Source organism: Labrus mixtus, chromosome 10, assembly GCF_963584025.1.
Source record: "Labrus mixtus chromosome 10, fLabMix1.1, whole genome shotgun sequence".
In the NCBI taxonomy this organism is placed as follows: Eukaryota; Metazoa; Chordata; class Actinopteri; order Labriformes; family Labridae; genus Labrus; species Labrus mixtus.
In genome coordinates, this window is record NC_083621.1 from 16,436,921 (window position 1) to 16,581,099 (window position 144,179).

A 144,179-nucleotide genomic window follows, 5' to 3' on the forward strand; every position below is an offset into this window, starting at 1 on the left:
TAAATGTAGAAAATGCTGCACTTTTAAATGGACAGTGTGTTTTTCTTTCCATTCATGGTGATGTTTTGATGTCTTGTGTGAAGCACTTTGAGTGGCCTTGAATAAAATCATAGAAAGCTTTGAAAAGCTGCAGGCATACTTCTCTGCTGGCTTGTTACTGACCACTTTTTATATGACACACAGCATTATTGATTAGTGGAGCTTTGGACTATTCTTCATCCAGCTGAGAACCCTCTGAAGCTGCTCTTGAGGACCTTTGGGTGTCATGCGGCCCCTCGAGATCCAACCCAACCTGTGATTTGGCTGCACTGCTTAATTTTTTTCACTGCTCCTTCAACCAAAGGGGAGAAAAAAAGGAAAAAACTACAGAAACACTCTCCCAAGGAACAGCAGGGGAGTAACACTACACCAGTCAGAGGGAATAGTTAAAAGCTCTGCTCGGAAAGAAAAGCATTCTGGGGGTTTGGAAACCGCTGCAGAGTTAAGATGGAAACTTGTGGGAAGTTATGGCGTCTGCTGTACGCCTTCATACATCTGCAATGCGACTACATCACAGGTGCTGTTTGTGTGTATGTGTGTGTATGTGTGTGTGTCTCACCTTCTCTGTTTTCTCAGCACTGGTTGCAATATAAGCCTTTTATAATTTACCAAATCCACTTCATGCATGTTGTGTATGTATTTACTGCATCTGTACATGTAATTCTTTAATTTTCACTTAAAGCCAGACAGAATTATTTTACCATTTCTGTATGGGAGATTGAAGCTCCCAACAGTGTTTGGGTTATGTGAGGAACAAAGGCAGCGCCTGGTTTTCATGTCTCCCATGTAACTCAACATCTGATGTTAATATTTTTAGAAATTGGGGCACGAAGCAAGTCTCTGATGAAATAAAAATCAGGGCTGGTATATACTCTTAAGTTGCCTGAGGGTGAGGGTTGGTGGAGGAGAGAGGGTATGTGTCGGTGATTTGCTTGAAGGTGAAACTGACTGGCACATGGTTGGTAACAGCACAGACTCAGACATCATGCCCAACTGCCAAACTCACGATCGACGCCTGTCTTCATCTTTGAAGTTCACAGAACTTCTAAATCTTCTAAATCTAAATCTTAACAAGATCTAAACATATTGTTAAGAAAGAGAGTTAAAGCTTGGTAGTTTGTCTCTAATTTTTTCTGCAGAAATCAGAACGTGAAGCAGATAAAAGAGAACTAACTTCAGTTACAAGGGTTTTTAACCGTTCTTTATCAGTAGTCTGCACAATCTAAATACTCAGAATCTTAGCTAGTGAAGAGTCATGCAGGAGTATTTCATTCCCAGTTTCTATATGAGCGACTAATCAAACAAAATGAACACTGGTAAAAATGGTTAATTTGGCACATTTTTTCATGCTGGGATTGCTGAACATTTTAATCCTGCAACAGTGGGGAGATACAACAGGGACAGGGAGCTCCCTATCTTCCAATCAGTGGACAAACTTAACCTCTAAATTGCTGGAACTTGTTATTTGCATTATCAGGACATAAAGCTAGTAAGGCCAGTCCTAGTCGCAATGGCCCCGGGTTTGAATCCAGCCCTCAGCTGCACATCCCCGCTGCCTCTTCCCATATTTCCAACTCAGTCCCCTTCCCTTTCAGATAAAAGCAAAGTCCGAAAAACAAAATCTTTAAAAAGACCTGTTTTATCTGTTTAGGAATCAATGTTGTTGCCCCACCAGGTTTTACATCACACTAGATTCTGAAGCTCTTGAGTTACATGTTAGACAGCCATCTTCAGAAACTGTGTTTGGCTTGGAAAGTGGGATAGAGGGAGATGGATAGAGACAAACACAACAACAACAATAACAATAAATGAGATGGATGAATTGAATGTCACTAATTATGGTAAAAGTACGTGTATTATTAGCAATAACAACTAATAGTGTGATAATAGACTGATCAGTGTACAGCCATATTGAAGTTAGCAGCTGTCATGATGATAAAACAGGGAGGACTGAATGCACTTGAAGGTCCAGAAAACTCCAGTACGCTGAGTTTGAGTGAAACGAGTCTTGTTTTTTAATTTAACCTGACCTATAAAAAAGTTGACAAAGATGATGTTTATTAAGAGACTGCATTGATACAATACTGGGAGCTTGAAAGTCACGGTGCTGACATTCTTTTTTAATTATCTTAACATGTATATCAGTTAATGCTAAAACAAAACCAAATCGAAGAATACTGATCATGCATTCAATCTTTGGCAAGGAAGGTGAGGTCATACAGGCATACGCAACGAAACCTGTCTCGACGTCTACAAGTTGTTTGTTGGTTAAACTTTCCTTTTCCCACTTTTGCTGTTATGATCAAATATTCAGAGCTTTAAGTGTAGTAAGTTCAGCTGAAACCGCATTGAAGGCGTTCCAGCTAATTTTCAGGTACTCTTTAGATTCATTTGCTTCAGACAAATTTAAGCACTAATGAATTTAGATATATTTGCTCTGGCATACAAACTCCCCAGTTCCAGACGGAGTCCTGCTGCAGAGATAAATGTGCAAGTCCTGTGTCAGAATATCTAATTATGTTTGACCCTGTCCTGAGAGAGTTAATAGGGCACACAGGTTTATAAAAATGGATGTGGCTGAGAGTGTGTGCATGCTCACTGCTCCTTGTAGACATGGTCCAAACAGGCCTGATGAAGTATTGATTCCTGGCCTGGTCTGGGTAATGAAGATAACTTTGAGCATCGACAGAAGCCGTAAACGATCCTGAGGAAACTGCACGTCTGCCTCTGCTGCTGCTGCTGCTCTCTCTCTCTCTCTCATGGCTTGTATCCTTCAACATTTTAATGGTCCCTGCTATGAATATAAATGTAAATGCAAAAAGGGCAAATTACCCACTGTGAGATTAGGAAGTATGGAGGAGAGAAAAATCAATTTGGGCCACACAGAGCCTTTCAAAACACAAGTATCATAAAGAATAAGTGTGGACAAGTGTACTTAACATATTATCCATGTTTGCTTCTTACTACTGTGTTGTTACTGAAGTTCTATATATTTCACACCTGGTATGGTTGTCTTGACAAAGGACGTAGAGCGAGAGTCAGTACAAGTGAATGCTTAATTTGTAATTCCACCAGCTGGATTTTTGGCAGATTTTGTCTCGTTGCCTTGCTGATCATTAATTCACAGCACAACCATTGTAATAATTTGTGAGATATCAGGGACTATGCCAAGTAAAATGGTATAAATCAGCCATCTTTCACCTATAGGCTTCACATTAGCTTTGTACATAACTTGCAACTTGCCCTTCTGTAAGTGTCAATGGCAAGAGAGAGATAACACCTTACAGGAATTTGCCATGACTTCTTCTTGTAATGACAATAAGATGTTATTATGAACGGATAGAGAACATTCTTTCCCAATTGTGTGCTTATCTTCAATGGAATTGTGAGGATGTAGGAGTTAAAATGTGATAAGCACTGTCAAGTCTTTTTCTGGTAAAAGTTTAATACAATTCTGGTCAATATATTTTAGCTCATGCTGACAACTGCAGGTCTTAATCTGTGCAAAGATCAAAGTGATGTTCTTGCAAGTTTTATTAGATTTACCAGACATCCAGCCTGGTCTCATAAAAAGACATGAAATTACTTAACAAGGGATTCAGAGCTGTTAACAGCTGATGCGTTGTTCTCCAGGGTCAAATTTCTCACAGATGAACCAGGATGTGTATCTTAGTTGGCTAGCTTCATGCTAACACATAGTGGAAAATGCTATTAACTGGCTAATGGAATAGTCATATTATGGCCATTTAAAATATTTTTTTTAATTAAAATGTATTTTTTCACTCAGTTTGTTTGGCCGATTGTTATTGAAACTGACTGACATACAGCATTTCCCCATCATCTCCATTTCCAGTCGACATTGAAGGAAGTGGTTGCAGTTTTCTTAATACATTAAACGATAATTTAAGGCCATTTTCACAACTTAAAACAACATATTAAACCTTACTGGTATCATTTGAACTTTTGGCCATGTCTGCATCAAAGTTGTGTTTGCTCTTCTTCAGGAACAAAGACTATGCTAAATGGATGGTACTTCAAAAACTGCAGGCTTCTATCATCTTCCCACCAGCCTCAAAATCAGAAAAAATCTTGCAAAGTGCAGATCTCTGCAGTTCCTGTCTTATGATTTGAGTGTATTGGTAGCACTGTGGTACTCATTTTGAATGCTATCTGGTGTTTTTACACCATCAACACAGACTGAGGCTTAGATTCTTGTGGATGTAGACACAGCAATTGTATTTTTAGCTTTAAAGGCTTTATATACGATTTTTCACACTTAAATATAATAGAAATCAAGTATATCCTCTGAAAATAACTCTGTGAGTCATGACTGTCTACAATGGGTGCAACACCCGAGTCCCACTGTCTGTGATGTTTTCCGAGTCCTATCTTCAGTTTGTTTACATTGCCAGGACGGCGGCTGACTCCTCCCCTTGCAAATAAAAGTTGTTTAATTGAGGGAATAGAGAAAAGAAGAATAACATACTGTACTCAGTGCTTAACTGTGTTTATAGATCACGCTCATTTCGGGTAAATTTACATGCAGTGTGAAGATACGAGCATAAATAAGATTGCTAGCATTAGCATGCTAACACAACAATGCACCGCGAGTTGTTTTGCTTTCATGCTGGTGCTCAAGGGCGACATCTGCTGCATCAAAAAATCGCATAATATATAAAGCCTTCAACAAAAAATAAGCAGAAGGTCGAAGATTATAAAAGTCAATGCTGAATTAAAAGGTTAAAAAGTCAAATCCCCCCCCCCCCCCCAACATCTTCCACCTCCTTAAACGTCTCCAGAGCTTAGTGGTTCTCAGCTGATAAGCGATTTGAAAGATAACTTTTTTTTTTCCTCTGAGATGAGGACAAAAGATATGATGTTTAAGAAAAGTTGCCCTTGTATCTGAAGCCTCCGGATATATCAAAGGCAGATAAAGAAAAAAAAACAGTCAGACCGCAGATAACACAATTTCCACAATTTACTGTTTGAAAACGTACAGACAGTGCTGTACAAGGACTTCTTCAGAGTTTTACTATTAAAGAAATCCATATTTCTATTCTAGTGAATACATTTCTCCTTGCATTTACCCATTCAACATGCTTACATAAGGCTTAGTGTTCAATGCACGATAGATCTCATTCAAGGACAACAACCAGCGACGACATTTCAGCTCTATCCAGAACATCACAGGAGATTAGAGAGCGCGCCATACCAAATATCAGAGAAGATTCTGTATTTGTGTGTTGGAGACTAAGCTGCTGTGAAAGAGATGCATTTGCCTATTGCCATCTATGTACATTTTGTATCTATGGATATTTGACTGTATCAACAGTGTTTGTATTGCAGGTTAATATAGCTTTGAGGAGAAGCAAACAGGAAATATTTAAATCATTTTTAAGGTTCAAAAAACACAAACCTGCTGTGGAAACACACATTCCCTTAAATGCCAGTTTAGTCATTTGTTCAGGGACTTCATAAAAACACAGTTTTTGCAGGTTATGTTTCTATTTAGGCTGTGTGTACTAAAGAAGGAACAGCATGCTCAGTTTACCGAGGGTGATTATAACAGGAGAGGACAGCACAAACTGTTGCTTAAATGTTTACATAAGTGCAGACAGGAAGAATGCAGACCAGGCAGTAAAACACAATATGCAATGCCAACATGAAAAATGTCTGATGGCAAACAACCAATAATAATAATAAGAGCAATAATAGCATTCATAAGATTGAAAAACTCTGATCATAGAAAAATGGTGATAAACTCACCACCAACTTGTAATATGAAGCTAGCAATGCTAGAATTCAAATGCTTTTGAATTGGCTTCCAGTAATATTCTTTTGTTTAATCATCAAGGTGTATCCACAGTAAGACTATGGCCAAATATTTTACATTAAATTCATCATTTCATTGATAACTGTAGAACCCCTTCAAGGTTTAATATGCAGCATTTTGAATATAAATATAGCAAAAATCAAAGATACCCTATGTTTATATATTGTGGAGTTATGACTTCTTTTAAAGTTAATCCCTCTGGGTTTGTTTATCTGAGTTCTGTGTTCACACTGAAGAAGTAGAATAGGGTTTACTGCCACAACTTCACCAACTACTGTACCAAGGTGCATGGAGACTGAAGGGCTTGAAGAGGTCTATGTGACCCCCTTTGTGTTCGCACTGACAGGACAGCACTTCCTTCAGCCTGTTTTAGTTTCACTCAGAGGCTCACTTAAGTTTCATACTTCTTCTTTTTTTTCACATGAACGCCTCTCTCTCCAACCGTTAGCTCTGCCACCATGTGGGGTAAGGGAGTCGGCCCAACCCACTCGAGGGCGCTGTTCCTAGTGGCAAAATTAAGGAGTGTCTTCTTTAAAGTAGAACTGAGGAAGAACCAAAAGACTTTCCAAACCAAATAAAAGATTTCCTTTGGCCTTAAAAGACAAACAGATAACACTTCAATGAAGATGCATGTCAGTACTTAAAATTGATCTCACGTATCTGCTGCTTTCCGTCTCACAGACACTCGCTGGTGAAACAGGACGAGAAAAGAGCAGGTGGAGGGTGAAGCGAGAGGGGGGAGCTGAGGGATGAAGGAGGTGTGTCCAAAGAGAGCATTGTTTTGGTCCAAAAATCTGTTCTTGAAGTCGCATGGTCTTATTTCAAAGCCCAATGACGGTTATTATTCTCATGAATGAAAAGTGTCTATATTTATTTATGAAGGCTACCATTCCTTAATCCTCTCATACCAATTCAGTGAGTGTGATGTCATCTCAGTGTCATCTGTGAAAAACAGTGAAAGAAAATCAGAGGGGGGAAAGAATCATTTTTGTTCATGCTCTTGGTGAGAAACATTATTATCAATGAATTCTTGAATTAGGTGCATGCACACACACACACACACACACACACACACACACACACACACACACAGCATTTAGCACACCTATATAGTGCACCTTTCAAAACATGCCCTGAACACATCATTCTGGTTTCTAGTATATCTGCGAAGGAAGGAGAAAGGCTTATGCATTTCTTTGGAAACATAAGACTTTCTCTTCGCATGTTAGCTAACTGTTAGCACACTGGCAGGTTCAGTCAGAAAGGGCAAAGATGCAGGGTTTTTTGAAAAGTAGAGCTTTTTATAATTTATTGATTTAACCTTTTGCCTTTATTGGATTGAAGCTGTAGAGACACAGGAAAAATGGGGAAGAGAGAGCAAAGACGACATGCACCAAATGGTTGTAGATAACGAATAGAACCAGCGACCAGTGCATCCTGGACTTCGCCTCTGTACATGGGGTACCTGATGCTGACTGAGCTTAACCAGAACTCCATGGTGCATTTTCTTTGCATCGATTAGTAATAAAGGACTGAACAAAAATGTGGTGTCTTTTATTTTTGTGTTAAAGATCATGGCAATATTGTGAAAGTTGAAATCCTGGGCTACTGTATTTAGTTCATTACTTGTCACTACTCTGAACATCCAGCATGAAACAAGGACAGTCCTTGGATAACTTCTAGCTCTCTACATATAGACACGCCAGCGAACTGGAGACTGATTTCACCACTCCAAAGTTAAAGTTTCCCTCAGACACCCTCCTTAAGTGAAGCTTTATCGTGTGTTAGCATCAGCTAATGAGCCTAATAAGAGGGTGTCATGTGTGTGTTTGCAAATGCCGGCATGTGTTCATGCTTGGTTTCTATGTGCATTGAGAGCTTAACTCCGTGTACGGTGGTACACAGGCAGTGGGTAATTAAATGGCCTATTTAGCTGCAATGCCTCCTATGTCCGCCCTAAAGGTGTCAGCCACAGAGAACAGTCCTCTTTAGGTGTGATGGATGCTGTAATTACACCAGACAGGAGAGCTGGAGACATAAAGTGGCTGGAAATAAAGAACAACCCTTCTGTCAGGGTCCACGTCTCTCTGCCAACAGTTCAGAAACTTTTTCTTTAGAATAGCGGGCTTCTGTTTCTGACATCTTCACTTTTCAGACTCACTTGAGATAACTTTGCAACTCCACCACTCCAGGTCCTGAGACCAATTGCTCCTGGGTGGCACTTTGCAGATGTCACAGATGTAAAGCTTGCCTCAGATTCTGTCATTTTAATTTATCTACATCAAAAGGAGATACCTAGTGCCTTCTGAATAATGCATGGCTCCATGGGGAGCAGGATTCAACTCCTGACAGCTGCTTTTTGGGGAATCTGAAGAGAGGAAGAGAGCGATGGCAAGGTAGATACTCACTGAAGAAGCGAGTTGGGAGTTCCTCAGACTAATTGCATTGTGTTTGAAATCCCCAAGTTACTCAATAAGTGAACTGTAACAGAAATTATAAATGGAAAACTTTTTTTTCCTGCTTACAAAGCTGAAATTTTGTGCTGACAGAAAGTGTTTCTCCTGCAGGTAAATGGAGGATTGTTGTGAAGCGTCTCGACTAATGGTGACAAAATGTTTCAGGATGCTGCATACATACACACATAGTACACAGCAGCAGGCGTATTTATCTCCTGAGAGATAAGATGGATAAGAGCATACAGAGCTCCTGCAGTCATCAAGAGATTTTTCGCTTTTGTATAGAACCATAAAGGCTCCAGGAGGACCATTAGGAAGTTACGCTGCCATAAACCTTTCTGTTGCATTACTTTAATAAAGAGGAGTGCACTTTTGTTCTGTATCCTGTACCTACATCAAGGCCTAGGTAAGAGCCATTTAGAGGTTTTACAAGTCAGGGAAGTGGAAAAAACATCCACTTCATAAGACAGGTGCGTAGGAGAGAAATGTGTCCGTCAAATACTTAAAGGTTAACTCCCCCATACTGTCTAACGTTTCAGTACCAGACCTTTATCAGGCAAAAAGTCAGGGAAGAAAACAAGAAGAAAAGTAGTGAAGATGTACAACACATGTTAAACACAACACAATCATTTTGCGATGTAACACCAAACAGTTTTTGATGGCTCTGTGTCACAACAGTTGACTAAATAAATATAGAGGAACTGCGTTAACACTGATTAACCACTTAAATAGAAAAAGGTTGGGACAGTATCATCCCTTGGAAAAAGGAGGTTTTAAAGAATTAGCTTACAGTAATTAATTAGTCCCCTAATACTGTTCACCTAACACATGACAGAGCCATGAGGGAAATTCATTTTAGACCTTCCAGACTTAAAATTGTAATTTTCTAGTGTTTATTGTAAACAGTGAGTACAGAATAAAGTAGCATTCAGTAAGTCACAAAAGTTGTATAGAACAGTAAGTGTCGACAAAAATGTCCAAGAGATGGAGATTTTTGAGTCGAAACAGTGCCTCGGACTTTCAGCGAGGACTGCCTTTCCACACTATGAACTTCGTTTGTTATCAGGATAGTCAACTTTCTATTAGCTAATGACAAATCAACTTTTCATTTTGGTGGCAGTGGTGAATGAACTGACACAGAAACCAGGTTCTGAAATGTGAACGTAAACAAAAGGAGGGGATTCATGTGTAACCAGCATCTGAGTCAAGTGAAGTTAAGCCAAAGCAATCACACAGCTTCAGTAAGCACTGAGGGAAAAGATGTGTCAGTCAGTCATGCCTCGCACTACTACAAGCTACAATTTGTCACACACTCCAGTGATTTTGTGACTGTGAGGTTGTAATTCTTCCAGTCTGATCACTGGCAGTCAGTTTGTCAGAATACAGAATCCAATTAGGCTGAGCGCTTTTTTTAAATATCACAAATCAGAACATTATTTGGCAGCTGAACACCGATGGCAGCAGGAAGTACGCCAACCTGATGTGTTAGTGAGGCTGGGAAATGTCCAGCGTTCATTGCCAACTGGCTCGTCCCAAAAGTTGTTTTTGACATGGTCTCGGAAATCAGAAAATTCTCCTCTACAAGAAATTTAGTAACAATTTATCCATGGCAATATGAAAGGGGTCCCTGTTGATGAACCCACAGAGAATTCTCCGCAGCTTCTCTTGGCTGTACAAAGCTTTGTAGTAAGTTTCAGCTCAGTTTTCAGCTGCCCGGTCTGTTTATGTTTCAGTCTCACAGAGAAGTTTGAAGGTGCAGCATGCAGATTTTCCAGGCAAAACAACCATACACATCCTGCTCTGTATCAGACAGCTGAAAGACACAGTTAGCATCTAGCTGGTGAACATACAAGAATGCACACTGAGATAGACCATGACTTCTGTTGAATGTAAACAGAGGAGAGGCTGTGCCATGTAGCATCAAAATAGAAATACCTTGACATGTTTTTCAAATAATGATACATAAAGGATAAGATAACAAGGGTTCAACAACACATGAAATTGATTGAAAGAAAGAACGAGACATGACATCAAGGCTCTTAGCAATCAAACATCCACCGTTAAAGGGGAAGAAAAGAGGAAAAACAAGCCTCAGGAGAAATAGGATGCTTAACTTACTGCATGTTTGTGAGTGTGTGTACATTTATGTGTGCTATAGCTCACATATTCTTTCAAATGCAAAACCAACAAACACAAATCACACAAGACTGAAAAGGAAACAAGTAATGTTTCCTTCAATCAGTAATAAAGGAAAGAAGATCTGAATATGTATTTTATAAATTCCTAATTTGAATTGTGTAACTGTTCATTTAATTAAATACATGTCCCCCAAAAAAGTTAGGGTAAGATGCAGAATCGTTTAATCTTGTTACATGATCTTTAAGGACGAGAAAAGTTCTTGTCTGTAAAAACACTGCAAAAACTAAACTCTTGGCAAGCGTGTTCATCTAACATCTTTTCAACAATACCTTTTTTTTGATCACTTTTTTATTTTTTTTTCACAAATGTATAGGATTAGTTACCCTAACCCAAATACGAGGCACAGAAGAATACAGAAAAGTATATGTGCGAGCACAGTTAGCAGCCTACAAATTGCTTGTATAAAACTACAACCAGAAGAATTATAAAATGCAGTGCGCTGGTAGCCTAGCGGTTAGTGCATGCGCTTAGTTTTCGAGAGTGGGCAGCGGGGGATCACATCTTATCTGCGGCTCCTTTCCTGCATTTTAATCCCAACTCTCACTCTCCCCGGTTTTTGATTCTATCCATTGTCCTATCTCTGGAATAAAGACATCAAATCTTTAAAACCACCAAAACAAACTATATCAACATTCTCTTTATAGTCCAGGTAACCATCTTATTTTGGGATAAGCAAAAATTAAAACCTGAATTGCTTGTTATGATTTTTAAAAATATATCTGCAAGCAAAGTTTACTTGAGTGTCTTGAAAAGAGATGTCAAAATCTAAATGAGTAAGTACAGCTCAGGATAATAAATAGGTGACTGTGTTGTACTTAATGCAGAGATTACTGCTGGAGATATGCAAGCTCTATAAAGGTGCAGGGCCCAGGTCATGTTGCAGATATAGAAGTTGCATTCACCTCTTGTTTTCTGATTATTGAGTTTTCTTTCCCAGAAACTTTCCAAAACTGGTTGGTGTTGGTTCCTTGTGTTGGCCCTATAATGTATTTATAGACAATAAAAAAGTCACCTTCTGTGCAGAAAAGTCTACATAAAGGGACTGTGGGCCACATTAAAACAATATTTTCCCAGTACCATTCGAACCCTGCTGACCTTTAATACCCATCTTATTCTGTTAAACCTTCTTTTCTTCTGTTGTTTCCAGCAGGTGTTGGAATGGAAACCAAAGGCTCCTGGAAAGCAAAGAAGTTAGTGTCGTATAGTTACCTTACAACTTTGTACCGTAGAGACAAGAATAATAAAAAAACAGTGTTTAGGCTGACAGTCAGTTTGTCCCACAGCAGCATCACAGTTTGTTTTTCCAATATAAGCAGAGTCCATGTGTATCCTCCCTACATAAACAGAGTCTATTTGGTTTTCTCCAATTCAAACCCTGAAGTACTGATGTATAAACCTTTAAAACTTCATATTATTACTCCTTTATATCAGTGGAAAGGCTGCCGAGAATGTGTGGGGTTTTCACAGTGAAGCTCTGATTTAACGTTGTTACCTTCCATGCGTTTGGAACTTGGTTTTGCATAGTTCATTCAGTTTGTACCATCAAGCCAAACTGTGAGTTCCCTTTCAGATTCTCTTAGGGGACACAACCTTACTTTATAGCAACACAATGAATGAGCGGAACAACCCTGGGTGTAAAAACCTTTTCCAAGCACGTCTCAAATGCTCTTTAGCTCAATGATTTCCCGGCACACTGGGCTTACTGAGCAGCTCTACTGGAAACACCCGACTAATGTGCAGTTTAATCAAGGCAATCGTTGGAAAGGTCATCTAATGAGAGGGAGTGAAGATCATATGTTAGCCTTTATCCCTCACAGTGGGACGTCATGCTGAGCCCGGGAACACCTGCAGACTCCTGACAAAACATTTGCTTGAGGTAATTACCTAAAGCGATCTCATTGTTTTACAACGTTGACTGTGGGCCATTAAGACGGAGAGATCTTAGACTGAGGGTTAATGGATACAGGATTCATGATGTATATATAATCTTATTTTGAAGCAGAATTCAAAAGCTTCAGAATGGACTCATATCAATTGTATGATCCAGTTTAAGGCCAGAAAACTTTAGTCTACAAACAGTCACTCACAAAGAGTCCTGATTTTATATTCAGTTTATTTTATCTCTTGATAGAAGAATCCAGCAGCCACATTAACTCCACTAGTATCATTGAAAGGAGTTTAATTACAGAACCTCCTGCTTTGTGACTCCTGAATGAACCAGTATTGCAGCAGATTGCATTCTTATATCTCCATGAATTATGATGTCACACTGCAGTCACTTTCATCAGCCAACCCACCAACCCGTCACACTAGTACCACGCTGCACTGCCACTATTGTAAAGCCAGGGTTTTCCAAAAGAGACATCCCCGCACTGACACATTTAATCCTGCGGAAAATCAAATGTAAGTGTATAGGATGCTCCCCAGAGTGGAAAAAGTCAAAGATCACCTTAAGGCCATCAGACTAAATTAGCCCAAGCTTAATTAGTTGGTAGAACAGGATATGTTTAGGTTGGGGTTTCCCATAATACATTTCCTGGAATTGAACTTCTGTTAATTAGTTTTCAGTTACTTTTTTCTCAGATATTATTTACCCAGAGGATGTGCCAGCTCAGCCAGAGGACAGACGTCTGCCCCTCAAATTAGTAATTTCCACCGCTATTCATCTCATTATTGTTAAATATTTTGCCAAATGAATTTGCGTCCTGGCTTTCATTTCTCTACTTATCTTTACTCCACCCTTTCGGTTCTTCCTTGCCTCACTCTTCTCTTCTTTCTTTTTGTCTTTTCTTTGCTCCTTCCCATTCCAGTTTACGTGATGCATCTTTTGTTTAACTTTGTGGGCGCTTCTCTCTTGTTTCTCTTCCATGTGCTCAACCATTTTTCGCCCCAGGCTTCCCTCTACCCTTCTTTTTTTCTACTCTTGATTGCCTCCAGTCCTCTTATCTTTTACTTTCCTATTCTTTCCCATGGTGTCAACCCATCTTCCTTTCTCTCCTCTCCCCTGGTGTTCTCTCTCCTTCTCCTCACAAGTCATCCACCTATTTTGCCTTCCTCTCCTCTACTCTCCTCTCCTCTTTTTGTCTTCCTCATTTCCTCCATATTTTGTGTCTCTCTTTGCCTCGCATTCATTTTTTATGCTCTCACCTTAATCCCTCCCTCAACTCCTCTATTCCCCGCTATTGTTTCCTCCTGCCTTCTCTCCTTACCTTGTCTCCTCTCCACTTACTCCACTTTTTTCTCACCCATTCTCACTATTTCTCTAAGTATCAGTGCCTCAGGCTTTTTTGTCTCATCTTGTCTTGTATCCATCTTTTCTTCCTTTTCATCCTCTACTCTTATCTCTGCCTTGGTGTCCTCATTTTTTTCCCTCTTTCCTTCCTCTCCTTCAACCTTTTGTCTCTCCTCAGTCCACCATTTTCTTCTCACTTGTTTAACATTTCATTTTATTTCTTGCCTCCTCCTTTCATTCCCGTCCTTCCCTACACCCTCCTCTCTCTCCACTCTACTCCTGGCTGCAGACTCAGAAGACTCCTGTGGTTACTGAAAGGTTAGTCAGTCAACGTGGCACCATTTAATGCACACACATGCACCGCGCTCCATCACACTTTGACATCATGGCAAAGACGCACATGCACATGTACCCGCCTCCCACAGAGTCGTACACATTCCATCAGCACAGTACGTGACACAAACAGGAAACCAGCTTGTGAAGGCTGACATGTTCTCAAAAGAAAAAAAAATCACACTGGTCATCCTGTGTTTGTGCTTTAACACTTATGACACACACACGGCTGCAGCATTTACACAGCAGTGTCACATGTTGGTCTATAATGTGATGTATATAAAAAATACATATACATATACATACATAATACATAAAATAAGTTAAAGGGTGGGCCGAAGGCATTCATTCAATTTTGCGTGTATTCTGCTTGAATGGTGGAGGTGCATGGTTTAAATTAAGCACATATTAACTTGCATTTGTTTGGTTGTTTTATTTATTCTTTTCAATAGGTTTTTCACCTAAGCAGCTAAAGCTGACAGCTAAATTGAAAGCCTAAAATAAAAGGAACTGAAAAAGGAATTGTTTGAGTGGAGTCCAGTCCTTTTTGTGTAGAAGAGCATTCCTCTCAAGTTGGGAAGCACAAAAAACTTGACACTGACAGTTCTACAGACTGTGTACATATGATCTTGTGTAACACTGAGAGAACCTGGTTCAATAATAAATAAATATAGAATATTCAGCGTATTTAAGGGGTAAATGCGCTTTTGTCTCAGAGTGATTTCTTTGATTTCCTCTGTTTCACTCTGACGTTAAACTCTGGGCTCCAGTCTGCTGTGAAATCCTGTCACATCCTGAATTTCAAACTCATAAAGTTCGGTTGTGTTTAAATAATATTTTCTTAATTTAAAAATCACAGGCATGTCAGAATCCTTGAGCTTCAGAGTTTCTTAAGCGCATGGAGTATGATCAGAGTGATCGATCTCCAGCCCATCTAGTGCAGATTTATTTTGTTTTTTTTTTCCAAATAGCACAGCCCAGCTCTGCCCAACTGTGATGTTGGCGACAGTAGCTCAGTCTGAAGGGACTTAGATTGGTTCAAGCCCCAGTGCGGACCAAAGTATGAAAGTTGGTCTGGTTGCTGGAGAAGTGCAAGGTCACTTTCCGAGTACTGCCGAGGGGGCCTAACACTCAACAGCTCTGGCACGCTCCCTGTGTAGCAGCTCTTTGCTTAATGCATGTCCATAGGATCCTGTTTGTGCATGTGTGTACTTCAGCCAATGTGTGTGTATGTCTCAATAAGTTTAAAATTGTATTTCCCCTTGCAGGATTAATAAAGTAGATTTTATTCTCCTTCTAACTGGAGAAAGTTTCCTACAAGGGTTTCTGCGAGAAAGCCATACTGTGAAATTTTACCCTCTTATGACAAGTTAGTCGTGAAACAGGAGTAAATTGTGAGGAGTTGGAATATAAAAATAACTGTCCATATGTATATCTTAAATCCATAAATCCCATTTTTGGGAACTTGTTGCTGTAAGGGTACTATAAGATGCTACTGTAAAATCTACATCATGCTAGTGTAAAAGCCGGCCGGTATGAAATCTTTTCATCCATAAGGCTCAACATTTTTATGCCCCATTTTTCTGTATATATGCTACATGGGAGACTTGGCTTGGAGAACTATTTTTGAAGGCAGCTCAGTCACAGCAGAGTTTCAGCCTTCAGGCATCGTACCCCAGTGGACGCTCTGCTTTCAAGCTGCAGCCACACAGCGTGTTTCTTATTCTTGTACACTACTCACATTGCTCGAGCTGCTGTCAGAGAAACCGTCTTTAAAGGAGGCCTTGTAGTCAAAAAGGCACAGCAGCCTGCAGGCTTCCATGCCTCAGTGGATCCACATCCTGCTGGAGTCTGTTGCTCTGTGTGTGACGGACTACTCTGCCGTCATCAGGAGCAAATACTGATAATGGGAAAGCCCGGGCCAGCAAAACACACAGTCTTGTTTAATTCAAAGGCCTTCCACAGAAAGTTGACTCAAAGTCGAAGGGCTTTAACAAGCTCTAAAAGTTATCCAAAGAGCTTTTATGCCAGAGCCCATCATCTCAGCTACGTATGCTCGTCTCACTAATGAGAGTTCAGCCCCCATGCCGGGTTCCTGGCCTCTCTCTTTGGTTGTCGGATTTTTGTGTCACACAGTGAGATGCAGGAGACGTTGTGTGTACAAAGTGCTCCTAAAAGCCTCATTTGCTGTTGTCATGACTGATGCAATCGCCCACACACTCCTCAATCACACACAACACGAACAATCACTGGGTCTCTGCTGTGAATTCAACGTTATACTCTCCTGTGGATTTGGTTGTGTTTCTGTGTCAGAGAACAGAGGGTAAAAAGAGTGTGGGTGCTCCTGTATACCTCTAGTTTAGAAGCTATTTTAGGACTTAAAGCAAATGACTTTGGGGAAGTCAGAGCATATTGGTCAGCTGTTTAAGGGTTAAATCATGGTGGTTTCTTTTTCAAAAAGGTCCTAATGTCTGCATTACTGTACTTGTTGTAGCTGCCTGTGTTGCTTTTTCATTGAGTTGCATTCTTCTTATATAAATTACCTTACACCTCAGGACAATCAATGTTAAAGCTATAATTGACGTTATGTTAACAGTTTATTGATGCACACATTATAACATTTTATTCACCATATAAACTGTTTGTTAATGGTTAATACATATTTTGTAAAGCATCTCTTAACATAGTGTTTCAAGTGTTCAACCACCTTACAATTTAATATGTAACCACAAATAAAAATGTCATTCAGGCTGAATCAGCCCTGCAGGGTCAGAATAATTACTTTAAACTACATAGAAGTGACCACAATTGTGCCTATTTTCCTTTTGATTAAAAAAAAAAAAAAAAACACCTGATTATTTACTACAAAATAGCATTTCATTCATGTATTTCTTTTTATTCTGCTGAGTTCTCAGTTCTCTGTCCATGGTGTTGAAATAGGCATCAAAATAGAAGTTATAAAAAGGCCTTTGGTGTCATGCATTACATGTAAATTAAATTAATTTACGTTGTGTAGTTTGTCCTTTATGTCATGCCACATTGTTATATTTGAACATAAATCTCGAAAAATATCTGATTTCAAACCAAACACCAGATTTGGAATCATTCCGACTCTGCTCTCCATCTATGACAGGATGCCATCTTGGATTGGCTTCGATCTTTGATGAACCACAGCAACAGCTGACTGCATCACTCTCCTCTCTGAAAGACGCCTAATTAGAGATGAGCTATACGACTGCTCAGATGACTGACGTGTTTCTACTGAAGCCATAGACAGTTTAGCCAGCAGGGTTATTAACATGAAGAGAGGACACCGAGGAGGTTTGTTGTCAGCCATACTGTGTGTGCACTATATTCTGACTGTGTAAATGTATAAAGAGGGAGATAACGTGACTGCAAACACACTCACACTGCTATACTCGACACAGTGAATAATTCAGGGAATTTACCTCAGTGTTGACATTTCCACTAATGGCAGCAGAGAGTGATCCCACCCAGCTGCCAACTGACTGCCTCTCATTATAAGCACACACACACACACTTACTATAAATAGTTCAATCGCAGGTCCTGCCTGTTCGCTCAAACCCAGCCTGATTTCAGGGAGAAATTACAGGCTGTTAGTCAAATCACAGGCCATTGGACCAATAACAGGAATGAGTCATTTATGACATGCTGTGTCATTCATTGCAGGCCATTTCTCATCATTAGCGGGGCCTTTTTACAGCCAACAGTCGCAGAGTCAATACTGTCTGAGAACAGGAAAATATTCATGAAGCAGGAGGAAGTGTTCAGTTTGTGACAGTGATGGGGAGTTGTGAGTGCCACACACATCAAATTTGGAAATAGTGAGTACTTTATTTGTATGTTAAAGATGTTGAAAGTATGAAGATTAATACTTCCAGTTACAAAGAGTGTAGTGATAGCCTATGTTGAAAGAGACTTGGGGTAACTTTTGACCTCTCACTAATCCCTTTAGGTTGTTTAATAGTCTTTGATTATTTATTTTTTTAAATAACAAAGCTTTAAAGGGGCTGTTTTGCCTTGTAGACTGAACTTTGAAATACATTTTTTCATATATATATATATATATATATATATACTTTATTAGTCTTTAGAAGTGTAGAAATTCTGGTTCTGGTTTTACACTGTGATTTTAGAGACATGCTTCTGACACACATGCACAAACAGGACTTGTGGATATGCATTAGTGGAGAGACGTCAGAGTGGAGCTGCTACAAGGGCGGTTGGGAGTTCGGTGTCTTGCTCAAAGGCACCTCGGCAGTACTCGGGAAGTGCCCTGGAACCTCTCCAGCTACCAGACCAACTTCAATATTATGGACCGCAATGGAACTTGAACCAACCCAAGTCCCTACGATCTGTCTTACTGCCCCTCCAGTCCCCCTTTGAGGGAAGATAGAACACTTTAAGGTTATGCAATATAAGTTTACATTCTAGTCAAATATAGGCTTTAAAAATGTTAGTTTGCTACTGAATGGTTCAAGTCTTAAATTAGTCTGAAACTCTTTCAGCTACTTTTGAAGTGCTTTAGCAGCTTCTGCATTTACTGTAAGCTAGAAATAATTTATATCAGGTGTGTATGTGAAGCCACATGTTATTGAGAATAAACCACCTCTTCCTGACTAAATAAAGGTTATAGAAACCTGACATTTGTTCCACCCACCTGGCGCCTCTGTAGCTGGCATGCAGTGACACTGAGAAATGTCACGGCAATCAGTGAAAGCGTGTGTGTGTATGTGTGTGAATGTGTGTGTGTAGGTAGGTGTGTGTTTGTATGTGTGTGTGTGTGTGTGCGTGCGCTCTTTGACATGAAAAGCGAGCCCTGATTGCTGATGTCGTGACAGTTTTTTTTTCCAAAGCGGCTCAAATGCTGGAACACGACAGCCTAAACTTTGCCTCTATTGTCTCTCAAATGAAAAACTGCCTGGAAAACAGAAAAGATTGGTTGAAAGAAAAAAAAATCCCAATCAGTCAGAGGGATGATGTCAGTGTCTCTGTGACACTGAGAGGATTCAGGCAGGCTGCGAAAAACTGGTTTTATTTTGAAGCTGTCTATCACAACAGAGAGACGAGATGAAGCAGTGGTGACAGACTGACAGTGTGTGTGTATGTGTGTGTGTGTGTGTGTGTGTGTGTGTGCGTGTGTGCGTGTGTTTGTGTGTTAGGGGTCAACATGCAACAGCAGTAACATCGATTAATTTATATTCAGGCCTTATCTTCCCCATCTCCCTTTTGATTTCATTGGAAAATATGTGATAATATATGTACATTTATTCTTTGTGTGTTTGGTTTCATGCCAGATGTAATATTTTACCGTTGATCTAAAGGCCAAGTAGGTGAGGAAGGATTTTCATTTTTATTTACACATAAAAGGAATGTAATCTGAAAGGAAATTCAAAAGAAAAGGCAAAGACTAAAAAAAATCCAAATCTTGTGGGTGAGATGAAAAAACTCAAACGGGGTCAGAGAAATATGTCACATGAAGGGAAGAAGGAAGGTATTTCATTTCAGATTGGGAATCTGTCATTTCAAGCTGTTATGTCTAAATGCTCAAGACGCGCTGGTGCCTCACAGCGTGGAGGTTCCTGGTTGTAATCTGCATAGGTTCAGAGATCCTTCATGTATTTGAGACAAACTGTAGAAGAAACTGAGTCAGGTACATTTAGGCCAAAGGGCATGGATCCAAAACAGGTTACATCAAAGTAAAAGCACTTCTTTTTTTCATAATGGCAAAGAACAAAACAACTCCACTGTCCTTGGGACGGATAATTGTTCAGCAGCTCCACTGTCACACACTGATGCTAGCTGACTGCATCCTCACATCACTGGTGGAGGGAGATTGGACTGACAACACTGATAACATTGATCGCTCAATCTTCCTCACGCTCTCATTCATCATTCCGCCGCACCTCGAAATAAAAGGTTGAACACCTATCTTTCTCAGTGGAGCGGCGGCTGGCGTTCCACACCATGAACCGAGGTCTTTGTCAATGGTGGAACAGACTAACCTCTCAAACTAACCTCTTCATCTAGTGTGGAAGGCACCAAAAACAGCTCCACAATTTGTGTGATCTTACTAGATAAAGAAGTGAAGTTCTTGACAGTGAAAGGAATCCTCTAAAATGCATCCCAAGAACAAAAACTGATTAATAGATGTTTAAAATTCTACCCTTACTTGTTAGCAATGTTCTGTTGTTTAAAATCTACAGACAGTTATCAAGGTGGAGATAACTGTAATTAGTTGTTTAAAAAAATGACTTTTAGATAATTAAGGTTAAAGTTTATTTTGAAGTGAACAAAAAGTCAAATGTTAGCACTGTTCAGGATTTTACGATCCATGATTTAAGAGGTTATTTTTCTGTCTCCCTCTTTCCCACTCCCAAGCTCAACACAGTTGCAGCAGATGGCTGTTCAACATGAGTCTGGTTTTGCTCGAGGTGTTTGCCTAGCTGTCTCGTCGGCGGTACTCACCTAACCAATGGCATGGTGCTCCGCCCTTATTTTCAACCTATCATCGTTCCACTCCCCTTTTAAATATGATTCTTTCTCTCCCTTAGTCCCTTCATGCTGGTGTTTTATGCGCCCCTCCTCCTCCTCCCCAACACCGCCATCTCGCAGAATCATCATCCATCATTTCTCATCCCATCTGGTCTCATCAAGTCATCAGCTTCACCACCACCAGTGTCTGGACTCCATGGGGGGGGATCTATTCCGCCGTTGCTATGAATTGTCATTCTACACATCGCCCACCCCATAGAGTCCAAGCGCCAAAATATTTCTGTCAAGAAACATTTCCATATTTCATTGTAATAAATAATTGTCTTTATTCAATTGTCTCTCCTGATTGAACTATTTTTTGTCTTTGAAATTATAATTTTTGGGTTGTTGGTTTTCCTAAAAGCTCAGCATGTCCCTTAAGATGATTTTCCCATATCTAAAGAAAGGATGTCTCAAGAGGCTCAGCAGGTAGAGCACGTCATCCCAACTTCCTTTGGTCTCCCAGTTTCTTTGTGCAAGATCCCAGTGTTCAGTTTAGCACTCTGCATTGAAGCTCATTTCTATCAATGTGATTGTGTGCATGAATGAGCAGCAAACACCTTGGAAACCACATTGGCTAAAATGTTGTACAAATATAAAATTTAAGGTCGATTCCTCTGATTTCATCAAAGTATCACAACCGCAGCTGCTCCTTAACAACAGTAGTAAAAATACAAGTCTGCGATGAATGTCATTGTCAGAAGTAAGGGTCCTTCTCTGTGGGCGTATTCATCTTTAATGGATGTATAGCCTTGTTAATTTAGGACCTCTGACTTGATTTCTTACTACTACAATGGTCATCTCCCCTCAGTGAGGAACTTGACAGCTGCTTGGAGACTCGGGCTTTCCTAGCAACACTCTAGCACAGCTCGGTTGTACAAACATGAAAGAGCACTCATGAGCTTCTTCTTCAGAGCACACACAGGCATCTTGACCTTTCACTGGAGGTACAATAAGTAGGTGACAGTCGGCAAAACAAATGTCTGGTTTAGTCAACAGACGCTAGACACCGACTATTTCACATTTTTTACTGCAACATTTTTTAACTGCAACATTTGTTACGTTTCCTTGATTATTAAATGGAAACACAATCAATGAGCGCCTGACAATACAGCATGGAGGTGGAACAAACAGTAGCAGCAACATTGACCTCGATGCTAATGAAGACTGAATTAAAGCACATTTCACAGTGAAATTATTTATGCCTTGAATCTCTATAAGAAGATACTAAGATAACAAGATTAATCCTCTGTGGGCGAGTCAGAACATAAAAAAAGTTTTTCCACAATTATACTGTGAACTTGTGACTCCTTTTTTGTATTTATTTTTTTTACAGTGAAATCACACAATCACAGCCCAAGATCATTGTTCTTAATTGCCATGAAAGCTAAATTCATCAAATCTCAGTAAAAGCAAAGTGAATTTCATGGCCTGACTCTTCTCCCCGATACAACATAAAGTGGCTCTTCAGCAGAGAGCACAATCTGCATCCTGGAAACTATTTTTGAGAGGAACGGATTCACTTATCTGCTGCTCTAACGTGGCCAACAGAGACCAGCCGTGTGTGTGCAACATCCCGAGGCAACATGTGATTACGCTATCAACCAGCTATTCAACAGCCATTATTTTATTGTCATACAGGATAAGAGGGCAGGGGGAGTGAGGAAGCCAAGGCTGAGTGGAGATCCTCGGGGAAAGACTCGCCTCGGGGCTGAGGAAGCATCACAACAGTCCTGCCTCTAACAGCGGCTGTTCACCGGCAGAGACAGACACACACACACACACATACACAGAAGAGGAGGTCGACGAATCTCTAATAGCCTAATGGATACAACCAGGCACCAGAAAAACACTCCCATTATGCGTGTTTGAAGATGGGGTGACATTCTCTGAAATGTCTTACCCTGACAGAGTGCCGAGGAGGTTTTTTTCCCCCCAAAAGCCAAAATGAAATATGAGGTTTACAATTGAGAGAGACTGTCTTTGAACCTTACTATGTCTGACAGCAATCTCTGAAAGATATGTATGTACATCAAATCGTTTTTTGGGGGATGGTGTTTTTGTGTTTTCACCTTTATTTTATACACAGACTATATAAGAGACAGACAGATTCATCCATCAGGACAACCATTATAATCTTTGTTTATTTATACAATAACATCCCAACACTGTCTTGAAAACGCTTTATAGAGAGAGTTTGTGCTACATTATTTATCACACCCGAGTCAAAGGGAAGCTGGCTGTGTGCAGGACTCTGAGGTTGTTGTTGTTGTTGTCGTCGTCGTCGTCGTCGTCGTCGTTGTTGTTTTGTAAATCTTGAGTTCAATGTGTGGTAAAGGAAACAGAAGCAAACTTTTGCTTAGGAGAAGGAGGAGAACACAGTCTATTAATCCCAGAGGGAACATTTTGTTCACTCTGTTGTTGAGAGATGCTTCTCACACGTAAGCCAGGATTGCACACATGCTCTAACAGGATATAATAGACATCAACTAATGGAGAGATGGCAGACAGTATGTTTACATGCAGCTAGGAAAGGTCAAGTCATTGTGTTAGTCTGACATAAACTAGACCAGACATGGTGTTAAATGTTTCTAGGTCAAACTAACACACCTAAACAATGTGGTTGGAGATCAGTTGACTCCTCCATGTATACACCTCAATCGGACCCAAACTGGACTATAGGCATACTCCACGTTCTGTGCTTTGACCCGGAAGTCTAAATGCTAATCATAGCACTAGTCACATTGTCATCTCCCTTCTAACCATACGCTAAAGGAATAGCCTGCATCGCATTTGAACCAGAAGAAGCCAAGCCTAGATCATGAGATGTAGTGAGCTGTGAAGTTGTCATTGTTTTTCACGGTTCAACGGACCACCATTACTTTTCCATTTGCTTACGTGTTCGCAAGGTCAACCGGCCAAAAGTAACCAGCTCGTTTTAACTGTGCATGTAAATGTATGGAGAGTGAGGGGCTGCACACGACAGACCGGCCGAGCAGTTGGGGGGTTCAATGCCTTGCTCAGGGCGCCCCGGCAGCAACCAGACCAATTTCCAGACTTCCTTGCTGACTGAGCTCGTGCCGTCCCAGATGTCAAAAATTTGACTCTCCAATATGGGTCTGTGCTTCTTAAAATATATTTGCTATTGTACATTGTGGTAAATAAACCATTTCTAGAAAACAACTTGAGTGCAGAATGCCTTTCCCCTGAGCATGCAGTGGAGCTTCCTTACGTGGTTATACTTGGACATAATGTGCTAAGTAGTATCTCTGAATGTACACTACCTGAACATATTGAAATTCATGCCGGTGTAATGTGTGTATTTTGATTCAAGAATATATTAAAGTTTACTCAGTATGCAACCATTTCACTTTGGTATCAAGTGCAACATTTTGAAAATAAGCTGCCAAAGGTGGCAGTAATTTATTTATTCAGAAGATAGATATTTGTCATGTTCTATGTAAGTAACAATTAATCTCCCTGTGAAATCAATCTGACAAAAGTTTCTAAAGGGAACCTTTCCTTCGGCTAGAAGACATTTAGTTTGGCAGTGTGCTGAAATTTTGGCTTTCATTTAAGTTGACTGAAGTTGATTAAGCTGATGTGAAGTCATAATTTAAAATGCAGTTACCAACTGTTGAGATTGTTATGACTTCTAAATATAAAACTTAGGACTTAATAAGAATTGAATTGTAATCCTTTAATGTGTTAACCTTTCCTGCTTCGGCTTTCTGACTGTGGTCATAGACTTATTGGTCTGCTCCAGGGCCGAAGTTGGCAAACCCCCGGCACTTTACTGGGCAGTAGCAGGTAGTAAGCAGACACGGAGAGTCCGGCTTGTTTCCTGAGGAGTCGGGCCGTTTATTACACACACAGAGTTCAAACTGTACACTTCTGACTCGTTTCTCTGCTCTGACACTGCTGCGGTCCCCAGCATCAACAGTGTGACTCGCACATACACTAACCGAACACACACACTTGCTTCCGTTCCCTCTCTCCTAGCTCGCTCAATCACACGCACGCACATGCACACTGAGCCATTCACAGACAGACATACGCTACAAGTATAACAAATGGTTATCTACAATAATCTTTATAAATTGCATCCACCAATCTTCTTGTCCCAAAGACTATCAGATGTAACATAATTTACCACAAACTAATGCTCAGCCTTCAAAATTCTATTGATTTTTGGGTGAGGGGCTACATTGAGTCTCATTGAGTTTCAGTATAAATGGCACAGTCAAATGCATGCCTTCATCGTGAGGAGCCCTTCAACAAGACGGACATTAGGAGTCTATCAGGAGGAGTAATGGAGTGCAGGTCGGGAATGAGACCAGGACTGATTGCCTTGGAGCTGTGAGAAGGATTCCCTCTGTACAGATGCTCCGTATTTGGACTTAAACTAATTTAGTTTCACTGTGGGGAATGAGAGAGGTGATATCTTATTGCATGAACTTTTTCGAGGGGAGGTGGGGCAGCACTTTGGACATACCCGGCCATAATACCCAAAAGGCTGAAGTTTGATTACAAGTGTATAGAGAACTCACAGGATAGTAAAAAAAAATATGTATTGCCTTATGAGAGAATAAAGACAATGGAGTGAGTTATTAAGAGCAAAATGAGATGACCTTTAATATCATGCTGAATCTGCCCTCAAATTCCCCTGAGTTGCTTTGATTGTGTTTGTCATGTTCCTCCAGCAGAAAGGCCGACTTTAGGAGAATGACTTTGATAGTCGATAAAAGAAGCGAGGATGACATCTCGTTCTTTCAGATAAGGTCTAAAGCTGAAGGAGGCTATTTGTCGCCCGTGTCTGCAGCTTTTGTTGATGTCTATTCTGCTTTGAAAGTGTCATCTAATGGACCGTTTGTTTTTCTCATGAATACTTTATTTCACCCTCAGCTGGTTCTGAGTGACACGGCGCAGTCTATCAAAGCTGTGATCAGGACTGGGATCAAATTATTCTGGTCATTTTTTTACGTGCCCGAGTCATTTCAACACAACTTCAAAATTCTACATTGTTCAATCAAAAAGAGGTTAATTTGACTTTAGGCTCACAGGCTGTAACATCCTGTGTTTGGATCAACTTCATTTTTCTAAATATGACCCTGGATGCAAATTGAGCTTTTTTAATTAAAGACCCAGCAGCCTTGAAAAAGCAGGCGACCTGAAAAAAGTCTTAATGTCATTGGTGTTAATGAGAAAAACACTTTTGCATGTGTGGAAAAATGTCAAACTATGGAGGTCAGATCAAAAGTAGATAGAGAGCATCAGGACGTGATCTCATTTGCAGGGATCAAAGCGTAGAGTTTGGGTCTTTAAAGTGCTTCTAACAGTTTGTGTTTGAGCCATTTCACACATTATGCTGTTTTCATGCATTGTTTGACTTTGGCGGTCACAGTTTTAAAGTGGGCCTGTAGGTGCATAGGCTAGGAAACAGCTAAAATGACGTACAGTTAGAGAAGCATGCAGGATATTCAGAAACACTTCCCTTTGAAAAGCAAACACAAACATCCAAAACAAATGCAAAGACTTAAACGTGATGCAAAAGACAAACAAGGAGCCTATCGATGGTCCCTGAGTGCCCCTGCCCACTGGACTAAGACACACATTTTGCTCTTACTCCTAGCGTTGGGCTTGTAACCTACTTGGCAAAGCTCTCGACTTGTAAAAGCCTGTCCAATATTTACTCTACGTCTTCTTGTTTGGTCACTCTTTTTCTCTTCTTAGCTTCATCTATCACCTTCCTCTTCCGTCTCTTAGCAACAACAATAGTATCAAACAGGCTAAAAGTGCCGAAAAGCTGTACACACTGTTCCCATGCCTCACTGCCAAAGGTACATAGTGCAGTACACCGGAGACCTTTGGACATGTGTGATATGCCTTTCTCCCTGTTGAAAATTATTGTACTATTAGAATGACCTTTGACATTTGAAATTAAACGAAGGTGGAATTGTAAAAGCTACATATTGTTGCTTCAACACAACCAGACTGAGCTGCTTTGTTTAGGACCAGAACAAGTTTATCATCTTCATCTGGAAGATGCAGTCGATCATTAAGATCATCTTCATGCATCTAATTCAGGAGAAATGGGGATTTGTATACTTTGTATAATTTGTGACTTCACCTTGGTGGTTACAGATGCTACAGAAATAGAAAACATAGCTTTTGGAGTTATTTTGTTGCTGTTTAATATTCTAGGGAACAAAAAATCTCTCTCGTCCCAAATACACTTTAAAGTCAACTAAAAAAGAAAAACTCAATTAAAAGTTAAGAAATGCCAAACTTCTGCAGACTGGTTTTATTGGACAGCATCCTGGTGAGAATAAATCAAACTGTGACTGAATTTGATCATATTAATTACTCTTACTCAGTCAACTTTCCAAAACAAAATAAGATAAGATACAACAAAAATAAAAAATGTATTGATCCCTGAAGGGAAAGAGGCTCACTGCAGCGGCAAAGAATAGAGATGTCAGTTCATGAAGATGTTCATCTAAAGTATGCAATAAAAGAGAAAATATATTAAAGATCATCCTGATTTTTAATAACTACGCTGGAATAAGTAATATAATATATATTTGAATATAAACAGAGAGGGTTCGTATGAGGAGACAGTACAGAGACTCTAACTCTTCTCTGGGATGACTTTTCTTTTCCCTGCAGAACACTGAGTCAGGCTTCTCTGACACCGGTCGACAGGCCACATCATTTAGTCCTGAGGCACTGGCTTCTGCTAATACTCCCTCTGCTAACAGTGCTACAGAGCAGGATTTCAAGAGCCAACAAAATCTGTAAGCTTTTCCAAGTTTTTCAAGTTGGAAAACAACAAGGCACGATAGGCCCACTTAATTAAAACTAATAAAGGAGGAACTTCTGTGATCAAACTTTTAATGAAAGGCAGTTCAAAGAGAATACAAATGCTGTCATCGCTGTCTCCAAAAATGTCAAAGTGCAGCTGTTTTTCAAGAGTCTGTCTTTTGTAGTTTGACAAAGAGTAGATTCAGCTGATGCAATCATGTAAGGGATCAATGCAACATTAGAGGGGACCCATCAAACGTGGAGAACAGTGTTAGCCAAATGAAAATAAAGGCAATTCACTCCCTTTAGGATTAGGTTAAGCCCCTGAGGGGGTTGGCCAGAATTTAAGTTTTATATTGTATATTGTAATTCATGACCCATAACACATTTTTTTCCCCTGCAGCAATAGGACAGCGATATGAGCGATATTCTCTGTAAACTATTTATCTTCTCCGGGGAGGCAGTACGTTATATATATGAAAACCTGTTGAACCACAACATGATTTTAGAAATGTACTGCACTATAAAGCGTTTGCATCACATTGTGTCTTTGTACAGGAATAATCATATATTCAGTTGTTGGATCAGGAAATCTAACCCAATTAAAATCTCTCCAGTCTTGCAACTCCTTATTTTCCTTATGTGAAAAAGAGTGCAGATAAACTGGTTAAAGAAATATAAAATAAAGTGAATTAACAGAATTTTCACCAGCTTTCCTCTCTCTCTTGCAGCAGATTTTTTTCTCCTAATAACCTTTTATGTTTTTAATTGCTGTTCATTATAACAATGTGACTGAAGTGGACATCTTGCATGTCTCACCTTCTTTACGTTTTAACAGTGTGGCAGCCTACAGGCTCCTGTCTATCAAACACCCCAATTCATGTCCCCAATGACACTTTTCTTTCAATTACCCATTACAATAATTTTTTAATAAAGACTACATTATATTTAACTACAAAAAAGGATGACTTAATGTGATTTCAGTTGGACTTGAACGTCACAAACATGCCTCTCGTGTCCGTGAACACACTGAGTTTTTCTCTCTGCTGGGAGAAACCAGCACTGGATCTGCATTCGAGTCCAGTGTTGTGTAGCGTGGGCTTAAGTGTTGTATAAGCATTTTTACTCCACTGAATGAAGGTTTGGAAACACCTCTGCTCTCTGACATCATTCTTTCCTCTCATTCTCCTCGTCCACAACAGACATTTAATGTTACATAATCTCTCTTTTCAACAGCAGAACCCTCTGGGTATTTTTTTTTTTTTTCTTTACGCCCCTTCGCAAAAAGTACTTCAGAAACATGGGATTGAAAATGATTTTTCTGGAATAAATATTGACTAAAGGAGAGCAAAGAGCTGCCTGTAGAAACAGCTTGTGAATCCAGCAGTCCTTACTGTCAGTGCCAGGCTAAAGGATTCTGTAGAGCACCGTGCAAAGGGCAAAGACTGTCGATGTGACTCAGTGTGTATAAAAGTTAAAATCTGTTCTACATCAACAAATCACTGCTACATATATTTCAACACATATGTCACATTGTGTACAGTAGAACTATTTAGTGGTTCAAAACATTCTTAACTTTTGCGAAATGTGACAATTACAAGTCTAAAAGTGAAATGTGAAACACTACACACTGAACACTCAGCTTCAATAGACACCATCTTAGTTATATAGCAGAACAGAAGGACATATCATTTGTTCAAATGGTGGCATTTATTCAACCGAATGTGGGCAATTATTAAGCAGCTAAAAGTTTAATCTTTAGCTGCCCCAATCAGACCTGATTTTTTTCATGAAAGTTTGAACAGCAAAAGTCACATGGAATGAGACCTTTCAAAATCTGATTTGTGCCACTTTCATAATATGGCTTTAAATCAGATCCATGTCTGACCTTTTCCAATGGGACCTCAGTCTGAACAGCCAGGTCCGTTCTCTGAAGAAAACCTGCTCCCGACCAGGTTAGGTTCACAGACTCAGTTACCATAGTAGCTGACTCAGAGATGAAGTTACCTCCCTCTCTGTAACAGGCTGGAGTTACCCCTCTTTATCGAGTTTGAGTGACCTCTCTGTCTGAAACAGAAAACCCAGAGTTTGCCTTATTTCAGGGTTAACTGAATCAGTGTTTGCACAAAAACCTGCTTACTGAAACAGGACCAGGACCAGTTCACAACGGAGTCATGATACAGGCTGCATTTTAAAAGTGATCTGAACAGCCATACAAAAAAAACAAAACAGATCTGAGCAATGAGTCAGAATTGTATATTACGGTTTGCAGTGTGGCCCTAATGTTTGTGTCCCTGAGGTTTGAATAAGAGCTGAGAAGTTGAGGTGTACAACTGTCAGGCGATTCAGATCCAAAAGAATCTGCTTAACAAAACACTAAATATTCATTTCAACCTCTAGATATTTTCTGGCGCTTTAGGCAGATTTTTTATCTCTCCATCAGTAATTAACATTCAGACTGAAAAGCTGGAAACAACAGAGTGCAGTCTGTTCCACCCTTATAGTAAGCCCAGAGCCAAATATTTATGCAGAAACTCGTGCCGCTCATCACTCGGCCTCTGTTTCACCCCTCATCACAGACTTCAAACTGAATGGATGATTTACCTGAGTATTATTTGGTGAAGAAGTGTATGTTACATGTTTACTTGCTCTTGCCATGACTCAGAATCTGTTTTTATTTTCAAGTACATTCACACATACAAGGAATATGACTTGGTGTTTTGGTGCAAAACAATTAGCAAAGGACTAAAGCATAAACAAAAAGCAACATCCAGTACAACACCATCCTTCCAACAAAATCATATTTCCAGTCAGCCAGGGAGCTACAATTAGTGTCATATGAAGGTAATGTGTGAGATCACATCGAAAAAGTCGAGTGTCTGCGGCCTTCCCTTGCTGCTTCAGACAGCTGTGCAGGATAATACCACATGATGCCGCAGCCCACATGTTCTCTTTCTCCTCACGTCCTGCTGATCAGGCTCCCCTTTGAAGCTCAGGGATGACAGACTGACAGATGCTTCTTCTCCTTCACAATCCGGTCTCCCTGAGTGTGTGTGTGTGTGTGTGTGTGTGTGTGTGTGTAAGAGAAAAAAATTGCATCAGCATGCATGTGTCCGTGGTCTTTGTTTTCAGGAGCTTTCTCTGCATCGCTGATTATTCATCCTCAAGAATACAACAAAGAAAAATAACGTCCTTTTGAGTCAGCAGCTGAATTCATGCTTTTATTTTTTCCTTAAATAATGTCGTATGCTGCAGAGAAGCCACATTTGAGTATTTTTTTTTTTAAAGGTGGCTGTTTTTAAATTATCCTTAAGAATGTCAAGATCATGCAGACAGAGATCACAAGCGGCACACACTAACACCTTATCAGGGGTAACATAGAAAAACTGGAACTGAGACAGAGAGAATAACAACAACAAGAGTATTTTTTAGACATAACAAGCCACTTTTGCTTACTTGAAATTTTACGATATTTCTTAAATATCTTTTGAAGTCTGATTTATACGATTTAGTGGTTTTTTTTGGAACTTTTGTTCAGTATTTTATATGCCATCCATCCATCAATCTATCCAACACTACATTTATTAGTTCACCACTGCATCATAAGTGTTTATCTATTTATTCATTCAGTCACTGCACAATAACTGTTCATCTTTGTCTTTCTTCTGTCTGTAAGCTATTTTTCTATTCATTCGATGTAGCACAACTATTTCTAAAAGTACATATGAATATATTTTTATATGGTGTGGCTCAGTGGTAGAGTCGTCGTCTCTCAACTGGACAGTAAAGGGTTGGATCCCCAGCTCCTGCAGCAGCATGTCCGATGTGTCCTTGGGCAAGACACTTAACCCCAAGTTTCTCCCGCTGCTTCGTCAGTGGTGTATAATTGGTATGAATGGGATTAGTTAATTCTGATGGACACCTTACATAGCAACATATACCATCAGTGTGTGAATGTGTAGGTGTGACCTGCGGTGTAAAAAGTGCTTTGAGTAGTCAGAAGACTAGAAAAGAAATATACAAGATAAAGTCCATTCACCTTTTACTGAGTCCGTATATTTTGATTTGTCCAGTTTTTATAACGTTGTTATACAAGATAGCTGCAAACAAAGTTTTGTTGTGTTCTCTTATACAATGACAATAAAGCGCCTATCTATCTTTCCATCCATCATCCATCACTTGTAGGCATGTAATAGTGAAAAGGTTTAACGTCCTTTACATTCAAATTTTACTTAACTTTTAATATAATTTGAATGCCAAATAGCAGTGCAGCAACTAAGAAATACCAGAATAAATATGTATTAAGAATCATTCTCCAATGCTACAAATAATAGATCCTCACTAGATGTACTTATATCTTACCTTCTCGTACATCTTATATAATACATTCAAATTACTCTACTCTTTCCTATAGAGACAAAATGCCAGTGAAAAAGTAATAAAACACAGAGTGGTGCAATGGGACTGATGAGCAGTGACATTTCAGATTTCTTGTTCCATTTCTGCAGACACTCGCCTGAAGAACCCACAAGTGATTTTCAGCCCGATCTAATATTTGAAAAGAAAACCATGCATGCCAGTCCTGACTCGTTGGTGACAACTGCCATGAGGCACGGTGACAGTCTCTGGCCCATTACTTCAGTTTGAAACCGGCTCAATGCAGAGGACGCCGACTGTGGAATATTAAAATAGCCTCAGTCAGCGAAGAATGAAATGTCGAGGACTTCCTTTCAAAATCAACAAGGTCTCCGAGGGCAAGAGGATTTGTGACATGTATGCTAATATCTGACAAAAAAAGTCTGACTTTAAATTAGAGAAAAATAGGCAAAAGTCCACCATGATATGTATATATTTTGATCATTTAAGGTCCATGCATGTCTCTATTCACTGGAAACCCGAATCCATTGTAGCTCTCTCACTTTGTAATTTAGGGTTAAAATAGTTTTTAATTAACCCAAATACCATTATGGTCAGTACGTTTACATCCACAGGTTGTGCCTCAATGTGGCCATTTAATTGGACTACTGTCCTTATTCCATGTACAAGCGCCAGGAGATAATCGGTTCATTGACAGAAAATGTCCAACTCAGCTCCTACAGGTCAAAATTTGACCCCTTTCAGAAAGTTACAATTGGACCTTTTACCTGACGATCCCTGATCACAATCAAGCAACAGTCATTCAATATAAATCCTTCAGCTGACACAGCACTGTCCAGAAGTGTGTGCTTCTATTTCAACCATTGGCCGGGTTGACACCTTCGTCATGTTTTCGTCACAGCTTTCGTCGACATCTTTTTGCTCTTTGACTTGCATATGAGCATGCTCAGAACGCCTTGGCCATTTTTGGGGCTGATCAAGGTTTATATATGCGAGACAAAATCGACCCCCCTACCCCATTATCAAGGTGTGTTTGTCCAAGTAACTGTTTCAGTCTGACTAGCATGTTTACATGTATTTTAGAAGTCTAGTTTCAGTCACACTAACACAATTAATCCACAATAAATCTACACATCATGTAAACAAACTGACAAATCAATTTCTGTAAATTTTACGTATATTTGGTTTGAATCAGGCATGGTCATGGCGAGACATTCAGTATGAAATCATGCTATTTAAACCAATAATGAAATATTGGAAGAAAATCTTTAGCTATTTATACTCAGCATTAGCCTTGTACAAGGCTGCTAAACAGCAGTTTTCCATTTTTTTGACAGGCTTTTGAAAATGTATTTTCATTGGCAAGTTTTGCACATCATTATCGGGAGTTTAGCACACAAATTAATTTTTACAAGTTAACGCCCAACAGCCATCATATAACGCTGCATTTACAGGAATTAGATAATTAGAGGCATTAAAAAGTACCGTGTGTATGTCAACCTTTAGTCCTAATATGAACAGAAATGGAATTTTGAAACTTTTCATTCAACATTAAAATTACAAATTGAAATGAATATATTTGAAAGGCATGACTCCTGCTTCCTCCTCTGATTCTGAATTTGATGATTTTAGCACGTGGGTATAGACTGTTTGTTTTTTTCAAGTCTTCTTGTGTACAGAGCCACACAGATGACTACCAGAAACAGGAGGGTGTCAGTCAAAATGTGAGCGTATTTGAAAAACCAATACAGCCTTGAAACAATGGTTTTATTTGTTATTTTTGACTTACTTCTGGTTATGAAGGTTTACTTTACTTTTGCATTGCATGTTTACTATATCAAACCATTTTACCAGCGGCTTTATAGAGTACATTAGCTATGTTTCTGCTGAAGTGCTCTTGTGTCTTTGCTTGAGTGTTTATATCCCATCAACTAGCTTTGTTCCACTCCAGCAGCCCACGTTAATTAATCCACCATGGATGATTTTATTCTATTATAGAATCCCTGCTGCCTGTCCTTTTTTTCCCTAATGTGTCTGAGTCCCCTCACACTTCATGCATTGGTGCAGTTCAGTGCAGCGTGTTGGGACTGAACAGGGGACAACAATAAAATTGGCAAAGCCTCACCAAGACAGTAATATGGGACCTGAATAAGTTGCCCTCTCCCCCTTAGGACTGCTTTCTCTTAAGCAGGGACTGACAGAAGATGGATTTACTTATTATCGGGCCTGTGCATGCCAATAAGTGAGACACAGGGAATCAATAAAACCCCAGGAAGAGCGTGAGGGTAATACAAATGCACGGTCACTCCGGTTCATGTGAGGCAAGGGCTTCAGTAACAGAAAGCAGAGAGGTCTAAGAGTCGACTTTTCTTTTGCTGTATAAATTATTAGACAGTCACCAAGAAAATTAGCACTTTAATTATCTGCAAATAGCCTCCTTTTGTCTTCAATGTTTTGCATAATAACCTCATTTCCACCTACCGGATCTGCCCACTGCAGGCTCGTATGAATGGGTTTCTGAACACAATTAGGTTTTAATTATTAGCCTCAATAGAATGATCAGAGCATTTTTGTGGCTCTGCACCTTGGAAATTGTTATAGTGTCACAAGAGGAATGTACTTCTCCAAAGGTGAGAGACGGATGTCTGTCTGATTTTTAAGAGTGGATTGAAGATTAGAGCAAGGCAGAAAAACATCTTTTTTCCTCCGACATTAGGGAGTAGTGATGTAGTGAGTGCAGAGTACTTTTTATGAGTTGTGAGGAATCCCTACCTGTCTCAATACCAAAGATTAAAGTGCACATAGTTTTTATCCTACAAAGTTGGCCTGGTTGTTCTACAGGATTAAAGCTATTGGATAGGATTAAATATTGAAATTGGGTTGTTCAAAAGGAAAAAAAAAGGATTCCATAATCAGATCAGGATCAGGCAGGATCCATGTAGGATCCTGGTTTTATCCAGATAAAAACTTCAAGGTTTGTGTTGTCAAAAACTCTTGAGTATAGGATATGGATTGTTTTGATATACTAAATCAGGATCATCTTGATCCCAGCAGAGGGCTGGTTTCAGGCTGGATTACTAAATTGCTCAAACATTACATAATTTTAGAAAGGTACTAGAAGGATGTTAGGGTTGAAAAACCGAATATGAGTTATTCACAATAAGGTGCTTCGCTGACCTGATCGACAGGTGTAACGGTTTGTAAAGAAGCTTAAAGCCCGCCTCAGCTCCAGCTCTCAGGTTGTCAACAGGTTGACTGAAAGTTAGGCTGGGACAGCATTTTCAGCATGACGACCACCATTGATGGGACTCCAAAGCCCCCTGCAGTAAAAGATGGGTGACGTCACTCAGGCTATTAATTCATATTTACCGTCTATGGGGGGATAATAGCAAGTTTTTCTTTGAACAACCAAGATAAAAGTGAGCTGGATTGCTAAATCAAGATCATTTTTTTTCTGAATGAAAACTTTCCAACAGCTAGGCCCTTGAGATTTTCCCTGTTAGTTCAGAAAACTGTACATTTTTATGAAAGCTTGGCTGGAACCAAAAAAGGTAAAGGAGAAACAGTAGGATGGTACAGTATAAGTCTTAGTACTAAAAGCCTGATGGGATCTGTCGAAGACTAACTGCTGTTCTTGCTTATATGCATGAGTCACATTGGACTCAGGTGGGTCTCATACTTGCTAACAGTGAACCAAGCAGTGTGGCCGCCAAAAAAAAGGATGGAAACCTTTAGAGCTACGGCTGTTTTTTTTAAAGTGCAAGTCCCAACACATACTCCTCATGTGAAACTCATGACTCCTGCAACAACAGACTGTCATGTTAGCTTTGATTGCGCCTTCACCTATTATATATTTTCAGCCTGGGAAAATATTTCACACCTCAAAGCTCATCACAGCCTTAAAAAAATGCCTCAAATGAAAGCCTTCAAAAGTCTCAAAAGGCACGCCATCCATCTATACTCCAGCTGAAAACATTCTGGTATGCTTGTATGAATGTTCATGAACACTTCCCGTGAATTCCCAAACAACCAAAATAAAAAAGGACGACTCAAGATGTACATGTCAGACTTACATGAAGGCAGGCGCTGGAACAAGCAGAGATAGGCCAGTAATTGAATAGAGAGAGCTTTCCCCACCCCATACCAGCTACTAGTGTCAGCACTTTCTATGTTTTTTTTAGTCTTTTTTCCCCCCCAAATACACCTCGGGCCCACAAGCTTTTCAGCCGAGGAGAGGCAGCAGCATTCACTCAGTATAAGTTGATAGCCTTTATTTACATTGTCACGGGTGGAGGAGTGCTCTGCTGCATACCTGCCTTATCCCTCATGCTCAGGGACCAGCATACTGCATATCAGCTCACGCTTTTGCTGCCTGCTCTCCGCTTTATAAGCACAATCCTATTTCCAACTCAGTGCTTTATCACCTTGATAACCCTTAATTCATTGCGCTCCGATCCAAGCAGCAACAGCAAGAACGAGCCTCATGCTACTGCTCTGTATGGGTTTCTTTCACCCACTCTCTGCAGCAACAGTGTGGCTCCTTTTCCTGTTTTTGTGTCAAGAAGATTGAAACTATCAATAAAGGTTTCCCAATGAGTCCCTCTTGGCTTCTAATGCGTCCAGTGAGAATAATGGACATGCCAATAGGCTTCCCCGCCTGCATGATAACCCCCACCACCCCCATCACAAATACGTCTTACAAACACACTCACAAACAAACACATCCTCCACCCACCACCCTCTTGACTCGAGGGCTGACTGTCTGAAATCAGCCATTAGTAAGGAGCTGCAAAGGTCTTCTAGGCAGAAAATTAATGGACCCTTGCTCATTGGTTTTGGCCAACAGGCACACTTAAGGGTAAAGCTCTTAAATAGACAGAAGCAAAAACCAAACAAAGCAATACATTTTCATTTTCTGTTGCTAGTTGCTAGTTGCTGGACATGTTGTTACATAATCATTGCATACAAATGCAAAAAATGTAGACTCAGTGCAAGTGCAAATAGAAGCAACATAGATGGGAATATAGGAATTATGCATGAGTGGATGTTTGCACCAAGGTCCAACGAATCTGATTTCAATTTCTACCTCATGCTGAGATCAGACTGGTGTGTATCCTGCGGCAATTTGCTCGCTGTCATCTTATCTGTGACACCATGGAAAGAAAAAAAAACGATGGTCGTGTTTTGCAATGCTTTGACTTGCCTACCTTTCTTTCTTTAACCAAGCAGCCTGTGCAGTGCTCCAAGTAATTATTTCCTATTTCCTGTCTGAGGCAAAGTTGTAAGAAGTGTGATCTTTGCCTGTGTTTTATCTACATACTTCTGGTCCGTCACCTCTGGAGACAGTATGATTCTTTTCTGCTTCAGCTCAGACTAGTCACACTCATAAGTGTTTATCTACCACAGGGCGGGTTAATGATTACTGACTGGACAGAAGAACACTATTAAGGCGTTTTTTTTTATTTTTGGAAACATTAATGTTATTCTCTTCAGCAAGGTGACGATGCTCCAGCCCATGGGTTCCCTTCCTTAATTCATGTACAATGGATCTGATACCTACAGATCTAAGGGAACGCAACATTGAGGAAACATCCAAGAGTAAACTCCATTTCACGCCTCCCTCCAAAACATGAATGTGCACTGCATGACAACTGGTGCAGGGTGAGTCCATGAGAGAGCTTTGGGAGATGAGCTATAGAACGTCCCTGTTTGAAAGGGATTGCACCTTTTTTCAAGCCGGGTGCCCCAAATCAACTATGAGTCATAGTCAGGCTTTCAAAGGCTGTGTCTCGTGTGGCTCTTTCTGACAGAACCTGACAGTATGCTGACTGTTTGCTGTCACACTGAAGGGAAAGTCTGTCCTTTCTAAAGTGCAACAGGAGGCTGACGCCGTCTTTTGTTAAAGGGGAATGAAAATGATGTTTTGATAAGATGCTTTACTATAAAGCTGCTTTGAGGAACTTTCAGTTTGTGTTGATTTTGGCAACCCGCTTCTTGTGCTGGCAATGGGTTTAAGGGCAAATTGTGAGCATGCAGCTAGATTGCTGACATTTAGGTTAGTTAGGGCATACTACAATTAGACAAAAAAGGACAGCTGACTCATGTCACATTGTGGACTTCATTTAATAAGATCCTACACATCACAGACAGTGTTCTCCCTTCGAAAAATTGCCTGTCATCACAAATCCGGACCTGCACAAATCTGTGGGAGCTCTTCCTCCTCCTCCTCCTCCTCCTCATCATCATCATCTTTTCTCACTGTATGGTTGTAACCTATTGATTCATTCATCTATTCATCCCAATAAACAAGTTGCCTGTGGCTCTTTGCCTTGATTTGTTATCATTGCCAGACCGGTGAGAATTCAGACTGGCCAAGCGGTCATTTGATTTGAGCATTTTAAATGGTTTCCATGAGAACACAAGAGATTGGGTGTGTGAGGATCGTGCCAGAAATGTAGATTTGTCTGAAGACTTTGATTTAAAAAAAAAAAAAAGTGATTCACAAGCCATGAAATGCAGATATATGTTTGATTTTTGCAGTATAGTTGGTTCATGAATGTCAGGCTTTGGTCATTTTGGAGTGTTAAGAATGAACACCCTGTGAAAGTACATCCTTTTTTTCCCTTTCTTTTTAGGCTGTGTGAATCATGTTTGAAGAATATTTTAAAGCCGCACATTAATTCATCCTACCGTCCTCCATCACTGAGCAGGTGGAATTTTATGTGTTTGTGCTTGAAAGTGTTGTTATCTTCCTGAAACATCAAAGAACTGCTAAATGTCTTTGTGGTGGTAATGTGTTCGAGTTAAAATGTAAAAGGGTAAATTTAATGCACATCGAAGAACAGGCACCTCATATAAATTTAAAATGTTCTTTGTTTTTCTCAGAGAGGATGAAGTGATTACATTACAGCCTTTTGTGTCGCTGTCATTCCTCCAACGTGGTGGCGTCTCCCTCGTCTGTAAGCATTCTCCAAACAGCCTCTGCTTTGTCATGCCAGCAGACGACAAAATTATATTGACGTCTCTCTTCTGCTCTTATGTTAATGTATTCATGACTGCAGTGTTTTTGTATTGTGTGAAAGCACCGCTGCTTCTCCTACTGTCCCTATCCTCCGTGCTTCTCCTCATCGTTTCCCAATATATTTCTCCATCTGCAAAAGCAAACACGGTCTGGTGTGTTCCTGGTGCCAAATTTCATTTCCAGTGTGGATGAGGCTCACAGTGGGATTATGTCATGATTGCCCAAAACAATCAAGCCCATGCCGTGGGACTGCAGACTGAAGTGGGGCTGCACTGAGTATCATCATCATCATCATAACCTTGAAAGACCTTCACTGGCAGAGAAGAGAGAGTCAAGAGGGCCTCTGAGGGTTAGCTGAGCAGATAGCGCCCTCTGTTGATCATGCTGGGAACAAAGTAATGCAACTAAGCAGATGTGCAGACAATAGCTTACGAGGCTCATAACAATCACATTATAGGTCCTCTTATTGACCGAATCCAAGGCAACCAACCGCATTGACTTTGTAAAGAAGAAGATAGAAACACCAGACCAATGAGACAGATATGGACAAACTAGTTAAACTGATATAAACCTGCAAATGAAACCAGTAGAATTACTTTCTACCAGTTTAATTTGGAGGTTTTTCAGTGACGCAGGTTGGTACCTTAACTCCATTTTTAAAATTGATCTCATTCGCATTTTTATTCTTCTTAATATCTCTACTGTTCAATACTGAACTCATTATTTCTTCAATTCTCTGCACTTTTCAAACATGCTTTTCTTATAATAATCTGCACTTTTTATGTTTTTATGTTTTATTTCTTATGGATATTTCTTACTTTATTCATATTTCTAATCCTATATTTCTCATTACTATTTTCTGTAATGTCTGAATTTTCCTTCAGGGATAATTCTGATAACCACCTTGAGGGCTTAGTATAATAATGATGGAGGTATTATGGATCATAGTTTTCACCTACATGTGCATTTAATTATATTATTGATTATATAAAATAGGATTTGATTGTGAATTTAACTTCCTGACATGAAAAAATCCAAATCAATTGGCATTCTTATCCACACACATCATAGCCAATCAGCCATATACAAATAAAAATTGAAATGAAACATTATTATCACCTGCTAAATATTTTGTAGGTTATCCTCCCTTAAGGTCAGGGCCAAATCAGCCTTGACCAGACAAGATATACTCCACTAGACCTCTGAGGGTGTGATGTTGAATCTGGCACCAAGACGTTAGCAGTAGATCCTTTAAGTTCTGTAAGTTGAGAGGTGAGGCCTTCATGGATAGGACTAAATTGTACAGCACATCCAACGGATGCTCAATAGGATTTAGATTTGGGGAATTTGGAGGATAAGTCAACTCCTTAATGTTGCTGTGTTCCTTCAGGCCACCTTCTTCCATTGCTCCATGGTCCAGTTGCGATGCTCCTGTGCCCATTGTAGGTGCTATTGGTAGTATACAGGGCTCAGCATTAGAAAGACAGTCTATGCTGCCCCATACACAACAATCTGCAAAGCACTGTGTGTTCAGCAGTGTGAGCTCCACTTGCTTTTTTGTTTTTTGTTGGATGAAACCACACAGGTCACCCTTGGCTCCCCACTCCCATTAAAGAGCCTTGTTGGCCCATGACCCTGTTGCTGCTTCACTGGTTTTCTTTCCTTAGACCAATTTTGGTAGGTTCTATAATACATTAGTTTTATACAGCGCTTTTCTGAAAACTCAAAGACGCTGACCACTGCAGACCTGGAGCATCCCACAAGAGCTGCTGTTTTGAGATACTCTAACCCAGTCATCTAGCCATCACAATTGTGGCCCTTATCATTGTCACATCCTTACCCTTGGTCATTTCCTGCATCTAACACATCAATTTTAAGGAATAAATGTGCACTTACTGCCTAACCTATCCACTGACAGGTGTCATTGTAAAGAGATAATCAAGTCCCCCTGTCAGTGGTCATAATGTTATGGCTGATCAGCATACAATATATCACAATGGTGTAATAAGCCTTACATTTGTTTGGATTTTTATGGAGCCTTTTTGTTTGTCAGAAAGACAGAAATGTCAATTGTTTACAGTCTACTGTCTACCATATATTCACTGACTGTTTTCCCCTTTTATTTTCCTTTTAATGGCCTGAAAATGGTAATTTATATTGACTGTGTACTGCTGCCACACAATGAGCATTTTATTTTGAAAAGCCGTGACTCCTCCCACTACTTCCGTGTTTGCGTCCGTCCTGCTGCGTGTAGTTTCTTCCCTTTGCTGCAGATTCAAGAGTGTCTTGTGTGGCTACTTTTTTGAGCTAAACAATCATGTCTCTGGAGGTGGAATCCGCAGAGTAAGTCGCCTTTACAATAACTCTTAAAGCGGGGTAGTTCCTGTTTTAAAATCCCGGCTTTCAAACAACATTTGAGCACAGTTTCTGTAAACGAGGCCTACTTCACCATCCGCTGCAGTACACTAGCGTTAGCTCGCTAAGCTAACAAGCTAACTTAGCATTTCGTGGATGTTCTGTAGTTTTTCATTTAAATTCAAAATGTTCTCTGCGCCATTCATAACACTATTATTAACTATTCTTCTTGGATTAAAAAAATATATAAATATGGGGTTAAACGTAAATTAGAATTTACATAAACTGAAGTAAGCGTTGTGTAGTAACTCCAGTATTGAAAGGTTTATTAAATTGTCATCAACTAAAACAAAACAGAGATTGAATTTTCTTATTACAATTAATATTAAATTAAACCATATTAATTAATATGTGCTCACTTTGTTAAATATTTCAACAAAGAAATTAAGTTAAATAAATCACTTTTTTTTATTGTTTTGTTTTTCATTTTTTTAAATTCTTTTTGACAAGTTAATATGCTCTGTTGTTCTTTTGCTCTCTTTCTATTTTATTCTTTTATTTTTTATTTTTTGCTCACTCTTCTCTTCTGTCGTAGAATGAGCCAACAGAAATATTTATCCATGCCTGTGTAGATGATGCACTTATATGTAGATCTACGCTCATTCTGACAGTTTATGTTATTTTTCTTCAAAACTATCAAATAAAAAGTATTAAAAAAACAAAAAGTATTTTGGATGTAGCTGACTGCAAATATTGTGAAGGTCAGATGTACACATGTTGAATGACAAATATTGGCTTCTTTAAATATTCTAATTTTTCTTTTTGTTTGCTGTAGTTTAAGACTTGTGCATTGGGTTTATTGCAAAGGGTCATGTAATACCAGTAACGATAATATTGCCATCTATAATGCAGCCCTTCTAAAGAGGGCAATTGTACAATGATTGGATGATTAACTCTTTTCTGAATATAAATGTAGTGCAAAAATGTACAAGAGTCGATTGGATTTAGTGATATAGCTGAGAGATATTGCTCAAGATGGAAGGATGATCACACACAAGAAACAATTAGATTTTTGTTGATAATACTAACCAAAACTAATGCACAAACATTTAACTGTCTCCTTCTTACAAGCACATTGTGATTTCAATATGCTCCTATCAACTATCTAGTAACATCAAAGTGATCTGAGTTTTCTTTTTTCAACAGTGTGATCCGTCTGATCATGCAGTACTTGAAGGAAAATAACCTGCAGCGGACACTGGTCACCCTGCAGGAGGAGACCACAGTGTCTCTGAACACTGTGGACAGTATCGAGAGCTTTGTGGCAGACATAAACAGCGGCCACTGGGATACTGTCCTGCAAGCCATCCAGTCCCTCAAGCTGCCAGATAAGACCCTCATAGACCTTTATGAACAGGTGAGGTAGTAGACTAATTATTGTTTTATTCTATCGTAATTCACAAGGTGTTTTATTGGTGGATTTTTCTACTTTTTTAATCTTGGAACTCGTCTGCTTCATTGGGATCAGAAGAGCACACTTGTTCTCTTGTTGTCATTGCTCATATGAACAAATGTTCCACTGACAAGAACTTCATGAAGGCGAGAAGTTTGTTTTCAATCCAATTGTGCTTCCCTGACCTCCTGACCAGGTGGTGCTGGAGCTGATCGAGTTGAGAGAGTTGGGTGCAGCACGTTCACTCCTCAGACAGACCGACCCCATGATCATGCTGAAACAGACCCAACCAGAGAGATACATCCACCTGGAGAACCTGCTAGCCCGCTCTTACTTCGATCCAAGAGAGGTTTGTCTGCTCATTTGCTGTTGGCCCTTTATATACCTTAGAGTCATATGTTTTGTCGCGGCATTTTAAAGCATTACTGTGCTGTGCCATTAGAGAATATTGAGCATGTTGTTTTGTTTTTCTCTCTTTTTCCTTTTTTTTTTATTACTGAAACAAATTGGGAACAATTTCCATGACCGCAGGGCTTCATTAACTTTAAACTGTGGAGAGCTCTTTATTCTCACAACAGGAAACACCAGATTTTGAACGCGGGGGGCCATGAAAGAAGTTAAAACATAACAGTGTCTTACCCCCAAAAAAATATTAGGGAGAATGATAAAAAGCTTAAATCAGCCTTACTTTCCCACTACATGTAGTTAAAGAGGATTCTCCAGCTTCACAAATCATTACATTGAAAAATAAAATAACAATGTGTTTCCACTCTTCAAACCCAGGCTTGCTACATCAGTATATTCTGAATCTCTAAAGTCTTATTTCATTAGTTTAAGTTGAGTCTTTCATTCCTTTTTCTCAATGTTTGAATTCAAACATTTCTCTGTATTTGATTGTTGTTCTTTGTTTATGTAAAGGACCTTGTAATGCTTTGTGTCTATAAGTGTTATATACATAAACTTCACCATTACCATTGTTCTAATCATTAAACTCATTTTGGCTTGAGTCATATGGCATTAAGAGAATATGTCTGAGACTACAACTGTGTGGATATTCTGATCAACTTGTTCTTGTTGTCCAGGCGTATCCAGATGGCAGCAGTAAAGAGAAGAGGCGGGCAGCCATCGCCCAGGCCCTGGCAGGGGAGGTCAGCGTGGTGCCTCCCTCTCGTCTTATGGCTCTGCTGGGACAGGTAAGACATCTCAACACCTGCAGCAGATCCTGATTGAATGAGACTGTAACTGTAATAACTAGATATGGCTTAATCCTGCCGTACAGTAGTTGTCTCTCCTGATTCATATTCTGCACAGATTTAATTTATGTTTCCGTTTAAATAATGTGGTAATGAGGGTTTGGTTTTCTGTCTTTGTTCTCTTCTTCTAGTCTTTGAAGTGGCAGCAACATCAGGGTCTCCTGCCTCCTGGTATGACCATCGATTTGTTCCGAGGTAAAGCGGCTGTAAAAGATGTGGAGGAGGAGCGCTTCCCCACCCAGCTCAGCAGACACATCAAGGTAACCACACTGACCCCAAGTATGAGTCGCAGAACGCAACTTTAAAAGCCCGCATTACTGCTCCAAACTGTGAATCCACACGATCATGCTGTTGTTTGATTTCTGGTTAATGTCTTGACCTAATTGTTTAGAAGTATTGTGATGTTATTTGTTTTTCTTCCCTGCACAGTTTGGACAGAAATCTCATGTGGAGTGTTCCAGATTCTCCCCTGATGGTCAGTATCTGGTCACCGGCTCTGTGGACGGCTTCATTGAGGTGTGGAACTTCACCACCGGCAAAATCAGAAAGGTAATGAATCTAAGAAAAAAAGATGCAGAAACTACTTTTACTGTCTGGTTTTACACACATTATCATTTCAAAATGACTTCTGCTTGAAATAGTTGTCTGCATTGTTCCCTACAGGATTTAAAGTACCAGGCTCAGGATAACTTCATGATGATGGACGATGCTGTGTTGTGTATGTGCTTCAGTCGAGACACAGAGATGTTGGCAACTGGAGCTCAGGATGGGAAGATCAAGGTTGACCATTTTTGTAATTTTACAGCTTAAAAAAAACATTCTTAAATATGCATAGAATATTATTGTGCCTCCTCTTGGGCTGTGTAATTACAAATGTATATATAGTATATATTTTCATACTGTAGGAGTCCTTATACTCGGGATTGTTGCATGCAAATAGGATCATTTTGCAAAAACAGAATAATGTAAGGCATTTTGTGTGCGTAGGTGTGGAAGATCCAGAGCGGTCAGTGTTTGAGAAGGTTTGAACGCGCCCACAGTAAAGGAGTTACATGCGTCAGTTTCTGTAAGGACAGCAGTCAGCTCCTCAGTGCCTCCTTTGACCAGACCATCAGGTAAACTCATACCATTTATTCTTCTACACACCAAAAAGATTCACAAATTAATTATTCATTCCTTCTGGGAGGATTTTGAAACATGCCAATACAATTGTTTTGTTCCTTTTTTTTGAAGAATCCATGGACTGAAGTCAGGTAAAACCCTCAAAGAGTTCCGTGGTCACTCCTCGTTTGTAAACGAAGCCACCTTCACTCCGGACGGCCACCACATCATCAGCGCTTCCTCGGACGGTACAGTCAAGGTGGGAGAAGCAGCTGCAGAAAACACATTTCTGTAATGGATGTCTATGTGCCCTGTACCTGTATCTTAAACTATACTTGTCTCGCTCTTCTTCAGGTGTGGAACATGAAGACCACTGAGTGCACCAACACCTTCAAGCCTCTGGGCACGTCAGCCGGCACAGACATCACAGTGAACAACGTCGCTCTGCTGCCAAAGAACCCAGAGCACTTTGTAGTGTGTAACCGCTCCAATACAATGGTCATCATGAACATGCAGGGACAGGTCGGTTCAAATCATCACTGCACTAACTCAGATCTCACTGTGTTTCTACAAGTCCTTTTAGGTTCAGATCTTTAAAGTGTTTTGCTCATGAAATCTATCCCGCTTGTCTTCTTACCTTCATGCAGATCGTGAGGAGTTTCAGCTCTGGTAAGAGGGAAGGCGGTGACTTTGTGTGCTGCACTCTGTCGCCCCGAGGCGAGTGGATCTACTGTGTGGGAGAAGACTTTGTGCTCTACTGTTTCAGCACAGTCACCGGCAAGCTGGAGAGAACGCTGACGGTACGTCGAAACACTGAGGAGCACTGATCAAAGTGTTGAATAAAAACATGACAGCAAACTCCCTCCTCTGCTTTTACTGCAAAGAAGTTCTGACTGAAATTGTGATCTACATCTTGAAAGTGAGAGTGAAGTTCTTTTTTCTTGCTTATGTAACGACTTCATAAATAAGCATGGAGAGGAAAATCTAACCTGACATGATCTTAGCTCCATTTTGCCAGTTTCTGAAAGATCACATATCTTATAAATTGGTGCGACCAATATACCAGAATAAAATGCATGATTGAAAGACTCCTATATTGGAGTTAATGAGTGGAGCGCAAGATGTGGGTCTGTACTTCACAACTTTTACCGTGTAGGCTGAGAGCCAAACTACCGTATCGCACCTAGTTGAAGTGAAAACTCCACAAAGGGAAAAGAGATGTTACTAAAAGAGCGACACAGCTGCACAGAAACTGCACTTTGTTGACTTTGCTGAACACAATAGAAATCATCACGCTGATAGACAGTTTAAACTTTTTGTCTTTCTGGGAAACACCCCAAAACACACTGCACATACACATACTGGTGTGACTTATCACTGCCTAAGTTATTTGTCTTTTTGTATCTACTGTCCGCTTTCATTCATACAGTGAAATGTGGTAGTATTATAACTTAAATGCAAGTATTACGCTGTATGTATGTAACTCAAAACTATCAAGAAAAACTGCTTTTTAACAATAGATGCAACCATAGAGAACAACAATAAGATCTCCTAGATTTCTACTTTTAAAAGTTATAGATGAGTGTTGTTTTGAGTTTTCCACTATACAGCTCCCTGATTTTAAAAGATGTCTTCTTGTCCTTCCTCTCCTCAGGTCCACGAGAAGGATGTGATCGGCATCGCCCACCACCCCCATCAGAACCTGATCAGTACCTACAGTGAGGATGGTCTGCTGAAGCTCTGGAAGCCTTGACGTGTTTTTTCTCAGACTGAAATTAGACGTTCTCACTCGACATCTTCTCTCCTCACTCTGGATAATCCTCCGCCCTTTTTGTCGGTTGTTGTTGTATATTGGGAATCATTGTCTTTCAGGTCGCTGGTCTGGACTTTGAACTGGGGTGAATGATAGAACCACCAAGTTTGACATTTAATCAGCTGCAGATTTCATCTTATAAATGTTACTCTTTTTGTACCTTTGAAGTCTTACAGCTGAGTAAAGGTAACTAAGGACAGTGAGGTATTTGCAGAGTTGAACCTTATTTAACTGAATTTGTAATTCTGAGAAACCGTTTTCACTTTATCAAACAGTAAAATGATTTAACATCTACTCTACAAAGATTAATACTGTTAATGAATTTTGTAGAGTATTAGTCATTGCTTTGCAGAGGGAGTTAAAAACATACAATTATTACAAATACTGTGAACGTAGTCATTGACCATGTTTGGAACAGTGCCTCCATGTTTATCCAGACTTTTGAGAATTTAACTTATTCCCCCGTGATGTTTAGTTTCCTTATGTCAAAGTTGAATAAGGTTCTGCTGTCCAACACGTGAAGTCTAAAGACATTTATAAGATTCACCATGAGAATCTTCAGACAAAGTAACGAGGTGACTCAGATTTTCAGGGTGAGGAGTGTAAGATACGTGACTCAGTTCTTGTTTTGAAAAATCTTTTTTTGTACATATTTTTTATTTGCATCTTGATTTTTTCAAAAGACCTGGTTAAATAGTGTGTGGTTGATTGTCTGTCTGATTTTCTTCTTTTTTAACTCCCCAAAGAATTGAGTGGCATCCCCTAAAATGATTTCATACACTTTGTTAACTGAAATGATTCAGTTCTTACTAAGAGACCCAAGTAAAACATGCAAATTAACATCAAAGCCAATGTACCCTGATTTGAAGACGTCCCATGTAATATGTCTTTATTATTATTAAAGCTGTTTAACCAGAACTGTTTGTGAAATGAGCATCTTTGAAATGTGTTGACCTATGTTGTTTAAGAATCTAAAAATGGAAAACAGTTGAGTTAATCAAAGTGTTTTTGGAGAATTTGAAGAAAGCTCAATAAAATACAATATATTTGAGAGGAGTTTTTGATAAACACAGACGTGTCAGTCAGCACACAGCCGCTATACTAATCATTTTTGATTGGGTAGGTCAGGACGATTACATTTCCAGCCATGCATGCTGCCTCTGTGTAACAGAATGAGGGAGAGTGGACTGAGCTTAATCTCTGAACATACTTTGGTTGTTAGTTTAGCAGCTCTGCAGAGAAGAGAATAAAGTCAACGTGAAAAGCCAATGCAAGTTTTAACACCATCAAAATAAAAGCATGATACTCTACTATGACTATTTATGTTGTAGAGTTTAAAAGTGCTTTCTTCTAGGTTTTGTCTCACCCTTAGTTTTGTAGAGTGAACATTTTTGCTACCACAGCAATGAAAATGACACTTTTCTAAACATAAACCTATTCTTATAAAATCAGTATTATTTGGGATAACCAGCTTAAGGAGGAAATCTGTCCTCAAAGCTTTTTGTTACAAAGAGAAATTCGTTTTTTTAACTAATGCAATGCATGCGACAACCTAACGTAATAAAGGGGTTAAAACATGATTTGTGAAATGTCTGCTTTGCAATACCCAAACATTGCAAGGCAGGCAATTCACACATTACAAGCTTTAAGTTAAGAGCCAAAAATTGTATAGTTACAAAAAGCTGGCATGTTTATGTGTTGTTTCCAGTGAGCATCATTTTTTTTAAAGGGGCAACAACAGACAATCCTTAACATTGTTTGTTAATGCAAACGTTTCTAGTGATGCAACTAGCTAAAATATAAATATCATTGTTCCACAAACCCCACTTAAAGCTCCTGTGGTTTTTTTTAAGATGGTAATAAAAAAAACCTGTTATTTACTTTGATGCTTTTTTATGACCTAAAAGCAAACAAGACCAACTGTGCCAAGATTGATTATTTCTATAATGTTCTTTTTAATGCTTATAAAAGCTGCCGCAGGGTAGGTGTTGACATCTGATGAAAAATATGTTGACGTGCTGCCAAAACAGCCTTTTTTATGTTTGCACAGCAAATATTCTTGATGTGTACGTTTTAAGCAGGATGAGATTTTATTTGCTAAAAGAACACAACTTACACAAGTACAGGACGAAATCAGAAAGAGATCAGATGTACCACTTTGTCCACAGGGGGCGCCAACATCAAGATAAAACAAAAAGTTCCTTACAGGAGCTCTAAGGACTTAATTTAATATCAAAACAGCTTCAAATCAATTTCCTGTTGATATCCTTATAACATCTTCCATAATACACTCTCTTCATACTCTACATCAACACAGCTTTTATTTTGTAAGTGCACACATGGAAGTTGTTTTTACACTGTGATGGGTGACTTGATGGTTCTGCTTAGCGAGTCAGGGAGGTTAAATGTACAAGGAATATTTGCAGGGGAAGGGACACAATGGCAGGAGCTCTGCACTTCATCCTGCTCTTATTTCTGCATTGTGGATCTTTTCTCCTCATTTCAGCCACCACTGTCAATGTCACAAGTACTGTGGCTTCAGATGCAACTTTTACAACAACATCTAAGGGCCTTTTTTCTGCAGAGAAAACCAACTCCACTCAGGTTTCCACCACTGGAGTCACAACCAGTGATAGTAAGACAACAACTAAACCTCCAAAAACCACCAAGACTGGCCTGCATCCGACTGAAGAAGCTGCTAAAACAGTGGAGAAAGATGTTTCTACAAAACCAAAAGAAGAAGAAGAAGAAGAAGAAGAAGAAGGTCCTTTGGAGTTAGGTGAGAAGATGTTTTGTGTTACATTTTATCCCCTATGGAAACATCATATTTTTGTGGAAATTTGCAATGTGTTTAATTTACTAATTGGTAAGATGCAAATTAAATCTCTCAACGTTTTTACAATATTATCTTTACGTGCTTATTGTTTTTAATGTATTGGTTATATCAAAGCTTTTTTTGGAGGGGCAGCCACACTCATCTTTAAAATGCTGATTTTAACAGCCTGACAAATAAGTTTTAAATGTGTCCCATTCCCACACATAGTAAAAGCAATGCTGGTGCAGTTACCAGGCAAACAAACACAGCCTCCCCTGAGAACAAAGTCACTGAAAGTTTAATAAGAGGAGTAAATGTGGAAGAGAAAATCAAAAACTCAGGGCTGGTGTGCCTCTGGGAACAAATGCTGCTCAGGTTCAGGATAACCAAACCAAAGTATGTGGGATTTACATGTCAATAATGAAATAATCATTCAGGTTCCCTTAAAGCATAGTGGATTTCCAGAGTGTAATGGAGCCCTGTGGGTCTGTACATATCTGCGGTCAGAGAGTCAGTGTCCGAGGGTTGGGGGAGGATGTTCCACTCCCTATACCCTGTGTGCTCTGAGACATTTTAGCTGTGTATTTTCTACTGATGGAAACCAGATGGGCCATGTGATTCCTCATCCTAAAAAAAAACAAAAAACAGAAGAACAAGACCCCTCACACTCCTCAAACCAAATTCAGCAGTACATTTAGTGAATCTGTAGCTGCAGCCAAGTGGTTGTAATGTAAACAGATGTAAATGTCTGAAGCCAATACCTCCACTTTAGCAGCAGTTACATAATCTCAGTCTCAGGTTTGTGCTGCTTTCAGTGTCCTTGGTATCCTATGTTGATGGTTTAGTGAGCTATACCTCTAAATATGTTCAAAGGTAAATATGAAGATGCTACTATCAGTTAGCTTAGCATTTAGACTTGATAAATGAGGAGGCAGGATCAAGAAAGGGGCAAAAGGTTAGCTAACCCAAAATGATCTGCACTAGCTTGGTAAGCAAGGTTTTTCCACATTTAAGAGTAACTGTGATATTAATTGGGATGCTCATTTTGACTCAGGTTTTATACAAAATGTAGGTACTTTCTTTTACACAATTAAGTCTCCCTCTGCAAGCCAATAGAAAGAAAACAGGTTTAAGGCATCGCTGTATCAGCTTAACTTTTCAGACACAGAGGCTAAGGATGACTGTGTCAATCCAGTTTCCAGGCTGGTTGTTTCCCCATACATTCAGTCTTTTTGTTTTAACCTCCTAATGTCTGTTGCTTCAACTTTAACAGACAGATATAAGAGTGTTAACTACAGAAGCCTCAAGCGGATATACGTCAATACATTTTATTTTTCTAAATTTTCCTGTAATTACGAGTAAATTTGTCAAGATCCCAAGAAAATGACTAAAATTAACTCCCTATTCCAGGAAAATTAGATTAATGAGTGGAAATCAAGGGAAAACACGATAAAATAAAATAAAATAAAATGTATAGATACATGTTCTCATAGGACTTATGTAGATAAATGTAATGAACACATTTCTTAATATGTCTCATAATGTTTTCTTTTATAGTGAAAATGTATATAAAATTGTGTTCTGTGTACCTTATAGATGTCTGAGCTGGAGTTATGCAGGCTTTCTATATGATGCATATAAAGGTTTGCATTTTTCTAGAAAGGAGGTCAACAAGGAGCGTTAAGGTAGCAAAGAAGCCCAAAAAGATCCTGAAGAAATCCAAACGAATCACCAAGAAGACAAAGGTGGTTAAGAAAACCAAACCTCAGGTCAAACACAGTGTGAACCAGTCAGCAGCCAGGGAGACAGTCCCACGTATGTATGGGGATTAGCCCAAATGTATACAGTATGTCAATCAGACACGGGTCAGATATTAGTGGCAAATAGTTTTAGGTACTTTGCTTGCTTTAAACATGTGGGATTTTCTGTGTCAGGACAATTCAAGTAGTCTCTGGTATTTGTTTTTCCAGACCCATTAATACCTTTCACACCTATGTGTAAAGGTTTAATGGAGAGTTTGAAGCTCACACAGACACACTGAATTGTTAGCTGATGCAAACCCACCCAAGAAAAGGTCCAAACTAACTCTAAAACTATTTGCTAATTCAACACTTATTCAGTTCACCCGGATCTGATTCCCATGGTAATATTTCACATACTGTATATCTCAACCCGTCGAGGAGGAAACTAATTCAACCCGCTGCTTCAAATTCCAAGCTTCACTTTAAGTCTTAAATAACAGAGAGGACTTACTAAATCTAATGTTTTTAAATGTCAAAATACTAACAGCTTCAAAGAAATAAGGTGATATCTGAAGATGCCTTATCTATCTCTCAGATACAGGTTCAAATTTGAAAACTGCGTTTTCAGTGTTGTGTGAAAATGTTCCCTTTCCAGGTGATAGTCAAAGTTTTCCATTGTGCTTGATACAAATGTTAGTTGTTCAGAAATCTTATTGACCATAAAGTTGACTTTTATTTTTTTTGCTTCTGCAGACATTTAAAATGTTTCCTGTGCTCAAGTCTGATAATTTTGCCAATTTGCTTTGGTCCTTCCTTTGATTTTCTTCATGTCTGCCTTCGCCTTCTTCGTCATCCCTTCACTGTAGGCAGTATGTCTCTTTCCTTATCTCTTGTCAAACACTAAAACAAACAAGCTTGTAAGGACATTTTTTGTTATGGTATCCCTTAAACAAAGTCAGGAACTAAGACTAAATGCATGGTCCCATACTACTGGTACTTGAACTCAGACTCCCCAAGAGCCACGTTATTCTATGGAGGTTTGAATGACTGAATGACATGAACTGTGGTTCACATGTCTCTGTTTCCCAACTGCTTTGTGTATTTGCCCGTGCAAATGTATATTTAAGAAACCTCCATGTTCCACAAATTGTTGTGATTGTATCCATATATGAGTACGAGCACTGGACCGGGAAATGAGCCAGCTGAGTCAGTTTGTGTACATAGAGCACTTTTATAATGATGCATGTATCAAGAGGTGAACGTCTCAACAAAGATTAGCTTATGAATGAAATAAATGCTTAGTAAGCGACATTTACATCCTGACTTGACATGTTGATGGGGAAGTCGCACATCAAGTCAAGTAAAGCCAAGGCCCTGTTTACACCTTTATCATCCCTCCTGGGTGATCTGATCTAATTATGGGTATTAGTACACATTTTTCTTTATGTTCCATGTAGTGGAAAAGCTAATGCCCTCAGTTCAAAGCAGGAGACAACAAAGAGAGAAAATACTGTACTCTACAAAACATCATTTTCCTGGATTCCTTCTTTGCAACTTAAAATAAATCAAGATGCCCCCCCAAACCATCAAACAGACAATTATCTGGATAAATAAATTTAACTGGGAGAAAAAATAAATCACATTGAGTCTGGGGCTTCCTCAATGTAACAAAGTTTAATGAGTGTTTTTTTTTTGTTCTCCTCTGGGCATCCTTGTGAGCTTGCCAGGTCTCTCTGGCTCAGCTTCAGTAGTTTGTGATTTGGCGGGAATCCACTGGTCACATCGACAACAAAGACATTACAAACTCATTAGAGCTGAGTAACACTGTACGACAGCAAAGAGCCAGCTGGACTACAAGGCAAAATGGGGAAAGAGGTGATTAAATGAAATGCCACCTACATTTAGCATTTATTTTCTGCCTCTATACCTTAGCCAGTGACTTTCTAGCAGCCAGTAAAGCCTGCTGGCAGGAAGACACAGTATGAACCGAGCTGAACCCTGCAGACAATGAGGGTCTGTCTGAGGGTTTAACACGGCAGCAGAGGACGCTGGACGAGTTGAAAAACATTTCACCCTCTATAATAATCTCACTTTTTCTCTCTTTCACATTTTCTCTACTTTTTGCTGCTGTTTTAATTTGCCATGTTGGCTTGATTTGTAAACCTGTTAAGTCTTTACATCTTACCATAAAAGTTCTTAATTACAAGTGAAAATGTTTAAGAACAATGTGAGGCTTTCTCTGATTGTGGTGAGAAAGCCTCACATGTTAGTCAAACACATCTCTACATTTATGATATTTCTACACTTATTTTGCTTTATCTCTAATCTCTTCTTCCTCTCATTGAGACAATCTCCTTATAAAGTCTGTGTTTTATAATTAATAAGCATCACACCACATAAAAATATCAGATGCACGTTTTTCTCCTTTCGTCCCTTGGTTTGATCTTACCTCAAAGAACGGCTCTTTTGTCCTTTTGTCTTTTGCTCCCACTAGGTCAGGTTTGTGTTCATATATGTTCTGTTCAGCTCCCAATGAGCAACTCTATTTGAAACAGGAAAACTTTATTAATCTCAGGCCATTTTTCTACAGTTAATACATTTTTTTTTTGCATTTTGCAGGACATTTTCCCTACACCTGTTTGCATTTTGCTTGGATGTGCACTCACTAGTTTTCCCCTTATATGTTCAGAACAACATACAGTATATGAGTGTATGTGTTTGTAACTGCAGTACATGTACTGTGCAAACCTGCACACACTGTAGAGTACATTCAGGAGAAATGCAAAGTGCGAGAGATGATGGTTCCATGAAGGTTTATGCAACTTAGCTTTTTTATTTTTTTTTTTACATTTACCAGGCAATAAAGTCAGTTTCTGTTAATATGAACGAGAAAAACTTTTTTTTTAACTTTGTATGCTGTGCACTAACTTGACTTTTAGGTGGTCATGAAATAAACTGAAGACGTTGAGATGTGTGGCAGCGACGTCTTCCGACACGCTGAGATATTAATGTAGCTGTCTTTAGGAACCTAATAAAGCACCACTTTGGATCAGAACTGGTCCGAAGTGAAACTTTGACTGATTTAAGCATAATTTATTTAACAAGTTTTCATCTTTCAACTGCTATGAAATAGGCAGTTGGTTGTGTCTTTGACATTTTTTGTTGTTGTCCTTGACTGTATATAAGGCATAGTCGTAGTAACCACTGCATCAACCAACCTGTTTGTTTGACCACTATTTTGAAGTCTTGAATTTGGGGTTTTGACTGAGCCAGAAGTGACCATATGTGGACGAGAGGCTGGACTTGGTAATCATTTGGTAACCATTCTCCAAGCATAATCTACTGTATTGTTGTCTAGTTCATTGTAAATTGGACAAAGAATAAGGAAAAAAACACAATTTTCATATCAGCTTCACTTCAAACCCAAAGCCTAAGTTGACTTCTTAATTACAGTCTATGTTGCACAATAAACTAAAATCCGACCTCTAGACGCTTGCTTCTTCTTGCTTTGCTTCTCCGCCCTTTATTATTATGGTTTAATATTGTTCAAATGGTGAATAAACTCTTATTTAATGTGTCAGAATGTCCTCCTCTGGGTCTGGAGTCCCTGAAGGTCAAAGACAATCAGCTAAAGGCGTCTTCCTTTAAGCGCAGAGGTCTGGGCCCCCACAGAGGACGACTCAACATCCAGGTATGATCAGTCACAGACTAACAGCAAACAAAAAAATACAATCTACTACACACACTACAGCTAATGTCAGTGTGTGTTTCTTTGTGTTGTGTCCTCATGTGTGCATGTGTGTTGCAGTCTGGGATAGAGGATGGAGATATCTACGATGGAGCCTGGTGTGCTCAGTACAGAGACGAGAAGCAGTGGCTGGAGGTCGACGCTCTGCGACTGACTCGCTTTACCGGTGTCCTCCTGCAGGGTCGAAACTCCATCTGGAGGTAAGTTATTAAGGTGAAGATTATCTGAAGTCCAAGGGAGCTCTGGGAAATGTAGTTCCTTTTCAAAGATGTTATATGAAGGTGATATTTATTAGTATTTGAGTAGTAAAGTATTTGACTTTTATACAGTTTATGTGACTTTAAAATAAAAGCTAAAAGTCAGCACTGTACCTGTATAACATTCATCTGATTACATAAAGTAGTACTTTAAACATAAAGTAGAAATAATGACTAATCCAGGTTGAGATTTTTATTATGACTCGAGCTCTACTGCACGGTGCGTTTGTGTGTCACATGAAAACGTCTGAATGTTTCCTATTCGCACACAGTTGGGACGTGGTGTACACCTACAAGGTGCAGTTCAGTAATGACTCGCTGGTCTGGAAGCCGTCTATGAACGGGACTGAAGAGGCCGTAAGTGAACATTCAAGAGGACTTCTTTTTACTCTCCACTTTTATAAATTTTTCCTACTTTTAGTTTCAGATTTCGCAGTTTTCACAACTTTGACATTCTAATCATAAGCTCTCTCATTTGTCTCCCAATACTTTTTTTTATGATTTTGGTGTGTGATTGTAATGAAACTGTTCCTTTTTCACCCTTCATCATTTGGATTAAATTACAAGCCAAATTGCCAAACCAGTTTCAGCACCATTGAAGGAAGAAGTCAGCAGGCAAAACTTGCCGGTTCCCATAATTCTTATTTTCATGAAGAAATGAACTAGACTGGGTCTTGAAGGTCCCAAGATTGACAGGGACAGGCTAAAGTCATCTTATGATGTCTACAGTATTTGTTATTGACAAGAAAAAACATTAACAGTTAATACATGAGGCTGTATACATGTTTTAAACTCCACTTAATAACTTTAATGTTGGTTTATAGAAGAGAATGAGAAATAATTACCACCGTTCCAACAAGGAAATGTTTGGTCATCAGTGTTATTTAAGGACATAAACATTTTCTTCCTGCAAAATTATTTTATTTATTCTTTAACAGTAATTTAACAATCTAGACATGTTCACATATTAAGCGCTTCCTCCTTTTTTCAGGAATAAAACGCTTATATGATGCATCATGCGGTCTGTTGTCTTCATAGTTCTGACTACAGCTCTGTAAGGTTATATAAAAGTTTCCTTTCCTCGTCGGTCACTCTGTATGCCTTAAAAGGCTGAGGAAATACTGCATACTTGATTAGTTCAGTCAGACAACTCGTGTTTGTATCGTTTAAAATATTTATTGCAGCAGAACATAGTTTGTGTTTGGCGTCCAGGCTCCGACCTAATCACTCCTTGCAGAGTGATTGGATGATATCTTAAACTCCCCTGTCGGAGCCTACAGGTGGATGCTGGGGTGGTGGGGGCTGAGCAAGAGTGCAGTACTGGTGCAGGTCAGACCAGGCAATGAAAGAGCAGAGGGAGAGGTCAGAAATCGTGCAGCTTTAATAGACCGCTGGAGGTGAAGTCAGGAGACTGTTGAGAATGAGGCATGTTAAGTGTGAGATCAGTGCAGCTCAAGTTTACTGCCTGAACTAGCTTGAAGGCGTTGCTTCGTGTTTGTGTATTCAGCTGGTTATAGTGCATGTGTGCCACAACCACATGTGGGCAAGAAGTGTCAATCATGCAGAGACTTTTTTTTTCCATGGGGGCACCACACAGGTTTACATAGCAGAGACAAATGAGTGAAGAAAATTATTGTCGGGCCAAATGTTAAGTCCATTGCAGGATTTCACCATTAGAATTTGATGTTTTGCATCTTTGACCTCTTCAACATGATTTGAGATTTTTCGTTTTTTAACTGTCTTTTTGTGCTGCAGGTATTTGAAGGAAACCAGGATGCGGATACGCCCGTCCTCGCTCTTTTCAACACTTCCACCGTGGCCCGTTACATCCGGATCAACCCTCAGACTTGGTACGAGAACGGCACGCAGGGTGACATCTGCCTCAGGGCCGAGGTGTTGGGCTGCACTGTCCCAGGTAGAGGAAGTAAACTCGTAGATACAAAGATTTGACCTAAATGTTTACATTTTGTATTCTCTTTCACATGCACTTTAACTCTTTTTATAGATCCAAATAATATCTACCCATGGCAGACAGAGCCAGCTGCGTCCAAAGACAAATTGGACTTCAGACACCACAACTACAAAGAGATGAGAAAGGTTAAGCAGTGTCCGAAATCTAAATGATAATTTAATAATGTGAAGACTGATGGCTTTCTTTTTGCTTTTCATGGATGACAACAATGACTTTAAAGAAGATGCTAATGGAGTTGTCACTTCAATCTATTTTCACTGGTTTCTTTGAGCAGTTGGAAAAAACTGGACTGGACTTTAATTAACTCAAGAAATGTTCAAAATAAAACTCTCACACTGAGAAATGTGCCTGTTTGTAGAGAGTTAGGGAAGCTCCCACAGAATGTGTGCGGTCTGCCTTCAGTCAGACCATAAACAAATATTATGGGAAGCTTCACTCCCTCATGGCAGCGTCGTCACCTCGCTGACACTACCAGCGGTCTGTGTGGAGACGCCGTCCTGCATCTGATGGTCAGAAAACAGCCCATAGAAATAAACAGAGATACTTTCAATAATTAACTACTAAGATCAGACTAAGGACGAAAGTGCACATTTATCTGCAGACAGGCGACAAACCAACCCCCAATAGTTTATCTAAATCATTTGTCCTTAATCAGTTACATAGTAAAGTTAATCAAAAATGCTGACATACGGGTACAGGGAAAATTCTGAGACTCAAGTTTAAAAGCTTTAGATTCAAGGTGTTTAGAAGATCTAATTGGTTGTTTTCAAATGTAAAATAGATGAGTAAGTGTCTCGAGATAACACGCTATACAAATAAAGATTGATTGATTGATTGATTGATTGATTGATTGATTGATTGATTGATTACTTTAGTCCCCTGCTGGTATTCAGTCATGAGCCTCCATTTTCTTCTGTGGTGTACAAAGTCTCTTCTCTCGGACAAAAAACCCACCATAATGAACTTAAAGAGAAGTCATTGAGCCCCAACTGTACGTCATGCATGCAGAAATGTAATCTTGTTTTGAATCTGAAACATGCCCACACCGTAGACCTCATTAAAGAAGACAACAGTTGTTCTACGATACGGGGCAACAAGGCCTAGTGTAAGCGCCCCTTAAGAAAAAGTCCAATAGGAACTGCATCTGGAAATGGAAATCTTTTACCTTGAATTTTTACCCCAGATAACATTTTCACAATAAATTTGTCTTAATCTCATTTCAAGTTTCTCAATTGTTTAGCAACGCAGCACAGTGTTAATTTTATCAAATTGTGATCCCATTTAGACAGGTAGATGTTTCCTGCTGGACCAAAGTGTACATCCTTTAGTCCAAATACGGTCACTAAGGCTGCAAGAACACTACAACAAGATAGCCTACTGTAAATGTCAAACTGCAAGCTATAAAGTGATGCAACATTGGCTCAAACTATTGTTCAGATTTTGTTCATGGTCCATGCTGGCCAAAAGCATTAATTAGTTCATATTGAAGTGAATTTCTGAGGTTTAATATTTGTTGGTGTAAATAAACAGATCTTTATTTATCATCAGTGATACTGTAGTTATATTGCACTGAACAGTTCTAGCAGATGACAGTCTCATTCTCACGTCTTCACACAGCTTTGTCTTTGTTTTCCAGCTGATGAAGTCGGTGAACGAGGCCTGTCCTGACATCACCCGGATCTACAGCATCGGGAAGAGTTACAAGGGGCTGAAGCTCTACGTCATGGAGATCTCTGACAACCCTGGAAAACACGAACTGGGTGAGACACACGGGAGACAGATGGGACGCATAACCTGTGCTACCAGATCGGTTTTAAAAGAGAACACAATAAACCTGACGTCCATTGTGGGTTATTTCTGAAATGTAGAAGATCCAGTTGGGAAAAAAAAATCTATTCCATTGAAAGACTAAAACGTAACTAATATTTTATAAGCTTATAAGATTTGTCAGGGGAGCTCTTTATGTGAAATGAATAAGTTGAAGATAAAACACTTTGCAATGGAGGTTTTGAATAAATACATCTGTAACTAAATATTCAGCCTCCTACATACTACCACAGCCACACTTCTTCTGCTGAAATCATTCAGTCTAATGAGGGACAGACGCTGCTGTGTGATCACAGTAATCTAAGAGGTCAGAAGGGACATCGACTGCAGCTGGCACTGAATCCCAACCCTCCGAAACTACACAGGCAGTCACTTCACTGTGTGACACATAAACTCACACAGACCGGAGTAACACTTGGTTTGCTCTGAGGTGAACAAATGTTTTCTTTGGCCTCCTCAACTCATCCAAAATGGAGAAGTTTTCCCGCCAAAAACGAACCGCAGAAAAAGGGAGCCGAGGGATAGCAATGTCCATCGATTCAGACATCCAGGATTATACTCATTTATCAAATATATTACAGATTTTTTCAGTCAGAGACTGTTGATAAGATGTGGGCGTGTCCTCTGTGACATCACTCATGAGCTTCTGGACATGTTTTTAGAGCAGTGCCCAGTAAAACAAACTATTTTAACTTGATTACTGCGGTTTTGTAGGATGTAGCAGTCTATGCTTCAGCAGGTTGTGTGACCATCATCAGAAATACAAACTCATATGTTGGTACAATTTTGGAGTTAAGGCAAGATCAGAAGATAAACAACTGCTTAGGTTACAGTTGTCCGGTCTAGTCCAACTGGGAGGAGACCCTGGGGTTAACCCTGAGCTCACTGGAGGGATTATACATCTCATCTGGCCTAGGGAGACCTCTGTGTCCCCCAGGAGGAGCTGGAACACGTTGGTGAGAGAGAGGAAAGTCTGGGTCTTGTTTAGCCTGCTGCCTCCACAACCTGACAAGTTCTTCATAATAAGGGGTCTGACTGATGGACGGGTGCGGCATAGCTGTTTGTCAGGAGCCCTAAGACCCGCTACCAAAGCTACCAAAATCACTAGCTGGGTTAGCAAGTTGCATCTTTTACTCACATTAGCCCTATTATATTGGGATGCAGATTTTAAAATTGAAACACGGCTTACTTCTCAAAGTGCTTTTAAGTACTGGTTCGATAAGTAGTTATCAAAGACAATAAAGTCATCAGCAAAATGTTTATTGTAGAAATAAAGTGATTGAAAAAGGCTCAGTTTCTCATAGACTGCAGTGGAATAGAATAGGATTTTCTCTTTTAAACAGTGGAGTCTCTCCTGGTGGGCATGAGAAAGAATGCAGGTGTCAGGCATTACTGCATTAGAAAACTGAAAAGGCCCAGAGTCCATGCCATCCCAATGTACAATCTTTGTTTTTAACACACTTACAGGTTTAAAGAAAATATAACCTTGGGAGGGGGGGAAAGTTTTCAAAACTGAGTCAAACATTCTTTTTTAAGGACTTCCTGTGAAGTGCCTTTAGAGGGACGACAGATAATTGGCACAAAGGAAAATATCAGTTTTTCCCTTACACACTCAACTCAGTCTGTGACCTGATTTGCTTGTTCACCTCACGTCTTCTTTCCAGTGGCAAGTATTGGTGTGGTGCAAGTTAATGTGTTTCCAGTATTTTCTGTCTTCTTGGTGGTTACAGTGAGAACATACCAACCCGGTTAAGAAGTCCATGTTGGTGCTGCTGTCTTGGCCGGGCAACTAGTTAATTCTTTGTGTCTAATTAGGGTAAGATTAATGAATTTAACATGCATGGGCCAAATCCTTCAAAGTTTACAGAATAATAAGAAAGGAAAACCAGAAATGGACTGAAATGGAAACACATTTTGTATGCACACACGCTGACGGCTGCATGCAAAACAAGTCTGGACAAACCAAGATACGGTAACCAGCACAACCAGCATGTGAGAAACTCAAAGTGGGCTGAAAGTCCTGCTCATAAACAGAGTTGTGAAGAGGATGTGTGAGATTTCAGAGATGCCTGTCAGCGCAGTGTATGCAGAACAAACAGGAAACAGATCCAGGTCTTTCACTGGGGCCGCTCTCAGAGGGTTGATCTGTGCTGGAGATTTAATGAAAGCACAGATTGTATCCAAGTATTAACATTTTAAGTGAGGTCTTCTTGCCTTAAATCATACTGTTTGCAAAATAAGGATCTCTTGTTTATGAAAATAGGGAATAAATGTGTCACATGCTGAAAAGATAAAAGTATCTGGTAGAGGTAGTACATTGCTTCCTCAAAGATTTTCTGACGTTGCCATCTTGGGTCTTGCTCTGATTTGTTTAAAGATCTTTGGACTTTTTCCCCCTAATAACTCAATTCCTCTTGAAACACAGACAAAATACAACATAAAACATGTCAAGAGATGTACTATATCAAAGCCAGTGCCGTTAACTCCATGCCTATGTTTGTGTTATGGCGCCCCCTGCAGGAGAACCAGAGTTTCGGTATGTTGCAGGGATGCATGGGAATGAGGTGCTGGGCCGAGAGATTCTCCTCAATCTGATGGAGTACTTGTGTCAGGAGTACAAACGCGGTGACCAGCGCATCGTCCGCCTCATCAAAGACACCCGCATCCACCTGCTGCCTTCCATGAACCCTGACGGATACGAGATGGCCTTCAAAAAGGTACGTGTTGTAATCTCCACTGTTCCAGACTTGAGTGAAGAAAGGCTTCACTCCTCTTTCTCCTACTCCTCAGGGCTCAGAGTTGGCAGGCTGGGCTTTCGGTCGATACAGCTATGAAGGCATCGACATGAACCACAACTTCGCTGATCTCAACTCGGTGATGTGGAACGCCATCGAGCTGGAGACCGACCGGTCCAAACTCATCAACCACTACTTCCCCATCCCAGAGCAGTACACCTCAGAGGACGCTTTTGTAAGCTTCTAACACATGCCATGAAAAAGCACTGCAGCTTTACCCTCGGCTTTTAAAAGTAGAAACTTTTATTTTGTGTGCAGTAGAATGCAGTTGAAGGGCATTCTGCATATAGGCTTCACTTTTGCACAGTCAATGGAATAAACATAGAGAAAATAAATAAATAAAATGAATACAGCCCAAGTTGAGATGCATGAATTTAAAGGAATTTAAAAAAAAAAGTAATGAAGTGAAGATGTTAAAATAGGCAAAAAAATGTGTCAATCATCATCCCTAGGTGGCATCAGAGACCAGAGCTGTGATCAACTGGATGCAGAACATCCCCTTTGTTCTGGGCGCTAACCTCCACGGTGGAGAGCTGGTGGTCACTTACCCGTTTGACATGACCCGGGACTGGGCGCCTCAGGAGCACACGCCCACCTCTGATGAGAGCTTCTTCCGCTGGTTGGCCACAGCGTACGCCAGCACCAATCAGGTTGATCCCACACCTCGCGCCCCCTCCTGCCCTCGTGAAGCCCCCCGCGGGGGAACACGTTTTGCTCAACATGTTTCTGTGTCTCCTGTTATGACCAGGTGATGTCCAACCCAGACCGGCGGCCGTGTCACAACAAGGACTTCCTCAGGTACAACAACATCATCAATGGAGCCGAGTGGCACACCGTACCAGGAAGTAAGAATGTGTGTGGTTTTTAAAGTCAGTTCATTCTGATTCAGTCCTGACTGTTAATCAACAAATCAGCACACCTATTCTATAGAAGCAAAGTCAACTTTCAGGTTTTGTCCTGATAAAATCTTATGCATGCTGTTCTGTAGGTCGTGTGCCTTGCATACTTTAGGTTTCTGTCTTATTATAGATAGTGACAGAGTACACCGTTGAGTCTTCACTAGAGAATGAATTGACTTCTGTGTGTTTGTTTTTTGTTCTCCTTGCAGGTATGAATGACTTCAGCTACCTGCACACAAACTGTTTCGAGGTGACGGTGGAGTTATCCTGTGACAAATTCCCTCATGCCAGCGAGCTTCCCATCGAGTGGGAGAACAACAGAGAGTCTCTGCTGGTTTACATGGAACAGGTGCTGTCTGCCTTTGATGACTTTAACTGAGCTACTGATCGATTTAATAATGTCGTTTTTATCACGTTTTGTTTCCCTCTTTATCTTAACATCTTTTCTTTTCTGTCTTTGATTTAAAAAAAACTCTTAAAATTGTTGAACATCTGAAATAAGTTGGGTCCATACATGGGAAGAAAAGTTTATATCCCCTTTTTTTCCCCGTTCTTTTTTTAGGTCCACCGTGGGATTAAAGGGGTAGTTCGGGACAAGGACACAGAGGCTGGTATACCTGATGCCATTATTAAAGTGGATGACATAGATCATCACATCAGATCAGGTACAGTCTCACATCTCCCGTCAGATATTTATTAGATCAAGGGCTGTGGATGTAGGTGGAAACTACAAGAACTGTTGCGACCTACATTTGAAGTTATTAGTCAAATTCTTGTAAATATTACTCCTCTTTCAAACTCTTCCAGATACTTGTGTTTTAACATATTTGATTCATGTACCTCATGACACACTAATATGTTCGTCTAGTGGAGTTTACTCTTGATTTGAAGTTTGCATTGCAGGAAAAAGTTTAACAAAGTGATTAGGATGCATTTAAAATTGCCAGATAATTGTTTTTTTTAAGATTTATTTTTGTGCTTTTTGGGCCTTTAATGGAGATATAGGACAGTGGATGGAGTAGGAAATCAGGGAGGGAGAGGGGAATGACATGGGAAAGGAGCCACAGGCCGGATTCGAACCTGGGCCGCCCACTTTGAGAAATATAGCCTCCATACACGGGGCGCACGCACTAACCACTGCGCCCCAAAATTGCCAGATCATTTAACTGTATTTTCTCACAGTTGTTAATTTTTTCCTGAGTGCTTACTGTTCCCTTGTGTAAATCGCTCCACTTGTTCTCCGCTCCAGTTGCTGATGGCGATTACTGGCGGCTCCTGAACCCCGGTGAGTACCGGGTGACGGCCAGCGCAGAGGGCTACTTCCCCTCCTCTCGCACCTGCCAGGTCATGTACGACTTCTTCCCCACCATCTGTGACTTCAACCTCACCAAGATGCCCAAACAGAGGCTAAAAGAGATTTTAGCAAAGGGAGGCAAACTGCCCAAAGACCTGCAGCTCCGGCTACGACAGCTCCGCCTGCGTAAGCTCCGCGTTACCACCAAAGCGATGAACCAGCGACGCGCTGCTGCTGCGGCTGCGGCTGCCAAACGGGCAAAGAAGGTCTGATGGTGATTGAATGTGAGAACAGAGCAGGACTTGGTTCAGAGACACTGATTCTCACTGCTTTCATGTCAGTATTTCCACTGGTGTTATTTATCAAGGACCAACAGCAGGCACCATGAAACTTTTACACCAGTAGGCAAACTGTGTTATCTCCTGCTGTGGAGCAGCAGAACAAACTGAGGGAACAATATCCTTTAAACAAGATGATAAAAGTCAGAGTAATCCAGCGCACACCAGGACTGTTCAGATAGACTTTAAAGTTTGATGCATATAAAACATTGGAGTGAATTGTGGCTTCCTTAGGTCTGCTCTTCACTTGATCAGTGTGTGGGTTTACAATACTTTTCTCTGTCACCAGGTGGTGATAATTACAGGTCATGTGACACCTAAAGTCATCTCAATACACAAAATATCAACTTACATATATTTAATATCAAGTGGAGAGCGAACCTGAGGAAACCATAATGTGAAACGCGTTCTTCGCTCCAATGTTTTATGTGCACTAAACTTCTATCTGAAGAGTCTCGGTGTGCGCTGGATCACTGTGATCTTGAAAGCTGTCTTGTTCCTGCTCGAGCTGCACCCTGGATGAGTGTACAGGGTCATCGACCCTCAAGATGATAATTGTATTTAAGGCCAAACAATTCTGTTTTCAGTGATGTCATGAGCTTAATGCCTACAAATACAATAAAATAAACTTTCGATCCACATAAAGGAAAACCAGTCAGATTTCACTCCTACTTAAAAAGTCATTTTTATCGTGTTGTGGTGGGTTGAATGGTTTTTAATGAAGTAAGACTATAGATGTGTAGAAAGTTTCCGGACTTCAGGAATTGAATACGAGGACATTCAGTGAGAGGATACATTATCTGAATCTTTATTTATGACATAATAACCATCAGAATTTACAGTTAAAACAAATTCACAAACAAAACTAACTTATGTCAGAACAGTCAGCTTCCACTTGACGCCGCTTCTCATCTTCGGTGGCGTCAGGACTTCAGCAGCTACGGAGAAAAAATGATTTAATAAAAGTCATAATAAATATTGGAAATAGAGAAATGGTGTTAGTTGTGCAAACTGTGACTGAAACAGGTTGACATAATAAAATAAAGTCAAATTTATCGCCTGACCTTGTAGTGGAGCTGCAGGTCTCTGCTGCTGCTGGAAAGACGCCATGATGCTGTTTGCAGTCGAGTTTGGTCCAGTTAGCTAAAATAATAAAGAATAAGACCACAGTTTAATTTACAAACACAAAGAAGAAGATACAAAGATTATTTCAAGTATTAAAAACACTGAAAAATACAGCAAACATAGAAGTACACGTGTCTCCGCTTTCTTCCTGTTTAAGATTCTTTTCTTTTCCTTTTCACATTTACAATCATTTCTAATTTTGATTCAAATAAACTTACGTATAGACTTGTTTTACTGAGTGAACAATGTGAAAACAATGTGAGTAACAGGCCTTTAAAGTAGATCTGATGAAAGCATGTTTAAACGGCAGGTTTAAAGACGTAATGATATGTTGTTATTTTATTTACCGGAGCTTGATTGTTCTGCTGGCCTTCGGGCCACACCTCAGGGGCCGCTGCCTCCATCATCTGCAGAGCCTCCTCGTACGCCTTCTGCAGCTTCTCTGCCTGTTTGTCGAACTGGAACATCAGCAGCGCCTTCAGCAGGTTGTGCATTTCCTCTGAAAGGGGAGGGGGAAGGGACACCTGAGCTGAGTCCAACTGGATGAACTGATTACACAGACAACTACAGAGCTCAGCGGTTCAAAACAATTATGATTTTGAGAGAGAATGTTTTAAATGCTTCTGTAAAATAAGACCACATTTCCATCGTCCTCGGCTGATATTTCATCCCCACATTGCAAAATCTAATGTGAGGTAAAGCTGAAAGATATTAGAGCCTGTAAGTGTTTGTTCCCGTACCTCTCATCTTGTCCACAGTGGTGATGATGTCACTCATCACACACATCAGTGCTCGGTCCTCCATCGGGCTCCCCTCCTTCAGACTCATCTTCTTCCGCTCGGCTTTCCGGCGGTTCTTCGATGATCTCCTGCAGGCAGAGCATGGAAACCATTCACCATAAAATATAAAAAGTATCCTCCTCACAGGCAAACTTGACAATACTGGACTTAACTAGACTCTTAATAACTTGAAGGTGAGTGTGAAGGTCTTACGAGGAGATGCGGGAGTTGCTGTGGGAGTATTTGGAGCCGGTCATCACACTGCTGGCTTCAGAGTAAAGCTCTGCATCAGGACAGTCTGGACCGTCCTCATCTGATGAGGGAGAAAAAGGGTTACACAGGTAGGATTTTATTATTGTTCCAACAGCAGAATACAACCATAAAATAATTACTAATTAACCCATTTCTCATTCCCTTCCTTTTTTGGCTTTGCATGCTGCATGTTGATAATAGGGCAAAAATATATTCAGTGTACAGACTGAGGTTGTTTTCCTGAATATTTGGATCATTCTACTTCAAAAAATAATTTTTTTTGTCAAGCTGAGATTTATCCAGTATATATGATTATAAGGAATATTACAATTTGTCATATAAAAAGAAAAAAAAGGTGATGTCTGATTAATAAACTTCAAGTCAAAGAAATTGTTTTAAGAGATTGAAAGTCACGTCTATTCCGGCGAGTTCTCACCCAGCATGTCCAGCCTGGCCTTCTCTTTCTGCTCTCTGACCACAGCCAGACGAGTCCTGTGCCGAGTGAACGTCGCTACCTGAGCCTCCAGGAAAGCGGTCTGAGAGCTGACGGCTGAAACAAGACACCAAGATGACATCACACATTGCATTGAAAAAAATAAAAACGTTTTTTCTTATGGCTTCTACAGTACTTGTTATATATTTAAGATAATTATAACTAGAACTTTATTTATATTGAGGGTGTCCCCAAGACTCTCTAAGTTAAATTTAAAACTTGAGACTTTTTAAGACCCCGTGGGTACCCTGATTTAAAACGTCTTAAAGTTACAAAGTCCTTTACAATTAAAACAAGACAAAATAGCAAGAACCAAGCCAATGTTGAAGAAATAGTCTTAAAATAGTGATAAAAAGTGAGTTGTAAGAAGAGACACTGAGTACGATAAAACAGTGAAAGAACAGCTGGGTATTGAACACGGCTGAAGAGACCAGTCTGATTCTTCGTTACCTTCCAGCAGTGCAGGTTTGAGGTTGGTCTCAGTGATGTCCTGCCTGTTGTGCATGTAAATCTGAAAACAGACAAGACAAGAAAACATCCCATATAAGACTGAAGTGAGACATATAAGAATCAAACATCAAAGAACTGCTTGTGTTACCGGAAATTATTCTCAGTTCAAATCCTGTACCTAAAAAAGTGCTTTAACTGAATTTTAAGTGCTTTTCATATTTCCAGATATGCAAAGTACATCAACTCGTATATAAATGTTTAAAAAAAGAAAAAGGCTTTTATCTTTACTGACCAGTCTGAGCGCCTCCTCCCAGACTGCCCCAGTGATCAGAGCCAAGATGGCCTCCTCACAGTCCTGTTGGAAACAAAACAAAAAACAGACTTTCATTTTAACAAACAGAAGACTTTTCTTTTCTCACTCAAAAATCCTATTCACCAAATCAACATTAACATGCTTCGTCTTGTTGATCTGAAGTAGCAAGCTTCTGTCTGCGGAGGATCTTACTTTAGCGTACTGGTCCAACAGCAGAGCAGCTTCTGAGTACCGTCGCTGTTCAGTCAGCTTCTCTGTAAGAGAAAACAAAAACAATCTCAATATAGTTTTTTACATACAATAAATTGTCCAATGCCTAAACCCCTAATTGGCTAGCTGCATTAGCATCAACCTGTTGTCATGGTTACCTGCCAGGTCTCTGGCCAGCAGAGCTAACTGGTCCGGTGGAAGCGGGATCTGCTGGGCCACACAGATGGCGTTTCTCCAGCTGGAGCTGCTGGTGAACGCCTGCAGGGCGCTGGCTAACTCTCCACATCTCCATAGCAACAAGCCGGCCTGCTCCGCCTGCTGCTGCTCCATGAGGTGCTCTGCATAAGCACAGCTCAGAGCCTGGAAGTCAAAGATCAAAGTGTCCTCACAGTGTCACCCACTGAAATGCTTGATTTTTTTTTTTTTAGATCAGAGAGATGTGACGAGTGCATCTTCAGTCTCGTACAATTAGGCAAAGTTTGTTTACTCTGTGTTTAAAATCCCACATTGTAATAAAATAGTTTAAATGATGGAGCAGGTCATACACGGTAAAGTCAGAAGTTTACACCGCGCGAGTCCCTCGGGTGTTTTCCTCTTTACCTTGTAGTGAGCACTGTCTGCTGTGTAGAGCCGCAGAGCTTCACTGTAGAGTCTTTGCTCCTTGACGAGCTGCAAAGCTTCATGGAAATGTTCCTCTCCTGAACGCAAAGCACGACAGAGATAAGGTAAAAAATAAAAGATCAAAATCATTCACAGCTTTCTATTCCACTTTTAACTCATCATTTTACTCAGAATGACTTCTTTTAAAAAAAAAAAGAGCAGCAGGAATAAAATGTAGAGCTGACTGACCACACTTGCTGAGGTGATGCAGGGCCTTCCTGTAGCGTTTCAGGTGTTTGTCGATGGTGTAGCGCTGGTAGTTTGGCTCCAGGCTCTTCAGCATGTTTAAGAATGGGAGGTACTCTTTGGGGTCCTGCAGAGATCCGGAAATGTATAAATGATATAGATACATACTCACTAATTCATCCGCCAATTACTGTTCAGTTACATAACAAGTGTAAAAAAAACAACGTGTTTTTTGCTATGATAGTGGTTTTCAATCTTTTCAAAGTCTTGAGATATCAATGTAATAATTCTGGATATTATTTTGAAAGTTACGTCTTTTCTCTCTTCATATCCTACATTTCTCTTTTTGTACAAGACTGTCAATGTGCCACAATCTGTATATTTACAACCTGTTTGGTTTTTGGCACCTTCATTGCCTCTTGTTTTTGGTTTTGTTATTTTATATTCGCCTGCTGTGTTGTTGAGGACAACGCTCCCTCGAAAACGTTCAAATGCTTCAAAATACAGAGGTCGTGAATATTTCTGGTGTGTCTAAATCAAAAGTGAGGGCTAGCGTAATAACCTCTTTGAGATGGCAGATTGTGTTTGATTTATAAAATGTCGGGATTCTTTGGATTTCCGTTTTTATTTCTGCCCCGAAGTATTTTCTAACACGCATTTAAGTCATCAGAGTGAAAACAAGAGAAGGAACATGATGTGTTCACTCGTACCTTCTGGGACTTTTCAGCCACCATGAGCACCAGATCAAAGTCGTACGTTCCCAGCGAGTGTTCGTACAGGTCGTTGACATTGACGAGGAAGAGGAGGTACTTCAACGCCTCTTCGGCGTTCACGGCGCCGGGAGCTTGAGGAGGGTTCACTATACAACAAACACAAACACAGGAAATGATGAGAGAAACCATCTGCTCTCAATGTTTGCTCCTGCTCCAGCGTGTGTGTGTGTGTGTGTGTGTATGTGTATGTGTGTGTGTGTGTGTGTGTGTATGTGTGTATGTGTGTATGTGTGTGTATGTGTATAAGTGTATGTGTGTGTGTGTGTGTATGTGTACGTGTGTGTGTGTGTGTATGTGTACGCGTGTATGTGTGTATGTGTACGTGTACGTGTGCGTGTGTGTGTGTGTGGTGTGTATGTGTACGTGTGCGTGTGTGTGTGCATGTGTATATGTGTGTGTGTGTGTGTGTGTGTATGTGTGTGTATGTGTATGTGTGTGTGTGTGTGTGTGTGTCTGTCTGTGTGTGTAAAAAGAGACAGACTTCAGCACTGCATGAAAAACCAGATGATCGGCCCCGTAAACGCCCGGGAATGTCTAAGATTCCGGGCAGTTAATGGCAGTTTACAACAACATTTGCCTATGCCGTTAATTATTGCGAAGGAACAAGGGGGGGGGGGGGGGGGGTCAGAGGTCAACTTTTCATGCAGTGCAGCAGCTCATCAGCATGCTCACCTCGAAGCTCGTGGACTTTCTGCAGAGCGATCTCCAGCTCAGGAAGCGTCTTCTTCACATGAGCCGTCAGTATGGACAGAAAGAACCTGGATGGAAGACAACATGACGGTTTAATAAAAACATGACCTTCCTCTGACACGATAAGGTGTTGTTATGTTTACTGAGAGAGATACATATTTAGAATCACTGACTTGTTGTGATCCATTGACTCCATGGCGCTCCTCAAAGCATCACAAACCACATCCACCTTCTTCTGCCCGGACGCAGGAGGAGTGTGGACAGGACTGCCCTCAGGACGGGGGTACATGCTGCTGGTTGTGTCCTCCTCCCTGAAAAGCAATGAAAGGTGTAAGTCAAATATGAGAGTTGTTTTTGTCTTTGAAGCATAAATCTTCTCAGGTGAATCGAAAGAGTCTGACTTGAGCTCGGTGAGGAAGAGGTTGACGTGGTTGATGGAGTTGAGCTGTGTGATGAATGTCTTGATATTCTCCAGGAAAACCTGAAGGTAGAAACAGACCGTGAAATGTGAGCTAAGAGAAACCTCCGAGGCATCAATGTTTGGTTTTATGTTTTTCTAATATTTGTGCATTACCTTATAATGTTAAGGGTAAGAAATAAGAAGACTCAAACTACCCCTAAAAAAACACTAGTTTACCATTTCAATGCTTTTTAATTCACCATTTATCTTTTGCTCAAGTGTTCACTTCAGTTTTTACTTTAGCTTCCCAAACTCTTCAAAAATCTAAACACCACAAGGTGTTTTCTTCACTTTCTGCTGTGGACAAATGGAAAGATTGGACTTTAAAAAAAACTACATTGGTTCAATTTACCTTTGGGTTGTGATCATAAACAAAGTTCAGGTTGATCCTCAGCTTCCTCATCGACTCAAAAGCATCTCTGAACCTCAAACTGCAAAGCAGACCAACAACAGGTAGGAGTGTATTAAACAGTCAGGTACAGTATTGCGACATGTAAGCATTTAGGCTGGCAGCAGTAGCTCAGTCTATAGGGACCTGGGTTGGGAACCAGAGTGTCGTCGGCTCAAGTGCAAACCAAATACAGGAATTGGTCTGGTAGCTCACCAGGGCAGCCACCTCACTCTGACATCTCTCCATTAGTGCATGTACAGAGGATCCTTTTTGTGCACGTGTGTGAAGCATTTACAACAACAGAATGTAAATTGAATTTCCCCTCACAGGATTTATAAAGTATATTTTCTTAATTTTGCTCAATCTGAGTTTCAGGTTACACATTAGGAAATTCACATCAAGAAAATTGTGTAAGTTAAAAGCATTTAAATTAAAAAAATACAATTTTGTTATTAAAAAAAAATAGGATTGCAGATTACTTTGGCATTATTTAAACAAATAATTCTCGCTGAAAAACGTTAAGATCAAGACAAGAACCATGAAATAGAAGAACATCAAACTCACCCGTCCAACCACTTCCTGAGCTGAGCCAATAGCAGCGCGCGATGATGCACTGTCTCCAGGTTTCCACGGGGCATCTGGACACGAACACACCAAACAAACGACACAATACACCTTCAAACGTTTTCACTTTGCACACAAGAAATAGAACAGTAATATTGAGCGTGCATGAAAACATAATAGTCCGATAAATGTAAACTTTCAAGGCTGCTGTTGTGTTAGCAGCGTAACAGGGAAATGTAGCATCAGGTTTGTGTGTTCAACTTACCTGAAGTATCACTCTGGTGTCCTGTGGGACCACAGTGACGATCCTGGATCCCCTCTCCACCCGCCTCAGAGTCTCATCATTCTGAACTCCATCTGAGGCCAAGGCCACCTGCAGCCCTGCAGGGTCATTAAAAAATAATTTACCAGTGGGAACAGCAACCTCACATTTACAATATTCCTAGTCGTGACTGTTTTTATAACTGAGAAAACGTCCCTTTCATGATCTTACCTTTGACAGTGAGCGCGCTCAGTTGGAGGCAGCGGCAGGTGTGGGAGTGTGTTGTGATGAGGAGGAAGTCGTTGCAAACGGCAAAGGAGGAAATATTAGAGGCCAGCTGAGAGAGAGAGGGGCAGACAGAAATGGACACAACTCCCATGAAACTTGTCTTTTGCTGAACACATCATAAAAGGAAGGTGCTATTAAAGCTGACAGCTTACTTCTGTGTCTCCTGCGTACAGGTGGGACCTGTCTGTCAGGCCCAGTAGGTAATCCTGGAGACAAGGAGGCCAAACAAAGAGAGAACGTTTAGACCTGAACACGAGACGTCTTAAACAGGGAATATATCATTATATGTAAGTGAGTATGTACCTCTCCACTGATGCTGCAGAGTGCAGTCTGAACGCAGGGAACAGGAAAGTTGATGCTACATCCGCTGGAGTCACGCCATTCCTCCACCGACAGCTCAGGGTGATCTACAAAGAAAATGTACAAAATAGGAGATATTTGTCTTGAAATAACCAGATGAGGGTTTATGCTTCTAAGCTGACACGTTCCTTGATATTTAAAGCAAGTATGAATACCTAATTAAAGCACAAAGAGACAATCTACCTCTACTACAACTACGTCTTTTAAATCCGTTGTTTTGATGAAAGAAAATAACGTCTTTTGCATTTAGATCTGTAAACTCGGGGTAACTGAAACACAAACACAGAGCAGAGAATTAAGTTGAACTCTACAATTCACTTTGCAGATGCTTTTGTCCAAAGCAAAGTGCACACAGGTACTGACAGGAAGTGACCAGAGGCAAAGCACAACATAACAGCTGTCCTTGAGAGTTCTAATCAGCATCAAAACCATCCTAAATATCATCACCCTCATCATAAAGGTGCGTAGGTATTCATGAAAGAGCTGGGTCTTTAGCTTTTTCCTAAAGGTGCAAAGGTACTCTGCAGGTCGCATGGAGTTTGGTAGTTTGTTCCACCACCAGGGGGCGACAAGAGGAGAAGAGTCTAGTTAGAGACTTGGGGACTTGTTGTATAGGTTGGACTATACGCCTTTTATTGGCAGAGGGAGTGTAGACTTTATAGAATAAACTGTCATTTTTCATGACTTTAACAGCGACAAACTGTAATGCCGCTCAATGATGTTTCTATTTGGGAGGCAAAAAAAGTCAGACCCTTTGTAAAACTTCTTTGCTGTGCAGGGTGCTATTAGAACGTAAAATAAACATTTTGATTATGATTCATTGTAACTAAGACATTATATAATTTGAAGTCAGAAGAAGAGTTTTGGTGACTGACCCCACAGCAGCTTCCTGATGTGTCCGTCCTCCAGCTGCAAGGCCACAGTGCCAGTCTGAGAGCAGTGCACCGTGCTGACGACGATACCGTCCACCTCCACCTCTGACCTGAAAAAAAATAGAAACACCACGCTGAGTCCTGACTCACAACAGGCAATTTACTTTGTTGGTTTCTGTTTAGTTCAGGAGCTAGGATACAAAAGGCCCTGCTGACCTGACAGTGAGAGTGTCATCAGCATCAGGAGCAGGGCGGAGCATCAGCAGGGTGGAGGAGGTCGGCAGCAGACCGGGGCTCACACCCACAAACAGCTCGTCTTCCAGCCACAGCAGCTGCCGCAGAGCCAGAGGCTCGTCCTGGTGAACTGTCACTCTGCAGAAAGACAAAAAAAAGATCAGAAGGAGAAATAAACTCATAAAGAGAACATAAATCAGGCTGTTTGCATATTTTAGCCTGCAAGCTGAAAATAACCTCCAAACTTAAAGTAGCACTTATCAGTTCATTATTTGGAACTTATTGAGACAGTGAATGGACACTAGAGATCAGACAACCAAGTGTGCACCATCTGGAAACAGCAGCACAGCAGTTTTTTTTGTTGTTGTTACCTGAAGGTTTTCTGGAGGACCAGAGGACGAGACATCGTCCTGAACCCATTTGTTGTTTTTTCAGCTTGTTCTCCTGAATCTGGAACACATTGGCAGGTCAAGTAAAGACAAAAAAAAAAAATCACATTATATGCCAATACAAATCAGTGTTTTGAAGACCTGCTGAGATTTCTCCTTTCCACGAGCGAGACTAGAGCTCACAGTGGCCTTTAACCTTTGGCCTCTTTACTCTAATCAGTTCATCTCTGAGTGCAAGCTGACATTTGTTGTGGATTTGAGGATATTTCCTCACAGTATTCCGGATGTATCACACTTACAAGAATGGGAAAGATGGGCAGATGAGCATTGTCCTTGATAGATTTTATTGTGCTCAACTACAGATCTTTCTCCTTCTACCTAAGATCCTTTGTGTTTGTCAATTTTCTGAATTTACCTCTCGCTACTCATATCTTATTTTCTGAAGCTGTACTATCAGGTAAAAAAATCCAACACATACCGTTCTGACAGTTGCTTTCATACCTTGTCTGTAGACCAAGATGCGTCCGTCTGAGGTTAATGCTGCCAGCTGATTGGTCCTCTGAGGTTGACAGAGGAAGGTCACCTGGTTGACTGGTGATGTCATCTGGAGCTCAAATGAACACATGGGAGGAGGAACCACACACTGCCTGAAGGTTGTCATCAGGATTTTATCTGAAGGGGGTTTCAATAAATGAGTATATATCAGTGTAATCATCTGATATCTTTATGTCCTCTCTTTTCTCATTGGCTCCCACCTCCATCAATCACCGCCACGTTGGCATTGTCGGTGGCGTCCAGCCCGGGGCTCCTCTCGGTGGTCCAGCCCCAGTCGTAGGTGATGCAGGTCCAGTTGCTGGACACCACGTGGAGCCTCAGGGGACGCTCAGGATCCCAGCAGACACAGACCGGAGCCTTCTGAGAGTCTCTGCCAAAGTCCAGACTCTGCTTCAGATACCAGTGGTAGTTCCCCACCGACCACAGCTGGACTTCAGAGAGAGCATGGACAGATTTAACAAGGAATAATCATATACTAGACATCTATTTGATCACTTATTTATTTGTCTTTCTTGCATTGATCTATTTTTGAAACCCCTCCTTGCAGAGACAAGAAGTTTAGATTTCTTTCAAGAGGGTATACGGATAAAAACATTTGCACGGTGCCAGACAGATCGGTGTTTAAAGTTTGAATCCTGTGCAAGATATAAATCAGTCTTTTGCATTCATAGGGACTTCAAATGGACTTGTACACTTGAATATGCCAGCCATGGTGATCTCTTAATCCACTTGTGACAGTTCAAAGTCTGACATTAGTGGCTCATCTCAACATCCAAGGAGGAGTCAAGGAGTGTTTTTTTATTTCTGTTTGGCTTGCTAAATGACTTGATTGCATGGATTGTGATAACTTTTTTGCAGATGATTTAGTGATCAAACTCTTTTTTTTTTTTTTTTAAATGTCTATCTTGAAGCTGTAACTTCGTCTGAACTCACTGTAAGTGTTGACCTGTTTGTCTTCTCCAGCAGTCATGTCCTCCAGCCAAACAGCTAACACAGTGGAGTCACTGTTCCACAAGAGGTCCTTCACCTGAAACGTGCACCCGTTAAGATAATGTTTTAGAATGGTACTGGAAAAGTAAGCAGCGACATAAATATACTGGGTATATATACGAGTTTATCATGTGATCACTTTGAAACTGGAGGCAGGTTTAGCTGAACATACTTGTGCCTGGTCTTTGCTGAAAGGTAGGGTGAAGTCTCCGTGCAGCAGTCCGTTCTTCTCCATGAAAACCACGCTGTGTTTGTTGGGATGGCGCTGAGTGCTCGCTATCAGGCTCCCTGAGGGTCTGAAACAACAGGAGAAGAGGTTATTGTACACACAGGCTACTGCTAATGCCGCTTCATTTATGGGAGATTTGTAGTAATCCAGGAGAGATTTCTTGGTCAACGTGATAGAAAAATCTAGAGATACGCAAATGGATTAAAGAAAGGAGTTGTGGCAGCACTCTTACTTCCAGCAGAGCGCCTGCTCCAGGCCGTTGATGGTCTCACTTGTGGCCTGCAGGACTCCCTCTCTGTTCCACACCCGGACCTTCCTGGCTCCAGTCTGGGGACAAACAGCACTGACGGCAAACAGCTGTCCGTCACCTCGCCACGTCACCCGCGGCCTCCGGTCGTCCCAGGCTGCAGCCGGCTGCACCTCCTGCGGTTGTGTATAACCACCATGCGGAATGATTCATCATTAAACAGGTTTTTCTCGTGATCTATTTTTGACACATTTTCAATGTTTAAAGCCGTGATGATAAATGAAACACCGACCTGGATCTTCTTTTGTGCTGCCTGTTTCCCCTCCGAGCCGTGAAACTGAGTCTCTTTCTTTCCCCAACCAACCGTGATGAACTTCCCTGCGCAACAAAAACACAACCCTACTTTTACATTCAGCTATGACACAAACATTTACTGCATTCCTTGAATCCACTGGAGATCCCTGTGGGTCATGACCTTTAGGTTTGGATCCATTCATCTTTAACAGGAACCAGTTGGAGCTGACGTACCTTCACCAAAGTCGTCCTGGTGGATTCCAACCTCAGTGATTGGCTCAAAGTCCTTTGTCATCATAATGATCGTCTCCTGACCTGTGGAAACAAACTCATGGTGGTTTATTCTCTTTAACACTACTTCATTTTTCAAATTACAAAGTACTTTTTTAAGCAATGATTTTTATCTAACTTATATGTTTATATCTAAAGCAAGAGTTTATTCTGACAGAACTCATTTTATTGAGGAAACAAAAAACTATTTTTACAACTTGTATAATTACTTTACAACTTATCAATTTTGGAACAAGAAAAGTTAATAATAACTCAATACTTCTAAAGTGTACTGTCAAAGTAAAAAAAAAGCTGACTGAGTGAATATTGCAAGTTCAAAACTTAAGGGGGAACATACCAGTAGTGAGAATGACGAGCTCCTCATCAGGACTCCAACACATCGAGGTCAGACCACTATCCACACTGCCAACACACTCCAACTGTGGAATATGATCAGATATCTGTGAGGGTCCTTACTGACATATTGTGTCATGTGTTGTCCTTTATCCTAACTTGATTTAAACAATAAAAGACCTGAACCATACAACCAACAACTCTTAACTATCATACAGCCATACGAAGACATTTTCCAACTTTTTCTCAGCTGCCCACCTTGCACGTGTTGAGGTTGAAGAGGATGACATCGCCGCCAGCTGTGGCCAAACATGCCGACTCGAGTTCAGCCAATTCCTGCAACCCCACCACCTCTCCGCTGCCGTCCTCCGGGAGGAAACCCTCAGCAGTCAATGACGCCTCAGTGACCACCTGCAGAACAGAATTATGGGGACTTGATTATCTCCAAATGAATATTGTCATCCCTCACTGTTTAAAATGTGTACAGAGCTGAAGCTGAAAAACACGCGTAAACAAAGCTACTGAGCTGTTTGAATGTAATACAAACAGGCATTTAAACTCCGTCTGCAGCACAAACAACAACAATATCCATCACATGCTCACCTGGCCAGTCCGTGGGTCATACTCTGTGATGGAGTAGTGAGAAGCAACCAGCAGTGATCCGGTGTCTGCCCGCACACAGAAACACTGCGGGGAGCCCGGCCCCTGCAGCTCTGAGCTCTTCAGGCTCTTCAGCAGCTTCAAGTTACGCATTTTTACCTCAGGACAGACTGAAGACAAGCCCGGCCTGAGTCTGGAGCTGATGGGGCTGCAAAACTCCTGAACCTGCAAGAAATGCAACCTGTTGAGAATAACAGCTGATATAATGACTACACATCTATATAGTTGTATACACATCCTGAAGAGTTTCTGGCGACCCCAGACATCAAAAACACAAGAAGATTTCTGCTGAAATTAATTTGTTTTTCAATATGTAATAGTCTTTCTACTGTGTGGCAAGTAAACATTCATTCATACCACATTTAGAGTTTTTCATATAAACTTTTAATCACAGCCACTTCATTCCTCCTCATTTTTACACACACACACACACACACACACACACCCCCACACACACACACACACCCACACACACACACCCACACACACACACACACACACACTGTTCAAAGTCTTATTAAATCCTGGATGATGACAACAACAGCTATATATGTACGAAGAAAGTCTTTGGATGGTATAAAAGCTGGTTTGCTGGCTGTTTAAAGACCAAAGAGAGGCAACAAGGGGTCCGGAATGTGTATGGATGTGCTATCTTACGTTTTAACTAACTATAAGAACCGATCTGATGTTTATTCAATAACCTTTATAGACAATGATGTGTCTAAAGCATGATAACATCACAGGAAAATGTCAAACTTACCGACAATAATAAGCAAGCACTTGTAAATCCCTTTAAATGTCCTGCATCAACACCACAACATCATGCATGTGGCGTTGTCAGACACTTCACCTTTCACCTCTGATGCAGTAACATGTATCAGCGGCGCTGGCGCCCCCTGGTGACGTGGAGGAAAGACACAAACATTGTAGTAAACAGCCTTTATCCAGGACAATTGGTCAAATTAGAGATTTATCGTTGAAAAAAAAAATCACAATAACTGTCAACAAAGTTAAGCATATTTTAGAGAAATTAGGTGAGCCAGCAAGACAAGTATTTGTCTTTGATAAACCTTTATTTGCTTTAATATGTCTCTCTTCAAGAGTTAAAGTCCAAGAAAAACACAAATGCTTTTTTTTAATTGATAGGGAGCACATTCCTTGTTAGGCGTTCACTCTAAAAAAACAAAACAACAACAACATGGGTGTTGTTGTATTTTTAGACTTTTATTTCTAAAGGAGTAACCGGATGTCGTGTTCGTGATTTGATGACGCGAGTTTGACAGCTTGCTGACTGACAACAGGTGAACGGGAGTTAGTAACACGGGGCTCACGAGGACACCACAGCTGGATGAAATACCCGATGAGAGGACGGTAACAGAAAGGTAAATGTTTTATTTCATGTCTTTGTCATTCTGTTATTTTCATTGTTCAAACACAGCGGAGCAGCCAGACCCAATTAATCCCCCAACCAACCCTCAACCCAAATTAGGCTTTTTTTTTTTCTACCTGCTCTGCCTCGGCTATTTTCTATCTACTGAACGTAAAATCTTCTCATGTCTCCTTATTTGGTTGAGAAATGATTTAAATTGTAAATAAAATAAATAATAAATAATAAATAAATGTATCGTCTCTTGAGTGGTTGCCGCCCCCTTTTCCTATCACCCACAATAAGACATAAACAGGCTGCTGTTTATCTTGGTGACACGTTTTAACCACCAAATGTCTGAATTTAACCTGGCACCTAAAAATATGGCATTCAGAACCAGATTTGTGGAAGAAATGTATGAAAAACGCCATTCATTGTTTTTATTTTATATTAGATGGTGAAAATACAATTCTTAAATAGCCTATCATGTCCCCCTGTTGGAGCTTAATGTATTTAAATTGGAGTATATCTAACTCGATGTGCATTTTTATAAAAATATTCCTCTGTGTGTTTCAGATTTCTGCTCAGAAATTATATCCCATGAGGGTAATAAACTTGTATTTCTAGTTTCCAGAAACTCTTTTAATGCACATTATGTTTCTAATTATTTTTCATATATTTATTTTTGATCCTTATTAGAATAACCAAGGTGTAAACTTCTATTCCTGGGGTCTACACATGCAAAAATCACAGTAAAATCCACATAAATAACCAAAAAAATGCCAGGAAAAATACTATTCATTAAGCAACAATAGTAATAAAAGTAACACATTGAACATTATGTCATTATCATGCCATGTGTGTTTATTTAATGTCATTTGAAGCTACAGCTGTCTAATAACTCAGAATTATTTGTCTGATTTTAAGCAAATAGAGAGAGGAAGGTCAAATTTAAACCCACATGAGATAATCTTGGAGTTGTCATGACCGAAGTAAAAACACAAAAGAAAAACCCCAATGTGTGTTGATGTGAACCGTAATGTTGAGTCTGTCTGAATGTGTTTACTGTTCTCCAGTGATTAGGAAGCCAAGGATACCGTGATGTTTCCTCCTCCCTCCTGCTTCCTCTGGTGTCCTGAGCCGACCGGTGCTGACAGAAGAAACATAACCCACACAGGTAATCATTATACAGTCTATTATCAGTGTTTCATTATAATCATTCTGCGAAACAACCTGGTGGAGGTAGCTTTACCTTCTACATTCACGTTCATGCACGTTAACTATTAGGATGCTCATCTGAAGAACAAACATGTCGTTTATTTGTTTCTCCTCTGGAAGAACATGTTTTTCACACTCAGTTTGCAGACAACTTGAAGTCTGATGAATTATGTGTGCACTGCTCTCAACTGAGGACGCAACAAATAATCCATATGTAGTCATCTATTAAATGTATTGCCAGATATTTTAATAACAATAAGCAGTTTCAGTAGTTCTGTAAAAAAACAACACTAGCATTTATCAGATTCGAGCTTCTTAAATGTAAGAATTTTGTGGTGTTATTTTATTTCTTTATGATGGTAAATTAAAATATCTTCAGGTTGTTGATAATAAACAACTTTTAGCGATGTCATAAGGGCTTTGGAAAACAACAATTTTCTCCCTTTTCTGACATTGTATAATTCTATGTTCTGGGTAACACTTACTTGTCTGTATGTTGTTACCTGTAGTCATTAACATTTCTTTCAGGGCAGTATGGCAGATTCTGTGATTTTTATAAAGTGCTTGTTTTTGCCACTGACACATATTAAGAAATATGATAACAGCAATATACCTTTCTTTTTAGTGTTAGATCATTTTTTGAAACCTGAAGCATTGAAACAACTGTAATTCTAGCTCGCAGAAGACAGGAGTCGTTTGTTTACCTGTGGCTGGGATGGTGAGGTTGTTTGTGGTGTTTTGGATCTTCGCTAACCCTTGGAAACGACAAGTCACAAAACAACACAAACAAACTGATCCAGGCAGCAACATAGCAGCATGTTCTGTAAGGTCAAATTAGCTGTTTTCATTACTGAGGTGTGGTTGCTTCGAGGAGGCTGTTTCTGGTTTCAAAGAACTCGCTACATTAACAAAAGCTTCATGTTTTGTAGAGACCCTTTCTGTAATGTTGTGAGAAACTTTGAATTATTTTCAGAGCCTGTTAAAGGAATAAAAAGCTACTTTTATTGGATGCACTTTGAAGATTAAGTTGCAGCCACAGATAGATGGATAGATGCACAAACAGGATCCTATGGACATGCAATAATCCTTTGCTCAGGGGCACCTCGGCAGTGAAATTGCACCTCTTCAGTTACCAGACCAATTACCAGACTTTGTCCGCACCAAGACTTGAACCAGCGACCCTCTGGTTTCCCAACCCAAGTCCCTACAGACCGAGCCACTGCCGCCCCAGATAAATGTATAAATACTTCATTTATCCTGTGAGAAATTCAGGTTTTACTCATGCAACATTACAACCCGTTTACTAAATGATTTACTGAAGCAGTATCAAAAACATGTTGTATTTATTTGTCTTTTAAAACCTAAAATATATAAACCACGGCCATGCTAGAAAATATTGATCGTCCCCTTAAACTTAATGGAGCTGCTTCCTCTCCTCCTCCTCCTCCTCCTCACATAATTCACATTGCTGCCTTTAAATTTCTTCATCCGGTGAATTTCTCAGTGATACACTCCTCGCTGCCAGTTTCTTTCCCCAGTGCCAGATTACAAAACCTGCAATATATTCAGAAAGCTCAGCGTATGTCAGAGTGTGAATCAGACCAAATGAGGCAACCAAACTTTACTGGCCCAATTCTGGGTCAGAGCAAAGAAAGCAAATTAAGGGTGTGAGTGTTCCTCCTAATCTGCTGTAAGTCACAGTCATGCTCACTCGTGTGTAACGCTGCAGCGAGCCGGAGGATTCAACAGAGAGGGTGTCAAACACTGACTGACTGTCAGGTTTAGTGTTGTCATCTTTAATCAGCTGTTTGTCACTCAGCCTGCAGGAGAAACACCTTCACACAAGCTATTATCAACAGTATTGACAACTTTCAGTTCAGCAGATGACCTCATTTTTACTGACCACACGACCGCAGTCAAGCTACGTCTTTATGTTTAACGCACATGTTCACTACAGCAGTCAGGAACTGGACCAACCCTGTGATTACAGTAAAGATGGTTCTACATTTAGCCCTCTTACTAAGACACCACTCATCACTCCTTCCACCTCTGACTCTGCTTCCATTGTACTCATAGCAGGACTCACATTCTGCCCCTGTCTAAAACTCTGATGTCTAACAAGCACATGACTGAATGTTCACTAATGTGCTATACCTACATGTTGTAAAACTGCAAAAATCTAACCATCAAAAATAAATATTGATTATGACAGAAAGTCCAGACGAAAAAGTGATGAGATCTTTGTTTTTGTAAGAAGTGTCTGAACTTGTTTTTAAAAGCCAGAGTTATCCAGCTAAACATCAGAGTCAACAAAAGGACACAAGAGTTTATCTAAAGTACGTTTGATCAGTCGTAATCTCTCCATCGAAGACTGTTTCTGTCCTGTTTGTCTGTCTGAAAGATATTCTGAGAAACTTGGTGGAAACATAGAAGCATGAGTCATGGAAATGAGTGATGAGTATGTGTTAAAATGTTTTTACTGAACATTACAGAGAGAAGCATTGTGATGATTGGGAAATTTCATGTCATAGTTATTATAGCTAAAAAAAATGCTGTGTCATGATAACCAGGTTCAAACTTATATAGCCTATTGGAATCCCTTTGCCGAATTAATCAAACTTATTTATTATCGTCAGTTATTTTTTTTGTAAATATTATTTTTTTTGTAAATTAAAAAAATTAAAAAAATTAATTACATTTTATTTTTTATTTTTTGTAAATTAAAAAAAAATCAAAAAAATCATTATAGCCCCCCCCCCCCCCTACACACACATACATTCACATAGATCAATTGTAAAAAGATAATACAACTTTAGTCAGGACAGTAGTGTTGTAGTCAAGACCAAGAAGACATAGAACAGGGTGGTCAGAGACCAAGACCATTCAAGACCAAGACCAAGACCAAGATCGTAAATATCACAAAAAAATCATCATCTTGTGTGTAGGGGGCCGTGTCTCTTATTTAGACTGTAACACTGGGAAGGTTGCGGCTGTAACCGGGGGATACAAATCAAACTAGTTATATGAACAAGTTATATGCTGTTTTAGAAATGGGTGTTTTCCTTCTTATCACAGTAATGACGTGGGAAAATAACAGTGGTGGTCTTGAATAGAAATCCGGATGTCCGCTCAGTCACAGACCGGTAAAAGTAAAAATGCTTTTCGATTCCGAGACGAGACCGGTACTTTCAAAAATCTCAAGTACTAAAACACTAAAGTACACTACAGTATATGTTAGTGACAGTATTTTCAAGTTACTCAAGAGAGGATTCTCCGGTTTATCCCAGTGATTGAAGTTTAATCCAATTATCTTATCTGGAGTTTGTTTTGGTCCCTATTTTCAATTAATTAACATTTTCATCATTTAAAACAAGATGAGATAGGAAGATAATATGCACAACAATCAATAGTTATTAATATCAGAATACAGTTAGAATATAAAATAACATTCCCTAATGTAAACTATTTAAACAAATCCTAATATGGAAACAACATCAGAGTAATCCAGCGCACAAAAGGATTGTTCAGATTGACTTTAAATTGTAATGCATATAAAACATTTGAGCGAACTTAAGGGGAGAGTGAACCAGAGGAAACCACATCCTGTACTATATGACTTCACTTCACTATATTGCTCCATTTTCCATCCTAGCCCATGTATCAGTCTGGCTTCATTGTTAGAAGAAGCCTTAGAGGTTTGCACAGGCAGACGTTTTCTGAATTCTCTCCAGTAACAGAGCCCTTTACCTCGTGTGAAGGCAGAGGTTTTCCACAGAGGAAGAAGTGTGCGCTCAAAGTGGACAAAGAGATAAATGCCTGAAGTGTGGACTTATTTAGTCTCCAACACACCTTGAGTTGTCGTCACGTGGACATAAGTCAGCTGATGAAAGAATGTCGCCCTGCAGCGTTCCTCCCTGTCATGCTGATCTAATGAACCAGATTAGCAGCTGCCCTCCTGCCTCTCTCATTCCTGACTCAATCAAGTCTGGCTGTGATGAACTCACTCATTTTGGTAAAGGTTAATGGCATCATCTAAGTTTCATGTTTACAGGGTGCACAGACACAAGATAAGATGGACATTTAAATTTGTGTGTTCTTGAGACCAGTTTTATTCAGAAAAAGTGGATAAATGTTTTTGTTGAATCAGCTTAAGGGGAGGAAACCCCTCTACTAGAAATTATCAAAATACCTGCTGTCTGAATCAACAAAGTTTTTTTTTTATGCTCTGCTGGTAAAACATGTTCGGTTTTCAACATGTAGTCATCAGAGGAAAGTAGAGAAGACCAGTGCCTCCCTTCTTCAGAGGTGAAGATCAAGTTAGGATAGCATCCTGTCTCTGTTCTGTCAGGACTGAATCTCCACCCTGTTACTTTTTGTGGGGGGATTTAGTGCAGCATCTCCTTTCTGCACTGTGTCAAACTATGGATTTGCTGTGCTGTGTGAGGTGACAGATCGGTCCTGTGGTGTGGAACACATTCTTATGAAAGTGCTGAAGCTGAATGAAGCTGTCACTGAGACCCAAGTACCTTTTTAGAAAGTGTTGTTTGAATGTGTTTTCTCGAATCCCATCATGTAGGAGAGGGACCTGAATACAATCACATCTTCCAACTTCCAAGGTAAATATCAGCGTCGTTTTTTTTACAAAAACGTTCTATCTTAGCTAACCGAACTTCAGTCTTATCCCAAGTTAGGAAATCCTCAATAATAAATCTAACATCTTTTCAGTGTCTCAAGGTTTATATTGGTGATCTGAAAGTTAGTCAAAAGTGTTGGTTCATGAAGTGAAATTGAACAAATACAAGTATCAAAAATACACGTTTTTTTAGGGGCGCTGATAGCCTAGCAGTCATGACGTGCACCCCATGTTTGGAGTCAATAGCCTTCAGCGCAGCAGTCGTGGGTTCGAATCCGACCTCGGCCTTTACTGCATGTCATCCCTCACTCTCTCCTCCCAACATTTCTCTCTTCAGCAGTCCTATCTAATCAAGTCTAATATGCATTATCTATTTAATATTTTTGAAAAATCTGCATTGTCATTGTGATCACAGATTTGGATTCGATGCATAAAATAAATTAACTGTGTTTCCCAACTAGCAAAGCTGTGGGCTACATCCACACATCTGTGTTTTCGTAGCCCAAATACAGCCTCGTACAGATGTTAGCACAGCTGTTGACTCCCAGTGCTTGTAGCATCACATGTGAAATTCCTTCCTTTTTCACTTTGTTTTGACACAGTGAAAGAGAATATTAAGTGATCATCTTTTAGTTGGGCTGCACACCTTTTTAGATATATATTTTTTTCTGGTTGAACTCGATCTTGAATGTTTAGGAAATATTGAAAAGTTTTTCCCTGCCTGGACTTTCAAAATACAAAGTCTTCTCAACTAAAAATCTGAATTCCTTTGAACCAACCTGTTGCTGCTCAGCGAACATGCATCTTCCCCAACTATCTGCTTGATTGTTTGACACTAACAACAACCATAAATCTTTTACTTCCGACTGAAAAACTCCAAAGTAGTGAGCTGTAAATCTCCTTTTTGTTTCCTTCCACCAGAAAATCCAGACAATCCCTTTGCAATCAGGAGAGGATGGGCTGTCACGCTGTGCTTTTGTTTGCTGTGAGAGGGAAACTTCAATCACTCCAACGCTGCGCCCTGATTGGTCAGCTTAGAGTTTCATGAACCCTCTATACCTGCCCTCTGATTGGTCCTTCATTCCACTGTGAAGACTTTTGCAGCCAATCGCTATCTGTCTGGGTGAGTGCCGCTTCCTCTTCCCACCAGCTGCTGCAGTCAATCAGCTTATTCAGCAGCATGAGTGTGTTTCTGTGTGTGAAGCTGTGGTTGAGTGTGTGTGTGGCAGCCCGTTCCTCCCCCTCCCCTCTTTTTCCTTCACAAAACCACCGGCCCACCCTCCTTTCCACTCCCATCCCCCCCTTATTCCTCACACACTCATGCCCTGTGTTTCTCCCTCACACACTCAAACACACTCTTGCCCCAGGAGGCCCAGCAGTGTGTGTGAGTCACCAGAGAAAGTTACACTAGTGCGTTTATGTGTGTGTGTTTGCAGTGCTGCAGCGTCTCCTCTGCAGCAGATTTCTGCTTCAGTCGGGACAGAGCACAACAGGAAAGAGAGAGAGAGAGAGAGAGAGGAGAACGAGCTTCACACAGCTGAATCAGGGATTCTGCACAAGGTAATAACAGCTTGATGTCATGTAAATGTTTTGTATGATACTCTCACTTTTACACGCTGTGGTCAGGATTAGTGTTGAGTTTTCTCTGGTTTTGGTTCATAATCTGAGCAGCACTTGTCTCATGAGTCAGCAGCTCTGATACACTTGTTTTGGGATTTAAAGGAAGTGTTGTCATGTGTTTCACCATTTGTGTTTGTGTGCGATAATTACTATGACTTAATGATTTGCAAAGAGCATGTAGGTAGTGCTAATATGATGTCAAAGTGTTGGTACCTGTACCAAGCTGTTACTCTTATCAGTACCTTCCTTTAAGAGTTATAAACAAGTTTTTCTTTTTTTTTTTTTTTACAGTATTCAAACACAAACAGCATGTCAACAACTTTGCCCGACAAAAAAACTCTACAAAACCCACTCAAATTTGAATTTAAATAAGGAACTATTTCCCCAAAATGATGCCACTTTAAATCCAGTTTTTGATAATTGTTGTCTACGTATTAAAAAAGAAATGAGGTTGGATGCCAGGCTCTTGTTGTAAATCTCAGTTATCCCCCACATTGGGTCACCTCACCATATGCTGCTTAAGCCCTAAACCCCCGTTGTTGGAGGGAAAAGATAAATCTGTGAGGTAGGGTTACAGTCACAATTGCCTACTTTCAAAGTGTTGTATTACAGTGCCTGGTGTCATGTTAGTGTCTGAGTGTAAAGTACTATTGTCTTTAAAGAAATCACAGTTGTATTTATTATTTAAAGTTAAAGCTCTGAGGGCTGCATATTGAACATCCATGTGTTTCAGCACTGATCAAGCAATGTGTAGTTCTTATGTAGGATATCAAAAACAGTCGTTACCAAACGTTTCTGTGAATTGTCTTGTCTTAGTATGGCTGCCTGCTTAAAATAATTATCTTCATTATGAGTCAACTTTTGATTATTTTCACAATTCATAACTTAGTCTTTAAAATGTCATAATCTTGTTTAAATTGTTTGACAATTTCCTGATCAGAATAAGACCTGACGATTCACATTATGTCCTAAAACTCTCCTTTGAAAATGACCATAAACTCAAAATATGGAATCAGCAGCTGTTTGACCAAAACGATTCATTCATTGTCAGTGTGTTTGGTAATTCATATTAAGTCTAATGTCTTATTGATGAGTGTTTTAAGACTTTTTTGTACAGTAATAGTTTTTCTTTTCTGTTGGAGGAATCGGTGAAATGCTTTCAGAACAATCATTTTGATGATCTTTGGACATCAACAGTTGTTTTTGCACTTTTTCAGCAGCAACAACAGATGTGAACTCACATTTTCTCTCATGTTTGACAATGAAAACAAGACAGAGTTTGTTCAACAGGTGACTTCCTCTGTCCAATAAAAAAACTCTGGATCAGTAGTTAGGTGTGCTAGATTGCAGCATTAAATTGATTTGGCACAAAAAATAAACTTCAGCTGAAGCGGTTCATGCCACATTATTTACCAATGTGCTGATGTCTGTCAACAGGGCCGATATTGGCGGATACCGATGTTGAGCCGATGCATCGGTGCATTCCTGGTATCACGCTTTTAGAGCTGCATATAAAATCTCTAGTCCTTTAGTAGTAACTGAAATCTGTCAGTAAAAAAGTACAGTATGAAGCGTGATGAGGGGTGTTAATCGTTTGATATCTTTATTTCCAACATGTTAATATAATAAAAAAGGTAAATGATTAAATAAGAAAATATGACAAGGAAACCTAAACAAAAATACCGACCACCATGTTCAACACAAAACAAAAAGTAATGTTCGAAAAGGAGCAGGAAAAAGTTTTAAGTATTTATTTCTACCCTTCATCAATTTTAAGTAACTTTAACACTAACATCCATCCAGTGTCATCCAGAGCTTTGTTTCTGATGTTGTCATGAGCATCTCCTCTCAAAGAAGTTCTAATTGAATCACTCAGTCAGAAATGAAACTGCCATTAGAGTTAGCGCTTTAAAGCCACAGATGGCTGAATCATGTACTGTACAGGCTAATTGTCACAGCACTGTTGCTGACTGTGTTCATCTGGCAGCCTCCCGGTGAGCCGACATGAGGTGTTCCAGCTCAGAGAATCCATGACAATACCCCCACCCCCCTTCCACATGTTGGTGTGAAGTAAACAATATAAACAAAGCCTCGTCATCTGTCGCTGTGCTGCTGACTGCTGGATTAGTCATCTCTTTATGAGTCCCCTTCACTTCCTAAGGATTCAGCTTAAACCAGGAGCAGGAATGTTACATTATCTGCAGAGAAATTCGAGGAATGTTCCTGTGGATGGAATGATTGGCACCAGATGTTTAGAGAAACGTATCTTGAACTTTCTGCACTTCTTCAATCTGTAAATAAACAAGCTCCTACATTTAGTTTGACTCAGTCTTATGTGTGTTATGTGTCACTTTTGACATCTCTCTTTCACTGTTTGGACAACACAGCAGTGCTTATACAGGAGGAGGAGGACCTAAACATGTTAACAGGTGGACTCCTAGGATGTGTTGGTTAGAGAGACGCTGGAAAAACATCATGGTTGACAAACAATGAAGGTGCTTTAATTTGAAAGGTTCTCCCAGTCAAAAATGATTTTGACAGAACAAGAGATAATTGTACATAAAAAACCCTTCAAAATGTATTCAGAATATAAAAACACAATTGGTCAAGTATGTTTTGTTTTCTTGTACAACTTTTCGCCTTCACCTAAACTAAGGAGTACCAGCAATCTAACTCGACTTTTTAAAGCATTGCTCCTGGTCTCATGTTAGGTAAAGCTGCTCATTCAAGCTGAAATGTCTCCACAATGAAATGACTGAGATATTAAATGTCTGAACTTGACCTAGTATTTTTAATTAGGGCATTAGCACTCAAAGGTGTGAGGACCCTATTGGAATGCGCACCATGCAGCTGTTGCCCTTCACACTGATAATCAGACAATCGAAAGCCCTTTTCAGAGTGCGCTGTAACGTAAGTTCCTCCGACATTACGCCTTTGTACCTTCATATCTTTTAGGCAACGCCGTCATATTGGTTTCCCAGACTGTGAATTCACACTGCGTTATGGCGTTGCAAAAGCATGATATGTAGAGAAATGCGGGAGCTTCACATAACCCCTCGGACATGCATACACACACACACACACCGCTGTTCTCCCCCTGCTGGCTGCGCTGATCCCTTCTCACCCCTGTAACGTCGTCTACCTCTCTGATAGCCGTACAGAGGTGGGATCACTTTGTTTTCCCATGACATTCATATTGAAGGAGAGAAGTCGCAGGGGCGTACATATCGTACTTTGAATGGACAGTTTGAACAGGGCTAATAAAAGCAGATCTTATCCAGATGAGTATGCTATGCATTCTGAGGTTGAAATTAGAAATCGTGGCATTATCTCTACTTTTCAATCTTAACTCTATGCACTAAATGCTTTCAAATTTCAATTACAGCTTTTAACATTTTGAATAGAGGCCTAACAGTGAGTGTGAAATTGTTGAACAACTTTGTTCTAAACTGTGTCTTTCTCCGACAGTGATCTCCAACATGGAGGTGCCCAGGAGGCCTCAGCCCTCCTCCTTCACACTGGCTCTCCCTAAACCAGCTCTCTCTTCTATTGGCGCTGCAGAGAAAGTCACCAAGAAGGAGCTAATGACCGAACTCCAGGAGAAGATGGACCGAAGAACAGAGAAAGATCAGTTTGGAGAAGAGACATTGAGTTCAGAGGAGGAGTCGAATGTGTCAGTGTATTTGGAGGCACCAGCTGACAGCTCAGAACTTACAGATACAAACACTTTCACTGCTGGATCTAAACTTTCCGCACAGGATAGTTTTTCAGAGGAGAGCTCCATATCAGAGGAGAGGCTGGCTGAGGAGGCCAGAAAGAAATCTGAAGAGGATGAAAAAGCAGCTAAAGAGAGAGCAGCTCAGAGGCAGTTGCTGGCTATAGAGGAGCTGGTGATGTCTGAGAGGAATTACCTTCGACTTCTGCAAGTCAGCACTGTGACCATCAGGAGCAACCTGCAGCAACTACAGGTAAGACAGATGTGTTTGTAGCATTAATCATGGATGGAAACAGATGATTCATTTCCATATGAATTGTTTGCAACCTGTCAAAAAATGTCAATCGAGTCTTATGAGACTATTGTGGAGGTCTTAGCATTTTTTCTTTACATAGACAGAAGTCAAAATCTTAGAAAAAAATGTACAACCAAAAACTCATAAACAAAGGAAGTACAATACAGGATTCATTGACAGATTCAGGTTATAAAGTCTTTGAAAAACCGAATAACCGAAAAACCGAGTTTGAATACATCTCAGATCTCCCCAAAACATGTGTGTGAAGTTTCTTGTTCTAAATCCACTCTGATCCTGTATTTGATCATGTCTATAAACCCCTCTATTTCAGCCCTGCTCAGAACAGGCTGTTTCTGTGTCTGTACCTTTAAATGTGTAAATGAGCTGTGTTTGACCACGCCCCCTCTCTGGAAGGGCTTGGGCTCAGGCTTTTTCGTTCCATGCCCTATTGTTTACGGAGAGAAGGAAGACTCAGAGGGCAGAACAAACACCTAGCTGTGGGAGTGTCACCCACATGGGGGAGGGGTTACTGCCCTTTGTGATGTCATGAAGGGAAAATCTCCAAACGGCCTATTTGAGCACACAAAAGACAGAGAGGATGGACTTTTCTCATAACTGGGGGGTTTGCAGACAGACTAGGGACACATATAATCGTTAGAAATACATGGTAAAGTGTATTTTGCATTATGTGACCTTTTATCTACCATTTATTATAAACAGATTTTTAAAGCCATTATTTGGGTATTACAGTGAGCGGAAATCTCTAAATGTGTTTGTTGAAGATTCATTTTTAACTTTGGCAACACATATTTGTCATGAATTCCAACAAGGCTCTCATACTTAGGTATTCCTGCCACACGGCAAATGCCCTGGGAGGAGCTCATTTGTCAAACCTGAGTAAAAAGTTCTTTATCTCCCATAAAGATGCTCTCTCTATCTCATCTACTATCTCGTCTCCATGTGACCCCAACTGAGGGTATTTTGTTCCTTTTCTTCTGCTTGCAGATGATGTAGAGATCTTGTATTCAGTCATACAGCTGACAGAACTTACATTAACAATCATCAGCAAACCTTTAACATAGATTAAATTGCTGCTTATTATTTTAAAAGCTGTCCATCACTTTTTTAGCCATGATCGAGTTCTGTGTTTTGATCAGATTTTTTTTTTAGATATCAAGTTTGATAAAGACTAAATAAATCTAATGCATTCATGCGCTGCAGCATCCAGAGGAGCCGTTCTGAAGATGCAGTCCACAGCTTGATTATTGTTAGCTTTTCATTACATCTGATGCATTGCTTATTACTGCTAAATAATCCTTCATTACGCAGTAATGAAACGAGGCCCCGTAAAACATAATAGAATCAGTCTTCATGGGCTGATAGGATGAGCATGGAAATGATAACGCACACCAAGGGAACTGTAGATGAAGAGGAATGAAATGAAAATGGGAATAATGAATGGAAGGGATAAATATGAGCTGCTATTACCTGCTGAGAGGAGGACATTAAATAGGGAATAGGAGAATGGTTGATGAAGGAGATATTAGGGAAAAGATTCATCTAGGTTATGTGGCATTTGTCCAAGGTGAGAATGAAAATAAAATGAAAGATGGAGGTAAAAAGTGTGCAAAAATATGGACTATGAATGTGACAGAGGAAGTGAGCACAGCAGAGTGAGCTGAGTGAAGCTGCGGAGAGACAGACAGAGGGCTGGGTTCGAGAAATAGAATAAATATTTGACTGAATGGGGCTATTGTGGTGCAAGAAAAGTTCCTGGATTGTTTTCCATGTTAATGTGCCGATTGTTCAGTCTTCCAGCACGGCCCACTGTTGTCTCATTGGAACAGAATGGAGCCAAACAAAACGGCTCTTTATCAGCTGTGCAGGAGCATTTTTCATGTCAGGGAGCAGACACGTTTGGGTATGGTGCACAAGGGAATGGAGGCATTTTCAATGTGAATAAATCTGAATTTTTAACACAAAGCAGGACATGATGCCAATGCTTATTATGATCTATGTCAATAATAAAGTTCTGATGAAGATGAAACAACATATTAATTGTGCTAGTAAGAAAAAACTGAAACATCTGCTCTCCTCTTATTAGACTTTTTGATTCAAGACATCAAAATATGTCATCGTGCTCTGGGATCATTTGTACTTATCACTATTTTTAATATCTATGTTATGTTTATTTAGCTCTTCACATTTAAGTACAGCTGAACAATAACTTTTAATATTATTGAAATCGTAATATAGCCGGTTCAATTTAGCATGCCAGGAGCAGCAGTTTGTACGATTTGTTTTCACCACACATTGTTAGTGAAACTTGTCAGGGCTGCAGAGAAACCCCAGCCGAGAGATCATGTTCTCTGAACATTATGAAAAGTCCTGGTGTTGCACAGACCACAGCAAAAAAAATCACATTAAGACTATCTAAAATATTTTTTCAATGAAGATGAAGTGCCAAAATTGCGAAATCTGTCACAATTATTGCAGAAGGACTGCATTGTACCATGATTAAAAATATCTAATTTTGGCACGTTTCATCTACATTTATTGCTGCTAAATAAAGTTAAAGCAGAAAAATGTGTGGATTATATTTGGGCATACAGTATATTTAAGGATTTTATATTTTTCCTACTTGTTATTACTGCAAAGAAGAACATAATTAAAATAGGTTTCACTAGATGGAAAGAGAGTTATGTATAGGCAACAAAAAGCATTTGAGATAAAAATGTGAAACGATATTAGAAAAATTCCTGCGGTGGGTTTGAACAAAACGGCTTTTAGACACGGAGCCAGAGGGAGAAAAAGAACCAGGAATCCAACCAGGTTAGATTCAATGGACCGGAAGATTTGTGGATGAACACAAGAATGATATTAGATAGAGACAAAAATATGTTAAATACTTTAAAAAAAGTGAAAGGACCATTGATTGTGGATTATATTTGTAAAATATGTATAACAATGATTTAAAAGAAACAGGTTGACACTCGATCCCAGAACAGCTGCTGTTAGCTCAGGCAGTAGAGACGAAGAATGATTGTGTATGTGTGTCTAGCTTGGACAGATAATTAAGTAGTCTTCTATCTAATATACAGTGTAATTCTGTTTGTACTGTACGTCAAGTTAAATCCTGTATTTTTTCTCACTACAGCCTCCTCTTACCAACTTGGACAGCATGTTTCTGTACATAGAGGATGTGATCAAGGTGTCGAGTCGTCTCCTCAGCCTGTTGGACCAGAAGCAGTTCCAACCAGGAGACCCTCTCTACCTGGAGACTCTCTGTAAGGGTTCAAACTATAACATAAGAGGCATGCAGTGCACCCCCATGTACAGAGGCTGTTTTCCTCTGGCAGTGGCCGGCGTGGGTTTGAATTCGAACTAGGCCCTTTGCTTGTCATCCCCCACTGTCTCCTCCAAATACTTCCTGTCTCTCTTCAGCTGTTCTATTTAATACAGGCAAAAAATGGCCCCAAAAACAACTTAAAAGTTAGTGACTGATGAGCTAAATTAGCCAAGAAGAAGTGAAGCTGCTGCCGGTTTCACAACCGCTTCCCCCCTGTAGATCAGTTTCTTTGATTATACTTGTTGACAGGAAACCAAAAAAAAATAAAAAAATCTTCACACATCTTGCTGTCAGATGCTGTCACACATACTATCTCACACTGACAGTCTCAGCTATCGGGGGTGTCTGGAGTTTGTAATGGGTGCAGCTTCTGCTTAATGCAAACACACCAGAGTTTATTGTGAAGGATGTGTGCCCAGAAATGTCGGCCGAGTATTTTTCTGTATTGACACATGGTTAAAACAACATTGACTCTTTCTGGACTAAAAGTTGCTTCCTGTATTTTTACTTCACTTCCTTTGTTATGGAAATTAGACCCATGTGGGATGCTTCTCTGTACACTTTAAACAGGTAGTAACTCTTGTGTTTGTGTTCATTGCGACTAAATCAGTGGATTGTGTCTTATATTTTGTAGCCAAATTGAAGGAGGGTACACCTAATCTAAACTGCCATGAATTTAAGGCATCTGTAGGCATTTTAAAGTTAGTACATCTTACATTGTTTGAAGCCCTTATTTAAAAGGAATGTCATTACACTTCAGATTGTGTGTTTTGCTCTAAGCATGATTTGACTTTCCTGACAGGTGATTCGTTCCTCAGCCTGTCTTCAGATATTGAAGCAGCTTACAGGGAGTACCTGGCAAACTACAACAACGTCACAGTGACGGAGAACAGCTACAAACAGAAGGAGGCGCTCTGGAACGACATTGTCAGAGTCATCAAGACCTCAGCGTAGGTTTTTTTTGTTACATTTTCTGTTTTTTGATACTGGGACAGAATGATTAACAATAGACATAACCTGTGATGGTTGTTGATTTTCATTGTCCTTAAGTCATGACTGTTGATACTTGCTGTTTATCTCCAGGCCTGAAGTAAACGCCACCTCTCTGAGTTTCTTCTTGGTGATGCCGGTGCAGCGGATCGCTCGTTACCCACTCCTCCTGCAGACCATCCAGAAACACTCCGAGAAAAGTCACCCAGCATATGCACTTTTGGAGCAGACCGCTCACACCTCCATTGCCCTGAACTGTCGCATCAATGAGTACAAACGCTTCAGAGAAGTTGGTGAGGCATGAAATCAACTATTTACATACTGTATGTGCTGAAAACAGAATATGTGATGTTATTCCTTTGACCTGGTGAGATCTTTTTAAATTGAACAAGAGAAGCAAGGCACTGTCATTCAAAGTGTCTGACAACTATATGAAAAGAATGCCTACTAAGGAAGAGTAGAAGGCTGATATGTGACTATAGCCCTATTCAGACTGACGTTTCAAGGTGTGATATTTACGCCCCTGTGACATTTCACCTTCAATATGAATGTCCCGGAGATGTGATTGGGGGCACTGACATTATCCCCCACTCTGTGCCGGCTTTGGAGTTAGTAATAGAGGAGTTACAGGGGCGGAGCCAGCGGGGGAGAGCAGTGCTGTGTGTGTGTGTGTGTGTGTGTGTGTGTATGTATGTGGAGCTCCCACTGTGCCTTGCTCTCTCGTGCTTCCACAACGCCGTCGAGCAATGTCAAATTCACAGACTGGGACACCAATATTACGCCGTTGCGGAAACAATATTAGTCTCTAAGCGTAATCACGACAAAACGTCATATCGGCACTGTTGCTGAATCGCGATATGAAAACGTCTTATAAAGCTATGTATGTAAAATGGAAGGTCTAGAACTGTACACCAGATTAACTATCCACCGTTCTCCCATTGTCCCATTGTAGCTGACAAATACAAGAAAACAGAAACTCTGACAATTAAGGACAAGATCAACCGTCTCAACACTCACAGCATCGCCAAGAAGACGGCGAGGATCAGCCAGCACTTCAAACACGAGACTGGAATAGCACCTAAGGTAAGGATTAAAACAATTCCTTTCCTTCAGAAGTGTGCATGAGCCAACACAAGATCCCTTCTCCAAGAAGCAGGACATTGACAAGAAAAAATCCTAACTAATCTGAATCAAAAAGGTAACATGTTAGTCGTCTTTAAGGATGGTTTGAGGTAACTCTACAAGGCTCCTGAAACCTTTTTGAGTACCCACTCAAACTACAATTCTGTAGTTAATGATTAATCAGACAAGTGGATAACCTGCAGAGAAAATGTATGATGTGAGCCTTTATTGACTCTGCTGTTTGTGCTGACCTGCTTCACTGCGCTTTGGCAGGTCACACCTTTCAGTCTGATAAGGTTTTTATGATCTGACCAAAGGGTTGATCCAAAGTTAAAGGAGCAATATGTAAGATATATTTACTGAATTAAATCATAAAGTGACCTTACTATATGATCAGACATTAAGGAAACATGCTATGTTTAAGTTCTGACTTCTCTGAAAACAACGCAGCAGCCAGTTTTGATTCCGGTCCGGAAGGGTCTGTTTTGTTTTGACCGGAGAAGGTAGGCGGTTTTAAGGCACCCCCACACAGCTGTGTCGGACGCCACTCCGTTTGCTAGGCAACCCACGCGTGCATTGACGCGAAAGAGAAGGGGACTGAGGGAGACAACTCTCTCCAATGTTTTGAATTTGGACAGCAATACCAATGTTAAAAGCTACATGTCAGAGTTAAATATTGCTCCTTAAAATAATTTTTCTCGTTCCTGTAACTTGTTTTAAATTAAGATATACCACTTGGAACATTACAAATAATTGTTTCAAGCTGATCATTTGCAGGCAAAACAAATTCAAACAATAAGCTCAAAGCCTCTGAGGGATATTATACTTTAAGAGTGGAATAAATTAATAGCTATGGAGTGGGAAATGATTGCAAGTGCAGAGCTTCAAAAGAGTACATGTCATCTCACATATAACTGCAGATCAGAACTCCACAGACCTTTGAAAATCCTGTTTAATCATCAATTAACAGATATATTTTTTTCTGCCTGTGTGTTGTTTGATAGCTGGTTGATGAGGAGTTTGACGCATTGGAAGGTTTCTTTTACGTTCTGGAGCATGGCATCCTGGAGCTCCTGGAGAACGTGGAGATGTACCTGCACCACCTGCAGGTAGGCCGTGTTTGTTTGAACATTCTACTTACCGATGTTAAAATATTCTCTCTTTATGTCCCTTGTTTATGGCTTAAATTAAGTTGACAAATAACATTAGCCTCAACATGACGAGATGATTCTATAGTGCTAGGTAAAAAACTTTTCATGATATGTGTTGATATGGATACAGGAGGGACACACTCCTATTGGTCAACACATTTCTGAAGGTTAGAGCGTCATGTGTGCAATTTCTGGTTTGAATAAAGTCCTGGACAGTTTTGTGAAGGTCATAATAAATATCCTGTTATCGCTCAGGAATGGTTATCTGCCTTAAGAAAGGCATAAACATCAGATGTTTGCAGACTTCTTTCTCACTGGCAATAAGGAGGCTGTAAACATGAATGTGTTCTTTCTTTGTTTACATTCACACTGCAGACTTTGTTCTGTCTACAAAATACTGCTCATGTCCCACGTGTGTGTTTGTGTCTCTGTTGTGTGTCTGTGTGTGTGTTTGTAGCTTTTCTTGTAAGAATGTGAGGGCAATTTGATCTCAGTGTTGATTTGTAAAGACATGTAGTAAAAACTGAGTACACAATTATTTATTTGTAACCGTGCTTCCTCTGTTTGATTCAGACTCGCTTTAAATACAGTTTGTACATTTGATTAACTGAGGCATCTAATCAGATAATACTTTTGTTTTTGGGTGTTTTCAGATTACTTTGTCCTGTTTTCCAGCTCACAGCTCTGAGACAAAAGACTCCTCTAGCTCCATCTTTAAGCCTGTTTTAGCTGTAAAAGTGGATATTTCGATGTGAAAAGCACAATTTTTATACAGGAAATGTAATAGATGTAATTGACAAGTAAATACCAACTCATATGTAAAGGCAAAATAATACTGTGAATGATTTGGGCTCCAGAGGAATTTTGTTGCTTTTTTCCCTCTATTAATTTAATCTAACAAAAATAAAGTCATCAGTGCAAAAGTGCAATAACCAGTTCAGTAACATATGCAGGACTTCACTGAAGATCAAAGAAAGTACACATTATCTAAATAATTTCTGGACACCAAAACTTGAATCTATGACTCTGGAGACGTGGAACAAGTTGGACATAGCTGGATATTTATTCTTGTACATGAATCACACCATGTAAACTCAGAGGCTCCACAGGTCAAACACATGAGTTCCTGTGTACATTTCCACCCTAAAATTAGCCTCTGTTGAAGTTTTTCCTCTTTCTATGCCCAACCAACAAGGATCAGCACGGAGTCCAAAATGTTTTTCAGAGTTTCCAACGTATAAAGGGCCAGTTATTTTTGAAATAGCAGGAAAGCTGTACGCTTACTTAAAATTAACCGTGTCTTGCCTGTTCACCAGCAACATCTCTTTAACAAGCTCTAACTTAGATGTGGTAACTTTGAAAAAGAATCAAACAAACAAGACTTCAGCATGGTTTTTATGTTCTATTTTTTTGGTCTGCAGGGGTTCCTGGCCTGCAAAACAGAGGAGTTTGACTTCGACATGGATGGAGAAAAGGCACCTATTTGCTACAAGGAGATCACTACAGCTCTCAGACAGTGGATTCTTCCTACATTTGTGAGTCTACCCATCACGTCATGCACTTACAAGAAGTAGAAACAGTATTTACTTGAGACAAAGCAGCAAAACAAAAACTGATCTGCAGGGGAAATTGTGTTGAGGAAAAAGAAAAGGCACAAAGAACTTACTCATAGATTATGATTAAACACTCTCTGAACAGAATGGACCGTGCGAGTCTTAAAGGATTTATGCGTAAACTAACACAGCATTTTTCTGATGATGAGCACCAATTTTGCCTCCATGCAGGAGAAGAGGATGAGGACGTTGATCCACAAGCCGCTGTGTGCACTCCGTGACCTCCTGGTGGGCCCGAGGAACCTGATCAGGAAGAGGCTGGACAAGCTGCTCGACTACGAAGTGATCTGTGAGAAGTCCAGTCTGAGCTACGAGGAACAGGCTGTGGCTAACACGTACAGGTAGAGAGAGAGGGAGGCTTTAAAGCTACACACTGGACTGATGGGCATTCTGTGTCAGTGCATTTAACCACTGGGGAATTCATCTCCACGCTCTGATTACTCATCAGATTTCTCACATTTTAAAGGTTTATTTTACACTCTTCAGGGATGTAGTGCTAAATGCTGAGCAAATGAGAAGTCAACAGTGTGAACTTCACCACATACACTTAAGCAAAGTTATTACCTCAGTTAAGTGATGCTAAATTTAACTTTTTATTTTTTACACTGTGAAGCTCTAGACTCTCAAATACTCCTCTAACATAGCCAAGTGTATCTGAGTCAGTGTCAAACAGTGGCTCTATTTTTACTGAAGCCTTCCTCAAATTTCCAGTCAGTAGTCGTGTAAAAAGTAGAATTTGAGAGGATCATAAGTAATAAATAGATCACAAGTTCAATAAGACCAACGTCGCTACATTTTCTTGCAATTATGTAAAAGTCAAAAGTGCAACAATGCGGTTCTCGCTGACGTCATCTTGCATTTCAATATCTCCTCTCTTCACAGGACAATGAACACATTACTCCTCAACGAGCTTCCTCAGTTCAACGGTTTGGCTCTGCAGATGATCTGGAGCATGTTAGGGACATTCAGCTGTCTGCAGAAAGACCTCGCCTCAGACATGGAGCAACTCTTCCAAAGCTTTGCACAGCAGGTAATGTCATGGGAAGTTTACTTTATATAGAATTGTATTCATTTCTTGTATATGCTTGTAATGAATTTATCCCAGTAAACTAGTAAAAAACAACACCATGAAGCTTTGTTCCAGACCCTAACCACAGAGGATATAAACATTAAGGACTTTTAAAGGTGTGATTGAACTTTTTCACTCATTTTGTTCTTATTCTCTGATGTCTTTAAGCTTCCTCACAGCTCTCTCAGCCCCAAAGCATTCTGGGAGTGGGCGGAGTCTACAGTGCTGGAAGGTGCCAGAAGGCTGGAGACTTTGTGTCGAGGTGTACAGGACACACTTAACGCCCCTGTCGACCAGGTTGGTACAGATGGAGATGAAATAGTTGTTGTCTCACATTTCTTTTTTTTGGGGGTTGTTGATCAGGAACAAAACTTCTGTTTCTTTTTATTCACCCTCAAACAAAAAACATATCTTTTAACACATGTCCCCCTCCTGCCTGCCTCACCACCTGTCAGATACCTTAAACTGGGGCACATTCTCTAAACCAGCCTGGCAAAACCTACAAAAAGTCACTTTCAATTTGTTTGTTTTCTAAATAACCAAAGGTAAGATGAGAACAGCTTCTGACAGGTGATACTTACCTCCAACATGTTGTACAAGCTGAAGAATTTGCTGAGTCATTGTTGTGATTCATAACTACAGCATCATGTTATTCATGTATTATTAGAAACCAGTCATGAATGTGCTTCTTCTTGTTCTGAAGGTTTCTTGATCCCTTTCCTGCATGGTCACATATTCTCAGATGAGGAAAACGTTCATGTTATTACTGAGCTTTTGTGACATTTAGAACTTAGGGTATGCAAAATCACAGTGAAACGTTCTTGTTGTTAATTGTTAAACTTTCAAATGTGAACAATGACAAAGAATAAAAATCATTGTATGTATAACTTTAACAGAAATATGTATTTTATTGATGTATCTGGTGGATTATTGCTGCTGCTAAAACAAATTCCTCAGCATATTTAATCCAAGTGGTCATCAACAGAATTTTCTAAAATTGAATTGTGATTTATCTGCAGATTTTGTGAATTCTCATTAAGTCACAAGCTAAATCCAAAATGTTTCTACTTTGATCTACTTGGACAATTATTTAAAGAATCCCTTACAGATTAAGTCATTTATTAAGAAGTATAGATTTGGAGAGATGTGTGTTACAACATAACCATTCTTTTAAGCCTGTCATTCCTTTCATTTCCCTGTTATCCACAAACTCTTTTATTTTCCCTTCAGCCTCAGAGTCCATCTTTTCAGCGCCGACTAAAGCAGCTGATGGATAAGCACGGTTCTGGAAAGATCTACCAGGTGGTGGGGACGGTGGTGGGCAGCCGGGATCTGGACCTGAACCTGGCCAAAGGGGAGCTGGTGGCCATCATCAGTGAGGCTGACACCCGCGGAGACAAGAGAAGATGGCTCGTCGACGCTGGAGGTAAGAAGCAAACATCCTCACGCTGGGGAAACGTGTTACAATGTTAAAAAAACAAGAACCGGTTTAGGTGTCATGAAACAATTCTCTGATTTCTAAGCAAGTAATATGTGACAGAAATTAACAAACATCTGCCGTCTATTTTTACAGATTTGCTGACTTATGTATATCCAATGTAGAAATAAATGTTGATAAATAGAAACTGAAATCACAGAGGTTGCAGATAGTGCCAACAATAATCTGATGTCAGTTCAGCTTCAGCTTCATGCAGCTCTTTGGCGCCCCCTTTTGGGTGTTAATTGTTATTGCAATTAACCAGCAATCAAACAGGTAGTTTCTGGAACAGTTATACTGCTAGAGTATGAACTGAAAGTGGAATTTTGCTTTGAAAACAGACAGAGTGATAATTTCCGCATCAAAAAAGTTCTATAGTAACTGTTATGTCCCACATCCCCTGATTCTACCTTCATAAATGTTATTTTCAAAATCTTCTAGTTTTAAACTTCAGTCTGTGCTGTTGCAAATTTTACTGACATTTTTTAGAATAATAAATACATTAATTCTTACTGCAGATGAATCCACTATAAAAGTAAATGTTTCTTCCATTTAATCATGTAGTAAATCTTAACATGTTTAACACATACTCCTCCTTGAATTGTTAATTTCCCATGCAGGCAGAAGAGGGTACGCTCCTTCCTCGAAGCTCATTCGTTATCACCAGCCAACAGATGACCCGCCCCCTTCACCACATTTGACCTTACCTGAGAGCATGACGGGAATCAGGAGACACTCCTACACCCCAGAGGGACGCCCACTGACCGTCATGAGCCGGCCCTGCTTTCAGGTGATTGCCTTTGTTTTGCATTCCCTGAACTTACCACTTACAACACTTTTACATAAAGGAGAATATTGATGATTAGAAATTGAGTCCAATTAGCCACAATCCCACCAAAATGTAGACATGTGCATTCAAACTCATTGTAATGTGTAATGCATTCAATCTGTGCCTGCATGAGAGAAAAAGTGTTTATACCAGCAGGTGACAGTAGTCTGTACTTGTCTTGAAACCTGGAAAACAAAGTGTTACAAAATATTGTTAATATAAAGTACCATTTTTAATTATATTATAGCCATTTCTAATTAAAATTGTGTCAAATACAATGTTTTAAATTGCCTTGCACTTATCAGTCCTTTGTGTATGTGGATTGAAAAAAAGGTCTAGCTGTTTGCTTCCCTCACCTCAGTTTATCGCTATCTTTTGCAGTGATGAATGTTTTCTATCACCCATGGGCTCTGCCTCTAATTCAACACGATCAAACAGCTGATGAACTGCAGACAAGAGCCTAAGAGGACCAAATGTGAGGGACACACAGCAGAAACTAGAGCTAAACATGCTCAGCCTCTGAAGAAGCCCCCTAAATTGATCGCTCCTTAATAATATAGAACACTTAGTTAATTTAAGCACTGCACACATTTCATGTAAAATATAATAGCTTGTTCAAAATATTCATAACAAAACAGTTAACGGGCTCATTTTAGAGCCCTGTTAGTGTCAATAATTCTACAAGACGAGTCTGACCTCGGCCTGAAGCTCAGAGTTGAACTGTTCCAACATCAGAGACTCCAAACTGAGAGCGTGTGTGTTTGTTACCTTAAACATTACCACCTCAGTGTGTGTGTGTGTGTGTGTGTGTCTGAAGCTTTGACTGATGCATGTGACAACAACCTGCTACGGAAGCATCAATCTGTCACACATCTGACTAAGACTGTGTGTGTGTGTGCGCGTGTGCAAGTGTAATCATGTGTGTGTCAATATCTGCATAAAAGACTGTGCACGTGTGTTGTTAATGGAGAGGTCCATAATTAGCAGTTTAACCTTGTAAGTGGGCTATTGTGTGAAGGGTCGAGAGTTAATTTATGCGGCACAGCGCTGCAGAGGAGAGATAGAGTGTGTGAGTGCATGTGTTTGAGATTGATTTACATTTGCAACACATGTGAGTGTGAGAGGGGAGCGTCACAGCTTGTAAATTTGTGGTGGTTTATGTGGAAGTCTACATGGGAAAGAGGGAGATTTAGAAGAGTGGATGAGGAAGAAGTGTTGTGTGTGTGTGTGTGCGTGTGTGTGTGTGAGGGAGATATGCCTCCACATTGCCTGTTAAAGTGAGTGATTGCTCCAGTGACCTCATATAGGCGGTTTTTCATGCCCCCTCCTCCCCACGTCCCTCCTCCGTGACCCTGAGTCTACACAACACAACACACACACCCTCACACTCTGTCATCACTAGTCCAGATCAAATATACTATACATGTATGTGTGTTCTTTCATGCAGCCTAAAGAGAACATTTTAAAAACTAAACCACGGTTTTGTCATGAGGTTATGATGACGACCTTTTGAAGACTTTATGGAGTAACAGAAATATGAAGTTGCAGGATTTGTCTTGACTGCAGTCCCCTGATAACTCATCTCTTTGTCTCAGATCTGCATCCAAGACAATGTATATACAGTATGTCTATCTGTATGACGTAGACGCTGATGTGTCCTGACTGTGCACTGCCACTTATCCAGTGTCAACTAGGATGGCCTTCTGCAGCACCTTGACCCTGCATGTAGGCTGCTATATCATCTCTTAAGCATTGTTTGACAATGACCTGTACTTGGAGCCGTGTTGTTGGGCTTCCCTTTTTACTGAGCTCCTCGTTGAGTCATCACTGACAGAACTGACCTTTTTGTCTTTATCTCTACATCAAATATTTTCATTTCTCTTTGCAGTTGCTTATATTTTGAGTTCTGATGGTCTGTAGTCAAATATGTTTTAAGACCTCTCTTTGTACAGACCAAATGAAGGTTTCTGATTCTTATTATTTGGCCTTTTTTTTGCCTATATTGATATGACAGCTGAAGAGAAGCAGGGAATGTGGGGAGGAGAGAGTGTGGTAGACTCGCATCTAAAGGAGTCGAACCTGTGACCAATACTTGGGAGGACTGCAGCCTCTGTAAATGAGGTGCTTACTCTACTGACTGAGCTAAACTGGCGCCCGAATGTAGTAATCATTTACCTAAAAAATATCTTGTTCTGTTTCTCAAGATATTTATTAAAACCAGAAGAACAGATGGAGGAACTCAACAATGTGTCATTTTGAGTTGCTCTTTGGATTGAGATACATGGGATACATTGAGAACAAGAAAAACTCCCCAAAAAATAAATAAAACGCCTTGGTAGCCTAGTGGTTAGTGCGCGCACCTTATATACAAAGGCCTTAGTCCTCCAAGCGGGTGGTCTGGCTTCTAATGGCCAGTGTGACCGCACCCTAATCCAACCTCTGGCTCCTTTCCTGCTTGTCTTTCACATCTCTCACATAAAAGCCCAAAAATACACCTTTAAAGAAAAGACAAAAATAACTCACATGAACTCTCTTTTTAAACAACTGAAAAGCTTTTATTTTCATGGCATGGTCATGCAGACCTTAAAAAAAAGTCTCGATGAAGACTTGATGCTGCAAGGCTTAAGTATGTTTTACGGTCTAAAAGACCATGTCATGAAAATAAAGGCATTTTAATTATTTAAAAAGAGAGGGCCTTGGCGTTTTTCTTATTCTCTGAAACTTATGAAACAAATACTATATAAGCCATTTTTGTCCTAGTGGCAGCCAATCAGAGATGTATACATATATTAGTGTCCCAGGCAAAAAAATGTCCGAATTTGCCCTGAGCCAGTTCTGCCATATCTGTTAAAATGATTTGTCCTTTTCATTCTATAGTGCACAGTGCTTTCATTATCATTGTCTCAGACTTTTCCTCACCTATTACTCTATTTACCCCCAGTTTACATTCAGTCATGAAGCTTCCTTGCCTTTCAGCAGACTTTCACCTTTGTTGGAAATGATCTAATTACCGTCTCATTTTCTCACAGTTTCATTAGGTGTGTAGACATGCAGGGAAATGGTGAAATGATCAGTACATTCCAGTGTGTCTTCTGCAGGAATTCTCAGTCAGCTCTGTCTCTCCTCCAGCCTCTCCTTTCATTTCCATCAGAAATATTGCTCCGGAGGATATTCACTCGGCTCCTTCAGTGTGGATCACTATGCGACCGTTAGCCATGAATGGTCACTTTAGTAAATTTTTTTCTTTTTCTTAATTCTTACCCTCCATGTCTCTCCCTGGCTAAATGCTAATTTTATGCTAATTGGTGTAGACCGTCAGGGCAGAGCTGATGTCGTAGCCGAGAGGTGAGCCCAGGTGAAGGGTTTGTTAATGACACAGAACAGCCGGCTAAACTTGGCTATTAGCTCTGCTGCGGCTCTCTGTCATAACAACACGGAGCTCATTAGGAGGCCTTCATGCTCAGGGAGTGTGTGTGCATACGTGTGTGGCAGAGAGACGGGATTTGTCAAGACATAACTATGGCCTTAACCTTTTCAGAGAATATTACAATGATTTGTGGTTGTGTTTATGAGTGTGTGTGTGCGTCACATTTGTACCTGCGCGCATGCATTATCATTCTCAAAGTTGTGTGTTGTGCCTCTCTATGCAGCATCAGTGTGTGACTTGCACACAGCGGGTCCAGCATTACAGCTAGTGAGATGGTGATGAAGTCCTTGATGAGACTGTTAAAGCACTTCATCACAGAGGAGGTCGGACTAACTGGCTTGCAGACACTCAGGCAGTCAGGATGAGGTTTCTTTGGGACAGGGATCATTGTAGACCGATAGAGGTATGAGGGAATAATGGACTTGGCCAGAGAGAAGTTGAAGATCTCCTTGAACACTGACGCTATAGCAGGTCAGCTCAGGCTCTTTCAAAACTTTCAGATATGCTGTCCGGCCCTGCCTCCTCCCCTCAGTTTGTCCACTCTCCTGAAGTCCCCCCTTTGTACTCTTCACTATTGATTTGCAGAATACTGTTTTGGATCCTCAACTTTGGCACAGTAGTGATTGCCAAAAGTTTGTCTAAAAGAACAACATAAATAAAACAAGCCTTTTTGAATGGGTGTGTTTGTGAGTTATGGGGCTTCTGCAGCCAGCCTCAGGTGGACACTCAATGAACTGCAGGTCTTTACACTACCACATCACATTATTTTTCAACATCAGAGGTTGCTGCTTGGTGAATATGAGTTGCTACACCTCTCTTTTGATTTGTTGCTTTTTTTTTTTCTGATAGCTGTTTGTGGTTCAAAAGGAAGCCACGCCCTAAAGCAAACACTGCTTTGTCGTCTTTTGTCCTATAAAATGACTAAAAATAACATCATCCTTTTATAAAGAAGCCTTGAAAAATAATCGATTGAGAACTGAAACTCTATGAAATGGTTTTTGTTTAGCTTAAGAAGTAGGCTCAGTTTCTCATAAGCTTACAACCACAGACGACCACATTTATCCTCCTTGGGGATGTCTTTTATTCTCTATAAACAAAGTCTTTACTACATTTCCCTCTTATCTCATGATTGTATTCACTACTGTATAATGACGAGCGTAAAAGCATCTCAGGCTAGCTGGTATTGGTGATTTCAGTCCTGTATTTGACTCCTTCTTCCAGGTGTTTGCAGCCTACGACTTCAACGCGAGAGGTAACCATGAAGTTTCTGTCCGGTCTGGTGAGCTGGTCCGTGTCCTGGAGCCACATGACAAACGAGGGAATCCTGAGTGGAGTCTGGTGGAGGCGAAAGGAGGGCAGAGAGGCTACGTGCCCTCCAACTACCTCACAATCATGGCTGTGCCGACTGGGGCGCAGGGTGCATATCCTGCTTCTTGCTGAGAGGAGAGGAAGGATGGAGAGCAGCATGTGCAGTATGAAAGAACGCTAACAGCAGTCTTTGAAGCTGAAGCTGAACTTTCACAAGTCATTGTGATTTTCAGTGACAAAATCAGTGTTCTAAATTGCAGGAATGCAAAAAAAAAAGCCAAATTCTGTTGACTTCAAATTATTATTTTGGGGCTTAAATTTTTCAATTTCATCTTCACGACCTTTTATGTTAAAACTAATGCGACGAATGCGATAATGAGATTTTCAAAATTTCAAAAAATGTATGTAAAAGTCATTTTAGTTTACATCATTGTTGTTTCTTTAACCCCAAATCACTAATTTGCTTCAAAAAAATCATTACAGCATACAAGGCCCCTTTTTTGTAGACCCTGGTTTAAAGGGAAAACGAAGACAAGAGTCTTCCTCCTCTGATTATTTTGAAGTTTCACATTCAAAATTGTCCTCCAAAGTGGAGACAGCTGAAGTCACAAACAAAATGTGACTTTAAAAAAAACAACCTGTAATGTTTTTGAAACTTCAGCTTTACATCAAAAATGACTTGACTTGAAGTGCATCAGTGGACTTAGTGGATTTGCCCTGATGTTGTGACGTTTCATTGTAGACCTTAAAACTGAAACAGGCGATGACATATCAGCAGTATTTTATAAGTCTGCTCTATTGCGGACATTGCCTTACTCATGTCAATATACTATGTGACCCACTGGGGAAAATGAAGGAGGACACAGCCTTGGTGCTTGTAGTTCCATGTTGTCTGGCTCATGAGCTCTTCAGCACCACCTTGCTGAAGTGGATTATACATGTGTGTATATATATATATGAAGGCCAAAGGAAGCTTTAAGCCCCACTTTTGTCAAGGCCATCTTTAAGTGACAATGACAGAAAGTTTTAATGAGGCTTGAAGGACTCCTGAGCTGTATGCAAAGGGGGACTCATTTCCCATGATCCTCAGCAGGAAATAAGGACACTTGAATTGAACAACAGACTGCATGTTCTTGCTACTGTCTGCATGTTTGTGAGCTAACTGCAGCACTTAGACCCGCAACGAGCAAAAAGTGTGTGTGTGTGTGTGTGTGTGTGTGTGTGTGTGTGTGTGTGTGTGTGTGTGTGTGTGTGTGTGTGTGTGTGTGTGTGTGTGTGTGTGTGTGTGTGTGTGTGTGTGTGTGTGTGTGTGTGTGTGTGTGTGTGTGTGTGTGTGTGTGTGTGTGTGTGTGTGTGTGTGTGTGTGTGTGTGTGTGTGTGCGTGCGTGTGTGTGTGCGTTCATGCGTGCATCTGTTTGATGTGAAATTGAGCTGAAGGATGCGTGTGATATGTGTGGGTGTGTGTGTTGGGTCTTCTCCACATCCTCACCTGGAGGCAGGAGAAGCACTGTATCCAGACTGACAGGTACAACGCGTTCTCATCATCTCTGACTGTGTAATGTGATGTAAATATAAAATGTCTCCAGGGCCCAGAGACATGGAGAGAGGAGAGAGGAGGAGGGATTTTAAAGACAGTGGGAGATTTCTTTTTTTAAGGGAAGAGGAACTGAAGGAGTTGGAGGGGGAAAAGGTGTTTTTTCCTTCCTCTAACTGTTAGCTGATTTAAATACTTTCTGTTATGCTTTTATTATCTCACTTCCTGTTGCAATAAGAGGCTAAATTGAGTTTTTGTTAGTTTTTGGCCTAATAATGATATATACAGGACTGAAACAACCTAATTCTGTATTCATAGGCACCTGATGATGCTTGTTGCCATGGATACTGTTAATTCAATGCAGGTCCCGTCTGACTGTGCCATTTTTTCAATTTGGCTGGACAGCAAGAACATTTAGTTCCAACAGAATCATAATTGTAGCACATTTTTGCTGCTTCAGTAGGCTACATTTTCATGTCACTAAGTACACAAACCTGTAAGACAAGAGGAACCATTCTGCACAGAAAGCAAAATACCCCAGCCTCGGTACTTCTATGTCTGTACTTGACATGGAGGCAGAGAGTGAGTGTCTTTTCTAGACATGCATGTGATGGACCGGTTTGAAGAATTCAGCGGCATGTAGCTGTGAGCAGCCAGTGTTCAGTTTGTCTTTTACAGGCTACAGTAGAAACATAGCTAAGTTGGACTATGTTGATTCACCTGTACTTAGCCTACTTTGCTGTGATTGGCTAGGGATGTCAAAAAAACATCAAACACAGGAGTCCCACAAAGAAGTGTCCCTTGTTAAACCAAATGTCAATGCTAAATTGTGTAATTGAGACATTCCTTGAAGCAGACATCTTGTAACATGAGTATGTTCTTCATAAAAGCAAGCCTCCTCCCTCAGTATTGTGCTGCATCAGCTGCTTTGGATGCGTTGCAGAGGGAGGGAGAACAGGGGCGGTTTGGACTCAGAGCGGCTCAGCTGGAGCTTAGCTGTCCCCAAACGTTTGAATGTCAGGACGGAGCAGAGCAGCAGGAGGGATGGGGAGCTGTTTGTGTACGATATGTTACCATCAAAACAAAATACCAAATGTCCTCGAGGTTAGTAGAGGAAGAAAATATACAGTATATCCCCCGTCTGACTACATTTTACCTGCTTTCACCTCCTCAAAGGGCATTTTAAAGGGTGAAGCCATGGAGCCTTGAACTCGGTGATGTATTTCACAAGTGCTATAAATTCCCATGAATGTTAAATACAGCGTGAAGCTGCTGTTTGTGATATACCTTCAAATTTGAAGCAAATTAATTTTTTAAAAGAGTTTTCTTACAAAATGTAGATAATGTAAGAACTAAACCCCTATAATAAAAAGTCATACAAAGCCAGTGTCTTCCTCTTTTTCTAAGTACAGGGTCCCATTAAAATCTTTCATTTTGATCAGAAACCTAAAAATATAAACTTATGAGCAGTGGTTTGGGTATAAACTTTGTCCTTACAGAGATGTGTGTGTGACTGGAGCAGTTTTTGTTTCTCAACTCTCCACCACTAGAGGGCGCAGGAGACCTCGCCTGGTTGTGTTAAATAGGAGAGCCAATGGAAACGTCGTGATTGTGTGTGTGTGTGTGTGTGTGTGTGTGTGTGTGTGTGTGTGTGTGTGTGTGTGTGTGTGTGTGTGTGTGTGTGTGTGTGTGTGTGTGTGTGTGTGTGTGTGTGTGTGTGTGTGTGTGTGTGTGTGTGTGTGTGTGTGTGTGTGTGTGTGTGTGTGTGTGTGTGTGTGTGTGTGTGTGTGTGTGTGTGTGTGTGTGTGTGTGTGTGTGCCCTCTTTACCTTTGTCAGTATTGGTGCTTTCTCGGGAGCAGAACATAATCCTGTACATTCTGTTCATATTGTTCAGTTGGGATTTTTTTTTCTTAACCACATGAAGTGTAACATATTAAACCTGTTGATATTCCAGTTTTAAAGTCTGTACAGCAATTATGTTAATAAATTATTGTTTTGTAACTGTGCTTTTCTAACTTATTTGATGCCGCAGGGCTTTAGTGACCTGAGATGAATCATGAAGTCTTTGAAGTGTTGCCAAAGTTATGATGTTAAATTCACACACACACACACACACACACACACACATAGATCCTTTCACACAACAGATGGGAGTGTGTGCACTGCAGCAGTAGTATCCAGTAGTATCTGTTGGGGCAGCTGTGAGCTGACTGTGTGTGGCTTCAATAAAACTAAACAGAAAACTGCTCTGTGTCCTCGTGTTATTTCACACCTTCACAAAATGTGAAACATTTGGTCTTAATGACAAGCTGCACCAATGACAACCAGCATAAAAGGAACATCAGAGTTCAAATTGTAGCTCACATCAGTTCCAATCTGTGCAGGTTTTTAAAGTGTGTGCTTTTTATTATGTGTGCTTTTTCAATTTAATATACCTATATTTTTACTTGTTGGGTGGGAATTACATATTTGGGAGTTATCCATTCTGGGGAAGGGATGATTTATTGTTGGCTGATATTATCTCAGTTCTCTATCGGCTTACATGCTGCCTCATATGCACATAAAAGAAAACATCCATTTACACACCATGGTACAGACAAATATGCTTTTGTAAAGAAGTAATATAGCTGTCTAATACTTTCTCTTGCAAAAGGCACTCGTACTTCATTGGTAAATATATGACAACACATCATACTAGCATGGATGAAAAAAAACATGATTGGAATTGCATCTTAATTTTTGCATTAGTTTGAAATGTATTGGCGATTTAATGACACATTTTTGCTAAATGTCTCTTAGCATTTTGTTTCCATGTATGTATGAACTACAGGTAATGGTTCTGTTCTCTTATAAGTGAAATGATTTTGTTTTTATTTGCCTTGATTAGTTGGTAATGGTTAAATAATAATAAAAAACTTTTCCTACCTACATTTTTTGTAATGATTAAAACTAAACTTTTATCTTAATATGGACATTGGTGATTCATTTACAATACCATTAGGTAGAATAGCCTACACTTTATTTTTTTTTAAATGTGTCTTTGACTCTTACGCACATCTCATACATACTAAAAGCAAATAACATTTCAAATAAAGAAAACAGGTAGATCTATAATCAATTATTTTGTGACAAAAATATTTATGGATTTAGAGTGAAATGCAAATGAATACAAATGTAAAATAAAATAGAAATACAGAATGATATTTATAAACACATTAAATGACAGGCGAGACGATGATGTCACGTTTGCCATTTTGTTGAACAACTTGCCTTGACAGGTTCTTATCTTTGAACATTATATTTTATTTGGAAAAATAAACACAAGTTACTTCAAGAAGTTCTTTTCTAGCACTCACCACAAGCATCAAAGCCATTTTAGACCTGACAAGGCCGAACTCACCTTACTTTAGTTAATAATTAGAAACTAATTCCTAGCATGGTGAAGTTTTGTGATATTAAACATGGAGGACGATGAAAGGGGCGATGAAGAAGAGGAAGGACTCTGAACAAGCTGCAAAGACGATGTTTAGTTAAATTGAGCTTAAATGACCCTGCTTCTGTTATATGTGTTGTGTGTCTAGCTTAGAAGGCATCTGCTAGCTAGCTGATGTTGCAGATAGTGTTTCCATAGTAACCCCAGAGGAATCTGCTTTAAAGATGGTTACAGATGTATTCCCTAAATTAATAGATGTTTTTATTGGTGGCATTTAAAATGTTTGAGGTTATTTTGCTTGAATTAAAGCATATTATTTGTTCAACCATAATGTAGTGAAAAATCATATAATTTGCTGGCGGTGTACATCAAAAAAGTAAAGTGGATCTCTAGTTTTAGGCATCAAAGATCTTGAGCTCATAATCATATTATAAACACTTTTTATATTCAGTTGTCTCTGTACTATTAGTTAAAATACACACATGCTGAGTGACACTACATTTAAACTGCTGTATTTTTTTACTTTACTTTTACTTTTACTTTACTTTTACTGTACTTTATATTTTGAAATCAATATCTAGACTTAAGCAATATGTTTATTGTGAATGCTCATATCGCTGAACGATAAAATCTTGATTAAGGGTAAAGTAAACCCTAATCTTTACTACAAAGAACAAATTAAGTGATGTTAAATAATTGTGATATATGAGACCAAAACGCCTCTACATCATATTTCAGACTACATACAACGGAGAACATACTAGCACGTTTCCCCCTCCCCTGCTGCTCTCTAAATTTAAGACCAGCAGGACAGATTTGGACCATGAAGATGGTGACTAGATCTTTCTCAACAGCCAACCTGTGGGGCTTTTTAGAAAGGCCACAAACTACACAGACTGTGTGTCAGCTGAGCAGTATACTTTGTACAAACTAGTTTTGGCAGATTCTTAATGACTGAACATGTTTGCAGAGTAAACTAAGCTCCTTGTAGGTTTCAAACCTTGCAGTGTGAACAGGCCCAATGCCCAAACTGGTCAGAATCTTTACACAGCAGCTGGCACTACATCATCTGCTGAATGTTGTCTCTCCTCTCTTCTTGTTTGTTGACGTTGTAACATCCTCCACCATTCTTCATCCTCTCTTATTTTCACCACAGTGTAAAATCACATTTTCTCTCTAGCCATTTTGTGCTTCCCGGAGCAGCAGGTGTGTGTTTGAACTGCTCACAGGTACCTCTTTAATCTTCATACACTTTCAGTGTAGCAATGTGCAAAATTAATGCAAACAAAAAACTGCAGTGACTCAGTATATGTATACACACACCTACAGAAAAAAACCTATTTGTATGCTGTGTTGTGTTAAGCTTTGTTTCTGTTTCAGATGAGTTCAGTGTACAGTTCACCTACTGCATGAATGTAAATAAGCTCGGCAGCAAATATTTCCCAGGGAAAGAATAATAGGGGAATATGTTCTGACAGTATATTTTTGTATTCTCCTCATATTATGTTCTTGTAGCTGAGCCAAACCTTAATGCCTAGTTTGTATTTTTCTCTGGCTGTCAGAGGCTATTAGCAATATCTGCTTTTACCTGTTTGTTCACTCAGCCATCAACGCAAAGTAAACATCAAGCCAAAGGTGCCTTAATGTGTCTTTTTGTTATAACTTAAGCAATTTATGCATAGCCATCACCTAGCAGGGCGGATGTGCTGCAAAATATTTCCTTGGAGGGGCTACACCCGCAGCACACATTTGAAGTTTCTATTACAGAACTGGTGTCACAGATTAAAAGTTACTTTGGACATTTTTTTATTAGATTGACTTATCTCTTCACAACTTGCATCTACGTCTCCACCAGGCTGCAGCCTCAAGTGTGGAAAAAATGAACCGTCTGAGTGGACTCACAGGTTGTTTGCCAGGAGGCTTTAGTCCTGCCTCAGCCCCACTTTTCTATTGACTGAAAGTTAGTTTGAGACATACAAGAAAAATCTCCAGCCTTTAAACTGCATTAGGCTAACCACCTCCTGACACCAGGTCCATACTTATTTATTTATCTATTTGTTCCGTACATGTCAAAACACACAACAGAAAAGGACAAAGAAAAAAACCAAAAACAATTCACACTTTATCCCATGTACGGAAAGGAGCAGGGAGAAGAATAATTCTTGTTTTGCCTGCCCCTTACTCAAAAAGCAAACAATAAATGTCTGGATGGTCTGTCCAATTACAATCAATGAATGAATATCATGCCAACATAAAACAAATCTGACAATTCAGTCTTTACTTCCTCAAAAAGTAGAAGGAAAACACACACAGAATATACTAACTGCCACTTTCATACCGTCTGATAACTTTGTTCTTATACATTTTCTTAAACTGAAATATCTGAACACAGCCCTTCAAATCATTATTTAAAGAATTCCACAATTTAATTCCAATGACAGATATCCACTTCTGTTTTAAAGTTGCCCTCGCAAACTGATGCTTAAAATGAAATTTTCTTCTATGCTCTTCATCTTCTGAGCTAAAAACAAACATCTTTTGTAAACTTTCTGCTAATACTTCACTCTTTGCTCTGAACATAACTACAAGTGTCTGTAACTCAACTAAATCTTTCAGTTTCAATAAACCTGATCTTAAAAACAGCCCATTGGTGTGCTCTCTATAGTGGACTTTATGAATGATTCTTAACGCTCTTTTCTGTGAAATAAATAACGGATTAATGTTTGTGACGTAAGTGTTACCCCACACTTCAACACAATAACTAAAATAAGGCAAAATAAGTGAACAATACAATACTTATGATTGATATAAATCTTCTAATCTTATTGTTAGCAATTAAGGAACCAAGCCTAGTCCAAAACAGGTTTAAAAAAATACATTTGTGGAGCCATATTTGAAGGACACCTGCTAGATATGTGAAAAATACACAATGTGAGATTACATGGTCAATATTTCAAGAAAAACATGAATTGATTAATAAATAATAAGAGTGCATATTAGCTATTACCCACAGTTTCCATTATTTTTTTGTTGTTTTACACAATATCTGCAATAACGATGCAAAATTGCTTGTTGATGAAGTGAGTGGTTTAGCAAGAGGATTGAACAGGAACTCTACATTACACAATTTATTTAGGAGCTGAGCATCCCTAAAGGTCTGATCCTAAAATCGTCCCTTGTTAAACCTGAAGCGTTAAGTTATAACTTCAAATCTAGAAAACTGTCTCCTTCCTCTGCACCATTTGCTGCATTAAGTGACAGGTTACCACTGTTAACTGATATGTGCAGGTCCAACATTTTGGAGAGCAAGGAATTATATTTCTTATAGAGGGCAGCCGCTCTCTCTTGGGCAGCTGTCAGATGTTTAGCAGTGCATTATGTCCTGTTTTTCCATCAGGTTTTGTGGCAAAAGTTCAGCACTGACAGGAGGTGGAAGTATGATGGACAGCATCAATTTAGCTTTAGAGAGGAGTGTGGAAAAGTTGCTAATGTGCATTTCCAGGTCCCTGGAGTTCTTGATCTTAGATACTTCTGTGAAAAAGCTAAGTGCTGTTGAAAGTGCAGAGGGTTATTGAGTTACATAAAATGATTACCTCGGTTCTATCAGTTATTTAAGTATCCTGTTTTTGTGTTGGTGCATTTTAACAGGTTTCTGACAGCTGCAGACTACCTGCACAGGCAAGCGCCTCAGCCAAGCGATGTATCAGCAAAACAATCATGGTCGAGGCAACGAAAGCATCTTACTACTGGAGTGATGAAGAAACTGAGTTTTGTCTTACGGTAATGAAATAATTTTATATAAGTGGATGTTTTGATGGGAGAAATGATTGAAATGCGGACCTATTCAAGTCTGTGGTGAACAGCTTACTGGATGTCTGTTTCCCAACATGTACAGCTGAACAAGTCATGCACTTGCACAAATAGGACAACCAGGTTTCTCTGTGTGCATGTTGATGCCATATCCCGAATATGATCAAAACCGGGATAGGGCTTATAACCTGGACACCCAAGACCATGTAAAGACACTAAAAGTTGATTGAATTAAAGAGTAAGTTATGTGTCCAACAGAAATGAACTGTCTTTGTAAATTAAGACCTTTTATCTTGGCTTCACTAATACGATTTTTCCTTTGTATCTTGTCATTTTTCAATGAACAAGATTCATTCACTGATCTGATCATCAGTACTAAACTGAAACTCCTACCCTTCTACTGTCAACAGACAGGAAACATACTTTAAAGGTGGTGACTGTGGCAGATTAGCTTTTTCACAACACATTTTCTGCCTTGATCTTCTATGATTGTACGTTGTATTGAATTCATATTCATATTTATTTCTTTGGATCTTACAAATGTAGGTCATATGTGGCTGGTTTATTGCCTGCACATCTGTAGCATCATGTCTGCTGATATATTTTGGCTGTTCAAGACTGGAGCTGCCTTCTAAGCAGACAAGATATACTGTAGGTGTGTGTGCCTTGTGTGTGTGTGTGTGTGTGTGTGTGTGTGTGTGTGTGTGTGTGTGTGTGCTGAGCGAATCCACAGGGGGCTTTCGCTGGCTTTGACGTGCACTGGAGTGTGAACTGGTTTGGGGGCTTTTAGAGTGGCACTTAGTGAACAAATGCTGCCACTGCATTTGTGTGGACGCACGTCAGGGCGAGCTCTGTGCAGCATGTTGGCGTGAGGGGTAGATGCTGTGGATGGTAGTTTTGTATAAATATGGACAAACGCATGGAGATCTCATGATTGTGTATGCATATTATGGTTTAACTCGTTCACTAAACGTGCGTGTCCATTCAGGGATGTGTATGTTCAGTTGGAACCGTGTCCTGAATGTGTCTTAATGCTTACATCAGCTAACATATTTTCCATCAGCAGCAGTTTGCTGCAGAGGATAACCTTCAGGCGTCTCATACCCTCTGAATGACTGCATGCATGGGCGTACGTGTGTGTTTATAAATCCGTCTTGGTTTCAGTGTGTGTGTGTGTGTGTGTGTATTTGACTTCCAGTGTGTGTAGGAGGATGCATATGCCTGCGAGTGCAAGTGTGTGTGTGACTGAGCCTCAGCAGCAGTGAACAAATCTCAGGCTATAAATATCCTGCCTAACTGATGCTGAGCTAAAAATAGAAACACAGTTAACATTGCCTCCTAGAGGAGAACAGAAGAAGGGCACCCAGGTTTATAATCTCAAAAACACAGTGTATGGAGCTATTATTGTGGCAAAACTATTTGAATATGTGTACACAGATCCGCAAATGTGTTAAAAGAGCCACAAAATGCGTATACTAATCTGCAAATATGTAGACCAATTTCAAAATATTTACTTATTTATGAATGGCAGTGAACTTTTTCAGCTGTAAATCCTGAAGATACACACAAATGATCGCTTACAACTGAGGCCTCTCCATTGGCTGTCATTTTACACGTGACTTTTGCAACACTCCTGCCGTGCAAGATCCACAAATCCGCGTACACACATCTTCAAATGTGTGTCTGAGGATCTGCAAACACATTAGTGGGGTTTGTGAGCCCAGGCTCACAGGCTTGGCTGTCAGGCGGATAGGCTGCCAGGCTGCGTACCGCTTTGCCCGCACTGTACAGGAAACACATTTCAAAAACAATAATACAATAATAAAACAATAATAAAACTATACTGGACCCTCCATCGTAGCCTCCTCAGTAAAACTGCACCCACGACAGCTATCCAGCTCAGTAATGTCCGTCTTGAAGTCACTGGGTGCTACCACGGACATTCAGCCTAGCCTGGGCTCAGGGCAACAAACTCCACTAATGTGTTTGCAGATCGTCAGACACACATTTGAAGACATGTGTACGCACTTGTGGATCTTGCACGGCAGGAGTGTTGCAAAAGTCACGTGTAAAATGACAAGCCAGTGGAGAGGCCCTGTGTGTGCATTTGTGGATCTTTTTACATATTTGTGGATCTGTGTACGCATAATCAAATAGTTTTGCCACAATAATAGCTCCATAACAGTGTGTGTTACATCGTGTAGGCTGTTATGAATTGGAGCTTTCCAATGTTTTCTTTTCTGTCTTAAAGGAAAAGGAGGGAAAGACATCAGTGGGTTAATATGAATAGCAGTAATCACATTTGGAAAACCCAACAGAATCAGACTTCTGGCACTTGACTGCAGCAGTGTCTGTTGTCATTCAGACACGGTCAAACAAATGAATCTTTAGGTTAAATAAATCACTTTTAAAACACATTTGAAGGAATTTAGTAGGCTAAAGGAATGTCATCATTCTGCCAGGACTGGAAAGCAGAGGCTTTTTTTTTTGGTCAGAATTTACAGACAGATAGTGAGACCATCCAGTGAACCCCTTTCAAATGTCACACACACTTTTGTTGTGGTCATTCTCTGCATTTTCCTTGCTTATATGTTTTCTATGCATGTTTTGTTTTGTGTTTTACAGCATGTTTGGTGTCTGTCCATGATGTTAAAAAAAAGGCAAGAAACAAAGAGTCCATGTGTGTGTTTGTTGAAGGACTTTCTAATCTTCATATTCTGAGTGAGTTTCATGCATGTGTGTGTTCAGGGCGACAACGGTCAACCAAACTGTTCATGTTGCTAATGGCAGCCTTGGGGTGAGTGCAGCCATCTGCGCCTCTGCGTGTAAGGAGTGTGTGTGTCATATTGTGTGTGTCTGTGTGTGTAGGTGTCACTGCCTTATTTACAGCTGAATGTTGTGATATATAGTAAAAAGGAAGCACACTAACACAATTTCCTCATTGGCTGGCCAACTCTATGACATCATCCTTGTGAAAGCTAGGTGTTAACTCTGTGTGAGTGTGTGTGTGTGTGTGTGTGTGTGTGTGTGTGTGTGTGTGTGTGTGTGTGTGTGTGTGTGTGTTTGTGAGGTTGTGTGTGTATTTGGGGGTGACAGCTGATGTCTGAAATTAGGAGCAGCCAAAGTCAAACCCCCTGAGGAGTAGGAGAGGTGCTGGGCTGAAACACGTGTGCTAGATAATAAGATAATAAAACAACTTTGAATGAATTGACACATTGCTAATAAATAATATTACTTGTGTCTGTGAGTGGCAAATAATAATGTCTGCTGGTAAAATTAAATGTTGCAAAGTCATTTGAAGAATTCTGGCATTTAAGGGTTTCTACTCTTGACAGCTTATAAAACGAGGATATAGGCCGGATAACTAACCAGGCAGATTGTTTTCCGCAGCTTTTAATTGACTCTGTAAATGACTCAATGTCATTGTAAATGAGGGTTTCCCCTCAATGATGATTAAGTAGAGCTGATGACGAAGATGATGAGAAAATGTGATAAAAGCAAAATGATTTTACAGTCCTGTTGAAAAATGAGCAGAATGCCATTATGAGTCCCTGCGATTTAATTCAGACTCACAAATAAAGCTTTAAATAGGCCATTTTCACGGCAGATGCTTTTGCTGTGTTTCATTTTAGGCCTCCAGTTACACTTCCACGTAGTACTCTTCGTACTCTGTGAATACGACTCACTTGAGGGTAACAGCTGATGCCTGGTGTCAGTGCATGAAGTGTTGTCCCAAACCTAAGGTGAACTCTCTGCACTTGAAAAGACAAATACACCACTTAACCATCCTTTCAAAAGAATGAGTTGCAGCCATCGCTGCCTCAGTCTCTTATGCAGCTTTTTCCACCTTCAAGCTGCAGATAAAATGTTAAGCCCTTTGAGCACCACCTATTTGATCAGTTGGTACAACCTTGTTGAGGCACCCTGTTTATAAAAGTAAATGGTGAATGGACTTGAGCTTCTGACTACTCACTCTACTTTTACACCGTAGGTCACACCTTTACATTCACACACTGATGGCAGAGGTTACATTGTAAAGTCACCATCAGAAGTAACTAATCCCTTTCATACACATTCATACGCCGCTGATGAAGCAGCGGGAGCAACTTGGGGTTAAGTGTCTGGCCCTGGGACACATTGGACATGTGACGCCCAAGGACACATCAGTCAACCTTCCAGTTGAGAGACAACTGACTCTACCAACTGGGCCACAGCCGCCCCTGAACTGTAGGTTCACTGTGAAACACACAAGTGTTGTACAATCAGAATTTTGAAATACACTTGTTTTATTGTTACCGCAGCGCCCCCTGTGGGTTAAATGCTATGTGACCTTTGCAATGCCAAGATATTATTTGTTCCCTTCCTTGTATACCTGCTTATATTCATAGCTGCTGAAATGTGTTTGTTTTGCCGTTTGTCCTGGTCAGAGGGTTAAGAAGTGACATCAACACATTCCCTCTAGAAACACAAGTAAAATGAGGTCAGTGACTTTAACCTACTCTATATTCCTGTATTCTTTTTGTCTGTGAGTGTATGTGTGTGTGTGTTGTACATCCACTCAGAAACACCCGTACAGGCATCCAAAAACAGAGAGTGTTATAAACACACTCACACATATATTCAGGAGGTCTGCTCTGCTATGTCGTCTGTCTCCTCTGTGCTAAAAGTAAATGTCTATCTACCTTCATCTTCTACTCTCTCACAATGTCTGACATTTGGCACCAAGAGACTAACTCATGTTAAACATATCTGGGCTTTAGTGTGTGCGTGTGTGCGTGCGTGTGTGCGTGCGTGTGTGCGTGCGTGTGTTTTCCATCCAAACAAATTCGGTATTTGTTATCTGCTGTTTTCTGGCTCAAGTCAATTTGTTCTCTGTTGTGTGTGTGTGTGTGTGTGTGTGTGTGTGTGTGTGTGTGTGTGTGTGTGTGTGTGTGTGTGTGTGTGTGTGAGTGTGAGTGTGTGTGTGCACTATCATCATTGAAAGCTCAAATTGTTATTTGTTTCTTTTGTCATTGTAACTCAGCCTACATTAAATACAAAACGCCTTTTTGTAGTGATTGTATTTTCATTTTGAAACCAGGCCAGTTTCATATGAAGACATTTGGTGTTGTTTCAGTTTAACACGGCAGCAAATAAATGTTTTTATGAAGACTGATCTTTGACATTAAGCCTGAATGGAAAAATTTAGCAGCAGGTGGAAGAGTAACACTTTTTTTGCAGAAAAAACAGAAACAGAAAAAAGGAAAATGTTGTGTGAATATCTATTATCAATTCATCTTTAATGAAAGAAACTTTTCTAAAATGAAACCTGTTATCACTGTATTGAAATGTGCAGTATTGATCCACCAATACTTGGATCACTTCCTCGGCTTGAATTTGCATAAAACTCTTTAAATGAAGTCAACAATATAACATCTACATTAAAATATCTGGCTGTCTGATATGAATGCAACATGCTTCTGTAGGCTTTGTGTGCTTACTAAAAAATGAAAAGCCAACTCTTCAGAGTATCTTTTAGTACAACTTAATAAAAAAAAAAAAAAGATTTAAATTTGATATTCAATACCACAGAGAAAAAAGAAAAATCAAAAGAAAAGACACCTCATAATTAATTTCCTGGGAAATCGACAGCTTTTCCACTCAGTTACTGCATATCTAAGATTCCTCTTTTAAGGGGGGTGCAGCCTTAGCCGTGTCTTTCATAGAGCAGGTTGAGGAGGTGTTGGGAACCCAGAGGACATAGAAACAAAAGGGCAGTGTGTCATGTTCTTTAATAACTGTGTGGATAGAAAACAGAATCCTGTGAATACTTACCCAAAGATAAATAAAGGTTAGAAAATAATTATGTGTTCAGTTAACTGATCTACAGAGTTTCAAATAAACACACACACACACACACACACACACACACACTCCAGGAAATATTACAGCCACATCATGTGGTGCAGTTTATATTTGGGCTGAGACCGTCGCGCTCTCACACATATCAGGTGATAGTTGTTGTCATTTTATTTGGAGCACTCTGATGACACACAGACACACATGAAAGCAAGGTACACACAAGTGTAAAGAAATACAAATCCCAGCTCTCTTCTGCCTCTCTGTAAGGCTTAAACACCCACATTTACACACACACGCACACACACACACACACACACACACACACACACACACACACACACACACACACACACACGCACACGCACACGCTCACGCTCTCATCAGTCTCATTTTACAGCCTGAACTGTCACTCTTCATAAGCTGTCTCATGATATGTTACATTATACAGAGTGAGCACAGCAGATCGACATCTCTGTTTTAAACTATGAAGGAGGCTAAATACAGCTGGAGCTTAATGTTATGTTATGTGATATTACTGAATGAATATTCAAAATAACTGCAGTGCGTCACTTTGTCTGCAGACTTCATTTATTTTTACTCTTTGGCGTGTGATGCGCGTGTTTTGAAATTGACCTGAATTCCTTTTTAATACTTAGCCTACTGCCTGCTTACTATTTTTAAATCATGAACCATTAGGGCTCGATACATTGAATCAATACAGACTCCTGTGATGTTAACAGGTGAATTTACATTGATTTGAGCCATATGTTCTTTACCTTTTCTTCTATCTTCAGCTGAAACTTTTTCTTTGTTTTCAACATGCAATTATTTTCTGCAATCAAAGCTTTTTTTTCTACTTGTTTGCAATATTGTTGACAGAGGATTTGTAATGTTACCTCAAGAAATATCTCAAATTAAGGGACAATTCCAATCAGTGGGATTCAATTATAAATGATGACACTTTTTTTTTTTTTAAAAGTGAGCCCTTTTTTGATGACATGAAGTGCTTTCAAAAGCACGAGGCACAAAGTTATTTTGGGCATGAACGTCCACATTTTGCTAGTTAAGCGGCACACAATATGGGTGTGTATATATAATTTAAAAATCCACTCAAGTTTCGTCACATTCAAGGCGTTGATGACATTATATAGGTGATACTTATGTGCTCTGTGACGAGAACATCAGCTGTCAGCCTTAAAAATAACAATGTTGATTGACAGAATGTTTTTAATCATCATCTATGTGTCGTCCAGTGGGAATATTTGTTAAGGAAACTTGAAGAAAGGTCGGTCATGGGGCGACAAATTCCTCAAGAATTTGACAAATGAAACTGACACGTACTGACACTTTGATTGTGTATCAGTCTAGTGAGTGACATCTTGTTCAAATTGCTTATACTTCATGTGACTCCTAATGTCTTTCTTTATAATCATCATTTCTCCCATTTGACAGCTTTACTGTTTCCCGTTGTTTGGGCAGCAAAAAGCATTGCCTGGAAACTTGAGACCTTTCCCGACAGTTTTTCAGTGTTTTTTTGGAGTATGTGTATGTGCAGTGTACAAGGTGAATATTGAGTATGGGCAAGTATGAATAATGCTTACATGCATATGGATGGAAATCCTTGATTTTAAATTGCCATTTTAAAAAGGATTTTCATCCATTGTTGATGATTTTCCAGACAGAGGTCAGACAGTTTTTACACCTCCACAAAAGTTAGCCTTTCAGGGAAGATGCTTTTGAGCAAATGATCAGGGGCTTTGTTTATCTGGTGAGGTCGATCTCACGTGATTTGTTACCTGTAAACGGTGACACATGAGGCTGAAGATGGACAACAAGGTAATAACTAGAGGTTGAGACCTGCCATCACTTTCCTCTCTGTCCCTCAGTGTCTTTCCCGTTATTTCCAAGGAACAGCTGAATCCCACTGTGACCTTGCTCCGCTCGATTCACCTCCAAGCTCCACCACACTGAGCTGTAAAAAAAAACTGAAATAAAAAGATAAGTGGCTATCTGTCTTAGAGGAAGAATAGGAGGATGGGATTAGATGAGGAGTAGATGTTAGGAATGAAAATACTTTTTGATGAAGAAGGTAGGAAGAGAAAAATTAGAGGAAGGAGGAAATTTATACAAAAGAAGGAGACATGGAAGTGAGCGGAATTTCATAGGGCTTAAGGTGTGGTGAAAAGAGTGAAGGACTATTGTGTCAAGAGAGAATAAGCAAAATGAGACAGAAAGAGGAGCAAATGACAGAGAAGCAGAAGATAAAAAGAATGAAAAAGAGAAAGAGGAGGTCACATTTATCACTGAATCCATAAAGACCCTGTCAATGTAAAGACTGAGGACAAGGGGAAAGGGAAAAAAGGTTGGAAGGCTGGAATAAAGGGCAAAGGAGCTCAGTAAAGAATTCCAGTATATCAGTATGAACGAGGGAGGGAGAGGCGGTAGACAGCTTTAAGTGATTTAGTCAATAAGATGTTCTTCTTCTGGCCTTGACTCACAGCTGCCTCTGCGACTGCTTCAGAGAGCGTTTTCTTTTCTTTTTTCTCCTTTAACCAGCTGCAGATAAATGACAGGTTTCACTGGTGAAAGGGAGGAGGTCAAACCATTTTACTGCATATAGCGTACATATAAAACCAGGGACCGCCATTCCACTTTTATGCTCATGTCTCTGCAGCAGTCACATGCTTAGAGAAATGCTGCTACCTGAAAATCCCCCAGGGATTCAAAAATGAGATTGCTTAAATCACACCAGCAAATTAGTTAACCGTATATTATCCCTCATCAGCCCCTTTCACTCACAAGGTTCCTCAAGACTCTATTTGCTCTGTAGCAACTAGGAAGCATGACATTTTCTTCCATTATTTGCAGATGACATCCTGCTGTATCTTCCAGTTATATCCTAACGCCTTCAGTCTTAAAGCTGTTTTTGCCAGTTTCAAGTTTTTACTTCTCATGAGAGTAACTTGATCTTAGGGGGCTTGCAGTTTGCATAAATCGAAAGTCGAAGCAGCAGTTTACAATTCTTGAAAATCCAGTCATGTGGACTTAAAATTAAGAAGAGACACTTTCCAAAAGTCTTCTCATCGCTACGCTTTGCAGAAAAGCAATTGAATACAATGACAGAATTAATAATCTCACTGGTTTGAGATGCCTTAACGAAACCTGAAAGCCAAAGCAGACCCAATATAAGACACTTTCTCCGATGACAAATTGGCAGTCATTTAAGGCATCCAAGTCAGTTGTATGGCTAAGATTTCTGATCTAACAGTATTGTTGGGAGGGACAGTTGTTATGCAATTATGGTTAATCCATATGAGTCTTTCTACTAGAAAAAATGCAGCATTTTCCTAAGAGCGTACCAGAAATGTTTAGCAATTTAATATTAAGTTAAACAGGAACAGTCTGATGCAGAGCCTCAATCACAACCAATCCCTGAACATCACGTGCAATTCATATGATAATCAGAGAGAACTTATGAAAGGAGAAATATTATTTCTTGAATTGTTTTCCTGCTTTTAATTCCTATTATAGTTAAAATGTTAACAATGTTTACTAATGTGAATGTAGACCAGTGTGTGGGGGGGGGGGGGAGCAATCGTGCTCAGGCATGGTACGAGAAAATCTGGCAATGTTTGATCATTCTTTTATTCATCTTAATCCATGAATATGCACATGCAATTCATAAGCAATGCAGCATACTAAAGATTTCACAATTCATAAGCAAATGTAACATAAAAATATGTTATATATTGCGTATGACTCATGCAGTGCATTCATGAAACACATAGAGGCATGATGCCCACAAAAATACACAAATAGTTTGAGAGGGGGGAGGGGATGATGTACATTAGAAAGTCACTCTGGGGTGGAACAGATTTTAGATAATTTCACACACACACACACACACACACACACACACACACACACACACACACAGCCAGTGTCTGCAGAGGAGACAGATGCATGGTGACAAGGCTGCAGTGCTCTGGATTAATACACTTAGTGTTCCACATGTCAAACTGCATCACTGCAATCATGAATATTTTCAGGCAACTCTTTTTCGCTCTCTGTCAAACAGTTTCTCTTTCTGATTACTTCTAGCAGCACAACCAGCTGTCTAATCATCCAGCCTTCAAGTCAAGCAGTCGGTCACCGAGCACACTGGCAAACATTGAGCTGACAGACCAACAGTCACACAAGGATACCAACAACCTGCTACAACCCCTTAACAACCCTGCATGTCAGTGCACCCCGACATTTGCCAACAAGCAATGCAAGCAAACCACCCAATATCACTTTACGTCAAACTATAGGGTTAAAAAGCCAATAACTTAGAACCTTCAATCCATGCAACTATCATTTTATGAAAGTCATCACGAAGATAGATTACAAGATCCCTAACTAGCCAAATTATCAGTGAAGGCCGAAGGTCAGATGAGCCCCAACAATGTTTTTATATGGCTGCAGACCTTGATCCTTGTCTTCTCCTTTTGTTGTTGATATAACCAAAAATGTCAAGGAAGGCCATGAAATGTGCTCAAATCAAGACTAAGGGTGTGTTCGAATATTACCTCCTATCTCCTTTCACTATCCTCTTTACCTTAACCCCGTGAAAACGTCATGAGGTTAAGGAAAGATGTTAGATAATTCATAAAGGACTTAGGGAAAGGCGATCTCGTTGCTCTGACAATCCGACCGCATTTCCACTGGGCGACGTCATTAAATGCGATGGGCTGACGGAGGTTAATGACGTGGGTCTGCCCTGTTGAAACTACAATGTTCTGAAAATGGACTACAAAAAACGCATCTAAAAAACTTTCCCCTGTGCCTTCTTACCGGTGAAATAATCCTAATTACCACGAGGTTGAGATTGAAATAAAAGCTATATAGACTACCAGGCTACAAGTAAGAAAAGTGAAACCATCAGCTTCCTGTCCACTCAGAAATCAACATCAACATAAGTATGATTGTATGAAATGAATTGTTACATTTATGTAAGATATAACCTACACATAATATTTTAAACATACAAATGTACAGCAGCACAAAGCATTCTTAAGTGAATTAAATATGTTGAATAAAACATCATCTTGATAAAAATGTCTGTTATCTTGTTATCCTTTACATGATCTGTGTCACTTTACGATCATCGTTCATTTTCGTGAACAGTCGGATGCGCGACTCACTTTAAATGTTGCGGCCGAAAGGAATTGTGGGGCGGCATATCTCATCTCCTTTGGTAAAGGATGGTCTAGTGTATCCTATGCTAAAGGAGGTTATAAAGGAAGCACTGACCCACCTTTCCTTAACTTTTAGAGAATTCGAACGGCTCTTATCATGGCCGCCACTTAAATGCTTCCGGGGTTAAGGTAAAGTGGATAGTGAGAGGACATAGGAGGGACAATTTGAGCGCACCCTAAGTCTGTCAAAACCGTCAAGTCCCTTTTGTCTTGTTAGTCATGTTGCAGATCCTTTATAGTCCTATAGCATCCTACTAACCAGCTGTCTTTCCTGCCTACCAGCTAAACAGCCAGCCACATCCAGGAAGAAATCAGCCAAGCCCTCTGGCAGACTTTGCTTTACCAAACAGTCAGTTGTCAAATAGCCTACCAGGCAGACTAACAGCTAAATGACCTAAAAGACAAGAAAGAGCCAACTGTCCTCCAAGATCATGGGCCTTTACCACATGTGGAACTTGTTCCAAACTCAAACTTTTGTTTACTATTTGTTTCTGAATGAATGGCATTGAAAAGAGGGCTGAAAGCTTCAGATTTGTTGTATTAGCATTGTCTGGTGTTATTTGCAAGGTGACCACAGCTTTGGCACAGACAACAACAGCAACGGTCAGTTTACTTTGGATTGTCTTCCTTGTTTATATGTCACAAGGTCAAAAAGCAACTCAAAATGAGCTGAGTGCAGTAATAAAAGAATAGCACAGCCTGCGAGAATGGCTCAGATTCAACATCTTGTCGTTGTGAAAAAGCATAAAGTAGTGAGTACACGCTCTAAAAAAGTGTAGTACTGATGTACAACAAACAAACAAACAAAAAAACTCTATATAACTCTCTAGAAAACCAACCTATTCCTACAGAAAACAAGGAAACATACCAGTCAGAGAGCCAACTGGTGAGCTGGTCATTCAAGGTTGATAAACAGTTGAAGGTCGAGTCCGTAAGAGGCCTGACTCATGAAGAATGCTGCTGCCATGAAAAAGATGTCACGCGTAAAGATCACTGGGGATCACAGAGCACATGTGTGTCGTTGCATTTATCTCCCTGCTGGTATGAGCACTGGCATGCTGATGTGTGCATGTAGAGGTGCTGCTAAGAGGTGCAGAGGAAGCTGTGGGTCAAGAGGGGCGCAGTCACAGTCACTACATTCATGCCATTTTAGGACCCCCCCCCCTGCTGCGTTTTATGGGCCATCTACTACCTGGCATTTATTTTGGCTTCCTTCCCAAGTGGGCCATGAATATCCTGATAAGATGCTCTTGACTGGACCTCCACTGTTAGCTGATGATCGCAGAGCCACCTCGTCGGGCCAATGGCTCAAACTACTTCATAATCTTGGTGCTATCTGTAAACAGCAGCCTGCTTGAGTTTGACCAACAAAAGTTTTATGCATGTAAGATTGGTGGGTTGAACACCAAGGTCAGTAACGCTTCCTCCCGCTGCATCTATTGTTGAATCGCCCTTGAACAGGACATAGAATCCCAGACTGCTTTGGCATAGCTGTTAAGTGCCTGTTGTGGGTATCCTAGTGCACAGTGCAGTGATAAAACTTTATTTTTATCGCACATTGTCCACCAAGAAAAACAGCTGACGGTTCTTTACAAGTAGCACTATTTCTGTGAACTGAGAGTAGACAGCCAAAAATACAATATTAACAGCAAATAGGGTCAAAATAAGAAAGACTGTAAAACAACTGCTTTAGAGTTTTGAACCATTTGATATGCTAAATACAACTTCAGAACCATGCAAACAGAAAGTGTAGTGGATCAGCTCAGGAAAGATGAATTTGTCTGACTCTGTTTGACTTGGCAGAGGTGGAAAAAGGGACCAGTTGAATACAAAATCAGAAATTTAAATTACGTGATTTTTTATGCTGTTAAACTTTCCTGTAATGGTTTATCTTGTTGACACAGGTTAACTTTCAGCGCCCAGTATGCTTTCAGCAGGTTCTTTAAACTCATTGCACCCTTTTAAAGAATGTTATCAGATTGTGCTCACAGACCGTGTGTCAGCATATTCTGACTGCTTACACCTGGAATCAGCACCACACAGCTACACTTTCCCAGACAAAGTTCCACTCAGCAAAACAACACTGGCATAAGTATAGTTGTGTTTTCCTGAGAGAAAAATACTATCTCACTTTGTTTCTCCTGTTGGTTTACAGTGTTCATTTCTAACCTCCCACTGAGCAGCTAGTCTTAAGAAGCTCTCTCCTTCTTCCTCTGAAACGTCTCAGTTTCCTGTGAGGAATTTGTTTATTGGCTGCGATGGTGATGGCGCTATAAACTCCTGTTAGAGCGTGACTCTAATTCCTGAGCTGGATCTCAGAGTGTTTAAATCTAAGCCTGTTCCTTACACTGAGCTTTCTGGAACAAGCCCTGTGCCACATGCTTCCTCTGGCTGCCGGCCACACCGGACACACACACACACACACACACACACACACACACACACACACACACACACACACACACACACACACATACACATTTACCATAAATCAAAGTATGTGACCCCCACACAGATGGAAATAGATAGACTGCAAATACCTTTTCACACATTAGTAGATTTACAATTTTTGAACACATATATGCTCATACCTCATTTAATCGGCTTTTAATTTAAGTGCGCTGGCCAAAAATGTATAGACAAATATCAAATTTATATTCTAAATCGTCTATTGAAAATGTTTCACCTCACAAACATGCAACAGTGCATGACATACACAATTACAATTACAGTGCAATAGAAAAAAAAAAGGGGGCGCTTGTGGAGCAGTGGTTGGTGCGCGCGTCCCATGTATGGAGGCTATGCTCCTCCAAGCGGGCGGCCCGGGTTCATCTCCGGCCTGTGGCTCCTTTCCCGCATGTCATTCCCCACTCTCTCTCTCTCTCCCTGATTTTCGACTCTGTCCGCTTAAAAAAAAAAAAAAATAATGAACGATTTCAGTTTCCAATGCAAGATCTGTGACAGTTTTCTAACTTACAAAAAAAGCCAGCATAAGATGTTTATATGTTTATATGTCTATTGAATTTCAGGAGGACTGCCCCTTTAATCCCCCTGATCTGGATGTCCACATGCACCTCACAGGGGGAGATCCCTGTCGGACAGAACAGTACGCTATATCATGCTATGATAACAGTATTTGTCTATAAATCAATGTAGCTCGACAGAAGAAAATACTAGCGAACAGCAAGCATAATGTAGCCATTTAATAACATGAGATCGCACCAGTCGCGTGCAGACAGTCTATGGTGGTGCACCGGTCGCAGGTACTAAACGTCTCCACCCTCTTTACTCTTACTCGAGGGGAATTATCCTGATTATATCCTGCTTAGTTCTCACATCAACTCACTCTGACTCTGCGGAAATTCTACCAGATACAGATAATTGTGTGTAAATGTAAGATCCCATTACCAATAGTAAGTCTCTGATTCAAACATGAATATTTTCTGGACTTCAATGTCATTAAATGGTTGTATACAAACACAAACATTTATAGCGTTCACATACGTTGTTTGAGTGGCATATTAATGATGAAAAAACAGATGTTTCCAGCACATTCCAACTCCGCAGCCTTGTGAACATCATGAATATTTCCAGTGTTTAACTACCTGTGAGGACGCTAGATGGCTTCTGTTCCACAGTCTGTTATAATAAGGCTTACATGTCAACAGTGACGCAGACTTACACCCTGTCACTAAACAACAAAACTGTTTACAGTGTAAGCAGCCAACATAAAGGATTTCAACCAAAACCCAAACAGTGCTTAGCCTGATAGGGGACGTGATGATCTAATCAGAGTCCATGGGAAGCAGAACCGCAATATTGACTCAACAATTTACTCTAGAGAGTTTTTTTTTTTAAACGGCTAAATCCATGGCTAAACAAGGGGAAATCATGTGATGGCATCTGCAACTGTCTGGATGTGTTTTTAGAGCACAATAAGAGCTGAACCGTGACTGCCAGGCTTTTTAGTTATTTTAATTCTTATGGGAAACAGTGACTTTTTTCCCTCTTAGGATTTACAGAAGATAAAAGGGAATTAGTTTAATCGTCTGCATCATGCTGCGACCTCAGACTTACAGTATGAACCCTACATCATTTGTTTCCTATAAAGCGCATTTTACAGGTGCACTCAATGTAAATCACACTGTATGTTAGAGTCAGCAAAACCACAAAAATGTAAACATGGTCCTTGGAAAGTAGCCATGGGTTGCTGTATGCTGTGCCAAAGTGGCTACTGAATGGATCAGAATATAATGTAGCATAATGACTCCGATGAGAGGACTCCTTGTTAATGTGATTTAAAGGTGTCAAGACAAAAAATTAATCAATGTAGCTTTCTTTATGCGGTGAACTGATTGACACATTGGAGTGAGTTGTTATGCAGCATACAGCACTACACTCTTCTCACCACACCTGTAGCTTGTTGTTTTGATTCGTTGTCCTCCGCCTGCTAATTATGTGTCTGACAAGCTGCACAAACAGGCTGAGACTGAGCAGACAGATGGGAACATACCATGTTTATTGAGTAATAATCCTGTAGTGGATGGTATTCGTGAGATGGAGTTTTTGCATGTTGTGTAAGTGTAACATGGGCCCCTTGTCTAACCTGTGTGTACAATATGAATGTTCTGTTTTTGTACTCACAGTACAGTATTTTCTTAATTGCTGTTCAGTGCAATGCCAAGGTTTTTACAGCACCTTTAAACGTCATCCAGTAGGTACTATAGCACAGTGAGCCTGCTGTGTTATGGCAAGGAGCAAATCCATGGGATATTACAAAATGTATTCTTGGGATATATTGTTTTGACACTTGCAGAATTAAAACACCAAGTAGTTCTGGTTTTGGCTAAGGAATGTATTTTTCAGCAGAGCATAACAACCCTACTTGCTAAAAATTTTGTGTTTTTTTTTTTGTCAGAAAAGCGCTGGCTGTGAGCTCGGGAGCGCTTAGATGAAGTGCTTGTGAGCTGAGAAAAAAGCGATGCACGTGCATCCTAACACTTTGTCTATGGGCGGCCGCCCTCTAACCTCATTGGAAAAAAATTGAAAAAAGTAGCTGGCACTTGCCTGGTGGACAGACTTACACCGCCCCCCCTAATATAATGGTAGGGGAAACACTGCTGTATAAAACATTCCTCTCTTAAGAGAGCTCTACAGTACCCTTCACTATTTTAAGCTCATTCTGCAAGATAGCTAAGCTTACTATGAAGCCAACTGAGTATGCAAGCTAATTTTCACCACAATCATAATTGTTTTCTTTCAAAGAAAGTTCTTGGAACCAATTCATTGTTCTGATAATTTGAGGAACATTTTGGCTGATTCATTTGCAATTATTTCAAGACAAAGCTTTTTTAGCTAATGTACAATATGTGTATGCTGATAAGCTCTATCATTGAAAAAATACGTGATAATGACCGTGTTGTGTCTTGTTTACTGTTGTTACGCAAATACATCATGGGCAGGGATTTAGAGTAACAAACCAGAATAAAAGAAATCATGGCAGGAGATCCACTGAGCCTACTTTGTTTTTTTTCTGGATTTTCTATTATCTGCTTCCAGAAAACGTCTCTGCTTGCTTGTCAATTAAAATGCCCTGATTTAAGTCAGCACACAAAATGAATACCAGCAACAAATATTAATGAGATTTTGTATTTTATGTGGACCTTCAAGGGTTATGTTTTATGCAGACGAAAGGTTTAGCCACAGTTTGGCATGAGGTCAAATTTAGTGTCGGGCCTTTGGCAGCCAAATTGCACATTACCATAAAGACTGCTTTTGTTTAAGGCCGTAATAATCGTCCACATGAGTGCAGTGCACTAAAGCTTTCTCACAGGGTAAAAATGAGGACCATAAACATGACAGCCAATCTGAATGCACTTGGCTATTAATATAACGGCAGAATGTAGTGAGAGTTATTGTTTAGTTTCAAAAGACAATTTATTGTTTTTTTTTTTTGTTCTCCTAAGGGACCCTGAAGTCATCACAAATCACAGGATGTATTTTGTGCAAAGTTAATGTCAACATACTATTTCATGTTCAGTTTTGTTATCCAGTGGGGAAACGGTTGATGTGGAAACATCATACCAGGAATATTTGGATCCTGTGCCTTTAATCCTGTGCTTTTCCAAATAATATCAGCAGGTAGCAGACAAGACAAACATCTCCTTGCTTGGGAAGCCTTCATTGGTTTGCTTCTCTGTTCCTTGTAGCCACTGTACAGTGTCAGTGTCAAGCTACTGTAGTTACAGTGTCAAGTGTAGCTACACTGTAGTTACAGTGGCTTGACACTGCGGAGGAGTATTCAGGTTCAGACTGACTTGAAGGTTTGTAAACTTACACAGTATGGATGATCTGTCTGCTTTAATCTGAGTTAGTGTTTCTGTCTGCTCCCTCTGGCTACTGTTCTGTCATCTTCTTTGTCCAGCTGTCACCACTAGGGGGCTGCGGGGAGTTGCAAACTCCTGTCCTGAACAGATTGATGAATGCCTGTATACTCTATCTTTCCCTGATGGTAGACACCATGGCATTACTTAATGTGCAGTCTCCTTTACATACTTCCTATTTGGACTTGGTGATGGTCTTTAACACGAACAAGAAAAATAAAGGCTGTTGGGGCAGTAAAGTGAAATACAGGTGACAAATCCTGTTGGAACTTTAAAAGATATTTCATAGTTGTATGAGTGTGCTAATTAAGCTGCAGGTAACTGGCTGTTTTGAGAAAAAATTGAGTAGTAGATGGTCAAACAGCATTTTTAATTTGTATCATGGATTGACTCATGATAATGTGACTCATGACCAAAACTGTTTACAAACTATGTAACTCTTCGTCCCACTGCCTAACTATTTGTTTCCAATTTATTCATCCTTCTTTCTCACTTCTCATCTCTTTTTCTCTGGTTCTCAAACGGAGATTTCTCTATATCTTCAGTGCCAGTGAAAGTCGGCCCCTGATAAACACCATTTGACTGATCTGTCATCTTTGGATATTTATGTGTGTGTCAGTGTGTGTGTGTGTTATGTGTGCATGTCCTCCCATACATCCTGCCCGTGTGGACAACCTGCTATTTGCCAAGATTTGAACCAAAGTCGATGCACTGCAATCCCAGAACACGATTTCTTTCTGTATGTGTGTGTTTGTGTGTGTGGTGTGTGTGCGTGCAAGCAGCTCTCTCCTCTCTCAGACTGAATCATGCTGCTCCTCTCTGGTCGTCTATTAAACATGAGCTCAGTATCTGGCTGCCAAGCTGCTGCCAGCTGCAGCCACGCTGCATTTGGTGATGAGGTGATTCCGAGTTCAAAGGAGTGCAAAATTATTTTTTGGGTATTTTTCTTTTTTTTTTCAATTAAAACAGCAAGAAGAAATGACATGAACAGATATTCACTTTTCCTTCTTGAAAAACCATGAAAGGCTTCACCGTAGCTTCAGCAGGCTATGTTTTTTGTTGCAGAACCATCAGATCACCTTTTGGTGATTGTGTTGGTGTAGTCAGTTACCATACTTTTGTAGTGCTGTCAATTGTTTACACAGGAAATCAAATTTACGCACCCATTCCATTTTTACAGCAGAAATAAACATGTTTACAGCCTGGTTCAGAAAAAGTAATTTGGTCTGATCATGTCTTTCTCAGAACACACCGTACAGAGGTGTGATTTTATTTATACTGTAACTCATCTATTTTGATTTTTTTGAAGGATAAGAGTTATTCATAAAAAGGTGTGTGGCTGGCGTGGCTGACGGACGGGCGCCGTGTAGCTGTTTGTTTGTCAGTAGGCTTAGTTAGGACCCGCCTCAGCTCCAACTATTTGCTAGTTTTTTGGCTGACTGAAAGATAGGTTGAGACAGCATTTCCAATATGGCTACCGTCATCGATGGGCTTCAAGTGCCCCCTTTAGTAATCAATGGGTGATGTCACTGATGCTTCATCCAAGTTTATTTACAGTCTATGATAACTACTCACAGACAACTCATATCTGCAGATATACTTTGATGCATATTAAAACATTTGGGAGCCATATGAAATGTTATTTCACAAGTTTTTCATTTATTTATAATGATGTATCTGTCAAATGAATGTGGTGGAATTGATACAAATGCAATATTACACTGTTTAGTGTTTTTGTTGAAAAGAAGTTACTGAGTTAATTTACTCAATGTAAGTTTGAATTCATTAAATTTACTTCAGCACATAAATGAAGAAGCACTTTGTTTATTACAGCACCCCCCCCCCCCCCGACCCCAATATAAATGTTAATGCATAATAATGCAGAATGTAAACATGTCTTCATGCTCTGTTTGACCCAGTTGTGTGAGTGTTAACAGGCTGATGATGAATGGATTGGCAGAGAAGAGGGTGTGGTTTCTATACTATACTATGAAAGAAACACACACACACTCACATGACCACACGTTTCCAGTGACATCACACATGTGGGTGTGTGTGTGTGTGCTGCCCTACTTCTATATAGATCAATAATGTTATAAATTAGAGTGGAGGCTTGAAACGGGATGGTGACCCCCTGGGTCAATAGATGTGTATCTATACACACTCATGCCGTTTTGACTGTGTACTGTGCATGTGTGTTATGTTGTGTGTTTTAGTAAAGACAAATTCAGATGATATCCCTTTTTGGCTTGTAGTCTTAGTGTATCAGTGTTTGTTTAACAGAGCGATGCAACATGGTGTGCATCGCTCCATGCGTGTGTGTGTGTGTGTGTGTGTGTGTGTGTGTGTGTGTTTATGTGTGTATGAAGGTTCATTGATGTTGCAGTGAATGTGTGTGTGTATGTTTCTTTCCTTTCGTCCATAACAAAGAGTGTGTGCTTGTATTGTTCAAAAGGCCATGTGTGTGAATGAATGCCAGTGTGTGAAGTGTGAAGGTACATGACTGAGGTGTGTGTACTGTGTTGCAGTATTGAGTACAGGGACTGGATTTACTTTTTGATGTCTTATCTATTTCAACTCTGAACAGAAACAGATTGTCAGTGCTGTAGGTTGAAATTTTTTAACGCCAATTAATAACAAATGTTATCTTTTGTAACACACTTTACAAAAAGATTAAAACATAGAACATGAATCCACCATGAGCACAGCACTTTGCGACATTTAGCAAAGCAACATAGCATGGAAAATGGCTTTTTTTCTCGAGCAGAACCAGACTACCATCTGACACAACTGTGTCGGGCTTGAAAGGAAGGAGATGGAAAGAGAAAATAAAGGTATGATTTGTCGGTTAGGCATATCTTCTGGACGTCCTGGACATTTCAGTTTTGCAGAGTCCGTGTCCTTAAACAACAGGTATTTTTGACAAAGTATTGGACAAGAGGCATCAATGAGACTTTTCCCTCCATGTATCACTCAGCCTCAACCAGGAGTTCTGAATACAGCACATTTCTAAATCACTCTGGTACCTCATCATAACAGACTATAATTTCACTGGCAGCATGATGAATAGAAACATAGAGATGCATATTACAGAGCAGCTTCTCTGTGCTAACCATGCACAAAAGAAAGCAGCAAGAGGGCAGGAGAATGTTTGGGTTGCTTGGCAACAGTCCAGCTTCAGTTAAATTGTGGAACTAGTCGAGTCAGTGAAGCAAAACTGTTGTTGATTTTTTACTTTTGACGATTTTCTGCTGTTGTACAAAATCAATCTCTCACTTGATACAAGATGTTGATATTATCTGAGGCCTCATTCTTATAACCGAATCACAGCAGTGCTGATCAGTTTGACTGATATTCAGCACATTTTCATTTCCTCGAATATGATCTTGTACTGTATAATTTAGTCCAAGATGTTTAGATGACAACTGTGCTTTCTGGTGGTTACAGCATGTGCAGCTCAATTGAAATATGAGCGAGGAACAGGAAGTGTATCTGTTTAAATTGAGCCAAACAAACTTTCATATTAAGTCATTAAATACCGTATCTGCCAATGAAGGGTTGTTTTTTTTAAGCCTGTTTTTTTAAGGATAAAAGCAGAAGAATTATGTAAAGATAAAAACAAACTCGGACATCCTCCTAACAGAATATGGAGATATGGTTGAATAGAACCAATGTTAAGTGAAGAAACATTTTGGAGGATAAATGTCATCAAGAAAGTTAAATACTGAAAACAAAAGTGCATAGAGTAAAGAGGATTTTTCAGTAAAGATAATTTAGCCAGTCACAGACAAATATCCAGTTTAAAGCCAAGGCTAAATGAAGTGCCCTGAGGGGTCAGAGATGAGCTACCGGAAACAGAGAGAAGTTCAATATTTATGTAGGAAAAGTCAAGTAATGACAGCAGAGAGGAAACAAGATGAGAAGACTGAAGGTGCGAAAGCCTGTGTCTTGTCGTGTTTCTTGTTGACAAGGGGACTGCAGCGCTGATGATGGGTGACACGTTCAGGGTCACAGGTCACAGTGACTGACGGCTCAGGCCAGGCGTGGGCACAGCTTCTGTCCTGACAGACGTGACGGACAGGCAGGGAGACAAGCGGTACACGTGTGGCTGGATGTCGCGATCAAAGCCTGAGGTGCTGGTTTGCTGCATGGACCAGTTTTGCTGATGTGATGATGATGAAGATGACGATGACAAGATTTCACAAAATATATACTAAGCCCCTGAAGGCTGAGGTGAATAAAAAAAAGATGTTAGTAAATCTGGGCATCCATTCTTTTTTTTATCTGTGGGTATGGTTTCATAAAGTGTGCGCCTGCATAGACTATAAACCATACAAATGGATTTTTCAGCTGGGTTCAGATTTACAAACAGCATTTTAGTTTTACTTACCTGAGCCTTGTGGGGCTCCTTAATTATCAATCATACAACTTAGTATAAAAAATAAGCATCAGGCAAACAGAGATGAAGAATTGTTTCAAATGTTATATAATCATTTTAACTAAGTAGGTTGGTTGACAAGTCCAATAGCATATTTTAAATCTTTAAAGTGAACGAACCTTTACTTCTGTCAAAAGGAAAAGTGCAATATTTCCCTATGCATGCATTTGAGTAGCAGTATAACGACTCATTAAATAATATAAAGTACGAGGGCCTCAATATTGTTGTGAATGTTGTAGCTTTTGAAACACTAATTGTAATAGCAATCATTTTGCAGTTTGAGTAGTGGCATAGTAGTAATAGTAGTAGTAACAGTATTCCAATTGACGCCCCTACAGCTGTAGCAAGATGATCAATCGTATTAGTAGCAGTAGTTGTTTCGGTGTATGAACTGGGAGCAAAGCAGACAGTCTGTTAGTCCGTTAATCTGGTTCTGCAGTGGTCTAGTCAGATGTTCACCTTCTACCCTTTTTTAGCCACACACACACACACACACACACACACACACACACACACACACACACACACACACAGTAAACATCATTAATTCCATGAAAGCAGATAGCCTTTGACATGTATAGCCATTATATTATAAATTGATATGCACATAGTGTCTTCCTATATTTTATATAAGAAAATCTAATTTTATATTTACTGTCACACCAACTCAGACTTTACAAAAAAATGTAATGCATTCATAAAAGCAAAGTATGCTGAGATGATAGATGGGGTGGATTAAAATCCCAGTTTAATCAAATTATCGCCATGTAAAAAATGAACCATCATCCTATAACAGGCACAGCATGAAGGATGACATCATAAATATCTTATATAATCATGCATTATTATTTAGTTAAAGATGCATAATGTGACATTTCAATCATACTATCTTGCTATGACATATTTCTTGCTTAATTATAAAGAATATAATGGAAATAGAGCCCCTTCTATCCTACACAACTGAGGACATAAACCTTCAACATAAACTCTCTCTTTCTCTCTCTCTCTCTCTCGCTCTCTCTCTCTCGCTCTCTCTCTCTCTCTCTCTCTCTCTCTCTCTCTCTCTCTCTCTCTCTCTCTCTCTCTCTCACACACACACAAACAAACACACACACAAACGTAGATAAACAATTGACCTCTATGACTCCGGCTCCCTTGCTCGCCCTTCATGCCTTTGCTGCTGTGTGTCGCTCACCCGTCGTGCTGCTGATCTGCTTACTGCAGCACTCTGCTTCCTCAAAGGCAAACCATTAACAGCGACACGGCAGCGTGAGGAGGACGGGTTTGCTAGATAACTGCTAGTTGAACCTGAACAAACACACAGGCATATACGCACAAATGACTTTCTCACAAGATCAAGAGTTGCTGATAAGTAGCTACAACAAACCTGAGTGGCCTGGACCACGAGCAAGGGGGCTCAGTTATAAAATATTTTATCAGTAAACTATCATATAAGCATATTTGATTTATTGTGTTAAAAAGTTTGATGCATAGACTCTCAACAATAAAGATGGGAGATACTGAAGAATTGAGTCCAAATGTGATACAGTAACATTACTCATGATTATGATATTGATTCTCGGTTTATGTTAATCGATCTGTTGGACAGATGTTGGATCAGTATGCTGACAGTTGGACCTAAATATTTAGGCCTCACATCAGAAAGTGGACCCTGCTTAAAGGATTTGCTAACGATAAGCAACAGGAGCATTACAGCTGAATCCCTGTAAAGTTCACTTAATAGATGTTTTGGTCTAATGGATGCAAAAAGTTTGGTAAATGCCTCTGTACATCGTTTCAGCCTGAAGCCATTAAATTGGATGTAATGGTTGCGAGAAGTCCTCAGGGGAATATAAGCTTGATTAAAGTACGCCTCTTAAGCTGCTTGTTTCTGACACTATTTTGAAATGGATCCCCACTAGGGCTGATATTGTTTTACCATCGCATTTGCAGTGTTTGCATATGCAAAAGTTACATGTTCATGTGACCTGAAGCACGTCAAGCTGCCACTTTTGTATCGTCTGACTTGCTTGTTACAAACCTAAACTTCCGGTTTCCTCGTTCCCATGACTTGTTTACATGAAAAGTCTGTCTGATAGCACCATCAGTGGTCACGGAACTGACCGATGTGCACGCCTAGTCTGTTTGTCCCCTGCATGGAGAAGGTTATGCTGCTGCAGTCACAAACACACCTGCATGACGCTCGAGGCGGACGCTCAATCACAGATTTAAATGAGCGTGTCTGCGTTATCAGCAGCACCACATGCTGTCACTCTTTAAAGCTGTGGCCACATATGTGGACCATTAACGGAGGGGAAGTGTCGCTGAACCAGCAGCCACACGGTGAAATGTTGTTTGAGCCACAGGCAGCTCAAGACAGTGAGCTTGTTCAATTAAAAGTTACAATCACAGGGGTGGTCATTAAGCACTAAGCATTACTTTGAACATTGTTAAAAATGGTTGATGATATAGGCTATGATAGACCCAATTGTGAGCCACAAATGTATTTGTAAAGTTTATGATGAAAGGTGTGCTCTCTACACCTCTCCTGTTCTTTAAGGATCATTTTTATGATGTCACTATACAGCTTCAATATCAATCTGAGTCTTTCAGTGGCAAAAAAAAACACTTAAATTGATGCACTTTGATGAAGCACATTCACCCCAAGATTACCTGGCAGCCATGAACGTTTGTTCCATGGCTCCTGGCTGATACAATTTACAAAAGTAGGTCCAACTTTTTCCTACCCATTGGTCATCAGACCCAAATTTACCCGATAAAAAAGTCCAACACTAGATGTGTTCAGTGTTTGAACAGCACTTTTGGTCCAAAATAAAATGACCTTTAGAAAAGTTTGAGAACTTTTGATGACACACTTTGGAGTATTTCCTTTCAAAAAAATGTTTTTTTTTGTTGATGATTGTGATTTGCTAACACTGAGAATGTCCGTCATGTGACCTGTGTGTGTGTGTGTGTTTGTGGGTGTGTTCGTGTGAGGATAGCGGGATTGTCTAGTGGCTACCAGCAGCGTTATTGATGCCTGTGACCTTCAGGCCCTGAAATGATGGCGGTCTTCTCAATAATAGATTGGACTGCTCTTACGGGGGAAATCTGTATGTGTGTGTGTGTGTGTGTGTTTGCCCATGTGTATAAGAGAGAGAGTGAAAAAAGACAGATATATTTCTCCTTATATGCACAATCATAAGTGTGTGTGTGATTTTTTTTGAGAAATTGACTATTAATGTGTGTGTGCGAGTCTGCCTGTCTTTTATATTTTGTGTGAGTAAGGAGGTGCAGCGGGAGTTCATGGCTGCTGTGCTCACGCTGCATATTTTTCTCTCCACAGGAGGTGCGGAGAAGCAGAAGAGGCACGGGGATGCATGGGGAGGTGATGAAGAAGAGATGAGGAGGAGCTGTGAATGGATGGTAAGGAGGAGGAGGGGGGATCGTGAGGAGCAGGTGGATCATGGGGTGTTCTCTTTAAACATCAGCAGAGTTAATGGTCAACCATCGCACTTTGTACATAAGTCACCAGGAATAATATCCAGATTTTTAATGCATACATACATACATGGAAAATAGCCCATGCCGGGGCGCTGGTGGCGCAGTGGTTAGCGCGCACACCACATGCATGGAGGCTGTAGTCGTCCAAGCAGGCGGCCCAGGTTCAAATCCGACCTGTGGCTCCTTTCCCGCATGCAATTTTCCATTCTATCTCTCCCTGATTTCCTAATCTATCCACTGTCGTATCTCTCCAATAAAGGTAAGTCGTTCTCAGGTTATCTTTATGGATTCACTGAATTTTCTGCTTACACCTGAGGCCAAAAACAGCAATTTTCTGTCACACTCAAAGTGCTAAGTGACTGTCAGCCAATAGCTTCTTGGTTCAAGGATTGCAAAGATGGACTTACTAGCAAAATAGGAGCACTGGTTCATTGATTTAGGTCCTGAAATATATGAAAACTTATTTCTGCAACTTCAAGTCACCGTCCATGCCTCTCCATGCAGTGGCTGCACACCCAACATAGGGGGAAATCCCCCAGTTTAAAAATAATATACTCATCTCTTTTTGTCTTATTGGAGTCTAATTTCCCCCAAAAAATCTCCACAACAGATGTAACAAGCAATTCAACTCAGCCACAGTGTGCCCATTTTGATCATTTTTTTTCATCGGTTTGTTCTTTCCTGTGTTATTTTGTCATTTACCTTTCACTCTTTTGTAATAATGTTTCATTTCCTCCCGTTGTGTTTTTTCAAACCTGCATGATTGTGTGCCATCATGGTTTTCACCTCTTCCTGATTAGCCACACCTTCAGAGCACTACTTTTTTAAAGATGTAGAGCGCACAGTCTGAGGAGCATTTTCACAAGTGCATTACGGGGAGTGTTTCTAACCACCTTTTGTTAGACAGACAGTGCCCAGGTGCATGGTATAAACTTTATCATTGACCACAAAATGAAAATGTGATAAGTCAGTCTTCTATTAAGACGTCATCGCTTTATGCACCAAACTTGATAGAAGCACACAGTTGATGGTTTACATTTTTTTGGTGGATTTAACGATGGCTTGGCCCAGTTTGAAAATAAAATGTAGTAAGAAACAAAAATGAATACGTTTCCTTCACGCGACATCTAGGCTCAATTTTGGTGACATGTGAGGAGCTCTACAATCCAGGCAGAGCTCTGATACCATCCCTGCTCGTTCATATTGATGGAGCTGACTGAGTTAGGTTAGCCACTGATTCTAATTTTGAGGAGACCCAGAGGAAAGCACGGGAAAACGCATCTTAGCAGACATTGCTTTTTGTCACCCCAGGAGGAGATGGAGGAAGTAGCAGGTGGTATAAAAGTAATGTATGGGCAGAATGAATTTGATTTTGGATTCTCATCCCTACATATTGTTAAGGCATCAAGACGATCATGCAACAGACTTGACATGAACATAGGAACAGGTCCTTTTGCTTCTTTTTATCCTCTGAAATTTGAGATTCTCACCGTTGTGCATGGTCTCAAATATCTGCTATAAGTGAACTTTTTGGGGGGGCAGAAATCTCTCTCAGTTCTTCCCAACACAGAATGAATTGAATTTCGTGCTACTGTTCTTCTCGGTTTGTCGCTGTCAGCCTGAATCTGGCGTAGGAGGGGTAGAAAGGTAAAAAGCAGGTGACAGAGAGCTGAGGTGTAGAAAAAGAGACGGAGGAGGAGGTGAAGAGGGAAAGGCAGAGCTGCTATGTATGTATTAGTCATCTGAGATTAAGTTCTGCTTTACTGTGTGAGTCACTGCTCCACCGCAGAGACGATAGCGAGGCAGAGATGAGCAGCTCCAGGATCTAAATGGTGCTGAGAGTCTCTCCAGCTGAAGCTTCAGAGCGAGTGAGAGACAGATGAAGAGACGGATGAAATATTCAGTGTAATAAAGTTCAGCTGTGATGGAAAAGAACTTGCAGAGAGGAGGATGGAGAAACGTGGAGATCGAGGCTTCTAAAAACAGCAGGAGATGATAATGCTCGTGCAAACACATCGTTACTCTAAAAGTGAAAATAAAATTGTGAGGAAACTTTCTGAACGACACACAAAATCTATTTGAAATTACTTTTGTTCCCAATATGTTCCCCCAATCAGGATTGCAAAATGTGACAGAAAAGTTAAAACAATGCAATCCAAAAGAAAGGTTGATATATGTATTTTGTATAGAACATGAAAAAACTGGAAACAAAGCTTTCCCAAAGTAGCAAAGCCTGCAATTTCTGAAAATGCAAAGGGAGCTTAAGCTCACCTGTGTTTTGTACCTTAGGCAAACGGGACTATGCTAAAGCTACTGCCACGAACTGAAAGCTAGGCGTTGTATGGATGGGAGACCGCAAAACACTGACTACGGTGGTTTCCATTAAATTCATCCTGTTGAAGTACCGTAAATTATTTTTCATATTTTATGTACTTCCTCCTTTGCATGAAATGTCTACGCTGCACATTTTGTTGTGTTATTATCTTTTCTTAGTGTCGCTTAGCCAAACTTTCAGTCGCTTGCTGCGGTCCACTATGACCCCCTTCTCTCAACTTTGTTGACATGCTGTGTCACAAATGATGTAATGTTGCAAATCTCACTGAGGTTTAATCCTGAAATATTTACGTTGCTGTTGAGAACTGAAAAGCAGAACTGGAATTGTCTTCCCTTAACGATTCCAGGCACTTCAGAAATGTAGAACCGGTTACAGTTTTTGATACCTAAGCCTTTATTAGACATGCAGACAGACAGACACCCTATACTTATAGAGGTGGATATGAAATATGAACTTAATAATTGTGTGTGTGTGTGTGCGCGTACTGTTACTGTAAGGCTGGAACTAGCTGATTAGCCGTATACTATTGACTAATTATAATAAGTTAAATTATGTGAGTATCATATTCTATCATATTTTCACATACATTTTTTTTTTTTTTTAATGTAGTTTTTAT

At 40.1% G+C, this 144,179-nt stretch overlaps 4 protein-coding genes across 6 annotated transcripts; 3 read left to right on the forward strand and 1 right to left on the reverse strand.

Annotated features, from left to right (window-relative positions):
- Nucleotides 1–41,071: 41,071 nt before the first annotated feature.
- Nucleotides 41,072–47,743, forward strand: smu1a (SMU1 DNA replication regulator and spliceosomal factor a). The gene is made up of 12 exons (XM_061048551.1): nt 41,072–41,193; nt 42,412–42,622; nt 42,855–43,007; nt 43,741–43,851; nt 44,043–44,171; nt 44,341–44,460; nt 44,575–44,691; nt 44,899–45,026; nt 45,145–45,271; nt 45,367–45,534; nt 45,660–45,812; nt 46,667–47,743. The coding sequence occupies exons 1-12, from the start codon at nt 41,168–41,170 to the stop codon at nt 46,763–46,765; spliced, it is 1,542 nt and encodes a 513-aa protein (XP_060904534.1). The 5' UTR covers nt 41,072–41,167; the 3' UTR covers nt 46,766–47,743.
- A 1,481-nt stretch (nt 47,744–49,224) lies between these two features.
- On the forward strand, nt 49,225–65,296 carry LOC132982203 (probable carboxypeptidase X1). Of its 2 annotated transcripts, XM_061048553.1 has the most exons (15): nt 49,225–49,604; nt 51,300–51,455; nt 54,964–55,073; nt 55,191–55,330; nt 55,660–55,744; nt 57,143–57,302; nt 57,393–57,484; nt 58,996–59,119; nt 61,707–61,903; nt 61,977–62,156; nt 62,434–62,631; nt 62,730–62,826; nt 63,090–63,229; nt 63,443–63,545; nt 64,130–65,296. In XM_061048553.1, exons 1-15 carry the CDS (start codon nt 49,265–49,267, stop codon nt 64,444–64,446), a joined length of 2,439 nt encoding a protein of 812 aa, XP_060904536.1. In that variant the 5' UTR covers nt 49,225–49,264; the 3' UTR covers nt 64,447–65,296. The 2 variants fall into 2 exon arrangements, with proteins under 2 accessions (XP_060904536.1, XP_060904538.1); XM_061048555.1 differs by lacking the exon at nt 51,300–51,455 and having other exon boundaries at nt 49,227–49,604; nt 64,130–65,295.
- Nucleotides 65,297–65,308: 12 nt separating this feature from the next.
- On the reverse strand, nt 65,309–78,742 carry elp1 (elongator acetyltransferase complex subunit 1). Its single transcript, XM_061048552.1, has 36 exons — nt 78,623–78,742; nt 77,806–78,043; nt 77,461–77,613; nt 77,207–77,288; nt 76,813–76,893; nt 76,577–76,662; nt 76,270–76,460; nt 75,981–76,104; nt 75,752–75,845; nt 75,019–75,249; nt 74,765–74,935; nt 74,246–74,324; nt 73,857–74,012; nt 73,644–73,750; nt 72,712–72,815; nt 72,561–72,614; nt 72,352–72,457; nt 72,124–72,239; nt 71,859–71,932; nt 71,256–71,334; nt 70,845–70,924; nt 70,617–70,754; nt 70,426–70,511; nt 69,691–69,839; nt 68,984–69,107; nt 68,735–68,832; nt 68,293–68,494; nt 68,117–68,178; nt 67,904–67,966; nt 67,612–67,672; nt 67,105–67,218; nt 66,630–66,729; nt 66,378–66,505; nt 65,985–66,136; nt 65,577–65,655; nt 65,309–65,450 (listed from the first exon to the last, which is right to left on the reverse strand). The coding sequence occupies exons 2-36, from the start codon at nt 77,953–77,955 to the stop codon at nt 65,383–65,385; spliced, it is 3,942 nt and encodes a 1,313-aa protein (XP_060904535.1). The 5' UTR covers nt 77,956–78,043; nt 78,623–78,742; the 3' UTR covers nt 65,309–65,382.
- Nucleotides 78,743–79,142: 400 nt separating this feature from the next.
- arhgef37 (Rho guanine nucleotide exchange factor (GEF) 37) lies at nt 79,143–110,825 on the forward strand. Of its 2 annotated transcripts, none has more exons than XM_061048556.1 (17): nt 79,143–79,244; nt 80,305–80,405; nt 86,001–86,202; nt 86,516–86,639; nt 90,168–90,667; nt 93,867–93,996; nt 94,861–95,008; nt 95,142–95,341; nt 96,001–96,131; nt 97,175–97,279; nt 98,743–98,856; nt 99,106–99,275; nt 99,817–99,964; nt 100,172–100,300; nt 101,234–101,429; nt 102,101–102,270; nt 106,958–110,825. In XM_061048556.1, the coding sequence occupies exons 5-17, from the start codon at nt 90,179–90,181 to the stop codon at nt 107,174–107,176; spliced, it is 2,349 nt and encodes a 782-aa protein (XP_060904539.1). In that variant the 5' UTR covers nt 79,143–79,244; nt 80,305–80,405; nt 86,001–86,202; nt 86,516–86,639; nt 90,168–90,178; the 3' UTR covers nt 107,177–110,825. The 2 variants fall into 2 exon arrangements, with proteins under 2 accessions (XP_060904539.1, XP_060904540.1); XM_061048557.1 differs by lacking the exon at nt 79,143–79,244 and adding an exon at nt 79,814–79,834.
- Nucleotides 110,826–144,179: the final 33,354 nt, after the last annotated feature.

Bases quoted from the DNA above. Each gene is read 5' to 3' on its own strand.
- arhgef37 (XM_061048556.1), top strand. From the start codon at position 90,179: ATGGAGGTGCCCAGGAGGCCTCAGCCCTCCTCCTTCACACTGGCTCTC. The intron at 93,997-94,860 runs GTAAGGGTTCAA...CTTTCCTGACAG, and splicing joins TCTCTACCTGGAGACTCTCT to GTGATTCGTTCCTCAGCCTG. The intron at 100,301-101,233 runs GTTGGTACAGAT...TTTTCCCTTCAG, and splicing joins TTAACGCCCCTGTCGACCAG to CCTCAGAGTCCATCTTTTCA.
- smu1a (XM_061048551.1), top strand. From the start codon at position 41,168: ATGTCTCTGGAGGTGGAATCCGCAGA. The intron at 44,692-44,898 runs GTTGACCATTTT...TTGTGTGCGTAG, and splicing joins CTCAGGATGGGAAGATCAAG to GTGTGGAAGATCCAGAGCGG. The intron at 45,272-45,366 runs GTGGGAGAAGCA...GCTCTTCTTCAG, and splicing joins CCTCGGACGGTACAGTCAAG to GTGTGGAACATGAAGACCAC.
- LOC132982203 (XM_061048553.1), top strand. From the start codon at position 49,265: ATGGCAGGAGCTCTGCACTTCATCCTGCTCTTATTTCTGCATTGTGGA. The intron at 55,331-55,659 runs GTAAGTTATTAA...ATTCGCACACAG, and splicing joins GGTCGAAACTCCATCTGGAG to TTGGGACGTGGTGTACACCT. The intron at 59,120-61,706 runs GTGAGACACACG...CGCCCCCTGCAG, and splicing joins CCCTGGAAAACACGAACTGG to GAGAACCAGAGTTTCGGTAT.
- elp1 (XM_061048552.1), bottom strand. From the start codon at position 77,955: ATGCGTAACTTGAAGCTGCTGAAGAGCCTGAAGAGCTCAGAGCTGCAG. The intron at 77,289-77,460 runs GTGGGCAGCTGA...CATATTCCACAG, and splicing joins TCAACCTCAACACGTGCAAG to TTGGAGTGTGTTGGCAGTGT. The intron at 72,458-72,560 runs GTAAGCTGTCAG...TCTCTCTCTCAG, and splicing joins TGTACGCAGGAGACACAGAA to CTGGCCTCTAATATTTCCTC.